Here is a 144,179-nt window from a genome sequence, read left to right on the forward strand (position 1 = left end):
TTTCAAGGATTATAGAAATGTTAGATTGATGAGGATCCCATACTGCTGACGCGAATTCTAGTTTAAGTCGGACGAATGTTTTATAAGCTAATAATTTGATAGAAGGGGTAGTAAAACGAAGATTTCGACGTAGGAAGCCAAGGGTGCGGTTAGCGTCATTAGCGATGTTCGTGATATGCGAAGACAATGTTAGGGTATGAGTTAAGGTGATGCCAAGATACTTACAGGAAAGAACAGATGATACTTCAGAACCGAAAAGAACATATTTTGAGGGAATATGGGATTGCCTGCGATGAAAAGAAAGCATGCATGTTTTAGTAATATTAAGGGACATTAGCCAATGCTTGCACCAAGTTTCGATTTGGGTTAGATCAGTTTGGAGGGTGTCAGAGTCTGTTCTGCTGGTAATAGGGCGGTAGATTACACAGTCGTCGGCAAATAATCGGATGTTCGAGTTGACGTTAGAGGGAAGATCGTTAATGTAGATTAGAAAAAGCAAGGGTCCAAGCACTGTGCCTTGTGGTACACCTGAAGTAACGGGGGAAAGAGGTGACGATGATTTGTTGGCGTAGACAAATTGCTCTCTGTTGGTCAAAAAATTTTGTAGCCATTTTAACACCAAGGGGGTAAGGTTAAGACGTGAAAGTTTTAGTAGTAATCTTTTGTGGGGTACCTTATCAAAAGCTTTTTCAAAGTCAAGGAAGAGCGTGTCAACGGGAATGTTTAGGTCAAGATGAGAGCTAAGATAATTAACAAAAAGGGCTAGTTGGGTGTCACAGGAAAGTCCTTTTAGAAAGCCGTGTTGGTTAGGATGAAAAAACTTGAGCGAAACTAAAAATTTAACGATGTGAGAATAAATAATATGTTCCAATAGTTTTGAACAGATGCTCGTAAGAGAAATAGGGCGGTAGTTGTTACATGAAAACGATGAACCTTTCTTGGGGACTGGAACGATCTTACCGATTTTCCAGTCTTGCGGAAGCACGCCTGATGATAATGACTGTTGAAAAAGATGGCAGAAAATGACACTAACCACGTTTTTAGTATTTTTTAGCACTTTAGAGTTCAAGCCATCAATGCCAGATGACGATGACACTTTCAACGATTCAATTAGTTTCCTAATACCATTGCTATCGAACAAAATGTTTGGCATAGCTGGATGATCGAAGACAGGGAAGTGCGGTAATTCGCCGTCTGGTTCGTTAGTAAAAACTGAACAGAAAAAAGAATTTAGAACGCGACAGACATCATGTTCCGGAATGAGATTATGGTCCTCATCATGTAAAGTAATAGGTGTGTTGCGTGAAGGATTAATGGATTTCCAAAACTTGTTAGGATTAGTGAGAAGCATAGAAGGTAATACTGATGAAAAAAAGGAACGTTTAGTTTGGTTTACCAGACATTGGAATGTTTTTTCAGCACAATGGTACTTTTTCCATGAGCAGTCAGTGTTCACACGTCTGGCTGTACGGAAAAGCCGTTTCTTCTTGTTATTAAGGCGCTTCAGATCGTTGTTAAACCACGGTGACGATGATTTTTCTGTGATCGTGATAGTAGGGATGTGCTTATCTATTAGTTGATGCATTTTGTGTATGAAAAGGGACCAGTTAGTTTCTACTGACCGGCTTAAAAAGTCATAGACGAACCACGCCCCAAAAACGGTTAGTTCTGTGTTCATGGCAGCATAGTTACCTTTGTCGTATAATGTAAGTGTTTTTTTGGTTTTCTTCAAACTTGGGACTTGGAATGAAAATGTGTTTTGCATAATGGAGTGGTCACTAAGTCCGGGTAAATGAAGTGGCGTAGAAACTTTATCAGGGTGGGAAGTGAGAATGAGATCGAGAATGTTGGAGGAATGATCAGTTTGCCTAGTAGGTTCAGATACGACTTGAGACAAGCCAAAGATTAGGCACGTGTTAACAAAGTCACTTACAATGTTATTTTTTGATGTAATGGTGGGAAGATCGGACCAGGTAATGTCAGGAAAATTGAAGTCACCATAAAAAAGAATGGGTATGTGCTGATAGGACGTAGTTATCATGCGGAGTGCTTCGTGTAAGTGGGCAACAAAGGAATCAGTTAGATCAGGGGGCCGATAGCAAACACCAATGATAACAGGAGGGAACGAGGCATGACACTTAATGAAAAGGAGTTCAAGAGGGGAATCAAGTTTAATCTCGGAACAAGGATAAGAATGATGAACACCTATTAGTACACCTCCTCCTCGCCTATTAATTCTGTCGCGTCCAAAGATATCGAAATCAGGAAACATGGAAGTTACTTCGGAGTCCGCTACTGTTGAATTTAGCCATGTTTCGGTTAGTACAATTATGTTGATCTCCGTAGTGCGTATAAGACTTGAGAGGGAATCTAACTTCGGTACAAGGCTGCGAATATTAGTGTAAAGAATGGACAAAGGGCGGAGCTTAGGCTTTTCCGGAGGATTACGTAGTAGCTATGGGGTGCGGGGAACAACTTCGTTTGAAATATGGTCATAAATGTAGGTAGTGCTGCCGATGATTAACTTATTGTAGCGGAGTTTGTATTTTTCACTTTGTGATTTACCAAATGCAAGTAGCTGTTTCCTGGAAGAGAGGGTAGTTTTCGAGTAATCTTCCGAAATACTGTAGGAACTGTTCTTTAGTTTGCTAGCAGAGGAAAGAATTTTCTCTTTTGTTTTGTAGTGAGCAAAGTTAAAAATGATTGGTCTGTTTTTGTTGGCATCAAAGTTTCCTAATCTGTGACATCTTTCAATGTCTGTGGGGCTGATTGTTATATCTAGTTTTTCTTTGCACACCGTCGTGATCAAGTTTTCAGATCCAGCCCATGTTTCAGGGTTAGTGTCTTTTAATCCAAAAAATAATAAATTCGAGCGGCGCGCCCTGTCTTCGTAATCCACCAGCTTAGACATAATGTTTGATATTTCACCGGCATTGTGCTCCGCAAGTTCCCGAACATCGCTGATATCAGTTTTTATTGCGGCAAATGTTGCGCAATCATCTTCAATCTTTGCTAGTCTGGTTTTTATTTCCCCCAGCGCTTTGTCGTTTTCAGTTAACGTGCAACGAATTGTTTTCATTTCTGACAACAAAGATGCTTGGCCAGATCGCAGTTCTTGCAAAGCCTCCATTATGTCAGAGTTATCTTGCGGAGCAGCGCCGCGGGTGTTGGGACCCGGGTTAACCTCAACGTCACCCGACAAGATCAGCAGTTGACGTATGACGCCAACACATTCAAAGGTAATTGCGACACAACACTGTGGGCTCGGCAGCACTAGAAAGGCCGCATAACGCGTACGCCGCGCAAATAGCGATTGATCATACCTTACCTGCACGACAAAGAGGCGATGTAGGTGAGTGTACGTTGGCATCGTTGCAGTGCTGCCGAGCCCATTAAGCGGCGCGGGCGGTGATGCAGTCCTTAAGTAGCTTGCACGCTCTGGTGACGTAGTCATGCTGGTTATCGTTGGGAGGAGGGTGGGCGGGTAGACTGGAGCATGCGCCGTACTCGGGCAGGAACCAAAGTTGGCGTCCGTGCAGTATTCCGTGGTAGGCCGGCTGAAGGGGGCACGAAGAAGGCACTGTGCCGACTCGAGCGAGCCAGCTGACTGCGGTCCGGCCGGGATGGAGGACGGAGGGTCGGAGTTCCGGGGACAAGAGGACGACGTTCCCGGCTGAAGAGTGCTGCCGATGGCTCCTCTCGCGTCAACACCACCAGCAAGCGGACTGAAAGGCACGAGCGCGAACATCAGCATCTGCACGACAAAGAGGCGATGTAGGTGAGTGTACGTTGGCATCGTTGCAGTGCTGCCGAGCCCATTGACTGATTAATGACTACATTGCCGCGACTAACCAGTCATGACTAACTAGCTAACCAGTGATCACAAAATGAACAAGGGAGGGGAAAACCTCAGGTTGCTCGAGCCAACATTTCGACAAGGGGACTTGTCTGACCAGTCATGACCACGGTGTAAGAAATATTTCAGGTGATAGAGCTCATCGCGCCGTCCACACGGCGGCCGGAGAGGAAATTCAGTACGCATTTCCCTCCCACGCCACCAGATGGCGCTAGGGCCGAGGGGGCCTGTCGCCTTACGCTGTGTTCGTAGCGTGCTGCTTTTGCGCTTGCTTTTCACGTTTGTGTCTCGCTTTGGTCGTGATGATTTCACTTGTGTGGTGGCGTTTTGGTTGCCAAGGGTTATCTTCTTCATGCGTGTAGTCAAGTCGTCTCTTTGAAGGCAAGACAAATGGGGAAAAAATGCTTTGTGCCCCGGTGCAACTTTGGGTACCAGAGCTGTGCTGACAAAGTATCGCTCTTTGCGGCTCCGAAAGAAGAGGAACGCTTGAAGGTATGGCGCCACGCTATTCCGCGTAAAGACCGTGTGTTGCAGGCAACGGACTACGTCTGCGAAAAACATTTTGACGCAAAATATATTACAAGGACTTGGGATGCTGTTTACAAAGGGCACCCAAGCAACCACAGATATCCGTCGGACGTACGAGCTAGATCCGAACGTCCTTTGCCGAAATCGGACGTCCATCGGACGTACGAACACAATCCGATTTCGGATATCCGTATTCGTACATCCGCCGGACATACGGGCAGTGTCCACTTTTGTATATCCGCATGAGAGACTAGGTGTACGTCCGAAGGATGTAAGGCCGAGTATTTTCCCAGGCCATATAGACATTTTTTCAAAGAAAATTCGCGTCTTTCGTGTATGTATACTGTTTTATTTGCATCAGTTGGATGGTTTGACGCGAAGACGTTTGTAAATTGGTGCGATTCCACTCCTACCTGCAGTGCAAGAGCCGCCAACGAGCTAAATTTATCTAAGAGGAGAAGCAGGTGTTGCAGAATTTTGCAAGAACTCAATGACTAGTTTTATATTTATAAAACTTCTCCAAATTAGTGGAGTTGTGCGACATGTCCACCGTTTTGCTAGCTAAACTTGCCATTGAAACCCATTGAAACCATTCGTAAGAATCAAAACTCCCGTGCATTCTGCTATCACCATCCAATCCAATCCATCAGTACGGCTCCGCAGCGCTGTTGTTGATTGGTCACGTAGTGTTGTCGCGCAGAGCTTTATAGCTCTGTTGTTATAATGTGTGGCTTTGTTCGGTCTGTGGACGAAAGTAGTATGTAACTTAAGCAATTCGAAAGATACAGGAAGCGCCTGAAGCTCTTCTGGAACACCGGAATCCCGTACTGCGTCGACCTTGGTTTAAAGAAGGCTTAGTGCACATGTGATTGCCTACGAAGGTATGTATCCAGTACACTTCTTGGAACTTGCTTCTAGGACAATGCAGCATGCTCATATAACATTCGTTCACAGGACAATGGGAGCAGTAAGCGCGAGGAGATGGCTTCCACAAGTGTGTGCTGTTCTCACACTTTCGGGAGCCTACATCACACAGATGCGGGAGCACTCAACTCGCGCGGCTAATTCCCACTCCTCTTCAAAGATGCCGGACGGAGTATTTTCGCATCTTGTTAATTTTTAAGGCATCGCTAGGTTCACTGTGCCTATATAAAGAGTGACAACGCGCGAAAGGCAGCCCATAGGAAGCACGTGTAGTTCGCAGTGGTTCGCAACGGAAGCTTTGCGGCTTTCTGTGCACAGTCGTGTACAGTGCTGCGCAGGTTAGTGCCCTAAGGCCCATGAGAATAAATAAAGAACAGATGCATTGTCAATTATGGTGTGGAAAAGTGAGAGCTGTTATTGCCTGATACTTATTGAGGTGTTTGTTAAAGTGCATTGTCTGTTATACTTGCAGCATTAAACACTTCTATTAATTGGTTCCAATGTTTTTACTTGGGCTGCTGCATTGTGCCATTTGTTTCACATGACTGATGTTTGCCGCGTTCTTTTTTATTTTAGAAATCCTGTGGGTGGGAAGATTACGAATGTGTGTCCCAAGCTTGCCACATTTGAAGAGTCACATTTTAGAAATTTTCCGAATATAACTCATTTTTCTGCTGCTGCTGATGTATCATCAACCGCAATAAAATATGCGGGCTATGCATCAAATTGTTTTTGGTTTTATTGCATCGCGCGGAGTGTAAAAAGCACGCATGCACCATATATGCGAATATTCGAGAAAGATCCGCCAATGGACGTACTCAACTGGACGTCCGTCGGCGGGCGAACCGTATACCTTTGGCCACCTTTCGGACGGCCGACGGACGTCTACCGGCTGTTTGCGGATGTTCAGCGGACGTACAGAACATCCGAAACAGACCTCTGTCGGCCGTCCGAAGGATATCGGTGGTTGCTTGGGCATGTGCTGGTTAGCGCGCCGCGAAGAGCTTGCCTGGCGAAGGACGCAGTCCCTACGATATTCCCCGGCTGTCCTAGCTACATGTCGAAGGAGGAGAGAAAAAGGAAAGAACCCGCGAACCGCCAACCGCCTGCAGCTAGGAAAAAACTCCGTGTAACATCTGACTGCCCTGTATCTGCAACTGCTACTGACGCTGCCGGTGACATGCCGTCGGAACCGCCAGATCCATTGAGTGAGGCTGTTGTTCCTGTAGCACTTCCAACGATGCTTTCTTCAAATGCGTTCCCTGCGATTTTCGAAGCGGCAGATAGCCTAGCACTCCCGAACACTGCGTGGGCCTGTCATAAAATTGACCTGGACGGCGTGTGAACAGTAGTGTATGCAGAATTGCATTTACTTAAGTCAGCAACTCTGATTTCAAACACTGTGTCAGGTAACGATGACAGCGAGTACTTCACTGCTCCTCCAAGCCGTGTTGTTACAAGAAAAGCAGTTTCTATTGACAGCGAGCTGAAAGTTACTGTTGCGCTGCTGGGAAAAGAAGCCCCTCGTTCCTGTGGGTTTCCTTCCGAGGTGAGCTGTGTTCAAGATATTGAGTCCTTGATCGCCCGCGTCAACGAAACACGTTTGTGTTCCGGTGAACCGAACGTTAGAGCCTACCCTAAAGTCCGGCCTGAAAGTGCGTTTGTTGACGTCACAGGCCAGTGGCGGCACAAAAAATGTGCGTTGATTCTCAAACACAGTGGAAGCGTGTGCTTATACTGTGAGCGTGTTCCAACGACACTTCGAATTCACGAGAAACGAATGGTCGAGAAAAACAAAGAGAAAAAACGTCCTCGCTATTTCCGCATGACTGTCCCCGGAGCTAGTAACATAGCTGCTTTCAGGAGAGCCCAGTATGCTTTGAAAAGGTCAGTTGACTCTCTACGAAAAAGGCTCCGAACAATCACGATGCAGCTAAAGCAGGCGAAGAATAAACTCTCCTCAATTTCTGATGAAACCCTGAGTGAGAAGCTAAGTGGCTTAAATATTCCTGAAGGACAAGCAACTGCCATAAAAGAGTGCATTGCAGCTGCAAAATGCAAGAACAAAAGTGGCCGACGTTACACAGAACATTGGCTACTACTCTGCCTGCTTCTTCACATTCGCAGCCCATCAGCGTACTCATCCTTGAGGGATAACGACATATTGCCGCTGCCGTGTGTTTCAACTATAAAGAAGTACTTGTCAATGGTACGTGTGAACTGCGGTTTTGATCTACGCTTTTTTGCTGCTTTTAAGAAGAAGCTCGCAAAAAAAGACACTTTCCAGCGGCATGGTATTCTTATTTTCGATGAGATTCACGTCCGGAAAGAGATGCGAGTAAACGCAAGAACGATGACCTACACTGGATTTGCAGACTTCGGGGATGGTGTGGCAGCCCCAGAGAAGCTAGCGGACCACGGACTGGTGTTTTTATTTCGTTCCTTCGGGGAAAACTACTCCCAACCCGTTGCAGTTTTCGCCAGCTCTGGACCAACAAAAGGAACTGTGTTGGCAGAGCTCGTCATAAAGGCTATTCTCCTCCTCGAGGACGCAGGCGCGTTTGTTGATGGAATTGTTTGCGATGGTGCCGCAACAAATCGCTCCATGTGGAAACAGTTTGGTGTTAGCGGAGAACTAGAGGCAACAAAGAACTTCTTCCTCAATCCAGCTTGTGAGACGCGGAATGTTTATGTTTCTTCAGATGTACCACATCTTGTCAAGTGCGTGCGAAATCGACTTTTGCAGCAAAAAGTGCTTTGTGTTAACAGTACCCGTGTTTTCTGGTCACACTATGACAAGCTATACGTTGCAGACCCTAAGCATGAAGGCAAATTGAGGGTTTGTGCTAAACTCTCATACTCACATCTAAACCCAACAAACACTGAAAAGATGCGGGTGAAACTAGCAACACAGCTGTTCAGCCTCAGCGTTGCCAATGGGCTAGAGTTCTATTCCAAAAGAGGTACGCCAGGTCTAGAGAATGTCAAGGGCACTGTTGATTTTACTGTGAAAATGAACAATTTGTTCGATGCATTGAATCGGAAACATCCAAAGGAAGGGTTAAAACTGCACAGTCAAGATTTTATTGTTCTGGAATCTTTTCTGAATTGGCTCAATGAATGGAAAAAAAACGTGAAGGCAGGACGTATTGACCACAACAATTTCCTGTCAAATTCAACTGCCGAGGGCTTAAGAGTGCCTATTCTCTCAAGCATGCAACTTTACAAGTACCTGTTGGAGAAATGTAATTTTAAGTATGTTTTAACTGCGAAGTTTAACCAAGATGTGCTCGAAAAATTCTTCGGTATTATCTGCCAAGCAGGTGGGCAAAATGAGCACCCGTGTCTACCAACTTTCTTGCAGCTGTACAGCATGCTTTCTGTGTACAGCATGTTGAAACCTCCAAGATATGGTAACTGCCAGGTACATGACAATGAAGACTCGCGTCTGATAAACCTGTCCGACATGATTCTAGCCTTCAAAGAACCTTACGAGCCACGAATCAACGAGCTGAAGGCTAAACTTGATGGGCTTGTAGAGAGTGAGAGTGAATGTGAGGACTTGATTCACAACGAACCCGACTCAGCTAGTGTAACCGATTGTATAATATATTATGTTACCGGATTTCTATGCAGGAAACTGCTGAAATGCACCGCTTGCTCAGCGTGCAAAACTGGGCTAACGGCTTCTGCAAACGTGACCAGGCCCGAAGCAGCCTTAGTTTTGCAGAAAACGCGAGGCGGGCTGCTACATGCAAATGTGGCCATATATTCTCTCTTAAGCGAAATAGAAGAACAGTTTCAGAAGCATGCTTCTGATAAGAATGTCTACGACATAACTGTCGACTACATTCTAGAAAACCATAAGATGTCATTTCCATGCAGTGAGCATAAAGTCGACATAATGGCACAAGTCGTGCATTATTACGTAGCACTACGCATGCGTCAGTATTGCAAGCAGCTGAAAAAGAATGCTGAAAACAAAACACAAAAGCTGCGCAAGCTGGTTTGGTTGGTTTGGTTTATGGGGTTTAACGTCGCAAAGCGACTAAGGCTATGAGAGACGCCGTAGTGGAGGGCTCCGGAAATTTCGACCACCTGGGGTTCTTTAACGTGCACTGACATCGCACAGTACACGGGCCTCTAGAATTTCTCCTCCAAAGAAATTCAACCGCCGCGGCCGGGTTCGAACCCGCGTCTTTCGGGTCAGCAGCCGAGCACCATAACCACTGAGCCACCGCGGCGGCGCTGCGCAAGCTATCGAAGCTAGTTTAAAACTGTTTCATCCTCGTTGAAATTTTGAAGTACTCTCTTTTCGTTGCATTGTCACAGAGTGAAGTATCGCCCGGGGGGCCTGTTTGTTGTCATAACTACGTAATGAATTCGTGCATTTCATTGCTTGTGTTTTCAGAGAATAAATTGAAGTGCGTTCTATATGCCTTTAAAATTCTTGCAGCTGCTTCCCTCTTTTTAACCCGAGCTCAACAAACACCTACCTGTAGTAATAAGCCGTTTGTGTGCTACGAGAAAAAAATATGCACACATAATCCTTGTCTGTAGTTTTGTGGTTGTCAGTATTACATCCAATACCTCTGGTTCTAAATTCCGTAAGAATGCTGACCTGTTACCAAGCTATTTGCATCAGTGTCTAGCTGTTCTACACACACATGGAAAGCAAAAGTGGCGATGCGATATAGCGGACGTTGGTAGACATGGCTTGTCGTGGTATAATTGTTGCAGCTCGATTGTGTTTTTTTATCTACGCAATAACAGGCCATGTTAGGCGTTCGTTGCCTGAGGAAAAGCGGACGACACGCCAGAAATTATCGCGGTGTCAGACGCCATCGCATCTTTAAAGTAACATCCGGTCATAACCTGGAAATCTAGCTGACCAATGTCGTGAAAAGTACCATTAAAATTAAGTTCATTTCGCACAGGTGACGCATCACCGACAACGCTTGAGTTGTTCATAGCACGCGTCAGGGCGCACATTGGAAAGCCTCCTGTACAGTAGCGCCATCTCACGGTGAAGCGTCGAAATTGGTACGAGATTTCCGCGGCCGCGGAGGCGCTGTTACTACACCTGAAATATTTCTTACACCGTGGTCATGACCAACTAGTAATGACTAAGCATGACTACTTAATGACTTACTAGTCATGACTAAACATTAATGACTAACGAGTAATGATTGCTTGATTAATAACTGGTCAGACGAAGACAAGTCCCCTTGTCGAAACGTTGGCTCAAGCAACCTGAGGTTTTCCCTTCGTTCATTTTGTGATCGCCAAGGACCATCTACCACACACTCTCTCTACCATAGCTAACCAGTGGTTAGTCATGACTGATCACTACTTGACAAATGACTATATGGTTAATGACTATTTGGATGAGTTGTGACTAGTAACGGCTAGTTACGACTTTCACTACAGATGTAAACGGGCAGTCACGGCCTTGAGTATGAGTGGATGAAGGCTTTCGCCTTAATATTATGGGAGCTGCAGCAGTGGTGGTTTCTTCTCGTGCATGAACCTCGCCTGCAGGAGGTGCTGTCTACGATCCCCAGAGCCTCCGGATATCCGGCAATCATGTAATAGGTACAAGATTTGACCTGGCATAGGGCTCATTTTATCGCGGCGTAAATGCTTGGGAAAGGGTCTTTTAACATCATTTCATTGACAAAACACATAGTAACATGCCGCTGTTTTATGAGAGGTTCCCTTAGACCGTGCACAGAAACCTGCAGAACAGGACGCGCACACAAGAGAAGGAATTCACACAGACGACGCTGGAGACACAACAAAGAATCGCGCAGAGCAGAGCGCACATGCGCGTAAGCAGGCAGCTCTGACAAAAAGAAATAGAGCCAAAGCAAAGAGATCAGTCATGAAAAATTTGCAGTGGCTTAGCTCGGCTATGCCAGGATATATGCAGCTAAAGCGAGCGCAACAGCGAGGCAAGGGGTATGACGCCATACGAAACTGCGACGGCGGCTCCGTGGCGAGGCACGTGGTGTGACGTCATGCCAGATGGCGCGGCGAGCGCGCGGCGTCCACCAGCTGCGGTGGCTGCCAGGCAACGGCACAAGGTCGGTCTCTGTGCCTCCTCGAAGCACCGCCACAGCGAAATCGCAAGTTCGTGGCCAATGTAGCTTTCGCTACAAAAAAATTCGCAGTGGTTTAGCTGTGGTTAAGCCTACATGTACAAGCGAAAAGGTTCAGTTACGCTTAGTTTGACGTCATGGCTGTGGCAGTGGGCGCACAATGCACTGGGAGCACCACGATAACGGTGGAGGCGTTCAGCCATCCACACACTGCCTGTACAGAGGCGGAGGAGGAGGCGCGCGTGTAGTGAATACGGTGCTGTCTTAGAAGGTTCCTTTAGAGACACGCAACAGCAAACCACGAGGGCAAGCCAGAATTACACACTGGGAGACATTCAGGAAGGTTACTAATCCAACCACATCCGAACAAATAACCAGCTACGAAGATAACCAGCTTCCATTCTCGACCTTAAAGTAAAGCTCACAAATTCTCTTGCCACCACGGAGGACCACCCAGCTGTTGACAACCACCTCCTACACCTTTGGGAAGCAAGACGTAGTCTTATAAAACGGTGTAAAAAAACAAAGACACAATCGGAAACTAAGACTTCGAACAGCCAAGCTTACTATTCAAGCAGACCAATACGCATGGGACCTCGCTCGCACCAATTGGCTAACGAAGTGCGAATCCCTCAAAGGCCACCTAGACACCAAGGCTACATGGAACCTTCTGCGATGCCTAATTGACCCTCCGAAAGCGAAGAGTGAACAACACAGAAATTTGCATCGAGCCCTACACAGCTTTCAAGGCACGGGATCATGAACTCGTGGATGAACTCACGCGTCGCTATATCTGCACTGCGCGAGACCCACAACCCTACAATAAGAAGTAGCGTGGGGAACCGAACGAACACCTAGACAGAGATTTCACTTCAGAGGAAATCATTGCAGCACTAGCAGATATGCGCCGAGGCACTGCCCCGGGACAAGACAAAATTACTGTCGGACTTCTGGCCAACCTCGGCACGTAGGCTCTGCAGCAACTCACGGATTACATAAACGAATGTTGGCGTACCGGCACCATTCCAAAAGCATGGAAAACAGCCAATGTACACTTTACTCCCAAACCCGGCAAGAAAATCAGCATCGAAAACCTGCGCCCCATGTCCCTCATGTTGTGCGCAGGCAAACTCATGGAAAAGGCAGTCCACACGCGTCTCTCCAATTATCTTGAGGACAATGAGCTACTGCCACACACGATGTTTGGATTCCGGGCACCCTTGTCCACCCATGATGTGCTTCTGCAAATCAAACGCGAAGTCATTGATCCCGCACGCACAAACAGTAACCGAGCGCTTCTAACACTTGACCTCAAGGGAGCGTTAGACAATGCCAAACACTCCACAATCCTCAACAACCTCCACAGCATGAACTGTGGACACCGAGTCTACTCGTACATCTGCGATTTCCTTACGGACAGAACCGTCCACATCAGCACCAGCACAAAACACACAACGCAAGTGAAGATGGGCACGAGAGGCACTCCGCAAGGGGCAGTACTATCACCACTTCTCTTCAACATTGCACTCCTAAATCTCCCACCTCTTCTCAATCAGGTACAGGGCATACGCCACGCCCTGTACGCTGATGATATAACCATCTGGACAACCACGGGAAGTATGGGAATAATTGAAGAACAACTACAAACCGCGGCGACAACAGTTCAAAATTATGCCCGGGCGTGTAGACTAACGCGCTCACCCGAAAAATCCGAACTCATAGTCTTCCGGCAACGCAAGAATCAAGACACCATCAATATCCTCGTAGACAACTCACCCATCAAGGAAGTTCAGATCCTGAAGATACTGGGTCTGTACATAAATAAAAACGGCAACAACCTTCTTGCCCTCCAGAAACTACGGCTCGTGAGCGAGCAAGTCGCTAGGATGATCGCCAGGATAACGACGCGCAAATCAGGGATGCGAGAAGACGATACTATGCGACCGGCGGAAATCTGCGACAAGAACAGAAAGAAGCTCAGGCGTTGTTCCCGGGCGTTGTCGCTGCTACCAAGTGAATTCGGCACGCTGATGAATGATCCTTATATACGTCCGTTTCTTGACGAAAGCGCCAGTTTCCGATGCCGCAGAGGTCGATGGTTACGCCGCCAGGTGGTCAGTTGACGTCAGATCTGCCTACGCCGCCTGTGCTCCGTACGGTGTGCTGGCAAGTCACCACAGTAGGCACAAGCGCTGATACGTTATCCGGAAGCTTCAAAAACGGGTTCACCGGCGGAAATCTGCGATAAGAACAGAAAGAAGCTCAGGCGTTGTTCCCGGGCGTTGTCGCTGCTACCAAGTTCATTACGAAATGCTCGCCCATCTGTCTGAACCTGCTGTGGAATCACTTCTGACATTTTTTAACAAAATGTGGGCATAAGGAGAGATACCAGAGGCTTGGAAAAAATCCATTGTGGTACAATTGTTAAAGCCCGGAAAGCTGCCTACATCCCCTGGTAATTACAGACCCATAGCCCTGACAAGCACACTTGCAAAATCCTTGGAAAGCATTCTGAACATTAGGTTAATGTTTGTATTAGAATCCCGTGAACAACTTGACATTCATCAGTGGAGTTCAAAAAAGCATGCTCTACAACAGACCATCTAGTTCGTCTTGAGAACACAGTTCGAGAAGCATTTATACACAGACAACACTGCCTTGCGGTCTTTTTTGATTTAGAGAAAGCTTATGATACCACATGGAGGTTCGGCATTCTGCGGGACCTTGGAGACATTGGCATACGTGGTAGGATGCTGAAATGCTTGAGTGACTTTTTGTCCAACCGTTCATTTCAAGTACGTCTCGGTGCCACTCTTTCTAAGAAGTTCACTAAAAAAAAAATGGCATACCTCAGGGATGCATATTAAGCACTACGCTCTTCATAGTAAAAATTAACTCCCTAGCAAAAATAATTCGAAAGTCCATCATGTATTCAATCTATGTCGACGATCTCCAGATTGCTTCCACATCCTCTAGTGTTACATCGTGTGAAAGCCGGCGCGGTGGCTGAGTGGTTATGGTGCTCGGCTGCTGGCCCGAAAGACGCGGGTTCGATCCCGGCCGCGGCAGCTGGAATTTCTTTGGAGGAGAAATTCTAGAGGCCCGTGTACTGTGCGATGTCAGTGCACGTTAAAGAACCCCAGGTGGTCGAAATTTCCGGAGCCCTTCACTACGGCGTCTCTCATAGCCTTAGTCGCTTTGGGACGTTAAACCTCATAAACCAAACCAAACATCGTGTGAAAGGCAAATACAGCTGACAGTAAACAGACTAACAACATGGGCAGATAAGAACGGATTCAAGTTTTCCTCGCTAAAGTCAGTAGCTGTACTGTTCTCGCTTAGAAGAGGGCTGCACACTGATCCCACTGTTTTCCTGAATGAGGTCACATTACCAGCGAACGATGAACACAAGTTTTTAGGAGTAACTTTTGACAAAAAACTCACATTCCTGCCACACATAAACACCCTCAAAAAGAAAGCTTCTCAATCCTTGAGTATAACAAAAGTACTGTCACGAAAACATTGGGGTTCCGACAGAACATGTCTTTTAAAAATTTACCGTTCTGTAGTACGCTGTACCCTTGATTATGGATGTATAGTGTATGGCTCAGCGAGACCATCATACCTTAAACGACTAGATCCAGTACACAACTTAGGTTTGCGTCTTTCCGCCGGTGCATACAGGACGTCACCCATAAACAGCCTTTATGCAGAAACCAACGAACCATCACTTACAGACCGAAGAACCATGCTCACATGCTCGTACATTTTAAAAATCCCTTCGATGCCCAAACACCTATGTTATCCCATAGTCACAAAATGCCCATCAACAACACTGTATAACAACAAGCCGCTAGCTATAAGACCACTCCTCCTGCGTTTTGAAGAGATGTGCCAAAACATCGGCGTTCTAGACACATTACCTGCCATTGCACCAAGACGAAATCCACTGCCTCCATGGTACAATTTTCCTGCAATCTGTGACCTCACTCTTACACACTTCCATAAAAAACAAACTCCACAACAATATATAATACAAGAATTCCTTGCACTGGAAGAAAAATACAATAGTTTTACGGATTTCTACACGGATGGATCAAAAACAGATGTTTACGTAGGAAGCGCAGTGGTACGAGGGGATTCGGAGAACACAATAAGACTTCCACAGTGCACATCCATCTTCACTGCAGAAAGTTACGCAATCTGTATGGCCATAGAAAAAATAGTTAACGTAAACCTCCCAAACAGTATTATTTATACAGACTCCTTGAGTATAATTACAGCTCTCCACACTGGAAACGCTATCACTCCTATACTTGGTGACATCATACACGACATAGTAACAGCCACAGCTCGACGACAAAACATAAAACTCTGCTGGGTACCTAGTCATTTGGAATAACAGGCAACGAGAGAGCAGATTTGTGTGCTGCTAAGGCTCGTGGAAAGGAAATTTAAAAAGTAAGTATACCTTGTAATGATTGCATGAAATCAATAGAAAGGAAACTAAGGAAAAAGTGGCAGTCGGCTTGGAACAGTGAAGTAAAAAATAAACTGCACTTGGTAAAACCAGTTTTAGGTGAATTTAAGTCGTGTGTGCACCAGGAACGTTTTAAAGAAGTTACCTTATGCCATCTGCGAATAGGCCACACGCACACAACTTTCTCCTTACAAAAAAAGACAAACCTGTTTGCCAAGAATGCGGAGACAAACTTACGGTTAACCATATTTTAATCTCTTGTGTTAAACATGAAAAACTGAGAAAAAAGTACATTAGTCAATTTTATAGAGAATGCATTCCTTTTCATCCAGCACTGCTCTTAGACGATAATGCCATTGTTAACATTCCTTCTATATTTAGCTTTTTAAAAGAGGCAGGCGTACTGGAAAAACTAATTATTGAACCACTGGCTCACTCTATTGCATGATACACCTCAGCCACTTTCTCATTCATGTGAACAAGGCTGAGGTTTTTATTTTATCGGTTGGGATCCTCAACATCCTTGGGAAGCCAAGGATGGCCGCTGAGGCTACCTGACCTTTTGAAAGCTTTTACTATTAGCCATTGCTAGATCTCGTCTCCTCCGTTATTACTAGGTAGTTAAACTTTTTAGGCCCTTTACACCACTGATCACGTTCCACATTTTTATTAAATCCCGCAGAAAACATTTTCCATACCTTGTGCTTGGCGCATGATGGCCTTAGATGCCTATGTGCCATAAAGCCCGACACAACACAACACATACAGACACGCAACCTGACCCCTTCTCTCCAACAGGAGGTCGAACGAGTGGTCTCCGCACTGCAGCCATCCATCGTTTTCCTCCGCTGGGTCCCTGGGCATTCAGGGATAGACGGCAATGAGCTGGCCCATCAGCTCGCCCGCGGCACACTTTTCCGGGCACCGTTGATCCCCTGGCCCAAGCCCTCGGATGACGGTGGGAGACTCACCCTTCGCCGCAAAAGAGGTCTACCTTGAGCTCCGCCTCGACAAACGCTTTTACCCTCCCCTTCATCCATCACTCACGGTGCCGGAGTCTCGTCTTTTTCAGCTCATCCAAATGATGCAGTTATCATCCCGTCCCGCCTCTTTCTCTATCGCTATCCGTCGGACCCTTCCTGTGCCAACTGCCCATGTATCTATGCGGACCTGGCCCATTGACTTTTCTATTGCCCGGCTGCTCAGCAGTCGGGTTACTTCCCCCCACCCTCTCTATCCATCACCACCTGGCTCGACTGGCTTGGCGCTGAAGCGGAAGAACAGCGGTTTCTGGTCGCCCGGGTGGTCGACATGCTCGGCCTATAAATTATGGTCGAATAAAAGTATTTTACTGCTACTACTACTACTACTTTTATCCTAACTATAGAGCTTGACTTCACCAAAAAAGCTAAAAATTATCGTGCCCGAATTACTGGCTGGGATAATCATGGAAAGCACTGAGAGACCAAACATTAGAATCCCCCTTTAACCTCCACACACGGATGACAGAGCTGAAACAGGATATCCAGGCATTCACGCAAACGTTACACTCCACCCCCGAGACGCCCGTTGCAGATGGTCGCTTAGCGCACCTACTCCAAGCTCAAAAGAGTATCCTCACACGCTGGAAAGCCCAGACACAGAATCGGAAACTTAAGCTAAAATTGGCGCAACTACAAAAACAAATAGAAGAGCACACTGCCGCACTCAATAAATCTAACGGGCACCAATTATGTGATGGATTACCAGGTAATCTCTCCTCTACCAGGGCCTGGAATCCTCTCCGACACATGATAGACCCCACTGAAGCTAAAAAGCAAACCCGGCTTGCACTCAAAAGACTTACCCATCAAAATTGACAAAATCATCAAGCAGTGCTACGTCAACTCCAATTAACTTTTATCAATGTGGGCCAAGCTACATCATATCCCGACTGTGTAGCCTCCGATCAACCCTTCCTTGAAGCCCCCATTATGGAGGCTGAAGTCAGAGCAGCCTTTATAAAGCTCCGAAACTCAACACCTTGGAAGGACAAAATCACAAATGTCATGCTGAGAAATCTAGATGACCTTTCAATTTCCCTTCTCACCGGCTATTTCAATGAGTGCTGGGAAATGGGGGCGCTACCTGCTGAATGGAAGCATGAAAAAATAATCTTCATCCCTAAACCAAATAAGCCCATTAATGCAAAAATCTCCGTCCAATTTCGCTGCCTTCGTGCCTGGCGAAAGTGAGCATGTCATCCTCACCCGTCTCAGGCAACACATGGAATCCCATGGGCTATATCCCCATACCATGGTAGAATTTCGAACCCATCTCTCGGCACAGGACGCCCTGATGCAGATTTCGAATGCTATCCTCAAAGACATGTAACATTACACCAGACCAATCCTGGCAGTCGACATCACCAAAGCATTTGAGAAAGTTACGCACAGCGCCATCCTGCAGGGCATCCAAGAGCTGCAGTTGGGGGGGGGGGGGCTAAGACCTACAACTATATCCGGACCTTCTTAAAAGATCGCACCTCCTCCCTATATAGATGATATACAGGCCCCCTCCTTCACCCTTGGTAACATCGCTACACCGCAAAGGGCTGTGTTATCTCCCTTCCTCTTCAACCTCATCCCCCTGGCCAAGGCTCTCAGCCGCATCCCGCACTTAGGACACACACTTTATGCGGATGATTTAACGGTTTGGACCAGATACGACTCAGATGGCGAAATAGAATCGACCCTTCAGGAAGCAGCCACAACTACAGCTGCTCACGCGGGAAGCATTGGGCTTGAATGCTCCCCTACAAAGTCAGCACTCCTCATAATTCGCCCGCGGCGCGTCCCTACCACCCCCCTCACAATTTACCTACATGACACTCCCATACCGCAAACACCTACCCTCCTAATTCTTTGCCTGCATTTACAGGACTCGGGGAAAAACAACCTTACCCTGAAAGCACTTAAAACAGTCCACATACTCCGTCATCCATCTTCTTAGAAGGGATTCACATTCACGATCCGGCCTTGATGAAGCATACAATCTCAAGGTGCTGCATGCCTGTCAGCTTAGTCGCATTCTTTACGCCACTCCTTACCTGAACATCTCCTGTGCGGATAAAGGTAAGATCAATTCTCTAATACACATGGCTACCAAAGCAGCGCTGTACCTACCAAAGAGCACTAGCATGGACGGGCTCTTAAAATTAGGAGTTCACAACACTATACAAGAACTTATAGATGCACACCGCTACACACAGTACCTTTGTTGTGGCTGGCACGGAAACCGGACGCTATATACTGGATTCTCTCGAAATTCGCATACCCGCTCACACTACAGACTTCATTTCTCTCCCTCGCGCCGTACACAACGCGCTCATCCTAAAACCTCTTCCTAAGAATGTCCACCCTGAATACCACGCCGAGTCACGCGAGCCAGAGCTCTCCATAAAGAATATGGCACTTCAGAGGATGTGCGCTGGGTGGACGCCGCGTATGGTCCAGACCGTTCAGTAGCTGTGGCTTACCATCCACCAGCCACCCCGCTTACTCATTTCATAGACCTCCCCCCCCTGCACCCCGGAAGAAGCAGAGGAAGCAGCTATAGCAACAGCCATTGCCAAAACTGATGCGGCTATATAGTTAGTGATTCTAAAGCAGCCATTCTTAACTTCGCCCGCGGACGCGTCCATCCCCCCGTGTGGCAGATATTGAGAATGTGTACCCTGAATTCCGATAGGCGTATCGAGCTCGTGTAGATGCTGGCTCACTCTGGCAATCGCGGAAATGAGGCCGCCGATAACATAGCCTGAGAACTTATTTGCCGGGCAAATGGCGACCCCAGCCGGGATTCCTCGAGGCAGCGGGCACACACGTTCTCAGAACTGACTCCACACGCACGACTTGCCTGTCGGCTCTATCCACCTCCCCACTCCCAACAAATCCTCTGGAGGCGACTCCAGACCCGGACTCTTCCTATCCCTCAGCTTCTGTCCTACTTCCGCCCCGTTTCCCCCAGTGCACTATCTGTGGAGAAGCGCACGCCACCTTGGACCACATCCTCTTCGGCTGCCCTGCCGATCCTCCCCCGGAAGGACAGCCCGCCATCGGAATATGGAAGGAATGGGACGTCCTTCTTGCGTCGCAGGAACCGGACACGCAACTTCGCTGTGTGAACCGGGGTGCCCGTGCCATGGCCCTACGTGCCCTGGACACATGCGCGTAATGTGATGGCTGTGGGGTGGCCCTGAGACTTTGCACAGTCCAAACTCGCTTGCATAATAAGTTTTCTATCCATCCGTGCAAAACCAGCGTTAAGTGACGCTGCGGCCTATTGCTGCTGTGCTGCGTGTCTGCCACGAGGTTGTCAGCGCTAATGCATGAAGCGCACATCTCTCCTCACCATCCCCACGTGCCTCAAAGCGCGATTGATGTGTTCACCGATCCAGGAGGCCAGCTATGTGCCCATCCTTTCCTCAAAATCATCGGAGTGAGGAACGTTGCCAACGAAAACGCCTACGAACACAATGAACTTCGATGGACTTCGATGGTGCTACGTTTCTGCCACAACATTCTTTATTGTTTCACTCCCACCTTCATCCCTTTCCTTACGGGGAGGTTCATGTGCCCACCTAGATATTTGAGACGGATACTGCGCAATTTCCTTTCATCAAAAACCAACTGTTGTTAGTGCCACCGCATCCACGTAGCTTACAGCGCGACTGATGTGTCCGCTCTCCCAAGGGGCCACTTATGCGCATTTCCTTTGCAGTTGAACCTGCCGCTCTTCATCGGTTTCGGCTGCCCGTTTAGCACGTTTAAGCTCCTTACCGATTGCTAAATTTCCCGCACGTTTGGAAATGGCGACCGGGCGATCAGATTCTGCCCCACGTCTGCGAGTACCCGTCTCCGAGGACGTCGGCTCCGGCTGACTTGCTAAGTTCATGCCGAGACACTGGACAGGGAGCGCGGAGTGGTACGCGCAGCGCCGCCGCGACGGCAGAGCGCGCGGCTGCAGCTGCTGCGAGCCACGTGGTGCACAACGGGGTTGCCTACGCAGCTGCGCTTCTCCTGTTCAAGACCGTTCAAGAAGCAGGCACTGCAGAATTGGCGCAACTAGGCCAGTAAAGTTTCCGCATGTTTGGAGCGAAACCTCCACTGATCACGTACAAACCTTGAAGGCTATGTCCGACGCATGTATGACGATCAGACGGCCTCAATTATTATAAAAAATTTGGTGCGGTTTAGCTACTGCAAAACTTGGTTAGGCACCGAATGGTATCGGGCAACTATACGCAGCTGGGAGTCTGTAGAGGGCGTTGCAGACATTGGATAGGCAGCGCGCCTTCCTTCCGCCTGGTTTACTTTGTTGATCGAGAGAGTTTGCTCACCGAACTAACGTGGAGGCCTATTCATGCAGTTCCGCGATTCCGCCATAAGGTTGTCAGCACTAAAGAATAGAGCTCACATCTCTCTCGCCACCCCATTTACTTCGAAGACCCGGTTCAGGCGCCCACTGACCCTGGGAACCAGTTAAAATGATCGGTCTAAAATGTTAAAGCCAACCAACACATTGAATACCGACGGCCTATCGTTCCTGTGCTGCGTTTCGGCCACAACGTTGTCAGTGCCAACGCTGCAGCGCACATCTGTCACTATAGTCCCGTAGCTTAAAGCCCGACTGAATTGACCGCGGCACCAGGGGCCCAGAAATGCGCCTTTCCAATGCTTTCGAAGCTCCCGCTCGTCACATGTTTCGTAGCTTAACGCGCGACTAAGGTTGTCCCAGGGGGCGGAGGGGGCAGTTATGCGCCTTTCTTTTGCTTTCGAAGCTTCCGCTCTTCATCAATTTCGCAGCTCCAAACGCGACTCAGGTGTTCACTGTCCCAAGGGGCCAGTTATGCTTTCCTTTGGTTTATGTGTCAGCAACCTGGCGTGGATGTTGATCCCTCGAAGCGAAGTGCTGCTGTCCCGTCCATATTATGAAGAGGCACGAGCGGAGCAGAAGAAAAATGGGACGGCTTCGCTAACCCTGGTTATGCAAGCGAAAGTCACGCTTGCATAACCAGCGTGAAATCACGCTGCGGTCTATTGCTGCAGTGCCGCGTGCATGCCACAACGAAGTCAGCGCTGACGTATGTAGCCCACATCTCTCTGACCATGCGCCGCGGTGGCTCATTGGTTACGGTGCTTAGCTACTGACCCGAAAGACGCGGGTTCGATCACCGAAAGATATATACCGAGCTATATACCGGGTTCGATCACCGAAAGATATCTAATTTGGATAAAAATTGCTCAAAAACGAGAAAAACTGGATGATGACGTCACATCAGACAAAAGATGGCGAAGCAGTGTGATCCGCCGACAAGCAACAACTGCTGACGAGCTTCACATGCGAAGCGTGACGTCACCGCTTCCTCTCGGCGCGGTGTGCTCCTCTTTTGAGAAATAAATTCAAGCTCAGCAAATTCAAATCAGTGCAATGAGTGCAAACACCTTTCGCATTCCCACACTTGAGAGATATCTAAGTGCCTCAAACGAATTTTTTGCGTCAGCGGCGGCTGCTATTTACGTAGTTAACACGGCTGAAGTGGTGACGTTGCGCCCGTAATTATGCAGGCTGAAACGAGAGCGTAAAAGATCGCCCATAAACCGCTTACAATCGTCGTGAGTGAAAATGGCGGCCCTTTCGCGTGAGCAACGGTGTGTTAGGGTGCTTGAAGGCGCTGTTGACGTGCGGGACTGCACAGTGGCTTGGCGACGAACTCGCGGTTGAACTGGCAGGTGCGCGGGTGAATGCGCTGTCATTACAGCGGCAGGTGCTGTGCGCGCTCGCTGCGCCTCTTCGCCACCGGTTGGTTTCGTGGTTTCAAGGCACCATAAGAGATGAACACGTCGGCGGAGCCCAACCGAGTGTGAGCAAGTGTTTACAGCGGGTGGTGGAGACCACTGTCTACGTTGGGTCTCAGAAGGGGTGTGTTCGCTTCCCGACGAGACCCAAAGAGAAGGAGGTGGTGAAGGAGGGCTTCCTTCGCTTAAACTTTCACCGCGGCAGCATCCCCGCCGTAGTCGGGTGTGTTGATGGCACACTCATGTCCATCAAGGTGCCGCTGGGCAGTGGAATCTGTGCTGCAAACATGATACTGAGAAGACATCTGCCACTGCTTATGATCGCGTTAGTTCGGTTACAAGTACGGGCCTGGGCAACAAAAGTAAGTTCGTGCTGTACACGACTTTCCTGAGGTTTGTGCGCGAACGTGCGCGTTCTCGCCGTGCACACGCGCTGGCCCGAATCCTTCCTCGACGCGTTCGTCCGAGGCGCAGGAAGGCCTGCTGGCTGAACGACGACGAGTTTTACTGGGTAAGCAGTAAACAAGGCATGTCAACCGTTGGGCGACGTGTCACATGTTGAGCTGCAGCACTGTGCGTTTGCCCGTATCTGCTAGTCTAGCTAGTTACCTCAATGCAGACATGTTCCAATAAGATACAGTGCAATGTAACCGTTTTGATATTTATAACAGCAGCAAAAACATAGGATACATATAATATTGTTGAAATACACGCTATTTCCTGTCTAAGAACCAAGGCAAAGTGCACCTGACGGCGCTTGTGTTCTATCAATGTGATGGTAAGAGACTGACCTTACAGCAATGATCACTTATACATCTCAATCCTGGGTTGTCTGCATGCTCACGAAGGTCATGTTCAGCAGAGCGTGTGGGCTACCTGACATGAGTCCTCCATTGTATATTAGAACATCTTGTAAGGCTGTTCAGATCACCGAGAAAAGACATGCTTAGGCAGGATTGAAGAGCGCACACAGGACGAGGACGAGCTCGAGTCTTGTCGCTTCTTTCCTCTGTCCTCAACCTGTGTGCGCTGTTCAGTCCTTCCATGCACCAACTCTCCGTACTTTTGAAGCATATTCTTAACTGCGTCATTTTTTTGTTATGCAGCAGACGTCTACCCACTTATGAAACTTGGGAAAAAAACCCACCTAGGCGCAAATGATGTCACGACACAAAAAGAGATGAGGAGACAACGGACAGGTGGTTTTTTTTCCCCAAGTTTCAAGATGGAAAACCAACTAGCCCGTCAACATGCCTTACTGGTCTACCCACTGGAGCCAGCAATTTCTGCTTGAACGAATGGCACAGGCGTGGTGCTTTCAAAGACACCGGATACACCACTGCCAGTGGAAGTGAACAGTAGTCATCAGCACCGTGCGTGCCGCACTTCACAACCTCTATTTGGAGGTGTGCTCCCATGTCAGCAGAGGGTGCAGGTGGCACTGCCACTGACCCAGGTAACAAAGGGCTACCTCTACATGCTGGCTACGTAGTTGAGGCAGTATCACTCCTAACCTACCTGCAGGGGAGAGCAATGCACAACTGTATTTTCGGCCTCTTTAGGACGACCCGTCTCCATAGGCAGGCATGCCTAGGTGTGTGACAGTTGCGATGGCAACTCTAGGGACAACTCACCATGCTGGTATGACGACACACACTGCGCATATTTCCGTGCAGCATCCGCCTTGTTATCAACCGGCACAGCGTAACACGGCTACACGCTGGACTTCGTTACCGATAAAACACAGCGCCACCGCTGCGTCGCCTGAGGCATGCTTCGCCGACGGTGGCTACAAAAACGGGCTGCCCGTCTGGCAAGGGCGGCTTTTTTTCTTGCGCTACCGAGACGAGCGTAGCGTTGGTGTGCTCGTTCGCTGTCACGGCTAACCGAATTAACAGTTGTTAAGTTTTTATGTTGGGATACATCCTTCAGCAGAAACGACATCCCACATCTGGTGACCCGGTCAACGACCAATAACCCATCGCCATGAACTAGCAAGAGCAACCGCTTCAGAAACGGCACGGCCAACTCAACACTTCCGTGCAGCAGCATCCCCCCTGCTCCGCCGAGGACGTCAAAACCCCGGCAGACGGCATCCCGCACGCTGCCCTGCACGACGTCTGGCGTGCCGCTGTCAAGCTACCGCGGATTTGGGCCGACTCGCCCGAGGTATGGTTCACCCAAGTCGAGGTCCAGTTCTCCCTAGCACACATTACGCAAGACCAGAGCCGCTGCGATAATGTCGTCGCCCACCTCGACGTCCGCTACGCCTACGATGTCAGGGATATAGTTGCCAACCCAGCAACGGCCAACCTTTAGGAACACCTCCTGACTGAACTCATCCGCCGCCTGTAGCTCTCGGAAGAGCAGAACGTGCGACAACTACTGTCCACAGAACTTGCCGAGCGCAAGCCTTCGCAGCTCCTCCGCCGCATGCGCGGTCTAGCGGGCAACATGGAAGTGCAGGACTCCTTACTGCAAGCACTTTGGCTTCAAAGACTTCCACCGCACGTCCAGGAAATTCTGCAGGCTCAGCTTACGCTACCTCTCGACCAACTTGCCGAGATCGCTGATGGCGTCATCGATGTCTCTTTTCCACTTTTGTCGCCCGTCGTCCAGGCTGTCGCCGCACCGCTGAACACCACGGAGCTTGCGCATCGCATCGACGATATCAAACCACAGCTCAGCTCCCTTCAACGACGCCTCGCTCGGCACTTGCCGACGCGCCACCCGCAAAGCCGTGACCGTAACACCACCCCGTCGCGGCAGTCTGGTGACGACAAACGGTGCTACTACCATCAACGCTTCGGGGACAGAGCACGACAATGTCGACCACCCTGCTCCGCTGGACGTCGGGGAAACGCCAACGACAACTCGTAGACACGGCTGCGAGCTGCCAACCTGAGGGCCGTCGCATCTTCGTCACCGACCAAATTACAAAGCAGCGGTTCCTTCCGACAGCTGTTCTGACATCTTCTGCTACCCACGAGCCCACATTGGAGGTACCACCCCTCCTACGTCTTTTGAGCTAAGCACGGAAAACCGGTCCGCAATGAAGACTTAGGGCTAGCTCCGCCTGCACGTCCATTTTAAAAAGCTACGCCGTGGCCTTTATTGGAATCTTGTCATCAGCGACATCATCTAGCCAGTCATCGGCTCAAACGGTTTGGCGCACTAGCCTCCTTCTGCACTACCGCCACGATTGTCTAATCGACGCGACAGTGGGACATTTTTCGCCAGGACAGCGAACGACTGCCCACCAGCCAAGCATCAAAGTACTCGGTGTTGAAAACCATTCATCGTACCACGCCATCCTCGCCGAATTGCCCGGTTTGACGCGCCTGTGCGGGTTGCCACGTGATGTGCAGCATACCACTGTGCACTACATCCGGACCACCCCAGGCCCCCAGGTTTTCTGCCGCGCCTGTCGCCTTGCCCTGGACCGCCATGCGCATAGCCGAAGCAGAGTTCGAAGCCGTGCTCCGTGAGGGAATCGCCTGCCGCTCCGACGGCCCATAGGCCTCGCCACTTCGCCTTGTCCCGAAGAAGACCGAAGGCTGGCGGCCTTGTGGGGACTGCCGCGCCGTCAACGCCCGCGCCATTCCGAACAGGTACCCCGTTCACCACATACAGGACTCCGCCCATCGCATTTATGGCTGCCACTATTTCTGCATGCTAGACTTGGTGAAGGCCTACACGCAGGTACCCATCAACACGGACGACATCCCGGAAACCGCAATCATTACCCCTTTCGGCTAGTTCGAGTTTTCCTTCATGACCTGAATACATTTGTCTCTGCTGAGCACTGTTTCAACAGGTTGCCTTTTGAGCCTAATAAGATGTCGCCTAAAACGAGGGATATCCTTGAAGCTGTACACGCACTCCCTCTCTTTAAGATGTCCCAGCTTCAAGCTGTCTGCTCCTATATCACCAACCAGCTCGGCCCCAATACGTGCTTGGCACTCGAGTTATGTTTGTTCCTCCACTGCCCATAAGCGGTTTATTACGTCATAGCTTAATAAATCGTGATTAAAGATAACACCTAACACGTATTCCTTTAACACGCCATAAGCTGCAGTATGCTTAGATTACCTTGAGCCCCTTCAGCAGAAACAACATTGACACACAAGAGAAAATTCAGGGCTGGGCCCTTTGGCGCTTTTAGCGCTATGAGAGTGAGCTCGCACTGATAACATATCAGTTGTTATATGTAATGAAATTCAAGTCTTATGATCCAGATGCAAGTTTCTACACGTAACGTTTGGATAAGGCCATGAACTATAATTTGACACCGGCCCACGTTTAACAGCGCTCGCAAGCCGGATGCGGTACACGCATTCGCTTCTTTTAATTTTTTCTTGGCCAGGATATACTTCGACCTTTTTTTCTCGAATATAAATATTAGAACCGAAGTTATCCGATGAGCCCGCTCAATCGTCAAGTACGAAGCAAGAAATAATAAGTAGCAGAATTGACAGGCTGGTCAGATTGTATATTTACTCTACAGTTTGTTCTTGCATTTCCTGCTGCAAAAATTAATGAACCTTCATTGAATATGCTGTTCACTGCCGTAATTCGTCGAGTACCGAGGGCCTTTCAATCAGCGCCGAAACAACGCGTTCAAAGACACCACACAAAACGTGCCTACTTATCCGTCTCTTTGACAACATATTCCGGCCACTTGGCCTGCTCTTCTGCACCACAATATTGAGGTTCAAATGCGCAGCGCGCGGAAATGCGTTGTGCGGTCGGCACACGGTCAGTAACCGCAGATGAATGCTTCAAAGGTTATACTGTGCAAACGTTGCGATGAGTTTTTTTAAATGTAAACTGACATTACATGCCGCGTTAACATGAACACTGTGGGCAAGGTATCATAAGGCTCAGATCTTCAGTCCATGGTTGCAGTCCGGCGCACAATGCGCCGAGTTATCAACGGTGGCTCAACTTGAGCTGAAATACCACAGACATTTTATCTACACGGCTAGAAATGAGACGACGAGTAACTGGAGTAAAGAAATCAGCGTTATATGCGTTGCAGTCCTGCTATATAAAAATGCAAAAAACGGTACACGTGCTGAAGTTAAAAAAATACTCGCCTTTCTGTAGCACCTCCAATAAAGTACCAATATTCTGTGAGTCATAGCAGAGGCCATTCCCACTTTGCCTACCAAGCTACCTACGGTGCCTCTCACTGAAAGCTTTTAGTGATCCGCTGATTAGGCAGTTCCTTTCACATTAATGCCGCCTGTAAATGTACCGATGAAGCCAGAAATGAACGCGGCCAAGTTGTCTCTGCAGGTTCATCAGTGATGACAGAAATGCTTCAGCAATGAGAAGCCACAAGCTGGGTGATTAATGAAGGATCGTATAGTAGACAGCCCATTCCTTAGTTCCAAGTGGCGACTTTTCATGCTGCGGCACTCAATTTATCGCAAACTGAACTATTTGCACTCTTTCAGCAGCACGTTGTTCCAGTCAATGTAGCATAAGGAACGCCACCTGTGAAGCCGGCAAAAAGGCTGTCACAAAACTTCACTCTCACTAGTATGCGTTACATCAGTTCAACTCGAGAAAATGTGATATATTTTATGCCCTACTGCTTTGCTCCAAGATACGGCCTAAAACTAGCCTCCAATCGAAGCACATTTTCCGTCCTCAAGGGGATCACAATGAAAAATTTCACAAATTCCTTACATAAGGCACGAAGGAGAATGGTCGCATATAGCACAGGATGCGGCACCAATAAGAGGGCATCGTGAATGAAAACCGGAAGAGCAAACGGGGGAAGTCAACTGGTCATTCGAAAAAGGGGCACTTTTTGGTCGGGTTCATGTCTGAGCCCACGGGGCACCGGAAGGTTTTGGCGAAGGGAGCAAAGTTGGCCATCGCCTTGTTGCAGTCCCCGCCGTAGAGGTTATCAGCGTCCGTCTTGGCGCAGCTGAAGAGGCAGGCGGTGATGAAGAACACCTTCTCCTCAGTCAGCTCCTGCGACACGAGAGGGAACCCCCAAAACTTTGCGAATACATTCTGCTGCAAGAGAGTGTCTGGGGGGACCTACGAGGCTATTGAAACAAAAACCAAATTAATGACCGAGGATGTTTACAACATTCGATTCACTGCGAAAGCACGGGCAAAGAGTGTTCGACTGATATTACATGCATGAATGATTGAACTGAGGTACACACATGATGACAGATTCAATCTGGTGTTCTTTTTTAGCGAACATGGAAAAGTTGATTTTCTTCGTGCCAGAACCTCAGTGCTAAGTAGAAGACAACGATGAGCGCGCAGTGCCCCAGGTCAAAATGCTCGTGCTGGGCACATGCAAGCAAGAGATGATTTTGCTATGCTTTGGACATCCGGATTAGCGCTTTCGACTGCAAAAGGCAAAGGACCGAAGCAGTGGGCTGCATAGAGTGGTTGTATCCTGTGTTCTCTTTGTCTACTGCTTTTTTTGTTGATTTATTATCTTATGATCTGGCCTATGATGTACCCTCCTAAGCTAGCTGAAGGCTGAATATTCATTGCACGAAAGTTTAGCATTTTCCTGTTTTTTGGTGTTTGTTTGGTGTGGCGCTGACCTCATATTTAGAACGCACGGTTCCAATTGCTCAGATCTCTAAGCCTTCAGCGCCAGTTTTTGCAAACGTGAAAAAGTAGGTAGCTTAAGAGCGTGGTCACAACTATTGCGAGGCTGAAGTGCGGACAGCCTGCTATTGACCAGCTATGTCGCCACTTTGCAATAATTACAGCTATCACGACACTTTACAATAATTATTTCCAGGAAATGGGAAAGATGTGCAAACAAGAGTTGAACGTGCTATTAAAAGCCACACATACACAGTCAGCAGAACTGATGAGATGGCTTGGGGGTACGGGGCTGTTAGGATACACACGTGAAGGAAGCCAGGAGTCGCTGAAAGCAAGGACAGCATGTTTCCTTCTTCACTTCAAGCCCAAACGTACTTACACAAGTTATTTCTTACCGACAAGCCCGAAAGGCAAATAAAGTGAAGCGATACTATACTAATTTCTCTTGTTTCGTTCCATACACACTCAAAAGAAACTACAGAGAATGTTTACTACATTCAAATAGGAGCGAAAGGACCCATTTGTGCTACGTAGAAGACGACAGTGAGCAGGCAGTGCCGTGGGACGGTGGAGATGAAAGTTATGAAGACAACGCTCTCTAATGCACAGCGCGAGAGTGTGGTGCAGTTCAACACGCGGCGTGTTGGCTGAGGCGATAGCCTAGTGGTCTCACTCAGCGGCCCTTGAAGATCTGTTCACGCAGCCACGGGTTCGACTCACAGTCATGGATATTTATTCAATTTCTTTTTCTCTTTTCCTTGCTTTGACCTCTAACTCAGCTGAAGGTCCCCAAGCAGCACATGACACTGCTCCAATGTAGGAATTGAGTTGGCAAACTACGGTCCTATGAAGGCCCCGCGTTGCCAATGTTCTCCCCGCCTTGGCACAGCCATTTTCAAACCTTGGCAGTATTGGACCAGTTTCTCGGGCGTTTTCCCCGCCTTGGCTCAGCCATTTTTAGAAGTTGGCAGTATTGGACCAGTTTCTCGGGCGTTTTCCCTGTCTTGGCTCAGGCATTTTTAGAAGTTGGCAGTATTGGACCAGTTTCTCGGGTGTTTTTCCTGCCTTGGCTCAGGCATTTTGAGAAGTTGGCAGTATTGGACCAGTTCCCAGGTGTTTTCCCTGCCTTGGCGCAGCCATTTTTAGAAGTTGGCATTATTGGACCAGTTTCTCGGGCGTTTTCCCTGTCTTGGTTCAGCCATTTTTAGAAGTTGGCAGTTTTGGACCAGTTTCTCGGGCGTTTTCCCTGCCTGGGCTAAGGCATTTTTAGAAGTTGGCAGTACTGGACCAGTAATTCGGCCTTATTCCCCGCCTTGGCTAAGCCATTTCTGGAAGTTGGCAGTATTGGACCAGTGATCGGACGTTTTCCCTGCGTTGGCTCAGCCATATTTCGAAGCTGGCAGTATTGGACCAGACTCGAATGTTTCCCCTGCATTCACTTTACCATATTTCGAAGTTGGCAGTATCTCACCAGTTCTACAATCTCTTCCTAATAGGCTGCTCGACTTCTTGTCGTAGGCAGCGCGACGCTGCCTACGACATTGAGAGCAGTCTAGGAGCGGGAAAAAGGGTGGGTTAGATAAACAAAAATAAGTCTTCATCCCCGTTCTCAAGTCGCGAATCTATTTTGAAAAGCTTTTTCTGAAATATGGAGATTAATGGGGCATTAGCCCTCCTGTAGTTTGAAGAAGAATTAGTTGGGCGAGAACGAAGGCTATCTAAGAAGAGCTCCGCATTTAGATAAATACCGCAGTAGCGCATCGTAATTCCCAGTGGCGGGGCTAGTTGGTGATGCATTTTCTTTTTCCGAAATTTCCTCGCGGAGGGGAGACGCCATGCTCGCATGTAAGCATACGGCACGCGGAAGTAGAGGGAGGGGGGGGGGCAGCCGGTCACAACTTGAGCATGGTCTGCTTTGTTTTCCTTCCGAGAGGGCATTGTGTAGGCGCCCAGGGCGGAAGAAGGGGCCCCGAAACTGGGGTGCCTCGATGTGCGGGAGGGGAGAGCGGAGAGAAGCGCACGCACATCTAGGCGCCCTACGAGCACCTGTTTCTATTCACCCCAGCACACGACTTGCACTTGCTGATCTGCGCCCTGCCTGTGGGATTAGTGCATTTTCCTGGCGCATTTTCCCTGTTTACATGAGTGGGATGCACGAGAAAGCTGACATGATGCGCTGCTCTCGCGTTCATGTAAACGGAGATTATGAGCCGTCCTAGTGTTATGCGCTTTTCTTACAGTTGCACTGTAAAAACTAGCCGTCACTTTGACGGCCAACCTTTGGTCAATTTTGACGGGTCCTCGGGGTATTCCGAAAAGACTGTTCCTTCGGCGTGAATCAGGGGGAGAGGGCATAGCAACGAGGAGCGCAAAAAAACAAAATTCTCGGCCTTCTGATTAGCTCTTCCTCGCAAACGTCATACGACCGATGACCTATCGCGATGCGGTCTCGTTTGGCGTCGCGCGGACTCTGTGCGAAGCATTTTTGGCCTTCTCCTCGTGCGTTGTTGGCGTGGTCAGTGTGCGCGGGCCTTGTTTTTTTTCGCGTTCAGCGCGCCATTTTTTTTCGCAGTGGTCAGAAGACGGCGAGGCTTGGATTCATGGAAGCGGCTGCTGTCTCAAACCAAGTGCGCCTGATTACGGTAGGTGTACTGCATGTTTACTGCATTTGCTTACATTTTCCTTTCGGCACGCGGTGTACGACACAAGCGCGGAGAGTCTCGTTCGAGCCGTCGTGGCGTGTACACCGCGGCGGCCGGCGTACGTTTTTCGCCTCAAGCCCGTCGTGGATTCGTCTAGCGCTGTGCTCGCCCGCGTTCCCACACAAGGGTTACAATCTCTGCAAACTTTCTTCTGTGCGTTCCCTGTCAGCCCGCTCCTTCCTAACGCGAGAGGTGGCCTTGTATGCTTCTACACACAGGTGAAGGGAACACGCGAGCCCGTTGCGATGCGAGCCGATCGCGCGCTTGTGGCTGTTGTAGGCAACGTGCTGTCGTGCGTTGGCACGGTCTGCTTACTTAGACTGCTGGTCGCGCGGCTAGTAAGATGTGGTGTGACATCTATCACCACATAGTGCTCCTTCGGTGCGTATTCGGCTTTCGAATTAAATCGGCCTCACTGTTTTTAGAACTCTTACTGTTCCAAAAATATAGTTTGCACGCATCGTCTTGCTCAAGACGTGGCCTGCCTCCAGTTTTTAGAACAGCCGCAGGGGCTCGATCGCCCCGCATCGCGATGATCCTGTAGTAGGTGCGTTCGGCTTTCCCTACGTTTTTTGCGGGGACATCTCGAGCGCGCCTGTACCGTTTATGTGCGCGCTCTGCCGCGCCTATTTAATCTGTCCGGAACTGTCCTGCAGCTCTTCGGCCGGCTGTACTCGCCCCGGCTCCTAACGCTGCAGCCGTGCGGGGCGGCGGCGGTCGGCCCGCTGGTTGTTGTATGTCCCTACTGCATTGGCCGTGGTTTGACGTGATGACTCAGAGGTCCGATGTGCCTGCAGCAAGCTGTGGTAGCTTGGTGCAAGCGGGCCCGGATTTTCTAGAACGAGCACCTTGCTAGGAATACATATTCGAAAGCAAAAGATCAGGCCAGACCGAGAGCCTTCGCTGCCGAGTATAATCTCTGATGTCTTTCCTATGGCACCAAGCTTGCCGTATGCGTAGTCTGTGTTTGTCTTGAAATTACACAACAAAACCTTTGACTCAATAGTATTACGTGCCAGTAATTTTGTTCCCATGCCGGCTCAGGTGTGCGCGACATCCACCTACTTGCCCTTGCAGTCGACAGAGAGGAGTGGACAAGTCTGGACAAGCTAGTGGGACTCCTTCTTGGAGCCTTTCTTGGTTTCAACGTCTGTGATCCACCCGGCTGCCCACTCACTATGGAACATTTGCAGAGGTAAATGAGTGGGAAATAATTAGAAGGACCTTTTCTATAAAGGTTGGGATTTCAGGACCAGTAAAAATTTATTCAATTAATATGCGTGACTTAAAATCGAGTACTGCTTCGAACAAAGAAGCTTATATGACCTCTGGTCAGCTTCCTTCGCTTTGTGGGTTCTTATAGGGTGCTGCAATACAAGGTGCAGAACTGAAATCTTTTCTTTCAGGGATTTATGGTTTATGCACTAGTGAGTAATCTCATAACTTGGCAGCCCTTAGCACAGCAAGCTGGCACTATTCATATCGTGCATCATCCCTTACAGCTTGAAACTTGGAAAAACCCACGTAGGCGCAAATGATTTCACGACACAAAAAAGAGACGAGGAGACAACGGACAGGCGCCAACTTCCAACTATTTTTTGCTCGAAAAAAAAAAGACATACATTTATAGTCTCAGGTAATGCCCACATTTACACACCACGTGCCTTATCGCAGCCCTGACTTATCGCCTAGCACGAACATTATTGCTCAGAAAATCGTACTCCGCCGCATACAACCTAACTGAAGTGTCACTCACGCACAAGGCTGCCTTTTTCTTTATGTGGAAGGCTTCCAATAAAAGCCTCGCCTGCTTGAAATTGCTTTTGCCCAGAATCCTCGCCTTTTCCAGTCGAGGTGCACACTTGCACGTGTTAACGTGGCTCACCAAAGTGGCTTATTTGTCTTTATTATTCACTACCTTTTTGTCATGTTCCCCGGTATCTCGTACACCACTCCTTCCATGCAGCGTATAAAGGTGCGCTGATGTTTTATGCTGCACCCAGGGCGCTCAGTGCCACAAATCCGGGGTTTAAGTTTGCTCAACTTGTTTGGGGCTGAAGAAACAAGCGGTACCTTGTGCCTGTTAGCCACCTTCTTCAAATTGTGTGACACTTTCTGCACATAAGGCATGACTTCAGGTTTTACCGCAGGGGCCCTTTCTTCAAGATTCTTTGGACTGGTGCAGCGTTTTGTTTTTTGGAGGAGGGTTTCAGCGACAGCAGTCAGCACAACCGAGGGGAAGCCAGCAGCCAAAAGGCGTCCAATCTGATTTCTTAAGCTATCGTGCATTTGGTGCGGACAGGACTTCGAAAGCGAGGACTCAAATCATAATGAGGCGATGGTGCTTAACAATTTTTGAATGCGCCGTATTGAAGGGCAGCGGTTCCTTGCTAGTACTAGGAAAATAACCCCAACATAAATGGTCCTCCCGGAACGCCAAGCTTAGGTCTAAAAATTGTAGTTTCCTCTCCCTTGGGAGCTCATGCGTAAAAACTAGGACACGCCCTTTGAGGTTAAAAACACTTAAAATCCTGGACACATTAGCTTCAAAAAAATTGTCAAAACCAGTGGATAAAAGGATAAGAAAATCGACAACATATCTAAAAATTTTAAAAACAGGTCCTCCTACCAATAATTGTGCAAGTTCCTTGTCCAAAGCAGCTAAAAAAATTTCACATAAAATAGGGGCGACACAGGAACCTATACATATGCCTTTTCTCTGTAAGTAGGGTTGCTCATTAAAAACGATAAAAGTGACCTTAAGATATTGCTCCAATAAATTCAAAAAATTTTCCACAGACATACCAGCAGCATCCCGGAAAGCCATTTCCCCTGTGCATTCAATACACGAAAGAACAGAAGCCAGTAGCTCAGCATGTGGGTCGGAATAAAACAAATCCTCTATGTCTACAGAAAAGGCAGATCGAATTTTTGGATGCGTTTCAAAACAATGAACTACATCTATGGAGTTCTTTACCCGAAAAGGGTCGTCCAGTTTAAGAGAGTTAAGCTTGCTTGTCAAGAAACGGCTAACATTATGCTGCCACGAACCATTTTCGCTCACTATAGTGCGGAACGGAATATCAGGTTTGTGGGTTTTAGCAGTAAAGAATACGGAAAGACAGTTCCGTTTGCTTTTCGCTATATCACTAGCGAGCTTCGGAAGATGGAGGTCCTTATAAAAGTTAATGAACCTGGCTTTAACTCTCACTGCTGCTTTTTTAATGGCTATAAAATTCTTGTCTACCGCTTGCAATGCTTTTTCATTGTAAAGTCCTTTTTTCATGACCACAAACCTGTCATCTTTGTCTGACTGAAGGAGACACAGCTCATTCCTATTAAAAAAAGAGGAAACATGACTGACATCACGTTCCAGTCGACTGGTTACAGCCGTCTTAACAGACTTTTTGAGGCAGTCCACTCCTTCCAACAAACACCGTTCTTGGATTTCTCCTTTTGCTTTCGAAGCAATGTTCCTGTTTGTGGCGAGCAGTTCATGGGCAGGCACATCCGGTTGAATACCGTACTTTGGTCCTCTCTCAAGCACATCTCACAAACTGTCAGGGACATCTGCATCCCCTAACACCACCACGCGGCTCGTGCTGTTGTCCTTTTTCGTGTTAACATCACCGAGCAGACCTTTTAGAACCTGCCTCCACTTGTCATCTGGGCAGCTTGCCGCTTGAAGAAAGCGTAGTTCTTCCCTGCAAGCCTCTCTGGAAACTCACTGCGGGAGATGACTGTAGCCAGTTGTGAAAAAAACAAACCTGGCGCCACAGTTCAGATCTAAGTATCTTGCCTATCCGCTTAACGTGTCCCCAAGAAGGCTTCACAGCACCAAATAGTAGACTTATATAGTGCGGAATAGTTCCTTTCCGAAGGCAGAAGTGTCTGTGTCTACTCTCCATGCTACGCGCCAGCTTTTGGTGTGCTCCATTGTGAATGCCACGTGCCAAGCAAGACGCTACGCCTTCTGCCTTCGGAAAGGAACTATTCCGCACGATGCGCAACACGTGCACAGTGTTCCGCAACACGTGCAAGTGTGCACCTTGACTGGAAAAGGCGAGGATTGTGGGCAAAAGCAAATTCAAGCAGGCGAGGCTTTTATTGGAAGCCTTTCACAAAAAAAAGGCAGCCTTGTGCGTGAGTGACACTTCAGTTAGGTTGTATGCAGCGTAGTACGATTTTCTGAGCAATAATGTTCGTGCTAGGCGATAAGTCAGGGCTGCGATAAGGCACGTGGTGTGTAAATGTGGGCGGTGCCTGAGACTATAAATGTATGTGTTTTTTTTTTCGAGCAAGAAATAGTTGGAAGTTGGCGCCTGTCCGTTGTCTCCTCGTCTCTTTTTTGTGTCGTGGAATCATTTGCGCCTAGGTGGGTTTTTCCCAAGTTTCAAGATGGAAAACCAACTAGCTCGTCAACATGCCTTACATCGCTTACAGCGTTTACCAAATTGGTTACATGTTATTCAGTGTTCTAGCAAAAAAAAACAGCTAAAACTGAGACACAGGTCGATGAGACGGTACTCACACTACCGCCGAACTTACAGCTGATTTATTTTTGCAAGCGCATATGCAAATGAAACAAGCCGAGTCATCATTCCATTCCCGATAAAAAGCGCCACACTTTTTCTGTGATAAGGACAGAGAACCACTTATTCTTTTTTATAATTTGTTAGAAGTGTTTCAAGCAGTTCTTGCTCATGCCTGGACTTGCCCCTGCTAATAATGTTTGTACCACTTATTCTTTTTTATAATGTGTTAGAAGAGTTTCAAGCAGTTCTTGCTCATGGCTGACTTACCCCTGCAAATAATGTTATTGCTGTGAAACAGAGGCTGGCATCTGCTACAGTCTTTCACATACAAAGCAAGGTTGCTACAGGTGCCTGCTTGCAACTTCTTGCCATGTTATCTGCGACGTTCATTCAGGCATTGCCGAGTCTGCCTGATGTATAATTTCCCACTGGACATATGGATTTAGCACACAACCCTCATTACACACACTGTGAACTCCAAATAGTGGTTGCTCTTGCAGGCTGAAAACACAAACTGGATACCAAAATTTTCGGACACTCTTTCAACCCATGGGAAATTTTATGGAAGTATGGGACAAGAAACACTGAGGTGATCCTGTTCTTCCATAAAATTTCCCATGGGTTGAAAAGAGCGTCCGAAAAATTTGGTATCAACATGGTGTTTTCAGCCCCTCATGAACTATCTGGTCTTTTCACCCGCATCTCTGGCTGTGCAGAGAACAAGCATGCAAGACCAACCACCAAACGAGGTTCACAAAGTGTGTGGTGGGAGTTGTGTATTCAACGCCATGTGCTGTGGGAAAGTATACATCGAGCAGGCTGGGCAATGCCTGAATGAATGCCTCAGGAAAGAAATTGCGTGTGAGCACAGGGAGCAACCTAGCGTTGCATGTGAGGGACTGTAGCAAATGTTTGCCACTGTTTCACCGCACGAGCATTACTAGCAGACGGAAGTCCTTGCACGAGCATTACTAGCAGACGGAAGTTCTTGCACGAGCGAGGACTGGTTGAAGCATTTTTAATCAAAAAGAATGAGCAATCCTGCGTAAGCGAGCCATCTATCCTTAGAATAGTGAAAGACTGCTGTTTTTTGCCTGGGATGGAAAGATGATTGAACTTGATTTTTTCATTTTCATGGGCTCTTGAGCGAGAAAATGGCTTCAAGTACGTGGATGAGCCAAAAATGAATCATTTGTAGGTTTTGCCAAAAGTGTGTGACTTCTTCTGGTCCTGTGTCATGGTTTTCAGGACATTGCAGAAAACACCATGTATAATTGTTTATGTAATTCAAAATATCTTTGGTCATCTATGATGCTCACTTAGACTTGAAGCAAGTAATGCGTAACCCTATTAGTACATGTGTTGCACACCTTGTGATGGTCACAAGTGCTTCCTTCAGAACGATGCATTGATCTGCCAGAGTGGTCCAGTTGAAAGGAATGCTTCTGATACCTTCCACTTCCAGACCTGCCCTCCTAAGACCACCTAAATTTGTTTGTGTGCCGTTGCCTGCTGATCAAAGCTTTGCCTTGAGGAAATGTGAAGTGTACTCTCTTTGACAAATTAAAGTAGAGTGACTGTGTCGCTTTCAAGTGGTAAATGTAAAGGTAATGTCGTGTATATAGCCTGAATGGTTGCATCAACAAAAGGATGATACAATAAGGGAACAAGACAGTACACCTTTTGAACTACAGTGTAAAATTTTTCCGCAAGGTGCGATGTATTACAGCGGTGGACTGTCGTTGCAACTTGACAAAGCCCGTGCCTTGCAAGCCACGTTAAAGAGTTAGAGTCAGATTAAAATTCATTGTTGTGCATGACAGTTGAAGCGCAACACAGTTCATAAATGGAAGTTGGACAGATGCGTTATCTCCCTTTTATAGAAAAGAGAATTATGTTTTGATTTCATTTACAAGTATTTAATGATGGCAACAAATTCTAGCTTTAGTAAATAGTTTTTCATGTTCCCTTTAATTAACATGCTTTCAGTTTTATTTTAATCGTTTGGAAAGCTTATTGGAGGTGAAAATGCCCTTCGAACCTGCGGTGTGTAATAGAAGCTGCAGTCGCTTGCCTTCTATGATGCCACTTAGTAGGTGCAAGATGGTCAATCGCAAAGAGAAGTCAGTGTCAATTGATTGAGGCCCCTCTAGTGATTCTTTACTTGATTGTTTAGTTGTGTCAAGGTTTTGTATGTTGCCTTGATTATGAGGCACGTAATAATATATCTGTTCACTATATTTTTTACCTGATGTCCTGGCTCAGGTGCTCAGCTACTGATTCCAAGTGAGGGATCAAACACCATCCATAGTAGCTGCATTGCTGTGAAGGCTAAATGCAAAGAAGCACGTGTGCTAAGCGATGTCGGTGCATCTTAAATTAAGAACTCCAGGTGGCCAAAATTAATCTGGAGCCCTTCAGTACAGCATTTCTCATTGGCAATTTCCTGGGATTAATTTTCTACATTTTTTTAAAATGATGGACATGATTTTTGTGTGCCTGGAAATAATGTCTATTTTCTTTGTTCACTTTTCCTGTGCAGATGCCATTTGCGAAAAACTGCAGTTGATGCATCAGAGGCACAAGGTTTTATTCGCAGGTGGCTGCCCGGTTCATGTGATAGAGGGGGTGGAAGGAAGAGACGCTTTGCGAAGTCTTCTGCACCCTTCAACCAAGCACGCCACCTGCGAGTGCGGGGACAGCCCCCTGCACTGTGCCCGCATGTGTGCCTCCCAATCCCCTGGCCTCTTCCACTTCCCGAGGGCCCTCCCTCCCTACAGCCCCTGCCGTCACCCATCCGAGAACACCTGCCACCACCCTTCCCAGCCCCTAACGATTAATTCTATTTGGACTTTTTCTTAAAATAAATGTTCATTTCATGAATACTTTGGTTGTCTCATTTTATGAATATTTGCATCGTTGCGTACGAGTCAACATTTGCATTAATGATGGCCACTGAAGATAAAAATTAACATAGGCTTTATTTTCGAGTAGTAAATAGAAAAGGGCAGTGGCATGCCAATCTTTAAGCCACTGATGTGACAGGTTGTATGCGCTGTCATGAATGGAAAAGCCTGTGCTTAGTCTGCATTGACAGTGCCAAATGGCTGAACATATCAATCTTGGCATCAACAGTGGGATATGAATGGAGTATATGAAAGGAGTAGCCGGTTTTCAGTACATATTGGTATGGCCAGAATGGCTATCCATGGGACTAATATTGGCATCAACAATGGGACATCAGTGGAATAGCTGATGTTCAGTACATATTGGTAGTACCAGCATGGCTGAACATTGGACCGATGCTCGCAGGACCAATGAAGTATGAGTGTATAGGCCAGTGATATGACCTACTGGCAGTGCCAGAATGGCAGAAAAATGGGACAATCTTGGTATGAAATATGGGGCCAAGATTGGAAAATGTAGTAATGTGCTTGTATGCCAATGCCAGCACAATATTGATGCCACTGTATTCCAACAATGAGCCATTGTTGGTGCAATCCTGGCTTGCTGCCTGGGTCGAAACTAGGCACCCGACGATCGAAGCACGAGGTCCCTTAGTGAAGCTTTCGCTTAAAAAAAACTCATACTATTACGTCGTTGAGAGCAGATGTAAGCGTGAAATGCACAGCACAAAATCGTACCACCAGCAAAGACGGCTCACAGATACCGATAGCCGCACACAAGTCTTTGGGAGCCCAGTTGGTGAGACATGAAGGACATGAGACATGAAGACACCGCAGCGGACACGGGACGTCAGCGGACACGGGACGTGTCGTCTTCTTTCTTTGGGAGCGTCGCTCACCAGCCACTTTTTCTTCCTTGAGATACTCTAACAGCCACAGCACGCCGTGCTTTCTTTGTCGCGTTTTGTGTAAGGCGACCCGCGCGACCGTCGCTCGCCATATGCTAAATAGGCGCTAGCATGAGCACGGGATACACAGAACGCTGGGATATTTGTTGCGGCTGACGCCGCCGGCACCGCCTCCGCCGACCACCGCGTCGAGGAACCAAACATTGAGATGGTTAGTGGCCGAGGGGATAGATGAAGCCACGGGATCTGTGTTTTAGAATTTGCGCGCAAACTAGGTGACGCGGAGCTACTGCAGCCGAGCTGTCACCTAGCTTATCAAGTGCCACCAGGACTGCGCTTTACCCTCTCAGGCTGCACTTACTTTTGTCTTTGACCTAGCACCAAGCGGACTGAAAGCTTCGGCAAAGTTTGTTTGTGCTCGCGTACGCGTTCTCTGTTCTGGCGCGAAGGTAACTCTACTGCCACATATCACTGTAGTGTTCGTTCGTTCGCGCTCAAGGCCGCACGGAAGGGATGTTATCATTTTTGTTCGTGACGCGACAAGCGACCGGACAAATCTCGGTTAATTACGGCCATTAGGAGCCGCATCTACGTTTTTCCAGATTACTGTAGATGATCTTGACCAATTATCTCGAAGTTTCCATGCCAGCTTTAAAGTGATCGATGCCGCGAGCGGCGGGCATTCATAGTTCGACGACTGACGAGCACTTTTGTTGCTTACGCCGCCGCCGAGTGAGATTCAGTTCTTTTGCGGGCTCAAGTCAGCCCAAATAAAGAGCTTCGTTTACAACTCTCGTTGCTTTCATCTTGACCACTCGACTGCCTTTACTACAACGTGACATCTGTTGGAGGTGCTGGGTAGCGTTCCATGTACCGGACACCCCCTGCAAGTCGTGACACCAGCCCTCTGAGACATTAACCGGAGGGCCTGAGTCCAGTCCACCGCGCAAGCCGACGTCTGCTAGGGGACGCAACTCAGTTCGGGACTCTAACGGAGCCCACCCGGAAGCGAAAGCAAACAGCAACGTCCGCCATGAGTTTGCTCCAGACGTCGACCCCAATCATACTGCAGCAGCCCCGGGTGCCACCAACCTTCGACGCTTCGCCTGGAGCCGACTCCGAAGAATGGCTGGAACAGTTCGACCGTGCAGCTACCTTTAACAACTGGGACAATACCATGAAATTTAGGTACTTCTTCTACGCCTTGAAGGAACCAACAAGGATCTGGTTTGAGAATGTGGAAGGTAGCCTTACGAACTGGGAGACCTTCAAGAAGCAGCTTCTGAAGACTTTCACAAATATCGTGATAAAAGACTGAACCCAGCAGCGGCTACAGTCTCGCATACAAAACACAAACGAGACCATTGCAGTGTACACTGCGGAGATGAAGTGTCTCTTCCGGCGTGTCGACGCGAGCATGAAGGAAGAAGAAAAGGTAAAGCTGCTTATGAGAGGAGTTAAAGAGCAACTCTTTGCCGGTCTCGTACGGAGCTCACCGACAACAGTCGCGGAATTCGCAGAAGAGGCATCCGTCATGGAAAAAAAAATCTTGATGCCATAGCCCGCCAGTACGACCGCCAGCAGCGCGTTTTCTCAGCAAGCTGCCTGGACACCGCTAACGACTGTAAGCTGCGGGAGATTATGCGTCAAGTTGTACGAGAAGAGCTCCGACGATAGCTGCCAACGGGAACGCAGCCGCAGCTTACAGCGCTCGCTGACGTCATCGGGACGAGGTTCAACAGGCCTTTCGTGTGACGCTGATAACCACACAGCATTTGCAGCCCCCAGCCATTACTTACGCCGCAGCAGTGCGCCGTCCTGCACCTCGGCAACGGGGCCCAAGCCACCATCGCCCTCAGCCAGCTGCGCTGTACCACCGCCCTCTCGCTCCAACCCGCCCAACCTACGAGCGTCGCACACGGCCGAGGAAATGCGAAGAGTGGAGAACTCCCGACCAGCGCTGCCCACTATGCTTCCACTGTGGCGAAGGCGGTCACATCCTCCGGCACTGCCCATACAGAAGAATGGGCTTCCGAGGGTTCTCTTACGATGCCCCACTGAAGGAGTTTTTGCGTCGGGAAGGATACTCATCGCCGAGCCGCCTATCACGTTCCCCGTCGCTATCGTCACCGAGCTTTGTATCTCCTAGCCGAGGTTAGGCCGTTTGTGGACGCTCCCCCAGCCCCCGAAGGTTAAAGTGAATAAAGCAGCCTCTGGAGCTGAGGTTGCTTCTGAGCGCAAGAACAAAGATCCTCCATTGACGAAAGCGCAAAAACATGCCTCACATACGACGACGCGGCCAGACTTGAAGCTTTGACCGCTGCCCAGAGAAGTAACGTCAGAGTACTCCCACCGCAGCCTCACTACTCAACGAAGGCGAGATCAGGCACCGATGACAGCGTGCAATACGAGAACGCGAACAAGTTACTTTGAAGTTACGGTCGACGCCACGCGGTTACTGCCTTGGTCTGCATGGGAGCTGACTACTCCGTCATGAGCGGGCCGCTGGCTTTCCGCGCTCTCATCGATCCAATACAAACACGCACGGAAACCCAACGCCAATTACATAGGGCCTTGCACAACTTTACAGGAACGACAAAACAGCTAGTGCCCACGCTCAGGGATCGATACCTGTCACCACTAAGGACCCCCGACAGGCGGCGTACTGGCATGCAGGCAAAGAGAACACGGAGCTGGACAAGCCTTTCCAACCTCACGACCTCCGGGAAGCCTTAAGCAAAATGAAGCGGAGCACTGAACCCGGGCAAGACGAGGTTACGGTCAAGCTCTTGGCCAACCTTCCCGACGCAGCCTATGCCGCGCTCCTCAAATACATCAATAGCATTTGGGACGGAGAGACTCCTCTCCCTCCCGATTGGAAATCGGCTCTCGTGACCTTTATTCCGAAGGCCGGAAAACCTATTGATGTGGAGAACCTTCGCCTCATCTCTCTCACGTCTTGTGTCGGCAAGCTGATGGATACCATGGTGCGCGACAGACTCCGATTTTCGCGAAACACAGCACACTTTCGCGGACACCATGTTCAGTTTTCGCCCTCACAAGTCAGCACAGGATATACTTCTGCAGCTTCACCACGACATCTTAGATCCTGTCGAATGTCCCCACAACGACAAGGTGGTCCTGGCCTTGGATCTTAAAGGCGCATTCGACAACGTCAAACACGAAGTAATTCTGGACCACCTCAGTAACACCAACTGTGGCCCCAAAACATTCAACTACATAAAAAAATTCTTACAGACCGTCAAGCCTACATACGCATACAAGATGCGGAACACGGACCATACACCATCGGCTCGAGGGGAACACCTCGAGGCGCGGTCCTGTCTCCCCTCTTCTTCAATTTGGCTATGCTTCATCTTCCCTCCAAATTGTCTTCTTTGCCCGGGATACATCAAGCTCTTGATGCGGATGACATTACAATCTGGGCCACGCAAGGTAACCTGGGCCACATGGAACCCTGCCTGCAAGCAGCGGCGACCCTAGTCGACGACTACGTGGCCTACTGCGGACTCCAGTGCGCCCCATCTAAATAAGAATTTGTGCACATACGTCCCTCCGCTCGGGACACAACTCCGCTTTGCATCAGTCTCCCCTCGGGACCAATCCGGGACCAAGGAGATCCGCGTCCTTGGTATCTTCAAACTCCATCAGCGCAGGGTCGACACTACCCTAGCCAAACTTCGCACAGTGGGAGACCAGGTGGGCCGCATGGTCTGCCGGGTCTCCAACAAGCGGGGCGGATTACGAAGCAAGGATGCACTGCGGCTTGCCCATGCTTTCGTGACGAGTAGAATCCTCTACTCAACCCCCTACTTGCACCTGCGCAAACATGCTGATGACCAACTGGAGGTCATCCACCGGAAAGTCATCAAGTGGGCTCTCGACCTCCCGGTCACCACGTCCAACCAGCGACTTCTGGCCTTGGGCGTGGTAAACACATTCCGGGAGCTTCGAGAAGCCCACTTAGTCAACCAATACACGCGTCTTGCACAGACCACGTCTGGTCGCTGCCTCTTGGACTGGCTACACAACAAACATGACTACCATATTGAGGAAAGGGAGAGAGTGCCAGAACCCTGGAGACGCGCCCTCCGGGTCCGACCCCTTCCCCGCCACATGTCCAGAGAAGACCATAGCGGTCGTCGCCAGGCGCGCGCGGAAGCGTTGGCGCGATACTATGGTAACCAACAACATGTGTATTACGTGGACGTTGCCAGCCCACACCACGGGGTGTAGTACACGGCCGCAGCCGTACACAACACAAACACAGTTAACGGGCTCACTTTCAAAGCCTACAGCGCAACACACGCTGAGGAGATTGCCATTGCTCTGGCTCTCACTACTCCCAAGTCGAAACACATCATCATCGACTCGCGAGGGGCCTGTCGGAACTATGAGTTGTACTGGGCTCCCCCGCTTGCCTGGCGCATATTGGAATATAGCTGCCGATGCGAAGATCCAACTCCACGCAACCTGATTTGGGCCCCCGGTCACCAGGGCCTCCAGGGAAAAGAACAGGCCGATCAGGCCGCCCGCGCACTCTCTCCCCGGGCTATCTCCCTGTCCTTGGAAGCCTACTCCCAATCAGGCAATCTGGCCCTTACATTCAAACACATTACCGATTACTACAAGGAGGAGCACGGGCGCTACCCGGCCCCTTGTAAGGGACTGGATCGCGCTGACGAGCGCCTCCTCATCAAAATTCTTACTAACACGGTACTGTGCCCTGCGGTACTTAAACATTTCAACGCATCCTTCGATGGCACGTGCCAGTTCTGTGGGGAGGTGGCTGACACCTTCCACATGGTTTGGGCGTGTCAATCCAACCAATCTATCTCCCCCAACCCCAACCCCAACAGAGAGGACTGGGAGGCGGCCCTGCTCGGCTGTCAGGACCTAAAGACCCAAAAGGCCTTGGTTCACCGGACGCGGGCGGCGTTGCTTGCCAATGGGGACCCGGAATAGGGGCTCCACCTAGTATTGTTAGGGGAAAGCGCCAATACAACCTACCCCAATCACCTCTCTGTAAAAAGTTATTGCACTATAAATGTTTTTCACCACCAGCACCGCCTCAGGAAAGTAATAACTTGGGATGGCCCGCTGATCCGCACCGCTGGTGGTAACGTTATTACGCCGTGAGGACGCTGCACAGCGAGAGTTACAGGAAATGGGCGAAGCTATGCTACAACTATCCTGGTCCTACAGCAATGCTCGCGAGACGTGATTTTCGGAATGGACTTCCTGTATAAACATCGGGCGATCGTCGATCTTCGTCTAGGTCGATCAAGCTTCCCATGCGCAAAGCCATACCTGCTGCGACGTGCGCGACTCCGCAAGTTGCCTAAACGTCCTCAACGAAGCCTTGAGCATGCCGCCCCGATCGAGTGTCGTCGCCTGCATAGGTACTGGAGTCATCGAAAATGCCGATGGTGTCGTCGAGGGGAACACCCAGTTATTCCTGGATCGAGGACTAGGCGTCGCAAGGGGAGCCGCCCAGGGAGCGTGGGCAGGACGGCAGCAGCCTTTACAAGGTGCCTAATTGTTGCATGTTCTTCGCGCAGATCCTCGCGGCTGTTGCTGTTTCACTTTTTTGCGACTTCGACTCAAGAGCGCCGGCGCAACCATGAAGCTTGCGGTACGTGGATGGGACCACCAGCTTTGCTACGGACTGCCATGTCACTCTTGTTGGTGATATACCTGGCAAGCTCCCTTGGGCACCTGAGGGCTTCCCACGTGCCTGTCTGCATCGTCCAATCACCATCGGCCCTTGGTCCACGTCAGCTCTACCTCGAACTACAAATCGGACCGCACCGGCGTACCTCTTCAGTGGGCAGGACGGTAGAAGCGTTCACAAGATGCCTAATCGTTGCATGTTCTTCGTGCAAGTATGTTACCTCAAAAACGCTCACTGCGTTCGATCTGATGATCTTTGTTTGCTGCTGTTTTCCTGCCCACAGAGAATTGTTAGCTTCTGTTCAAATGCTGTATTTTGCTTCTCTCGCCTTCTACAAAGCGGGGACGTTGAACAAAACCCAGGGCTCCCTAAACGATCACTCTCAGGTAGCTCGTCTAAACATCTTAGCAGGAAGCGAGCGGGCAACGCGTTCCAATACTGACTTGTCTTCCGCTCTGGAGGTGGGCGACGTGCTTTCTCAGCTGTCACAACTGCTTGCTGGTCAAAACCGAATCGCTAGTGACATTACAGATATTAAGAAATCTTTTTCCGCTCGTCTTGATGATCTTTAAGCTCGTGTCTCATCACTCGAATCATCTGCAACTCCTTCAGCCTCTGAGTCTTTGACCGTTAACCTGCGTTTGGACATTACCTCCTTAAAAAAACAATATCCAACCTGGCTGTAAAGAACGATGACTTGGACAACCGGTCAAGGCGGAACAATTTTGTTGTGCACGGTCGATGAGAGAGTCCTGATGCAGATGGCAATAGTTTGTCGAAAATCTGCAAAATATTTACTGAAAAGCTTCGCATAGAATGCCCACGCATTGAGCGTTGTCATTGCATCGGCACACCCAGTGATGGACGTACACGTGCTTGCTGTCATACTAAGAACCCTTGACTTCAGTCAGAAGATCCTTGTCATGAAGAACCTATCGAAACTCCAAGGGGAAGATTTTTACATCACTGAGGATTCCTCTTCGAGTGTCAGAGCGTTTCATAAGAAAATATGGAATGTATCTTCCTCGTTTCGTGATGGTGGTTCGAAAGTGAAGCTTCGGTACGGCCACGCTTTCATTGATGGTGTCAGGTATACATGGGATGAAGCCTCGAGTAGCTTGAAATAGGACGCCCGTCCCGATGTGACCGAATCTTCTCAGCCTCTTTCGTTGTCCTGTCACGAAACTACCGAATCTACTGAGCTTCCTGCGTTACCCCGTTGACGTTCACCTAGCTCTCCAACCAGTCTCGTTGCCTTAAATCTTAATGCCAGAAGCATCTCAAACTCCCTGATCTCGCGCTTGTGTCCTCTCATGAGCCTCACATTATTGGCATCACTGAAACCTGGCTACACCCTGACATATATGACTCTGAATTTACCCCACCTGGTTACCTTGCTATCCGTACCGACAGGCATGAGTATAAGGCGGTGGTGTAGCTTTACTTTTGCGTTCATATCTTAGATTTTCTGTACTGCCTGCTCCTTACAACACTGAGTCAATTTGGTGCAAGCTTTATTTAGAAAAACAGACTGTTATTATTGGCGTTTTTTGCCGAACCCCCGGAACCTCTGCTGATGTATTGCACTGTGTTTGCCAGTTCATACGTAGCCTTTCAGTACCGAACATAATCTTCATGAATGATTTCAACGTGCCTGGTATTCACTGGCCATCGATGTGTTACTCTGGCGTGACGCTTCTTTAGCAAAAGAGCTGATGAATCTATCGCTCTCTCTTGGACTCACTGAAATAGTCACGCTGCCCACCAGGCTAAATTCACTGCTAGACTTAATCTTCCTAAGCCTCGACCTAATAAAGACCAGGTTTCGGTGTACGGTTGTCGATGATATTTCTGACCATGAAGCAGTTTTCCTTACCCTGCCCTGCTTCTCTAGTAACACCAGAGTACACCTTCACGTCATTTCTGGATTTCCATCATGCTGACAACTCCATAATGCACAAACTGGCTGAGCGCATCGACTCCTTCTGCGCGCTCAGTCGTGACGGCGACCGTAATGACCTTGATTTTGAAAACTTTTGAAAAATTGTTAGACTGTACATTAAACTGTTCGTTCCCGTCAAAACGAAGGAAAGAAATCCTACTATACCTCGGAATAATCGCGATGTTTTGCAAATGCCGCGTCGTGTGGCCAGGCTGAGGCGCATGACACATCACAGTAACCTAGACGCTGGTGCTCGCTTTAAAGCGGCGAAAAACGAACTTCGGAATAAAATGCGCTCTGATAAAGATTTCTATTTGCGTTTTCAGCTCCAAGGGCTGCTAAGAGATAACCCTCGTAAATTTTGGCGCTCTGTTCTACCCTGAAACACTTCATCCACCTACTTCGTTAATAATGAAGAAATTGTCACAGACCCTGTTCAAATATCTGATGCGTTTAATGCCTACTTTCACTCTGCCTTTTGCACGTGATAATAACATGATTCCATCTTTCAGTCTTCCTAATAATGATCATTCTATTTCTGGAATCACGGTTGGCATTCAGAGAATTTTAAACCTTATCTTGTGCCTTCACAAAAAAAATGCGCTGGACCGGACTGTATCTCAAACACCTTCCGTGCACGTTATTCTCTTTGGTCATCTCGATATTTCTCAATTATTTTTCAAAAATCTTTTTCCACTGGCATTGTCCCTTCCTAATGGAAACTCGCCAATGTGCTCCATCTCTATAAATCTGGTAACAAACAACTTCTTTCTAACTATAGGCCATTCTCTTTAACTGCACATTCATGTAAGATCCTAGAGAACATTATTTAGAAACACATTACGGAATTTCTTGAAGCAACTAATCTTCTGTATAGGGCTCAAAACGGGTTTTGTGAGGGGTTTAGTACAGGGGCTCAGTTAACCGAATTTGCACATGACATTCCTCTCATCATAGATGCCGGTAACCAAACTGATGCCATAGTCATCGATTTCTCAAAAGCTTTCGACACGGTCCTTCACTCGAAATTGTTATGCAAACTAAAAGTAATTCTCAGTGATTCTCAACTCGTTCACTGGATTGCCGAATTCCTCTTGCACCGCGCCCAGTCTGTTCGCTTCAAGTCCGTCGATTCTTCCTTAGCCGATGTAACCTCTGGTGTTCCCCAAGGCTCTGTCCTTTGCCCTTTGCTGTTTTTGCTCTACATTAATGATTTACCTGACAGTATAACCTCAAAGATCCGTCTAAACGCCGATGATTGCGTAATGTATCACACTATCAACTCTGTCAATGATAGCCTCCTTCTGAATGAGTCTTTTAGTATGTTTCCTGACTGGTGCATTACGCTGCAGATGAACATCAATTTCAGCAAAACAGTTGTCATGTCTTTCATAAACCGCCTATCACCTTCGAATTACGAATATGTCTCACTGCAAAGGGTTCATGAATATAATAATCTTTGCATCGTTTTTTCTCACAATATGACATGGTCAAAACACATCGATTACATCACAGCTTAAGCTCTTAAAAAGGTAGGTTACTTGAGGCGCACAGTACCGGATGGTCCTAAAAAGGCCAAATTGCTGATGTACAAAACTCTAATTCGCCCTATTCTTGACCACGCTTCTAATGTTTGGAATCCATACAAGCAATGCAAAATTGATGAAATAGAATCTGTACAACTAAAAGCTATAGGATTTATTTTCCACCGCTACGACTTTCATTTTTTATCCTCACGGGCGATGTCTTCCCTAAACTTAAGCCCGCTCGCATCCCGTCGGAAAACTGAGTCTTTAAAACTTCTCCACTCAATAGTCCATTCTGCTAATTGCCTTTCATAGGGTAAGCATATCTCATTTTCAAAACCATCTGCAACCAGGAGCCATCACGATCTTAATATCCAACCTTTTTTTGCCCGCACTAATATTTTCAAATACCGCTTTTTTCCGCGCACTGTGGTCGTGGTGGTGTGCCACTTTTTATTAACAGCCTTTATTTTAGGCGTTCAATAGGTCCTGGGCCAAGGTGACGAGGGCGCGTTGCAGGTTCAGGTTTGGAATTCTTTGCATGACAACATTCGTGCCTTATCAATTTCTGATTTTGCGTCTGCAATTGAGTCGTAGCATTGTGGGGTGTTGTTTTCAGCGTTTATATTTGTAATGCTTCTCATGTACCCTTGTATGAGTATTTGTTCCACATTTTGTGCACCCACTCCTGTTATAGCCCCTAGAGTCGGACTACAGTATTTTCAAATAAATAAATTCGAAATGGCCTAGCCCAGGTGCTGCCAACCAACTTCACCAAAGAATACCGGCATCTATACAAAGGTACGACGATTGCTTTTCTCGACGAGCTGGCAGACATTAAAGACGCAAGTTCCCTCCCCGACCAACCCGTAGAACCATCTGACCGGAGCCAACAACCTACGTTTGATATCAGCCCAGCATCACCACGGAGCAGACAGGACCATATACGTAGTCTCCTTAAAATGTACAGCGATTGCTTCTGATGAGCAACGAATGTGCGACGAACCCGGCTTGCCAAGCACCGCACTGTCACAGACGAACACGGCCAACCCTTGCGACAGAGCCCCTACGGCGTATCGACGCTAGAACGCCAAGCTATCCGCAAGCAAGTTGAGGAAATGCTTCGTGACGACGTCATCAGGCCATCAAGGAGCCCCTATGGAGCAGCAGTCGTACTAGCGAAAAGAAAAGACGGCACCCTTCGCTTTTGCGTCGATTACCGTCGCCTGAACAGCATTACGAAAAAGGATGTCTACCCCCTCCCCCGCATCGACGACACATTGGATCGGCTGTGCAAAGCTAAGTACTCCTCATCGATGTACCTACAGAGTGGCTACGGCAAATTGAAGTCGACGAGAGATCGCGAGAAGACTGCGTTCATCACACCAGACGGACTCTTCGAGTTCAAGGTGATGACATTCGGCCTCTGTTCTGCCCCAGCGACGTTCCAGCGAGTAATGGATACGACGCTCTTAGGCTTAAAGTGGCAAATTTGTCTAGTCTACATACATTACGTTGTTGTCTTCTCTTCAAGCTTTGAAGACCACCTTAGAAGGCTTCATATAGTGCTCAAAAGAATCAAGTCTTCAGGCCTAACACTGAAACCAGAGAAGTGCCACTTCGCCTACGAGGAGCTGCTGTTCCTTGGTCACGTCGTAAGCAAGGATGGAGTTCGCCAGACCCTCAGAAGACGGCTGCGATCGCACAGTTTCCACAGCCTAATGACAAGAAATCTATACGCAGATTCCTTGGACTGTGCGCTTATCACCGGCGATTCATCAAGAACTTCTTGCGCATCGCTGAACCTTTGACCCAACTTACCAAGGCTGACGTGCCTTTTAAATGGGAAATGCCGCATCTGGGAGCTTTCAAAGAGCTGAAGCGCCGTTTACAGTCCCCTCCTGTGCTCGGGCACTTTGATGAAGACGCCGAAACCTAAATTCATAACGATGAAAGCAGTGTGGGCTTAGGGGCGGTCCTCGTTCAGAAAAATGGTAGGAGAAAGTTATCGCGTAGGCTAGCCGTTCACTGTCGAAAGCCGAGTCCAAATTCTCGACCACCGAAAAAGAATATCTCACCATTACTTGGCCAACGTTGAAATTTCACCCCTGCCTGTAATTACGACCATTCAAGGTTGTGGGCGATCACCATGCTCTCTGCTGGCTAGCGAATTTGAAAGATCCCTCCGGCTGCCTTGCTCATTGGAGCCTGCCCCTTCAAGAATTCGACATAACTGAGTCAACAAATCTGGCCGCAAGTATTCCGACGCAGACTGCTTGTCGCTAGCCCCCGTCGACACAGCACCGGAAGAGGAAGACGGCGGCGCTTTCTTAGGACCGGTAAGCGCCAGCAGTTTCGCGCAGCAGCAGCGCTCGGATCCTGAGTTGCAAAGCCTAGTTGATTATCTGAAAGGCAAGACCACATGGCCTCCCCGTGGGTTCAAGCGCCAGCTGTCGTCCTTCTTCTTTCACAATAATCTCCTCCCGAAGAAGACCTTCGCGCCCAACAGGACAGTGCATCTTCTTCTCGTGCCCAAAAATATCAGGCAAGAAATTCTGCACGCACGTCATGATGAGCCGACTGCAAAGCATCTCTGGATTGCTCGCACGTTGCACCGCATCCAGGAGAAGTAGTGTTGGCCGCGGCTAGCTGCCGACATTTCCCATTACGTCCATCGTGAAAACGTGCCGTGAGTGTCAGCGACCCGAAACGCCTCCGATTACAGAAGGGTATATGCTTGGGCTTGTTGGTTCATATTTGAAACGTAAAACCGTAGCGCAAAGAGACGAGGACACAGAAAGAACAACACACGGCGCTAACTTCCAACAATGGTTTATTTCAGAAAGAGAAGTGGTTTTATATCGACATCACGACCAACACGCCATCAAACCATGTGCTAGCAAGCTTTCTCATAATCTAAAAAAAATAGCGCAACGTTCGGGAGCCAGAGTGGTTTTTTCGGCACCTAAGAAGTTGAGTCATCTGTGTACGAAACGTTTCAAAAAATCTAAAAAGGGTGTTGATTGTACGAAAAAACATAGGAAAAAGTTTGTCAATTGTATTGAAAATGTCATTTATCAGATTCCTCTTTCCTGTGGCAAGCAGTATGTAGGGCAAACCGGCAGATGCCTGAATGATAGGCTTCGAGAGCATGGGCGTGACGTAGATGACATGCGTGGAAAAGGGTTGTCAGCCCACTGCCGTTCGTGTCACTGCATACCGATTCTTGAACAATGCATGGTTTTAAAAGTGCACAATAACCGGTTGACACGAGAAATCATAGAAGCGGAATGGATATCACTTTTGAAAGATGATTGTGTTAGTACCCCCTCTGTATCATTGCTGGCAAAAGAGCTCGCATATCTGGCTGATACGCTTTGCTAGCACATGGTATCGACATCACTCGTGATGTCGATATAAAACCACTTTTCTTTCTGAAATAAACCATTGTTGGAAGTTAGCGCCGTGTGTTGTCGTTCTTTCTGTGTCCTCGTCTCTTTGCGCTACGGTTTTATGCCTCCGATTAGACCAGCCGGACTCCTGAACCCCATATCCCCTCCAACTAAGCCCTTTCAGCAAATAGGGATGGACCTCCTCGGCCCTTTTCCGACTTCATCATCAGGTAACAAGTGGATCATCGTGGCCACCAACTACATGACCCGCTACGCCGAAGCAAAAGCGTTGCCTAGTGGTACCGCAACAGAAGTCGCAAAATTTTTTTTTGTCGAACGAATTCTCCTGCGACACGGCGCCTCCGCAGTGCTCATCACAGAAAGAGGAACGGCGTTTACAGCGGAGCTGACGCAAGCCATTTTAAACTATAGTCAGACATGCCATCGGAGGACAACTGCCTATCATCCGCAAACCAACGTACTGCCAGAGCGTCTCAACAAGACCATCGCAGACATGCTCTCCATGTACATCGACGCCGAACACAAGACGTGGGACTCCATTCTGCCCTACGTGATCTTCGCCTATAACACTGCCGTCCAGGAAACAACCAGGTCTACCTCATTCGAGCTTGTATACGGCAGGAAGCCCACGACAACAATCGACGCAATGCTCCCGCATGTTTCAGACGAATACAACCTCTACGTCGCCGCCTAGCTTCATCGCTCCGAGGAAGCCCGAAGAGTTCTGCGGCTTCGCATTCAAGACCAGCAGAACACCGACGCCCGACGCTACAATCTGCGCCGACGAGACACGCATTACAAGCCGGGTGATCTTGTTTGGATATGGACGCAGATTTGCCGCCGTGGATTGAGTGAAACCTTGCGGCGACGCTACTTTGGCCCATACAGGGTTCTCTGTCGCATGGGTGAGCTCGACTATGAAGTCATCCCCGACGGCACGACAGCATCTCAGCGACGACGTACACGCCCGGCAGTTGTACATGTCGTACACCTTAAACCATATTACGAACGCTAAATGACCTGAAGTTTGCAATCTCCGTGTTTATTTTCATTTTTGAAGCATCGAGGAGATGATTCTTAAGGAGGGGGGTAATGCCACGTATCATTTTAGTGTCCGTTCGTTCACGCCCAAGGCCGCAGGAGAGGGGTGTTATCATTTTTGTTCGTGACGCGAGAAGCGACCAGGCTAATCTCGATTGATCACATTCATGAAGAGCTGCATCTAGCTATTTCCAGATTACTGTAGATGATTTTGACTTATTATCCAGAAGGTTCCTTGCCGGCTTTAAATTCAGGGATGCCGCGAGCGGCGGACATTCGTAGTTCGACGATTGACGAACACATTTGTTGCTTACGCCGCCGCCGAGTGATTCAGTTCTTTTGCGGGCCCAAGTCAGCCCAAATAAAGAGCTTCGTTTGCAAGTCTTTCTGATGTCTTCCTGACCACTGGACTGCCGTCACTACAACGTGACACTACGAAAAGTCACCCGCAGCGCACCGACAACGGAAGCTGAAAATATTTTATGATTTATTCATAAAGGCAACGTAAATATGCTTGATTTTGTGACCCGATGCTATTTTCATATGCAGTTAAAGTATTCATTTCAGCACCGTCGTCAAAAATTTGACACCTGCTATTCGCATGCTTGCATAAAGTGTTCATTTGCTCGGTAAGTGATCGCTTGTCGCGCGTCAACCACAGCCCTTGTCTTGAGCCGCGTGCCGCTGTCTTATCGCGTCGCATCTAAACGTACATCATCTTGCTTGCGAGATGTGCACTTGGGGACAGTGGGTTCTAAAAAGATAGAGCTGTAGAAATTTAAGTTGGGCGCCCAGTCCAGCGCTCCCAGCTGTGTGTCAGGCAGTGGTCTACGAGCACATGTTGGCCGCCGTTCCGTTCCTGGAGCCGTCCCGTACCAGGAAAGGCAGGTGTGACGTGCCGTTCCGGTCAGCATGCGACGGGCATGCTGCATGCATGCATAACAGAGGTCGTCGTTTCTTTTTGTTGCGACACTACGCGAGTAGCCGAGCCATTTCGCGGAGCTGACGAGAGAGAGAGAGAGAAAACTTTTATTTTTCAGCTCAAGTCCGAGCCTTCTTAGTTGCCCGTTTGGTGGGCGCTATTTATCGGCGGTGGCAGAGTAGGGCCACGTGTCCCTTGGATGCGTCGGATGTGGGCGGCGAGGAGCGGCCAGAGGGTGGGCTGCAGAGAGGTTGGTGGAGCGGTCCATCGGGCCCACGTGAGGTGAAAGGGGGGAGGCAAGGTATGCGAGGAAGGTATGGTGGGAGAGTTAGTTGCGCGGGGGCATAACCAATATGTATGAATGTTGGAGGGATGCTCTCCGCACACGAGACAGGCGGGTTTGCCCGGTTTATGAAGGATATAGTGGGAATACAGTTCGCAGGGAAGGGAGTTAGTCTGTGCCTGTCGAATTAGAATGGCGTCAGCACGGCAAAGGAAATGGGAAGGTGACGGAAGGGTTTGTCGCATGTGCCGCAAATTGCGAAGGTGTTCGCGGCGGTCCTGTCGGTGTGTAGCGCGGTCTGCCTTGGGATTATAATGGGCTGGCCAGGCAGTCGGAGGGCCCGGTGGTATTTTTTCACGGGCCAGAGCATGAGCAAGCTCATTCTCCGGTATACCTTGATGACCAGGAATCCATTCAAGGCGGACATGGAGCGTAGGGTGGGCTGTTAGGTATTGCAGCAAAGTGTCTAGGATATGGGGAGGGAGTTTTTGAGATTCGAATGAGCGTATGGCAGCCTGAGAGTCTGCACGTATGGTGATGGTGGAGGACAGGTGGTCGTGAAGCGTAATCGCCTCTGCTATGGCCAGAGTTTCTGCGTCGGTTGAGGAGGGCACTCCTGTGTGGAGATGTGTGGAGGTGCTTCGAGGGCCGACTACTGCAGTAACTACTTGGTGCTCGAGGATATGGGCATCGGTATAGTAAGTGTCGTGGCCCAGTACGGGTAAATGGCTCGCCAGTGCTTCACGCCGCCCGGGATTTATCGTTGGAGACATGTGGCGTGGAATGGGTTTTACAGTAAGACGCGGGAGGCTTTTCCACGGGGGAGCAGATGGTTGAAGCGGGGGTAGTTGGGAAATGGTGTGTCCGAAAAGGCTGAGGAGGTCGCTGCCTTGCTCGGAGGTAGAGAGACGGTGTATCTGGGCTCGGTGGTGTGCTGCTGCGCGTTCTTCGAGGGAGTTGAAAATGGCGGCGTCTGCGATCAGAGCATTTGCGGCGTAGATGGGAACTCCCATGGCTAATCGAGTGAAGCGACGCAGAGAGGCTTCCAGTTTGCTTACTTGAGAGGATGTGAGGCATTGATAGGGGTAGGCGTACATGACCCTCGAATAAACGAGTGCTTCTATAACTCGACGGAGTTCGTGTTCTCTGAGTCCATGCTTTTGACGAGATATGCGGGACAGCATGTGGCGAATTTGGTTCAGTTGTTGCAGGAGTTGGCTAAGCCACACGTTGCACTTGCCATCTTGTTGAAAAGTGAAGCCAAGGATCTTGATGTGGCTCCGTCGGGGAATAGGGGTTTGCGCGAGAGAGAGTTGAATGAGTTCGCGGTAGGAAGAAGCGGTTTTTTGAGGAGCGTTAGAAACCACGATGTATTCCTACTTTTCGGCGGAACAACTCATACCTATGCGGCGTGCATGCTCCTGAACGACGTCGAGGCCTTGCTGCAAAGTGGATTCTAGTTCCCCGGCGTTTCCTGTGGTAGACCAGAGAGAGATATCATCCGCATATATAGCGTGGCGTAGGCCAGGAATTTCAGCGAGTTTTCGGGGCAGTTCTTTCATTGCCAAGTTGAAAAGCATAGGTGAAAGAATGGATCCCTGTGGTGTACCTGCGGTGAGGGGAAAGGGGGCGGAAGGTGTGCCGTCGGGGCCAATGATTCGGAGGGTCCTGTCTGTAAGAAAGTCTTTGATGTAGTTGAACATGCGGACCCCAGGGCGAGTGTCTGCCAGGTTGGTGAGAATTGCGGAGTGGGCGACATTATCAAAAGCCTTTTTGATATCCACGCCGGTCAAAATTCGAAGCTGTGCGCTGCTTGGGAAGGCGTACAAATCCTCATAGATTTGCCGTCCAATGTCTTGTGTGCATACGTGGGCGCGGAATCCGACCATAGTGGGAGCAAGACAGCGATTGGTATGCAGGTGCCATTCGAGGCGGGTAAGGGCCATCTTCTCCATCAGCTTCCCTAGGCAAGAAGTCATGGATATAGGTCGGAGGTTAGTGATGAGCGCAGAGGATTTTCCTGGTTTCAGAATCATAATTACGTGTGCCTCTTTCCATGCAGCGGGAATTTTCCCGGAGCGCCAAACAGTATTAATAATCTGAATAAGTTCGTCTAGTTTTGAATCGGGGAGATTACGGAGTATACCATAGGTAATTTTATCTGGGCCGGGTGCTGTGTTTCGCTTAAGGGAGCGTAGAGCAGCCTGAAGTTCGGCGAATGTAAAGTCGGAATTCATTACTTGTTCGTCTGCTTCTTCTTCGGTGTAAGGGTATGACGGGGAGCTGGCAGGAGAAGTAGAGGATGGGTAAAATTGATTTCGGATTTGCTCAACCAGCTCTTCTTGTGAGACGGAGAGGGCCAACTGCAGCTTTTGAAGTGTGTTACGAGGTTTACCCTGTCCAAGTAGGGTGCGCATAATGTGCCAGACTTTTGGAGTGTGGAGTCTCTCGACCATGTCATCACAGAGCTGAAGCCAGTTGTTCGTGGCTAGTTGGTCAGCGTATTCTTGGGCTGCTTGCGTTAGTTCAGCAACTTTTCTTTTCAATGCGTGGCTAGATCTACAGTTGCGCCAAGCTTTTATGGCCCGGCGACGTTGTTTCCATAGCCCAAGTAGGTGTGTGTCAATGTATGGATAGTCGGGAGATCGGTGGATATGTTTGGTGTGTTGGGAGACGGTCTCCATAATGGCGCTACACCATTTTTCGGGGTCCTCGAGTGAGACTGATAAGGAGTCGAGGGCCGGCCGAGCCTTTGGCCAGTCTACGAGCATAGTGGGAGGTAGATGTGTTTCGGGTGGTCTGGAGGGTCGCTGGGACGTGAGCGTTATCTGAAGAATACAGTGATCACTCCCCATCGTGTCTCCCGTATTACTCCAAGAAGCGCGGAGGTCGCTGCGAATCCATGCGAGGTCGGGGTTTGTGTCGGATTGTGCTCCACATCCTAGACGTGCAGGCATGAACGTGTCATTCAGGAGGGTGAGGTGATGAATACTGGCGAAGCGGTCGAGTTTTCGTCCGGAGGCTGAAGTACGGTCGTATCCCCATGCAGGGTGTGGGCAGTTGAAGTCACCAAGAAGGACGAAAGTAGTAGGGACATTAGAGGCAGGAAGGGCCGTATGCAAAAGTGGGATGCTGGTTTTGGAGTCGGAGGGAGTCCAGTAGCAGTTTAAAATCGTGATACGGTGACCCTGATAGGTGGAGTGTGTCAGGACATGCTCTTTCGTCCCGGAGTTGAGGTGGGATGTATCTTCCTGAATGGTGGGTATCGTGCGCCGTATGTATGTAACCGTCAAAATCGGCGGAGGAGGGGGCGTTTGATGTCCTTTTCTCTTCATGACTATACTTGGCTGAGTAAAATGGTCGTAACCTGGCAGAGAAAAGGCACCGTGCGTTTCCTGCAGTGCGATGACGTCTGGGTTAACGCCAGTAATCCGCATGTGTTGCAAGAGGGCATTTTTCTTGCGACGAAAACCGCGGCAGTTCCACTGCCAAATAATTAGAGGGTTTTGGGGTGGGGATGTGTGTCGCATGATATCACTCATCATGCCGGTCTTCCTCCATTGTGTCGAGGTTAGGCACTAGAGGGGCGCTTGCGCGCTTTCGAGGGGGAGCATTGGAGTCTGCGTCGGGAGAGGGTGGGGCAGATGACGCGAGGGAGAGGAGATGGTGCTCTAGTTGCTCGACGCGAGCCGTCAGTTGTTGTAAGGCCAATAGGACGGGAGCAAGGGATTGCTGTATGAGAGCAATAGCGTTGTCGGTAGGGAGGGGTGAAAGTGGAGTAGGTGTGGAGGGACGTGAGTAAAACCGGTTTTGGAAGGACGGGGGAGGGGGTGCGATGGATGTGGGAGATGGACCGCTCACCTGGTGACTTGGTGGAGTCTGTGACTGCATCACGGAAGCTTGCGGTTTAGTAGAGGAGGTGGAGGTGCTGGTTGCCGCACCAGAAGTGGTGGACGGTGGCCGCTTGGCAGAGGGCTTGGTTCGAGATTGACTTCTTTGCGCGGTCTCGTGCCCCGGGCTGTTGCTGCTGCTGCTGCAGGAGAGCTGAAGGGCCTCGTAGCGGTTCGAGGTAGGCAGGGGCGGCCAGATGGTCGCGTCGGCTTTAGGGGGTGGAGGGGCGGCGCGGGCGCGATGGCGTCGTTGGGCACGGTGCCACTTTAGGACTGCAGCGTCGGCGTCTTTCCTTGCGGGGCATTCAGGATGAGACGGTGTGTGGTCGCCCTTGCAGTTCCAGCAGTGTGGTTCACATTCGTGTGGGGTAGTCGTTGGGTCTTGGTCAGGAGGAAACGGTTGGCTGCAAATCGAGCACCGAACAAGGCTGGGCTTGTTAGGACAGACGTCGGCACGGTGTCCTATGGCGTGACAATGCGTGCATTGTTTGCTGTGCGGCTTTTGCGGGTAAACGCGGTACACTCCGCTGTAGAAGACGGCATAGCGTGGTAGACGGGGCCCTTCGACGGTGAGCAGAAGTGTGTTGGTACGTCCGAGACGGCGGGCGCTTAGGAGTCGGGTGCCGTCAACACGAAGGTTAGCGGCAAAGTCTTCTTCGGTAAAGTCCATGGTGATGCCGTGTATAACACCACGGGCGTTAAGGGGGTCGTTAGCTACGTACGAGGTGACTTCGTACTGTGTGTTGTTCAGTGAAACTTGCTTGAGTTCGAGCAGCTTGTCAGCAGCGGCTGGGCGGTGGGTATCGATGGCCAGGATGTTTTGCGAGGTGCGGAGTTTGATGTAGGTATTGTCACGTTCAGCCTTGGTTAGGCGGGCGGAATCCATGACGGACCGACAGAGCACAGGGAATAAAGTGTTGCCGAGGTTGAGGTGGTTCGCAAATTTCATGACGATCGTGGCTGCGGTGGCTTGCCGGGGCGCCGCGGGAGCACAGTGCTTGTGATTCAGCGCCTGGGCTGCTGACTGGCTAGGCGAGCTCCCCGCCGTTCCGGCTGCGAGCATGCTGGCGAGCGCGGGGGGCGTTGCCCCGGCGGTGCAGATGTAGTCTTGGCTTAGCGCGCCCGGCGTGGGCGGCCAGCCAGATGCTGATGTGCCAAAAAACGGCGCAGAACGCTTGGAATTTTGATTACCAGGCGTACAGGCCATGAAGTAGCGCTCCTGTAGAACGGTTGGTGGCGATCCGAGGTCAGGAACCTGGACGTAGACGTGATTTTGCTGGAGCTCGGTGTGCGCACAGCCGATCACGGTGGCGCTGGTGGCGCCCTCCGAGCTGACGAAATGCCATACTGTGCACGCACGAGGAGCAGCGACGTCACATGGCGCAGAGCTGGCGCGCCGCCGCCGTCGCTGCGCGGGTGCCTCAGAGGCACCGCCACCGCTCTCGCCAGTTGCGCATGAGCAGTAGCGGCTCATATCTAGCGTGCCGGGGCCGCCGCCACTGCCGCGCGCTATCCATCGCCCCCCTCTCTCTCTCCCCTCGTTGCTTTCGCAATCCTCCAGAGCTAAACCACTGCCAATTTTTTTTCTTCACTCAAGGCAGGGGACGCTACATGGCGGTTCAAGCAAGCGGACGCGCGTTGCATTGGTTCCGCACATTTGGACCAAATTCGACCGGACCACATCATTCTCGCCCCCGGATTTTCTTCGGAAAAGAAAGATATCAAGTGCTGGATCCCCAGGATAGAAATGTCAAGCGTTACGACCACTTTACGGCTTTCTACCGGACTTGAAAGTTATCAAGCGGGCGCCGGCCGGCTAACCCTAACGGGCCACCCAGCTCGACATCGTGAGAGCATGGGCCGCTAACCTTGTCGAGGACGCCGACGCCGAGCATCGACGCCGTTTCAACGACGGACCATATGGCGGGACACAGCCAAGACAACGATGTGCCACTACAATCACCAAACGTCCTTCTCAACGAATTCCAAGAGATGGATGAAGACGACTTTGGAGACGCCGACTTGGGAAGTGAGGACGAGATCCCGTTCGACTCCTCGTCGAAGACAGCCGGGTACAACAACGATGCCAGCTGGGAGCTTGCACAATCCAAGCGCCAAAGAAAGCTTCAAAGGCGAAAAGAACGCAAAGGCACGGGAACCCGCCCGGCCGCCAAACCTCACGATGGAAAATTACCGGGTGATGCGACCGGCTGCAACAAGAATGGATCAAGGAAGCAGAGCAGGCCTAGGCGCAGAATGCCGCCACTCCCCAGAAGCGACTACAAGATCATTATTCGACCTAAGAAAGGACTCATGGTGAAGTCCCTCACCACCCACCAAGTAGCGCGCGCCATTGTCATGGCGTGCGGCCAGCAATGCAAGTACGAGGACCTACTTGTAAGGCTTCGCACCGGATCCAATATCATTATCGTTAGCACCCCGCACGAGCAAACGGCTCAGCTAGTGCGGCACATTACCCGTCTCAAATTCGACGGAAAAACTTATGATGTAAACGCTTAAGTGGCAGCACCGGAAGACGTCCTGCGCGGGGTGATCCACGGTCTGGACCCAGGTACCCCTCCTTATGAACTCAAAGCACACTTACGAGTCAGAACTCAAGGAGTGACCATACTTCAGGCAAGGATGCTCGGAAAATCCAAGACGGCAGTGCTCACGTTCGACGGCCCAGTCTTGCCGAAATTCGTCATATATTACGGAGGAGAAGTACCATGCTACCAATACCGCCCCACTAGGCAAGTGTGTTACGTCTGCTTCCAGAAAGGACACCGCTCCGACGTGTGCCCCACACCGAACATTTTTGTGCGGACTGTGCGGAGTTTCGAACCCACCCGACGACCACGAGTGCGCGCCCAAGTGCATAATCTGTGGCGAGGCACACCGGACCGGATCCAAGGAGTGCCGAGAGAGATTGAAAAAAGCGAGGCCAAAACCCACAGGAGGAAGAGGACGGAGCGACCAACGCGGGCGACCACCTAAACGATGGCTCAGCTCAGAGGGAGAGACATCGAGGAGACGATTGAGGTCCAACTCCTTCCCGCCTCTACCACCAGCCGGCCCACAGGAGGGGGAGAAGCAAGAGAACAAGAAAAAGAAGAAGCTTTCCCCGACAAGCGGCACCAAGGTGAGCTGGGCTTCTACCACTGCTTCGCACTCGGTAGGAAAGGGTAGTGGCGTAAACAACACAAACAATAAAGACAGTCGCGTCACAGAACCGAAGGACGCGAACAGCGATGCGCTCAGACGCGAGCTAGAACTCGCTCGAATCAAACAAAACGAGCTCGAACGCAAAGTTGAGGAACTCATAAAAACACTAAAGGAACAACAGCGGGAACTCGACACGACTAGAGCCCTTCCAAAACGACAACCACAGGCATCGAACGAAGGAGACCTTGAAACACGAATGCAACAGATGATGCAGCAGATGATGCAGGATAAGATGCAGCAAATCCAATCGCAAATGCAACAGATGCAAGTACAACTCCAAGGGCAGATCTCAGAGATCAGAAGCGCTTTTCGAAAACAAAAACATACCGAAAACATTAGGGAAAGGGCGTACAACCGCCCAGCGCTGACAGCTTTCGCAAGCGAACAAGGCAACAGCAGTAACACGTAAACATGATCAATACGTATCGGCAAGAACAAGAATACTTAGATATTTGGCAATGGAACTGCAGAGGCTACCGCAAAACGCAGGCCCTCTTAAAACAATATATAAACACACAACTCACACGAGGTTTACGAGAGTCAAAACGAAGGTAAAGCAGCCGTCCTAGTCAGCAAAACCATTACCGCCATCAGGAAAGATACCATCGCCGACACCGACATGAACACGCGCTTGTTGAAGTCATTCCGAAAAAGCAGAAAGGAAAGCAGCACGTTCTTACTGAACGTGTACAGCCCGCCGAGACAAAGAAAAGCCAAACTCTTCGAACTGTTTTATGTAGCGCAGAAGCTGGCCAAAGAAAATGCATTCATCATCGTAGGAGATTTCAACGCCATGGACAGGAGTTTGGGATACCAGAAACAAGACATCAAGGGAAGAAAATTCGTGGAAGTAGCGGAATACTTTGGCTGCAGTCTAATCACAGATCCTGGGACCCCCACGAGAATCGGAAATAGCGTGAGCATGGACACAGGCCGGGCCTCACCTTCGTAAGGAAGAGCAGGGAGTCATAGTGGGAAAACATAATGGAAAATCTAGGCAGCGATCACTTTATCCTCCGGACACGAATAGCATCCGACACTATAAGACGCCAGATTGGACAGGCGAAAATCACTGACTGGAACGCGTTTCACGGGGCTTGCAACAAATCTGAAGGCGGTATCCAATCACTGGAGGAATGGAGCGGGATGCTGAGAGAAACGCGACAACGATGCACAAAAAGTCTAAGGAGAACGACAGCAACGCCCGAAGTAGACACCCACCTCCTGAGACTATGGAAAGAGAGACGCAGTCTCACCAAAAGATGGCGGAAGCAAAAACACAACAGGAAACTAAAAATAAAGATGGCAGAAATTACGGCAAAGGCGGAAGAATACGCGATGCAACTCGCGAAAAAAAATTGGGAACAACTCAGCGACTCTCTTAGGGGAACTCTAGGCACGGCCAGAACCTGGAATCTCATAAGAGCACTAATCGATCCGACCAAAGTAAAATCAGAAAACAATAAAGCCATCCATAAGTTCATCCACTCCTTCGAGGGATCAGACATCGCCCTACTGGAGAAGGCACGAGAAAAATGTTTCGGCGATCACAACCCCCCGCGGTACCAAGGAACGTATCGAGGAGCTGAAAATGAGAAACTTGACCGCCCCATAACTATGGAAGAGGTTTACGCGGCCATAAGAAACGCCACCAGAAACAAGGCAGACGGAGCGGACAGAATCGACAACGCCCTAATCCGCAACCTGAGCAACGACCTCATACAAGAGCTCGTCAGCTTTCTTAACAAACATTGGGAGGCGGAGACGGTTGCCGAAGATTGGAAACACGCCGAAGTAATAATGATACCTAAACCTGGTAAAAAGCTACAAATTCAAAACCTCAGGCCCATATCACTCACGTCGTGCCTTGGCAAGCTTTACGAACGGGTTGTAACTTTAAGAGTACAAAATTACATGGAAGATAACGACTGTGTACCACACACACCATGTTCGGCTTCAGAGCGAAGCTCTCGACGCAGGACGTTCTCCTCCAAATACAAGATGTCCTGCGAAACGTACCTCGGACGGGAGAATATGTCATAATGGCCCTTGACATCAAGGGGGCATTTGATAACGTCAGCGATCCTGACGGGCCTAGACAACCTGGATTGCGGACGCAGAATCCACGGCTTCGTCAAAGCCTTCCTGTCCGATAGAACTGCCACCATCGGCATAGGAGACCTTCGATCGGACAAAATTCGCACTCTAAAGAAGGGAACACCCCAAGGGTCAGTTATCTCACCCCTACTCTTCAACATAGCTATGATAGGCCTAGCTCGAAAACTAGAGAACATCGAAGGCATCAGGCGTGCAATGTATGCTGACGATATAACAGTCTGGACAAACACTGGCTGTCTCGGAGAGAAGGAAGAAAGGCTACAGCAAGCGGCCTCTTGTGTAGAGCAACACCTCGCAGAAAGAGGACTCGCATGCTCGACCGAGAAATCGGAACAGCTGAGAGTCTGGAGAGGCAAGCAAAACCGAACCGTCCCAACCAACGAGGACCTAAAACTGAACGTCTACCTAGAAGGGACGCCCATACCCGAAAAGACAAAAATAAGAATTTTGGGCATGTGGGTTCAATCCAACCAGCGCAGTACTCACACTTTTACCCTACCGAAAGCAACAACGCTACAAGTCGCACGCATGATCACCCGCATCACCAACAGGCGACATGGCATGCGTGAAGAGGACACAATAAAACTAGTCATAAGCCTAGTAGTGAGTCGAATGACGTACAGCCTACCCTATCAGTGCCTCAACAAAAACGAAATACAAGTGGATGCCCTGCTACGCAAAGCGTATAATACAGCGCTCCGACTACCACGCAACACTTGTACAGAAAAACTCATGGCTCTGGGATTACATAACACCTTTGAGGAGCTACGAGAGGCGCAGCTTGAGTCGCAAGAACTCGGGCTTTGCAAACAACGACTGTAAGAGCGCTCCTGCAGAGGCTCGGATACCGCGAGCAGATGCAATAAATGTCGAGGACGGCAACGATCCCCGACGAGCTTCGCAAGACCCTTAAGGTAGCGCCAATACCAAAAAACATGGATCCCAACCTCCATCGAGGCAGAAGAGAAGCGAGGGCCGAATTCATCGAGAAAACATACGCTCCTCAAGCCACGACCGTGTATGCAGACGCGTCTTGGAGAGGAGGAGATACCACAATCGCTGTAGTGGCGGTGGTCGATTCGTCTTTATGCGAAATGACCAGCGCGTCTCTCCGAGGCTGCACAGCTGCAGAGTCCGAGGAAGTAGCCGTTGCTCTAACGGTGGCGGAGGGCTATAGAACCGGGCGGTCACTAACAATACTCACGGACGCTCAAACAGCCTGCCGAAATTACATGAATGGCAGGATAGGTCGTCACGCGCTCCGTACACTCCTCGCAGCGAGCGACAGAATTAAAAACCAGGAAGAACAAAATGGCAAGATCCCACACAAAATTGTGTGGGTACCGGGGCACACGGGGGTGGCAGGGAACCAAGAGGCCGACAGGATAGCTCGAGGATACATTACTTTCCGAGCATCCGACGAGACCGCGGAACTCGCGCCAGCACCCAGGGAATACTCGGCCATACTACAAAACTATAGAGGCAGAAGAATGCTGTAGGGATCGGTGGTGTACGCGGGATCATCGGAACGCGGCTGGGGGCGCTCAAAGCGACGCGTCTCCTTTCTTGGAGCGCGCCGCTCGCGAACGCGCCGGGAAGTACGGGTGTCCCCCCCGCCCCGCGGTACCGATTCGCGCACGTGCTGGCACGAATGTGTATTTGTGTTTGTTTTTACTTTTATTTTGCAATGGAAAGGATATTTTGCCCTACGGAAGCTGGAGGGCTGGCCACGCTCTCCGTAAACCAATCATGTGAGCAGTGTAACATGATTGGAAGCTACCAAATGTGGGCCGGGCCTTGAGGTCTTTAAAACCGGGCTCCGGCGCCAGAAAACGGGTTCTGTGCTAAGGTGAGATGTTATGCATCTTCGGCTACGCCGAGTAGGCGCCTCCCCTAGTGTTAGCCAGTTCCGCCTTTTTGTTGTTGTGTATCTCTTTGCTGTTTAATTTGTCTGTAGTGTCTTATCTTGTATATGCTGTAAATATTTGTATATAAAACTTCTAGTATTCGCCTTACCCCTGTGTCTCAACTCATCACGAGAGCGTCTCTGACGGGGCACCCCTGGTGCGAAGATCAAGCTTCAGTCTTCAAGTAAACAAACCGTCTCCGGCGGGGCACCCCTGGTGCGAGGAAGAAGAACCTCTGAACTTTACTGGCGCAGTCGACGAGGATCCTGCGGCCATCGGAAGACGGCGCAGGAAAAAGACTGAAGGCAGGGAGAAAGGCGACGACAAGGCAACAGGTCAGCGTTCGAGAACGAATCTGCGGATAGACGGCGGCAAGTATGCAAGGACCACGGCCGTAGTCCAGCGACGCGGGGCTGCATCCGGTCAAGAAAAGCAGCGCGTCGAGAACGTGACGGTCACCGCCGGGTCACAGCAAGTGACGACAACGTGCACAGGACCAGCGGCGTGCGACAGCTCATCGCAGCGTCCGGTGAAAGTGGCGGTGGACTCCGACGCCAAGGAGCTGGCAATGCGGATCGACGGATCGAAACTGTGAGTTTCCTTCGTCGCATTGTTAGCGTCCCTGTGCATGTGTTCGAGCTGGTAGGACAGTTGGGGGATACAGACGGCGGTATGGAGAGTTATCCATGCCGGCCCACACTCGACGTGAGGTACCGAGTAGAATTGGCGAAGGCGCGGTTAGCTTATTTTCAGGCTGAACTTGCAAAAGTGAATGGAGGAAAGGCGCCGCTATGCGAGGAAAAACTTCCGGATTTGCAGGTGTTAGAAGCAAGGCGCCAGCAGCTAGAGCCCGAGCTGGCTAAGCTCAAAGAGTCTAGGAGAGCTAGTCAGCTAGCCACTGAGAACTGCTCCGAGTCCCGAGTGGAGAGGCCGCCAGTGCTGGAAGGCAAAGGCATATTCCTGTCAAGCACAGGTCAAGAAAACAGCCAGGCAGAAGTAAAAAGAGAGCCAGCTTTCCGCGAAACTGGAATCTCTCGTGAAGAAAGTATCGTGACGGAACGCAGCGTCGCTGTATTAGAGGCGGTGAACGCCCACTCCGACGATCCAGCTGCACAGGTTTGCTCTACCCCAAATGACACCAGGGACGCGGAAGCGAGTTCAGGAATAAAAGCTCGGTCTCAGGCAAGCTGCGAAAAATAGCAGTTGGTTCAGCGTGAAACGACCAGCGACGACAGACGTCAGATCGGCGAGCTAGTGGCAGCAGAAAGCTAACGTTGCCGCAGCGGCAGACTGTGTCGGGCAGGTGGCAGGAAGTGCCTCGTAGAGTTAGTGATGGCAGGAGCGTTCCATCCGAGCCAGAGAACGGAGGTGGGCCTGTTGCGCCTACCGGGCGGAGCGCCACGCCAATGTCGAACGCACCCGGTGGGCGTCCGACCAGATCCTTCGAGGAGAAGGAGATGCGTGACGACTTGACTCAAGGCAAATTCGGATCAAGTGAGTACGAGTCACCTCATACAGCCTCAGTGTCAGATGATGCCGTGAAGCCGGCAAGCGCCTATATGAAGTAGGGAGCGGCGAGTGTGTACTTGGAGGTGGTGAATTTGGTGCAACCCACCAACTTGGACGCCGTGTTACGGCGTACGGCAGGCATGCCACTGTGTGTATTTGAGTGTGCGTTTTGCTTATGTTTTCTTGGTGCCCCTAAGCATTTTGCGTAATGTTGTGTTGGTGCCCGTGTGCATTTTTTGCTTTTGGTTTTGTTGATGCCAGTGCTTGTGTAGCTGCGGTATGTCACCCGCAGGGTGGTTTCCTGACCGACACCGATCCCTTCTTTGTTGTAATTCTAAAAGTGGCATTTGAGCCCTTTGTAGAATCTTGGGAAGGGCGTGTAAGGGATCGGTAGTGTACGCGGGGTCATCGGAACGCGGCTGGGGGCGCTCAAAGCGACGCGTCTCCTTTCTTGGAACGCGCCGCTCGCGAACGCGCCGGGAAGTACGGGTGTCCCCCCCGCCCCGTGGTACCGATTCGCGCACGTGCGGGCACGAATGTGTATTTGTGTTTGTTTTACTTTTATTTTGCAATGGAAAGGACGTTTTGCCCTACGGAAGCTGGAGGGCTGGCCATGCTCTCGGTAAACCAATCATGTGAGCAGTGTAACATGATTGGAAGCTACCAAATGTGGGCCGGGCCTTGAGGTCTTTAAAACCGGGCTCCGGCGCCAGAAAACGGGTTCTGGGCTAAGGTGAGATGTTATGCATCTTCGGCTACGCCGAGTAGGCGCCTCCCCTAGTCTTAGCCAATTCAGCCTTTTTGTTGTTGTGTATCTCTTTGCTGTTTAATTTGTCTCTAGTGCCTTATCTTGTATATGCTGTAAATATTTGTATATAAAACTTCAAGTATTCGCCTTACCCCTGCGTCTCAACTCATCACGAGAGCGTCTCTGACGGGGCACCCCTGGTGCGAAGATCAAGCTTCAGTCTTCAAGTAAACAAACCGTCTGCGGCGGGGCACCCCTGGTGCGAGGAAGATAGGGAACCTGTGAAATTTACTATTTATTATTTAGCTCGCGTCCACGTCCCTGGTGTCATTTGGGATAGAGTTAACCTGTTCAGTTGGATCGTCGGAGTGCGCGTTCACCGCCTCTAATACCGCGACGCTTCTTTTCGTCACGATACTTTCAACTGCGATTCCAGCTTCGCAGAAATCTGGCTCACTTCTTACTTCAGCCTGGCTGTTTTCTTGACCTGTGCTTGACAGGCATATGCCTTTGCCTTCCAGTATTGGCGGCCTCTCTGCTCGGGACTCGGGGCAGTTCTCCCTGGCTAGTTGACTAGCTCTCCTTGACTCTTTGAGCTTAGCGAGCTCGAGCTCTAACTGCTGGCGCCTTGCTTCTAACGCCTGTAAATCCGGCAACTACCTAACTAACTAGAATCTAACTTTACTGGCGCAGTCGACAGGATCCTGCGGCCATCGGAAGACGGCGCAGGAAGAAGACTGAAGGCAGGGAGAAAGTCGACGACAAGGCAACAAGTCAGCGTTCGAGAACGGACCTGCGGAGAGACGGCGGCAAGTATGCAAGGACCACGGCAGTAGTCCAGCGACGCGGGACTGCATCCGGTCAAAAAAAGCAGCGCGTCGAGAACTTGACGGTCACCGGCGGGTCAGAGCAAGTGACGACAACGTGCACAGGACCAGCGGCGTGCGAACGCTCATCGCAGCGTCCGGTGAAAGTGGCGGTAACTCCGACGCCAAGGAGCTCCGGTACCCACAAAATTGTGTGGGTACCGGGGCACACGGGGGTGGCAGGGAACCAAGAGGCCGACAGGATAGCTCGAGGATAGATAATTTTCCGAGCATCCGACGAGACCGCGGAACTCGCGCCAGCACCCAGGGAATACTCGGCCATACTACAAAACTATAGAGGCAGAAGAATGCGATATCCCCCACCGCACAAATCTCTCAGCAGAGAGGAAGCTGTCACTTGGAGACAATTACAAACAGGCTCTTTCTCAAACCTACATATACTAAACAAAATGCACCCTACGATATACACGCACAAATGTCCCTGGTGCGACGAAAAACCTACGCTATACCACATCACATGGGCCTGCCAAACATAGACATGGTCCCCAAAATAGAAAACCCGAGTGCGGAGCATTGGGAGACTCTTCTGTCCAGCGACTGCTATGAAGACCAACAAGGTCTGGTACAGCGAGCTGAACGGGCGGCAGTGGCCAGCGGAGTCCTGTACTGAGGGCAACCGACCACTGATTAGAGGCGGATGACTTCGACAGAGAAGGCTCCTGGGGGTAGAACCAAGACGTCTCTGAAGATGCCCCCAAACCGCAGGAAAAACCATTAGTGTAAATAGTTTTCCCTTCCTTCACTCAAGGCAACTCGCGGTACGTTGAGCGACGAATCGAGAGCAGCGGTTCGGCGTACATTTTGCACGGTCGCCCACAGTCTGCGTGCTATTTCTTGTGAACTGCGTCGTCAATGGAAGCGAAATTAATAGTTTGTACGCAGTCCGATAAAGTTTAAATGCCATTTCTTTGCAGGCCTCTTAGAATGAGGGTGTTTTTAGCAGTACCGCTGTGACGTACTCCAGATGCCGTTGTTCTTCAATAGTATATAGTTTTCCGTTTAAACCTTTCCAAAAAATTTCTTCAGCGTCCTCTTTAGTGCTTAGCACTTATAGTGTACGTTCCCTGCTTTTAGCTGTTGTTTCATTGTCTGGATCCTGCGTTGTGGCAGGCTGCCACCGGGTAGGGGCCAATCTGCTGCCTGCCCACAATCCACACAAAACGAAACCCACAGAGAAAACAGACGTGTTGAACGAACACTATACTTGACCACTGGCCTTCATCTGGATCTCGTTCACCACGTCTGTTTTGTTCCGTGCGTACATACGGGTGTCCCAGCTAAATGTAACCAAACTTTTTAAAAAGGCGAAGTGTCCTAGTCCAGTGAAACAAACTCAGGGTTGTTCATAGTCGCGTGGCCCAGTCTTGAGTATTTTTTTCGCCCTTCAAAGTCAATTAATTAGTTCAGTGTAATTAGATATTTTTTAATTATTGACTTCAGGGAGAAAGTGTCAATGCAAAAGTTTTAGATCACCTCGAAAAACCGCTAGTAGTGCTGCTTCTGTCAAGTTACGGTTTACGTAGCTTCATATATTGGCCTTAAAAGAAAGTTGACACGTCACCAGATGCTCGCTCACTTCTCTGCCCCAATGTGCACCCAAAGTCTAATCGAGGAGAGGACTTCAGAAAAAATGGATTTTAGTCTTTAAGGCGCGTCTTGGGACGTTGAAGTGGCACAGTTGTCGTGTGGAAGCTTTTTTTTATTGTGCGGGTTATGGTTAAAGGACAGTAAAAAAACTACTTTACGTAAACATTACTTTGCTGCAAATGTCCCAGTAAGCTGTTTCTCAAAGCGATCTACAACTTTTCCATTGACACTTTATTCCTCAAGTCAATAATTAAAAAGTTAGTTAATTAAGCTTAACTAATTAGTCAACCTTGAAGAACGAAAAAAATACTGCAGACTAGGTCACGCGACACTAAACAACCCTCATTTGGTTTCAGAGAGCTAGGACACCCCGTGTTTTTTAAAAGCTTGGTTACATTTAGCTGGGCCCCTGGTATATGCAGGGTGTTTCATCTATGATTTTGTCCACTTTTTAAAAATATTCTTTTTAAGTTTGAAGAGCGATGTTTTCGGCATAGTTATTGTCAGCCGTGAAGTATATCAGAATACAGCTAAGACGTGCTAGCTAGCAGGCTGTTTAACTACTATTGAATAGTTAACTTTTAAAGCATTATTGTTAGGCTCGTAATTATTGAAACGCGTGAAGCCCGGAATAAGCTACATTCATGTCAGTTTTTCGAATTTCAAAAACACGGTGGTCCTCGGCGCTGCGGCGTAACAAATTCTTGCTACCTCGCGCCAAAATACATGCGCTTTCAAGAAGCTTGTGACGAAGCAATCTCTCCAGTGTATGCAAAATGTCGAAATAGCCAAAATTCGTTGGGCCATAGCGCCGAGCGTAACAGCGTTTTCGAAATTCTGAAAACTGTTATGGATATCACTTACGGTAGATTACACGCCTAATGGTAATAGTTAAAAGTTAACTATTCAGCATTAGTCAACCAGCCTGCTAGTTAGCACATCTTACCTGTATTCTGATGCACAACACCGCTCACAGTGCTATGCCGAAAAAAGCGCTGTCCTAACTCAAAACGCCTAATTTCAAAAATTGTGTGAAGTCTTAGGTACATTGTGACAAAGAAGAAGCTGCGAGCGCCAGAAGGCGGAGTGCCCGCGCTAGGCCAGCGGCCATTAAATCATCGTTTGTTCATGGTTCATCGTGCCTCACTCTTCGGCTGGCTGCCACGTAACATTTCGTGGAGCTTCCGGGGTACCACCGAACTCTCACCCTCCTAATCATAGTTCTCTGGAGCCCTGTGTCTGCCTCCTTCCGTTGGCGGCCGGTTCCTGATCAGCGTCGTCCGGCTGTGCCCCAGCCTGCTAGACCCGAACCGACCTCGGCGTTGCTCCCTCGCCCCGTGCCCACCGCCCCGACCACCCCCCACGAAGAAGTGGAATCGACGCCATGAGCCGACCTACCGACCCCACCGACCAGAGGCCCCGCCCACATATGAAGACACCGTCCCCTTCCGCGTCCAAGTGCCTAGGCCGTCCGCTCCTGGCGACCAGCGCTCGGAAGCTACGGAACGCGGACTCATTCGCTCATCTCTTTCATCTCGGCGGCCAGCGCTGCACCACCTTGACATCTCAGTTGTGCTGTCATCCCAAGCCTATCATCATTCCGACGCCACAAGACACATGACGCGGGATGAAACTTTGCCACATCGCCTCTGTTCCTTCCTCCTCCCCTCATCACGCCTTTGGCCAAACATACACATACCTGTAGTAAAGATGTGAAGAACACCATTTCTAAGTAATGTTAGGGCTCCCTCAACCGACATAATCGTCAGGGCCTTGCCTTAATCTAGGCTTGGAAGGTCGGTATCCCCTTTTTTATTATCTATAGCTCTTCACGGAAAAGAATACCGCCGTGAACATCCCTGGCTCCGAATGTCCGTCTGACGCATGTCCTTCCTTCAATCCTTCAATAAAATCAAGCACTTATCAGATCAGTAAAACACTCTCCGGGGAATGTTGGCACATAGCTGGCAGGAATAAAAGCGGAACAAGACGACACAAAGAAGGAGGAAAAACGACAGGACAGGCGCTAACTTGCAACCAGATCAAATCAAGAAAACGTATATTGACCAAGGCACCACGCGCTACGGACAACGAATTTATCGGAAACTCCACTGGAATGTCTGTGTGTGTGTGTGCGTGCGTGCGTGTGTGTGTGTTCCGGCGTTTAGTGCTATGCCCGAAGTACGGCCACTGGACACCCTTGTGGGGTATGATTCATCACGGGTCAAGCGGGTGTTTTTGTAAAGCTTTTTCCTCTGTCTTTGATCTTTTTTTTATAGGGGGGGGGGGGGGTTAACACAAGCGCATTCTCTAAGCCCTTCAGGAAACGTCAGTCAGTGAGTGTGTGTTCCAGTGTTTAGTGCTATGCCTGAAGCACAGCCACTGGACACCCTTGTGGAGTGTCATTCATCACGGGCCAAGCGGGCGTTTTTGTAAAGCTTTTTTTCTCTGTCTTTGATCTGTTTTTTATTATTGGGAGGGGGTTAACAAAAGCGCATTCTCTAAGCCCTTCAGGAAACGTCAGTAAGTGTGTGTGTGTGTGTGTGTGTGTGTGTGTGTGTGTGTGTGTGTGTGTGTGTGTGTGTGTGTGTGTGTGTGTGTGTGTGTACACAGACACGTGGCAAACTCCGATTAAGCTCGCAAAGCCGCCGCGGTGGCTCAGCGGTTATGGCGCTCTATTGCTGATCCGAACAACGCGGGTTCGATCCCGACCGCGACAGCCGAATTTGCATGGAGGCAAAATTATAGACGCCCGTGTACTGTGCGATGTCAGTGCATGTTAAAGAACCTCAGGCAGACGAAATTTCTGAAGCCCTTCCCTACGATGTCGTCATATCCTGAGTCACTCTGGAGCGTTAAAAACCACAAAAAAGAACAATATTCACGGGAGGTTGCTCGGGAAGAGCATCCTGCGTTTTGCATGTCCCACCGATTGCAGTACATGCATATCAGAGCAGTGTTACATTGCTTAACCGCTGTACCACTGCGCTAAGGTTGGCATAAGGAGTCCTATGGATCTGTCAATGCCAAATAGAGAATGACAAATTCCGCATATATGGGCATTAACCCATTATCCCATTATCGCTATCCGAACAACGTTTATCCCTGAACAGTGGGCCCGAACAGGGGAACCAAAGTAAAAACCGAAGTTCTAGCGCACCTATTAGGATATGGGGTAACTACGCAAATCGACCGTAAGTTTTCAGCAGCTTGGAGCTCGCGAGAACCCATGAAGGTCTCGCTTTTGTAAAACGCTTGTCTCGGCTGTGTGCTGCGCAAGAAAGTGATTGATTCTTTGGATGTTGCAACTCAATGTTCAAGAAGCGCTTCATTGCCGTCTCTGTATAGTATGGCTTCCAACAACCTGCTTGTTTTTTTTGACTAAGCAAACGGAGAAAATTCGTCAGCACAACACATCACTTGTTCGAAGTCCAGTGTCTAACGGAAACCCGTCTGGTCGGGATGGTACATGACGAATAGGAGGAATGAATACACTAACATGAGCCGCGATTCCCTATGTTCCTGGTATCAGCGAACCTTTGGCGCTCATATTACGGTCCTACGATGTAAAGACCGCGAATGTGCCATCTCAAAAACTGAGGAGACAGCTTGTGCAAGTCGAAGACAAGCTGAAGAATGAAAAGTTCCCAGGAGTTGTGTACTCGATCCCATGTGCGGACTGCCGATTTGTGTACATCGGCGAGTCAGGTGACTTTCAGCGAAGAATACGTTATCACCAAAATGACGTCAAAAACTGGGGCGCAGATCAAAATGCGCTTGCCGAGCATTCGGTCTCCTCCGCACACAATATAAACTGGGCAGAAGCACGTGTGATCAGAAAAAAAAGGGTCAGGAAATCACGGCTCTATTTGGAATTGCTGATTATTCAAACGAGAGCGCATACGCTTAATCGGAATGACGGAAATTTGTCCCCAATCTACGCCAGGTGCCTGGGTTCGCTCATGCGGCCTGTATAACTAAACGATGCAGCTAGGTTATGGCTTATTGTGAAGAAAGCTCCCGTGGGGGAGCCGAAACGCTATCCCATCCTTTCTTTTGGTCGGCGCCTTCTATTCGTCAGATCACTTGTTCCTTTCGCTTTCCCCTGCACACTAGTACCCTCCGCAAACGTCATATACCGTTCGAATGGCCCCTAGGTTATCTAAGTAGGACACTAGTGAATGTCACGTCCCGGTGAGTCATCGGTTTCATACCTCCGATAGCTGGGTGTCGCTCTTGTTGCGGGCTCGATTGAAAGCGGCGAACGCCACCTCCATCGCTGGTATCTCTGGGAACACGCTGGCCTCGGCGCTGGGCAGACAGCCGAGCACACGCACTGCGAAGAGGGGCTTCACCTTCTCGCTCAGCCACGACGACACGATGTTTCCGCGTGGGTCAACCTGCCAGTGAAAACGAGTTATTGTTTTTGTCCAAAAGGCGCGCTTTGTCCAAGAGGTGCTCTCGCGGTGTCTATTGCCAACGGTTACCCTCGGCCATCATGGCCGTCAAAGCGTCCTCGAACTTCTTTGCTTCCGAGACCCGTTTGATATATGTTTCGCGGCTACCTTCAACGCGACTCTTGAAAGCAGCCTTTGTCTGAATATTTTCGCTAAGATAGCCATTTTACGCTCATTTCAGACTGTTTTTTTCTTCACACTTGTAAAGTTGCCGTGACGTACCAACGGTGTCATCATTTAGCTCACCATAAGGCGTGAATATGAGACAAAGGCGTTATACCTGTACTCCTCCTCATGAAACCGGGAAGACATGTGTCCTCTACACAATTCATGCAGCTATAGAGAGGAATTCGGTTTCAGCAATTAGTGCAAACTGTCCTTTGGGCATTGTCAGAAAATCCTGTCTTTTGACCTTGGTTCCCGTTCCTTGAGGAATGTCCTACATGTCCGAAATTGCGCACAATCCATTAAATCTATCCCCTAGTTCGCTCAGTAGCTAGCGGCGTCCAGAGCACGCCGATATTCCGTTAACACCTTCATCAACTTATGACAACATGAGATAAGGAGTGTTCAAGATTTTTTGTCGTTCCAACTTTTACTTGCAGCAGCTTGCCTTCCGCAAGCTGCGAGTATTTATGAGCGCTTTCTTCCTTTCCAGTTCTTTTCGACACAAAATCATTCCGCGTGTTATAAAGGTCACGCTTAGAAAAACAGCACGTGAGACTGTCGACATTTTTTCTTTATCTCGAACATTTATGATGTTAACAGAAATGCTTTCCAACTCGCTCAGCCCAGCATTGTTCTTCGTCGAGAGCATTAACTAAGCCACGTTCATGCGGCTAACTGCCATTGCTTTCATGTCGTCCTTCGAACAGATGTCTTTCAAGGATACATTGCCGTCATTATGCATGGGCAGGCTTTCAACCCGCCAATCGATGCGCGCACCGAACTTACCTGCACGCCCTCCGTATCCAAAGCTCGGAGCAACTCTTTGGCGTAGAAATACCCCAGGCCGCCGTACAGCATTGCCTTGGTACCGTCCTTGTAGTAAACAGGCGGCGCCAGGGCTCCCAGGGAGAGCGACAGATAGTTGGTCACATGCAAGTACTCGATGTACGGCTGCTCGTCGCTGCCGCGGATTCGCAGCTCTTGAAGGCCGGCGTCCGAACCAACAAGACCTCGCAGGGAGCGCCGAGTGGCGATCCAGTAATGGGCGAACGAGGAGCCATTGTCTGTGAAATCGGCATACACCTCTTCCAGTCGCTGCTTCGTGATGAACTCCTTGTCCGGCCACAGCACCCTGCGCATCTTCTTCAGCTTATCGGCGGCCATCTGCCGGGTCTGATTGTCCAGCCACGACGCAGCCAGACTCTTCTCCATGGCCATCTGCGAAAAGCCGGTGGTCGCCGTGCATGCTTCCGTCGTAAACACAGCGCATTGGAAACAACCAGTCACTAGAGCACGCTTCGGTTACCACTTGCGGTATGGCACGAAACGCGTAGCAGTACTTTCTTCACGTATATGCGTACACAAGGCTCACAAACAAACCTCTGTAGTTTCAGCTCAGTACAGCGGTAATCTGTAACGCTGGCAAACTTGATAAGCGCCCTTTTTCCTTCGGCATCCATTGTGCCGCAGTACGACAGCGCTTTCTCCACAAAGGTAACGTTCTTCGGTCTTCCCTCTCCAACATCAACGTTCCATCGAGTTACGGCAGAAGCGTGAAATGGTAGAGCACGACATGCATAATAGCGCAGCAGCACACACGGAAAAAAAAAAATGAACCGGCTCTGAGGCAGCGATCGAGTACCGAGCGCTCGCTCCGAGTTTTTTCATTGCTACATAAAGCGTTTAGTGGGGTGGCGCTGCAAGCAGCCGTCTCGAACAGACGCACGTTCGCATCGCTCCGACTTTTTGAAGTTTTCTGACCCGGACGTTTTTGGGCTAGGCTCCCAAAAATGAATGGGCCACCCCCATCGTGTTCCTCGCCACCTGTGGACGACGGTTTCAACGCTTCCGCGTCAACGACTACCCCAGGAAACCATCCGGATGCATCGGATACGCCTACCGCCGAAGCCGCCAACATGGCTTCGCAGCAGCCTCGGCAAGACGCCGCGGTAACATCGTTTTGCAGCGGCACAGATAACGCGGCCCAACCTGACGCCATGCTCGGCGCCGACGAAAGCATGGCAGATGACGAAGCCATTCAAGTGGTTGCGACGATACGTCTCCAACCCATTCTCTGTTCTTTCCACGGAAAACAAGCCAGGAAGCACCCCTTCCGAGGTAGGATCTTGCACTTTTCCGTTTTCGAAATTTGCCAAGCAACCTAGAATGGGGTCAGGCACCTCGCGGATGGCTCAAGAAAGCACTCGCTTTGAGAACAAACGACACGGCGTAAAACATGCCCACTCGCAGATAGCTATAAATGCTCGCTTCACGGATGCGCATTATCGATCGCTAGGCTGTGCCTCAGCGTCCATAGTCACCCCTATGGGCAGAATCGATCACTTGGCTGATAATGAACATACTGAAGAAGATGATTGGCAGCCTGTTAGGCGAAAGAACAAGGGCACAGCCGCCGGTCCAATCAGTGTTAAATACACTGTGATAATTAAGCTAACCTCACCTGGACAACTAGGGACACTCCCCGCACACTGGCTGCACGAAGCTGTTGCTAATGAGCTTCGGCAAATTCATTTTCACTCTGGCTTTCAAGTACGGCCTCTTGAACGAAGCAATCAGTTTGCTGTCGACATATCGCATATGCATGCCAGAGACCATCTGATTGGACTGCAGTCTCTCCTAATTTCTGGAAAGGAGACACCTATCCAAGCTTATGAAACCATACGCCCCGGCCAGATCCGCGGGGTCATTTATCGTGCCAACGGGTTAACAAGCGAAAGGCTCATGGCAAACGTCACGTGCTACTCGTGCAGGATAATAAACGCCAGGCCTATGGGCAAGAACGGAGCAGCTCTAATCACGTTTGAGGGCTCCAGACTTCCCCGAAAAATTCATCTGTACAGCATACTCCTTCCGGTGACACCTTATCACCCGAAGTCTATCATATGTGAGACCTGTCACAAAATCGGACACAGGGCAATTTCGTGTCCACTAGTCGACCAACGTCGATGCTCGTACTGCGGTCGCCTTGCACATGGAAACCTCGAGGTTTGTCCGACGGAACCACTATGCCGCAATTGCAGAGGTCCCCACGTAGCCACGGACCCAAAGTGCCCTGCTCGGCGGCAGGCCACAAAAACCTTGAGGAATGGCATTTTTCGTCGTATCCGAGTGTCGCGACGAAAAGAACGCAAACAATAAGCCGAGATTCTACGTGGTAACCAAACGGTGTCGACGACGGCGCACAAGAGCCCTGTCAGTACACAGCAATCAGCCTCGGAGTCAATTGTGCTTGTTAATCAGGACTTCCCTCCACTACAAAGTCAGGCGATGCAGAAGACACGAGACAGCGAACATAAAACTAAACGGCAAGGCGCGCACAAGCCCTCCACACAATCTGAGAGCAATAGCCAAAGGAATGCCACCTCACCTCTAACCGCAGTTTTTGAGCATACCGCGGCGGCACCAAAGCAAGCGCGCATTCATCGGGTTTATGCTGAAACACTCCGTGATACGCAACGCGGCGCGCAAACGAATCTTGCAAAAGATAGTTCGCGTACGCTACACTTAGATGAAAACCAGCTCACGCGCATTATCGAACTGGTCACTGCCGAGGTGATCAAGCGTATGCTCCCACTCTTGAGAATGTCACAGGTTTCTCCGAATCAAGAGCCCGAAATTGGGCACACATCATCTTCACTTCCGCGTACCTTTCAGTTTAATAATGGCAGGAATTAGCGCGAAACCACATGACATTTTTGCTTCGGACTCTCCTATATGGTTCTTGCAATGGAACTGCCGGGGAATCCGTCGCAAACAAGCGGAACTTCAGAGGAGACTGTCCATCACGCCAACGCCTCCTCTAGCAGTCCTGCTTCAGGAGACTGGCATTAATAAGCCAAATCTAATAGGGTACAAACCTTACTGCACCCCTTCCATAGAGCACCGGCGTCCCGGGCCAAGATCGCGATCTGCGCCTCCAATAGCCAATGGGGAGGCATGCGTTCTTGTTCTGTCGCGCACGGCCCACACTGAACTAGATACTTCCGCGTGATGCACGCAGACGCAGGAGGTAGCGGGAGTACGCCTTAACTTAGATGGCGACCAACAAGCCTTAGTTTTTTCAATCTATGCGCGATCATTCGGTACTACGACATATCGAGTAGATATGTCTTTTGTAGAACACTTCTTAAGGATATATCCCCAGGATCGCGTTGTAGTTGGGGGTGATTTTAACGCCATGCACAGCAGCTGGGGATATCATCACTCAGATCCTAGGGGAAGGCACCTTTGGCAGCAAATTGTCAGAGCGAAACTGACCATAGCCAACGACCTCACGCTACCTACTCGCCTTGGCCAGCACAAAGGTCAACAAGACACTTCCCCAGACTTGACACTAGTGTCTCATCCCAGTGAGATCCTATGGTCGAGGGCTGATGATGTCATGGGCAGTGATCATTATCCCGTGGTGGTCTCATGGGCTCCTCGAGGGCGAAAGTCGTTACAGCGGCAACAACGCCGTCGAATAGAGGAGCACGTCTCATGGGACGATTTTCGTAGAATGCTCGGTACGGTGAACGCTCCCACAGGGTTAGACGAGCTCATTACTCATATCAGCGATGCCAAGAAGAAAGCTACAACGAAGCTTTCAGTCAAGTTTGATGCCCCAAAGCCGGACTCCCACCTTTTGAATCTGTGGAATCATAGGCTTCGGGCTCTCAAGGCGTATCGCCGATCAGGCCGGACACCCCATCGAAGGCGGGCTCTCACTCGCATCAGTCAAGAAGTTGAGAAGTATACTCTGCAGCTCGCTCTCCAAGACTGGCATCTGCTGTGCCACTCACTCAATGGAGCAGCTAACTTATCGAAGGCCTGGCACATATTTCGAGCTATCCTTGGATTCAAGAAGCCAATTTCCCCTGCCCAATGCATGGCCTTGAAATTGAATGTCTCCGCGGCGAAGTTAGCTATACAAGCAGGGAAGGTATTTTTTCCCCAACCTGAAAATGCCGATGTCTTGCCTGCGGACCCCGTATCAGGTGCATCAAACGATTACGACGTTCCCTTCACATTAGACGAACTGGAGGCAGCTCTGTATGACTCCAATCACAATAGCGCCCCAGGGCCGGATGATATACGCTACTCAACACTTCTGAACCTTCCCAAGTCACATAAAGTTGCCCTCTTGAAAGAGATCACCAAGTACTGGGCCAACGGTGATCTTCCTCTTGCCTGGAAGAAGTCAGTGGTAATACCAATTCCAAAACCTGGCAAGCCAAGTCGAACCTTACAAGACCTCAGGCCAATATCGCTGACGTCCAACCTTTGTAAGGTCATGGAACGTATGGCTCTAAGAAGACTTGAATGGTACTTAGACAAGTACAACGTCCTGTCTCCTATGCAAGTAGGTTTTCGTCGAGGGCTCTGTGCCCAAGACATTCTCAGAAGGCTTTATAACGACGTTCTCGCCAACCCTAGCAGCGCACAGCTCCCAGTGGTTGTTGGGGTAGACGTCAAAAAGGCGTTTGATTCCGTGCCCCACTCGACCATACTTCGCCGGCTACAGGAAGTGGGGATAGGGGGCAACCTCTACCGCTTCGTGAAAGCCTTCCTTGCAGAAAGAACTTTCTCAGTAGTGGTTGGAGATACTCAGGGTGAATGGCAACATAACCAAACAGGTGTCCCCCAAGGCGCTGTCATATCACCGGCTCTTTTTAACATTGCTATGTCAGGTCTCCCGCCAATGCTGTCTTCGATACCCGGTCTTAATTGTGCCGTGTATGCGGACGATATAACGTTGTGGACTAATTCAGGGTCCCCTGCAGAGCAAGAACAAGCCCTACAAACAGGCCTTAATGCCGTCCATGAATACATCAAGAAGTGTGGAATGGAAACCTCTCCGGAAAAAACCGAGTATGTGGTTGTCTTAAATGATTCGCGGGTACGAGCCGAGGCCGAACGCAAACTTATCTCTCTTCATTTAGGGCACTCAGTAATCTGCCGGAAACAAACAATCCGTATACTCGGCATGCTTATTGACGAGGATGGAGGAGCCAAAAGCTGGCTCCATAACACGATGCATAGCTGTCATCAGGCTTTACACCTTATGCGCCGCGTCTCTGCGCGTGGATGGGGAATCAAGGAGGTGGGGCTCCGTCAGATAACCCTGGCACTCATAACATCAAAAATCCTGTACGCATATTCGTACATGCGGCTTAACGCAACCCAACGCCTTCAGCTTGAGCGAATCAATCGCAAGGCGATGCGCCTGGTTACTGGTCTGCCGCAGTACTGCCCAGTAGTGAACCTACACGCATGCAGCAAAATCAATGCCCTACAGTATCTGGCAGAGCAGCAATCGCTAGCCCAGCGAGTCCGTCTCTCCACAACGGCGGCTGGCCGACAGATCCTGCGGGCATTAGGCTACAACGTTGACAACTTAGAGCCACTTTCGTCCGCTGCCCCGCCATGGGAACTGATCGACTTAGTAGATGGTATGCCATTACCAAAGAATATGAGTTCGGCTAATCCTCAAAGGCGCAAAGCTGCCGCCAAACGGCACGAGAAGACATCATACAAGTTAGCCCAGGAAGGAGCCATCCAACTATACACAGACGCCGCTCAGTTTCAACATTGCGCCGCTATAGCTTGCCACGATTCTGTGTCAGATACCTCTGTAGTTCAACGGCTTTCCGAGGAACACACCGTCACCAATCTCGAACTCATTGCCATACGACTTGCCATTACTCGAATAGTAGAAAGACAAGATCCGGCTCCTTGCACCTACCATGTTTACACAGATTCACAAGCAGCGTACACCGCCTGCCGCGCAGGGGGAGCTGACTATGCCGTTCTCAACACTATTAGAACAGAAGCCCGTCGCCTGCGAGAGGAGGGCTACACTGTCATTATCAAATGGATTCCTGCACACGAAGGAATCACTGGAAACGAAAAGGCACACCAGGCAGCGCGCGCAGCAGCTCTTTCCGCACCTTTGCCTGGATCCACAGTCGTTTCCGCTTCTTGGCCCCCTGATGACGTTGCGCACCCGTCGTCGCCCCATATGGATAGGGCGGAGACATGGCATCGCGCACAACGCTATCGTCGCAGCATACTCCAGCACTTGGCCAACCCTGAGCAACTATATCGCCGTCCACATAGCGCATTAAGGAGAGTGGAGGAGGTGCTCCTTCGCCGAGCCCAGACCGGCCAGCTTCTATCACCAGCGAAGCTGCACCTCATAAACCCGCGCTGATACCCGACTCCTCAGTGCCCGACGTGCCCTGCCAGAGGCACGACCGAACATCTCCTGTGGAGCTGCCCTACCTTTGACGCAGTACGGGAGAGAGCATTCAAGTCCCTGGGCGGGCTTCGACCTGGAACCCTGCAGCAATGGGTCGATCCGCCATCGCATATCGGGCCATCAGACGCACTCCGGCTCTGCTGAACTTTTCTTTCCTACTTCAAGGAAGATGAAGGGCCAGGCCATCTCTTCGCGGAGCCGACCTCGGGACGACACTACCTCGAGGAAGAAGCGGACACCGGTCCCCAACCTGCAATCCGACCTTCACCCCCACCCCCATCCTCACCCCCACCCTTAACCACTCCCCCACCCCAACCTCCATGAAGCACCTTAGTTCTGCCGCAAGGTATCGGCCTACGAAATGCAGAAATAAAGACGTTTTAAAAAAAGCGTTTAGTGATTGTAATAACGAATTTGTGTATGCATTCTTTAGTGACGACACAACGCGGCCCCTTACGTACATCCGTTAAGGCAACCCATACGTAGCACCGCCTATCGATCGGATATTGCATCGTGATCACGTGGCGTGTATCCGTCTTTGTTATATCTGATACAAATTCGTTATATCGACATTTTACACTACAAACGACATTATCCTAGGTACATAACAAGACAAGTCATTTGAGATCACTCGGAACGTTCCTCCTCGAATGGTGTGGCCGCCGTGCCCGTCTGAATGTTGACGGAAATTGTTTGGGATATCAAAGATCGCCGGTGCGAAACCCTATCGCATACTAGGCTATTGCTCAAGTAGCACTTTTGTGCTTCATAAAACGCCGGGTCGTTTGATACCACTCCGAACCTTCTGCGTCAACTAAGTGGTCCACAGACTATATACGAATAGTGGTGCTAAGTGGCCAATGATTCCAAACTGGAGTATATACAGCGAAATGAAAGTACGCAATTATATTGCGGCACCCGAGTGCATCTGATGGGTATACGCTGCAACCGACGTAGTTGTACGGTAAGCTACCCTGGTGGGCACCACCTTAGTGCTATAGTATGGTGGCCGTCTTAGTAACGTGGTATGTATACATTGTTGTTGTACGATAGTTAGCATCGCATCTGCCATTTTAAAAAACGACCTTCGATTTCAGAATAATGCGAAATTGATAAACGCGAGTAGTAGAGCTAACGCTCTAAAATTCAGGAGGCTCTTTGGCTCTCTGAAGTGCTGCAAGGCGAAAGAGTTTCTTGGTGCACTGTTTTTTTATATATTTTACTTTGTTGTATTTTTTAGTTTTGTTTCTTTTCTCTTATTTTATTTTTCATTTTTGTTTCTTTTCTTGTTTATTTTTATTTCTGTTCTTACTTTACTCTTTTTTTATTGTTTACTATTTTATTCCTTTTACTCGATTTATCAGACCCATGCATTCACCAGATGAGCCTTTATTCATGCTGAAACCCTGAGCCATTGTAGCAGAGTGGTGGCGTCTCCGCTTCAAATGCCGAAGGCCCTGGTTCGATTTCCAGCCTCGACAGAGTGTTTTGTAGTGACGCCGAAACGCGGCTAGATCTGCCGACATGGGTGCTCAGGACAGTATGAGCCATTAAAGGCTTTCGACCTAAAAACATACAGGAGTTTCTAGACATCCATCGTTCGTTCGAGTGTGTTCTCGTCCGGGTTTCCTCTTTCGCTACATTGTATGTAATCTGGCACCAAGAAGCCAAAACTGCCGCTTGGCAAAACACGTTTTTTGTACCTACCAGAGGCTGGCATCAATCCTTTTAGTCTCTATCATCTAAAGGTTTTCAAAATACATCAATTAATCATCTTTTCGCTACACATCACATCACCCCACTACGCACTTTTAAGTGTCATTATTTCAGTTTTGCGAAGGGGCTAGGTCGCTGCGTTGCGATTGCTCATACATCAAATGAAAGAAATGCACTTCCTTTGTGACCCATAGAGCTATATGTAGAGAGTAGGCACATTCTGCATTTATTTCCTTGCCCTGTTTATTATCACGAATGTCAATTTGAAGGCGTTGTGATTCCTATCAACAAGTGCCCCTTCTGATGGTGTTGTGATCCTTATCAACAAATTGCGTTACAAATACACTGCGTGTCATGACCTGCAAGCCGGAGTACGATAAAAAAATTCGAGGGGGCACTTAAGCTCCGCTTTAAGAACATTACGCGATAGCTTTGGTGCATTTACGCACATAGATGCTTAACTGGCAATTCTCGACTTTACATTCCAAGATACATGGGAATCCTCATTGTGCTCCTGCCGAAATAATGCACTTGTTAAGCGATGGTTCAGCGATGGCAGGTGGTACTATCGGTGGGGCTTGTGCGGCCCAGGTTGCTCCTCGTGGATAACTTCTCAAAACCAGTTATTAATTCAACTACCAACTACCACGGTGGTCAGTCTAATCACAAACAGGTGGGCAGGTTGTGATCACGCCACAGGGTGACGGGATCTGGATGCCCGCCTAGCTTGCTTCTCAGGGAATTTTTCGCTGATAACGGCATGGACGCCGAATTTTACGCACAGCGGCAGTACTAACACCGTCTCAGTAAAACTCTTTTGCTCAGACATTTCTTCAACTAGCCAAGCGCGCTCCAATTAAATAGTTTTTCGGTCACCAGGAGGGTGACTTCGCAAGAGCCTCATGCCTACTGTATGACGGAGGCTGTTTCTGCACTGCCTCTACAGCGTTAGGCAATTCGTCTCACCCGTCACAGGCTGACTCGCTTAGTGACCAATTCCTGTAAGCAGTAATGGTTATGTATTCCAGGCAACCATCAACATACCTTCAGCATGACTGCCAGGTGACCGTCGATGCGGCGACGCTCCTCCTCCGAAAAGTGCGCAACCACGGCGGCGGAGGACACCAGCAGCTTGTAGCTGGCCTCGACCTGGGCGGCGCAGAAGCGGAGCCGCTCTTCTCTCGCTCGCAGGGTGCTGCCATGGAGGATGAGCAGGACGGCGCCGGGGTTGGCGACGGCTGCGTATGCGAACAGGAACAGCCACGCCAGGTGGCGCAGCACGGTGGTGTCTGTGGTGTTCTCGAAAATGTTTAGTACACCCTCCAGCAGGGCCATGTCGCTGAAAAGCATCAGGTCGTCCATCGTGAACGGCGGATCGATAGCCATCATGGTGTCAATAGTATCTTTAATGTGTGCCGCCTTAGCCAGCTTCGAGTGGCTTTCCAATTCGCGCAGCGGGAACACAGCTGGAACGCCGGCCTCCCACGTCGACGACCGGACGAGGGTGTGGAATACGTACTGGATGATCTTGTAGTCCTCCTCGATCCTCCCAGAAGGCGGCAGTCCGTTTGTGGCATTAGCAAAAAGTTTAAAAATGTCAGTGTAAACTTTTTTAAAGTGTTTTTTCGGTATTTGTCCGAAGAGAGCTCTCCAGAATGGCATCACGCCGCTAGGAGTAAACAAGATGCGCCGCTTCTGGTGGTCCTCCTCTGCTGTCGGGAGCAGCTTCAGCGAAAACCAAAGATTTACATTCCAATTGAAGGCAAGGTCGAACAGTACCTTGAGAGGAGCCAACATATGTTCGGGATCTTCGGGCCATGCGAGGCCATGCTCGCGCATAAATTCTTTGACGACGCTGACTTGCGAGTCCGTCTCCGCTAAGCAGCTGTTGAACATGGCTGCCGCCTTCCTCAGCACCGGCAGCTGGTCGGCGCTCTTTTCCAGTGTATCGGGCAGCTGGCTCAGCCACGACATTTGCATGTCAGTGAGCGCGGAGCGGGAGAGCTCAGCGAACTCCTTGCGGGGCATCCATCGGCCGCAGACGTGGGCAGCAAAGTCGTGGCAGGGGTGCACGCTCCTGTCCAGCTGGCTCTCAATGAGACTCCTGCCATAAGAGTTGGAGAAATTGGCCTTATCTGCAAGAACTCGAAGTCCCCAGATAAGCGGCAAACACTGCTATTAAGTGTGGTAAGTTTATGAAACAGCATGCGCCAAAACAGCGTACAAAAAAGAGCAAAGGGGAAAAATGGTACAGTGACAAAAAAGCACAGCGAAAGAAAAGCCATACCAAAACAGCACAGCGGCAAAATAGAACAGCGAAAAAGTAGTACCATGACTGGACAGAGCAGGGAAAAAACAGCACGACGTCAGAACAGCATAGCGGAGTACGATGGAGCACTGCTGAATGGCTGAATTATCAGAGCCATAACCGCAGACGGTAAATCAACACATACGGCTACGACCTTTGAAGTTCGCGATTGCTCGTTTCACATGCTCAGTAAGCAACAGGGTAGGGTAATATTTGCGATTTCAAATTTTCACTTTTTTTCTGGCGGGTAATGAAATGGCTACAGCTGAAGGTTTTCTGGAAGCATGGATTCTGCAGGTTTACCATCATGGTGCTGAATTCTGGCAGATGAATCCGGCGTAGGTCTCTGGGTGTACCACAATTTCGCCTCCTTCATTGCCCAATTGGGATTGAAGTTTGGGAGGGTCCAGCAAAAACAAAATTAACACGCTGAACGATATGGTAATACACTAAATTTCACTTCGCTGAAGACAGCAGAGAAAACCGGTCATAAGTGGTTTATTTGGTGATCGTTTCAATGGAAGGAAGTTTGGCTCGATATCCGAATTCTATGGCATGAAACTAAAATTAGATGTATATTATCCTTTACACACTTTCGTTTGTCTATTTTGTTTGTTGCAGTTCTCAGGTGCCATTTCGATCCTTCCGAACTTGAAGACTATGCGCCAGAACGGTACGAAGTAGAAAAAAATGTGAATTCGAACCAGAGACGCGCTAAGCCTTGGAGCACTGGCTATCGCAAAAAGCCTCTCGCTTTCCCTCTTCTAACAGCTAGCCTCTCTAGCTAAAGTCGTCCTTACCGCTTTATGCTAGTTATGGCCGCTGAGGACGGGCGAGGACTATGACACGTCAAAAAATTGGCTGATGGTTTAGCATGGTTAAACCTGGCAAAAAGCGATAGCTTCATCTTCGGTCTCTTCTGCACGTCGCTGCCGCATGGTTTCATTCCAATGGCGGTCTCTGGCGTCCTTCAGCCGAGCCGATTCGTCCATCTCTAGTTTGGGCTGCACCGCCAGACGCCTCTTTTATACAACCGCTTCGCCTGCTCTCGATACTTAATCGGGTGCAATCGAAAGACATCAGAACATGATATAAAGGACTACATGAATATATCATTATATTTAATGACTAAATAACTAATTGGTAATTAGTAGTAGTTAAGAAATGGCACGTGGGACTGTGCACTGCACCTGTACCTTAACTAGCCCTAATTAATAAGTGTACTAGTTGAGATCACGTTAACTATCAGTAACCATACATTGACTAGTACCACGAAATGTGCAGGTCATGCTTCACTATCATTAACCATCATTAATAGGCAGCCGTTTCTAGACGTTTTATAGATATTGTGTCGAACATTCTAGATAGTTCCATCACTTGACAGGTGAGTGACAGGACATGATGGATGGCATTAGAACAATGGTAAAGACAAATTAGCCTAATATACTTTTCTAGTCAGATCACATAAATAACTAAAACCGTGTAGGAAACTGGTCGAGTTAGGGAATCGAACCAGGGTCTCCGGAGTGCGAGACCAGCATGCTAACCACTCCGTCATGCCAGGTCGACGGTTTGGAATGAACAAAGTCGCGTCTAGCTAATATGGCGTCTTTGTTCACTCCCATCTTCCTCCCTTCCCTTACGGCGAGATTCAGGTGTCCACCGAGATATGCGAGAGAGGTACATTTCCTTTCCTCAAAAACCAATTTACCGTCGAGAAAGGCGTAGAGCCGAATGGGCGATGGCGTTCTGTGGACTCCCTCGCAGCGTTGCACGCTGTCGCGTTTCACTCTTATTAGAGGCGAAGCTTACCATCTTAACCACACATCAGTGACACAAGCAGCAACACTGCGCTTAGGGCTTTCGCCCCTCCGCACTTTAGGTCTACAAATGCCCGCCTAAATTTTTGCCTCTCTCTCTTGTGGTAGTGCACTTTAAGTGCAATAATTCTTTTGTATTGTAATCTCTCTCAAGTGTAACTTTACAGTTCACTAGTGGAGTGTTTTTTGAAGTAAGAATATGTCTGGAAAATAAAAAGCTGTCTTTAATTGTACATACATATCTTGCTGGCGTTCTTTGTCTCAATCTATCGAAAAGTTGAAACAGCTGGTGAGCTGCGCTCAAATTTTGCATTAGGAAATAACGTAATCATCGGCAATTTTTATCGGGCAGTTTTGACGTATGCTGACTTGTCGCCGTGCTATTTTGTCGTGTGCCATTCTGCCGTGTCCCCGTTTTCAACATGATGTTCCAGCACGACGTTCCACAATGTACGAGCAAAGGAAGACGATAACGGGCGCTGAGCAGGCGTTGCTCTTCCCTCACCCATTGCGTAATACCCCTGTCACAGGGACAATCCCAATGCCCCTTGAGTAAACGGCCATCTCAGTTTTCGCTGGACATGGAGGTGCAGCACTGCCGCATTGCCAGCTCAAATGACCTATAAGTAGTGAGCATGCGATGGGACAGATGGCGCTAAAGGTGGCAACTTCATCAATAAGCGAGATGAATACTGCACTAAGAGACAGCGATGGCGGGGCGGCGATGGGGAATGATGCGACTGGTTGAAACTTTCGTCTCAGAACCGTCCATTTTTCGCCGGCGAAGCTCAATCGTTATATATCCGGGCCCATTTACATACACAGATCGCCACTGGTCGCTGACCGTCTTTTTCGGTCATAAATATTGTTTGAGAACCTGTGGCAACCTCCTCTCTTTCCGTCTCTGTGGCCGCAAAGCGCACTATGGATGCAAACGAGCGAAACAAAGCGGCACTCAGCGCAACATGAACAGGGTTGGTTTGTTTGTTCTGACAAACGGACTGTCTGCGGAGTTGTCATTGTCATTTTGGCTCGAGTAAAGATTTATTTAGAAGCTGGCTAATATAATTCAAAAATTAATACTTCACCTAAAAAGGTATTTTTCTTTATTTTAAGTATCCACGTCATGTTTTTCATTTTTCAAAACTTTCAAAAATTCAAAATTCAGAAATTCAAAATTTCAATTTCAAAAATTTTTGTAGCGCCTAGTGTGATAAGATTGATGCATGGTGTATCTGGGTTCCTTGTACGCGTGCGCATGCGCTTGGAGGGCTGTATATTTCTTATGCTATCGCTTGATTAAACAGTGGGAGTAAGAGCCCGTGTTGTCGTCTTTGTTGTGTTGTGTCCCCGTTGCGCTAAAAATCCTTTATTATGTTTTTCAACGTATGGAGAGTGCGAGGCTGCTCTCAATGGCGATCCCAACGGCCATTCGCAAACTTAAATTGAGTCGATGGCCATCAAGTTCAATGGCCATTCAAAACATTCTTCAGGAACAGGCGATCCGTGCGTTCACTCCTTGGGGGTTAAAACTGCCCGCGTGGCAGCGATTTGCGGTCCATCTCGAACGTCATGCGGAATGATCATATACTCCCCAAATTCCGTCTGGTGAGGAGAGCGACAGTTAAACATTTGTCGTTTGCACGAACAACATCACTATAGGGTGCTCATCCAGGTTTCTTACAAATCGAATTCCTCGCCGTCCCAGGAGTAGCGAAGCTGATGCGACAGCGGGGCGTGCTCGAAGTGCGGAACTAAGGCGGCTAAGGTGACATAGCCGGTTGGAAGAGCAAAACGTCCGAATCAAGTGGTGATGAAGAGAGGCGTCAAAGCAGAGGCGAAGTGGCAACAACCCAGTGATCCAGCAGTGCGAGCAGCCAAATGGACCTGTGCGGCGAACTCAAGATGCCTGCACGAAGCTACTGGAGCGTTTCCCAACAGTGTAGAGGCGCGTATTTCAGAATGTATGAGCAGAGCCCGATTACGTATTTTAGTGTTCTACAAGTGAGGTTTTTTCGCTTGTGCCACTTTACGAAAGCATTCCTGAGTATTTTCGTTAAGAAAGTATCACTACAAAAGCAACACAACTTCCCATGATGTTGCAACGTGACATCCCAGCTTGCTTTTGGCGCGCGGACCCGAACTCTGGTTAGCCTCGTTTATTATTGCCAATACCAAAGCCCACCCAGCAGTACGAAGTTGGAGGCAACGATATTCTGCATCGAAGAGTCAGATCGATTTTGCTGTAGAATCTGAGCTCATTTGCAGTTTCTCGGAGATATTCGGCACGAGCATGGAATTTCCAACCAGATAAGCCAGTGCTTCTAAGAGGCCACAGTAAACAACTAGAAATAGACGCTTGCTGAGCATTTTCGGCCCCATTTGAATCTTCATCACACGACAACGATCGCATTCACTACCTGCACGACACATTTCGTGTCGTGCAACTTTCGTGGGTTCATCCCATCACACAGAGACATTAAGGTAGGGGACTACACAGGGCTCCCTTTTAGTCGAGCAATTTCCGTCGGGTCACCCTGATGGAGAGGCACGAGGGTATTTGACAACACATGGCTCCCTTTGTGTCGTGACCTTTTCGTAAGGTCACCCCAGCATATTGAAAGTGTGCAGATATGGGACTACACAGGGCTCCCTTTGTGCAGTGCCCTTTTAGTGGGCCCGGCCCAGCACACAGAGGGATAAAGATAGGGGACTTCACATGGCTCCATTTGTGTCGTGCCCTTTTCGTAAGGTCACCCCAGCATACTGAAAGTGTGCAGATATGGGACTACACAGGGCTCCCTTTGTGCAGTGCCCTCTTAGTGGGCCGGGCCCAGCACACAGAGGGATACAATAAAATTCGGGGGGGGGGGGGGGGGCACTTTGTTGACCTAAAGTGCGGTGAGGCGAAAGCGATAAGCGCGGTGCTGTTGCTTGTGTCACTGATGTGTGGTCAAGATGTTAAGCTTCGCCTCGAAGAGCGGAACGCCGCAGCGGTAGCTCAGTGGTTATGGTGCTCGGCTGCTGACCCGAAAGACGCGGGTTCGGTCCCGGCCACGGCGGTTGAATTTCTTTCGAGGAGAAATTCTAGAGGCCCGTGTACTGTGTGATGTCAGTGCACGTTAAAGAACCCCAGGTGGTCGAAATTTCCGGAGCCCTTCACTACGGCGTCTCTCATAGCCTGAGTCGCTTTGGAACCTTAAACCCCATAAACCAAACCAAACCATCTAAGAGCGGAACGCGACAGCGTCTTGCAACGCTGCCAGAGAGTCCATACAACGCCATCGCCCGTTCGGTTCTACGCCTTGGTCATCGGTAAATTGGTTTTTGAGGAAAGGAAATGTATATATCGCGGTGGACACGTAAACCTCGCCGTAACGGGAAGGGAGGAAGATGGGAGTGAACGAAGACACCTTATTTACTAGACGTTCCTTTGTTCATTCCAAACCATCGAGCAGGCATGGCGGAGAAAAAGGCAACCCTTTCCTCAACCACATTCGGCGCGTACACAGTAACAATGCGCCACTCATTGCCGTTCAGACAAAAATCAAGCACAATACAATACACCATACACACACGAAAAATAAGCCTGCACCTCTAGCCCCGGCATCTTCTTTACAAAAAGCACGCAGCCAGCCGATTTTCCCACTGCTTGACTGACGACAGCATAAAATCTAGTCGTGAAACGTCGCACCATGCTGTCGGTTCCTTCGTTGCCGTCCACTTTCGTCTCCTGCACGGCCAATACATCTATATCGCGCTCCGTAATATCACCCGGCGCAAGAATATCAGTCTTCTCGAGTAGTACCTTGTCTGCGGAGGAGTACCGTTTGTCAGCCGCATGGTTTGGGCGTGGCCGTAACGATGAACGCCGGGCTTGAGTCGTCTTTGCAGGGGGCTCCTCGACTCCAGGTGCTACCACTTTGTCCCCTTCAGGGCTGGCCTGGTCATGGGAACGCTTCGCCGGGGTGTTAAGGGGGGGCGTGACGCTTGTTGTGCGGGCGCCGGTATTCTTGTGGTGGTCCTCGTTCAGGTCCTTTCCCTCCACGACTACGGGCTCTGATGGGCACGCCCCGTTCTCTGACGTCTCGTTAGAGACGCCGAGGGAGCCTCCCGTCGGCTGTTGGCTCTCTGGTTCGTCGGCCGCTTTGGTGTCGTCACTGGGAGTCCCAGACGTCGCAAGTGTGGAAGCCGACTTGCCCGCCTCGTCCGTACCAGTGGCTACTTCCTCCGCCTCGGCGATGTCGATGAGTTCCGCAGTGTCGATCGCCTTTCCGAGCCCGGTAGCTGACGCGTAGGTATGGACGCAGTCCGCGTCCACGTGTCCGTAGCGCCTGCACAGGGAACACCTGGGCACTTTGCAGTCACGGCGAACGTGACCCGTGCCGTGGCAACGCAGGCACTGCATCGGTCGCCCAGGGACAACAACGAGGGCCAGCTCACCGGCTACTCGGACCTGGTGTGGCAAATCATCCACCTTAATTGCCGGCTTCAACTTCAGTAGCACGGTCCTGGTGGTCGAGCCTTTCTCCTTCAAGCCTTGGACACGCCAACGCTCCCGCGTCACCTCCGTCACGTTGCCGAACGCCGCGAAAGCAGTCCGGATGTCGTCGTCCGCCACGCCGTGCAGCATCCAATGCAGGCGCAGCTTTACCTGCTGATCTTCAGGGTCGAAAATAATGCGCCGGCGCCCTTTCACTTGTAGCTCTTCGAAGGCAGCAAGTTTCTTCGCAGCTTCTGAGGTGCTCATCGTCACCGCCCACACGTGGTTAATCTGATACGCCCCCAACGCCACGACGTCGGGGAGCGCACCAGCGTTGGCCAGAGCTACAGTCTGATATCTTTTTTTTATTAGCAAACTCTGGTATGTGATGCAGGTTTTGCATTGCTCGCGTGTGGACGTTGAGAAGCTACACAGGATTTTTGCAGTTTTCATATGGGCGTCCGAATGGGAACCTTGTAGCAGAACGAACCTGTTCCAGCAAGTAAAAGACGGAGGGCTAGGGCTAGGGCACGTCTTTTTAAGGCAGCTGGTGAACCGTTTTTTGTTTTTTCGCGACGTCACACACCCGTTCTTGCGCACCGTGTGCCAAGTGAAGCTGCGGCGATTGCAGCCGGAGTTTGTGGTATCCACAGAAGAGCTCTCTGGTGAAACTTTTAGTTACTACAAAGAGATTTTAGCAAGCGTCCGGTTTATTTCGGCACGTTTTTCCACCGATTATTTGTGGAAAAGTAAAAGGAAAAAGTTGTACAATGATCTTTGTGATATTGTTTTCCCAGAGCCCATTTACAGGGCCTTGTACAGTGGAGGCCTGGGAGGGGATGTTTTAAAAAGGGTGAATAAAATGCAGGTGCCACCAGGAGTAAAGACTTTCTTTTTTAAGTTACACACCGGGACGTTACCAGTTAAAAAGGTTCTAGAGGGAAAGGATTTCTTTTTACCGTGGGGATCGAACTGCTTAATTTGTAAACAGCCTGAAACAATAGACCACGTTTTTTTGCATTGCTGGGAAGGGGTTTATTTTTGGGACGTGTTACAAAGGACCATAAAGAAAGAGCTACCACTTGACGCGCACGGAATTCGCTATTTAAGCACTGATAATGAGGATGAGGCACCTTTTGATCTCATAATGCTCTTGGGCCTCCACTGTATATGGCGCTCCAGAATGGCAGGCTACCATTGTGACAAAGACGCACGACCGGCCCGAATTTATTTTCGGGAAAGCATGGACTGGTTTCTTGCAATCCAAAAAGCAGCTGCGGAGCCTCCCGAGTGGCTCTCAAGACTAGAGCCGTTGTGTATGTTGCGGGAATTTTAAGCTGACGAAGCCAGTCTCGTGCTGGCTGACCACGACAGTGTCTTATGTATATAGCGTTATGTGTATTTTTGTTGTGCAATGTCATGAGCCAAAGCCAATCAATAAAGAAAAAAAAAGCAGGCATGGCGGAGTGGTAACGTGCTCGTCTCGCACTCCGGAAACCGGAGTTCGATTCCCGAGCTCGGGCAATTTCCTTCTCGGTTTTATTTACTTATCTGGTCTGACTAGAAAGGTTAACTAGGGTAATTGGTTAAGTAAGCTATTAACTAAACTCAGTCCTACTTGTTGTGAAGGTGTAGGTTGCGCAACCAAGGGAGGAACCACGAAGAAAGACACAGAGACACACACAAGCGTCCCTTGGTTGCGCAACCTACACCTTCACAACATCATGTACCAACTAGGCCCAACCCAAGTTTTATTCAGTCCCACTTACTTGGAGCATCACATACGATCCCTTCAATTGGTTGCATGGTTAGTAGCCAAAGTACAATTGCCCCGTTTGAAATTCGCGCACTGTGACGTCACGACCGTTTCGACCTATCGAAAAGCGTGACATTTCTGTCGACAACCTCTGCTTACAACGACGAGGGATTAAAGGCTTCCGCCTTAAAAAGATAGGGGACTACACATGGCTCCCTTTGTGTCGTGCCCTTTTCGTAAGGTCACCCCAGCAGACTGAAAGTGTGCAGATATGGGACTACACAGGGCTCCCTTTGTGCAGTGCCCTTTTAGTGGGCCAGGCCCAGCACGCATAGGGATAAAGATAGGGGACTACACATGGCTCCCTCTGTGTCGTGCCCTTTTCAGTGAGGTCATTCCAGCAGACTGAAAAGGAGCGAAGACAAGGGGAATACAGAGGCACCTTTGTGTCTTGCCCTTTTAGTGGGGTCACACTACCCGATAGAAAGGTCCGAAGATAGAGAAATGCAGGCCTCCCTTTGTGTCGTTTCAATTTCTTGGGACCCCCCCAGCAGACTGAAAAACCTGAAGACTGGAGAAAACAAAGCCCCCTTGTGTCTTGCCCTTTTAGTGGGGTCACACTACCGGACAGAAAGGTCCGAAGATAGAGAAATGCAGGCCTCCCTTTGTGTCGTTTCAATTTCTTGGGACCCCCCCAGCAGACTGAAAAGCCTGAAGACTGGAGAAAACAAAGCCCCCTTGTGTCGTGCCCTTTTAGTGCGGTCACACTACCAGACAGATAAGCGTGAAGAAAGGGAAGGCCTCTCTTTGTGCCGTTCCCGCTTCGTCGGGTAATCCCAGCTGAGATACATGAACAAGGGTGAACACCGCGCTACCTTCGTGTATTGCTGTTTTCGTCAGCCTGCCATTTTGTTGGGTTTTTCCCACTAGATTAATGCACTCATTAACAATCCGCCCTGTTTCGTGTATATTTTTGTGCACTTGTCTATCGCTTCAGCTACCGACGGAGGAATTTTCGCCACCCATTTTTTTTAGAGCGTTCGCTCTACCACTCACGTTGCTCAAGGTTATGTTTGCCTGCAACCCAAGGTCATTGCTAACTATGTTTCAAAATGGCGGATGAACTGCTAACCATCGCATAGCAACAATGTTTGGTTTGGTTTGTTGGCGTTTAACGTCCCAAAGCTACTGAGACTATGAGAGACGCCGTAGTGAAGGGCTCCGGAAATTTCGACCACCTGGGGTTCTTTAACGTGCACTGACATCGCACAGCACACGGGCCTCTAGAATTTCGCCTTCATCGAAATTCAGCCGCCGCAGCCGGTATCGAACCCGCGTCTTTCGGGTCAGCAGCCGAGCGCCGTAACCACTGAGCCACCGCGGCGGGGCGCATAGCAACAATGTATATATACCAAGTGGCCGAGATGGCCGCCATACTATATAAGCAACGTGGCACCCCACCATGATACCGGGTGGTACCACAGCATGGTAGCATACCATATAACTAGGTCGGTTGCATAGCAACAAGGTATACCACTGATCTCCACTAGAACTCTGGGTGGCACATCGGGCGCCCAAAAGTGAAGCCATCGGAAGTAAGCATCATTGTCCCAGAAGCCAGCTTTTATCAATGCAGGAAATGGGGCACCAGCACAGTTTCTCAGTTTCAGTTTTCACCTTGGTATTTCGTCTTTTCGTCGGTCTCGATAAAGCCTACCTGTTGCGCCATCGCCTGCATGAGAAGACCAGCAAAGTCTTCGGGAAAGGCGTTTCAAAAAGAAGGCTCTTTTGCATTGGCATTGGACGATGCTAGAAGACGACAGGACGTCGCTACACACAGCACGTGCTTACGGAGCCTCGTCTGCTCAGCTCTGTGTCGTCTTTTTGCTCTAGCGTTGCCACCTCTGCTCTTTACTTTTATGCACGTTCCCGGGCTCTAATCCCAACTTATGCCATCAATACGGGGTAAACTTAAGAAAGAATAGGTGGAAACTTGCACCAGGTAGTAGACTTTGCAGTGACCACTTTACTGAATTGTGTTTCTATCGGTCTGGAGCAAAGGCGAGGTCACTATCTGATGATGTGCAGTGTTCTGCTGGTTTACCTGAGCGCCTGCGAAAGGTATGGTACAGCTTTTTAAGCGTACTGTGTCAAGTACTGTCTGGAATTGTACTAAATTATGCCTAAGTGGGCTTTTATTCGTCTTGAGAAAAACAGCGCTTGCAGAGAAAGGACCAGAACGAGAAGGACGCACAACTGCGCTGTAACAACTTTTATTTCGGAAGGGAGCCGATCCGCACCTTTTGTACAGAACAGGAGGGAATGATGCACACGCGCAAAGATCAGCAAAGTGGGAGCACGGAAAGAGCCAACACATAGACCAACTATTCTTATCGTCACTCATAACCAATAACGCAGCCAAAACAAGCGAGAAAAAAAGGAGGTGGGTGGGGGAGGCTGGAATGAAAAAAAAACACACAAGAACAAAGGCAGGGAGTGTAAAGAAACAATTCCAAAAAATTCTAAAAATATCCCGAAGAAGCCAACAACCAACACGACTATACGAATGACGATGAAAGGTGACAAAGATAAAGGCACTAAAAGCTGAACAGACTGAAGCATAAAAGGTGCAGGAAAAGCCTACGGAAGATGTTAAAAATCGGCACGGCAGAAAGATTACGGAATTAAAAGCGTTAAAACAAATAAAAGCAAAAACCTGAGAAGCTGATGAGAATAAAAATAAGCAGGAAAGGTGGTCACTAAAAAATGAAATTGAACAGACAACAGATCTCTAAAAACAAGCAATGAATCGTAAAAACGTGTGGGCGATAAAACCTAAGGTGAGATAACAGAAGTTTTTACAGAAAAGTTTAAGATGGAAAACATCGTAAAAAGTGCGGTTGTGTGTCCTTCTAGTTCTGGTCCTTTTTCTGCAAGCGCTGTTTTTCTCAAGATGCATCCCAACCAACTCGCCCCGCAACACGCCTTCTATTCGTGATGCTTGGTGCTGTTGACTTCTAATAGCGCTTGCCCTCCGTTCCTCTTTCTTGTCAATTATTTGGCTTGCGCTATCACATGGAAAAAGGCGTGCGCTGCAGCATTCGTCCTTTTCGTCAGTCGCTCTCGAGCTGTGCATCTTTAGATATATATGCTGATGACAAGCTCCAAAATTGTTTTACTTGCTTCTTGTAGCTGCAGCTGTACAAACATGGCCGTACTATGTAGTTAGGTAGACAGCACGTCTGGTAAGTATTAGAGGTCCTAAACCGATAAACATAGCCCCCCATCTATCAGACGAAAAATCGGCTGCCTGCAACTCGAAACTGAAACTGGCACTTCGAGGGGCGAGTGTCAGGATTTCCGTCATCGTTCGCGTTTTCTCTGCTACGCGAAAATTCGGTTTAAATAGGACCTTAGCCTCATCGTCTTTGTACTTGTGCCCATTTACGCTCCAAAGACAAGAACCAGAAATATGGTGCCTTCCCCGCGGCAGGTTGAAACCTGCATGTATGTTTTCCTCGGTTTGTCTCAAATCACGGGGTTCTGCAAAAGATACATTTCTCGCGTTCAGCTTGCTTATTCCTTTGATATAAAAGGAGATATCACGCGAGAACAAATAAAACACTACGACCAAAAAGAGGAAAAACACGATTTTTTGCATTGATATACACAGCAGACACCCGACTTCCAGAACAAGCCGGTCAACTTCCGGCGGCTTCACTCGCGCTCGTTTCGGAAAGCGGGAATTCAGCATCCGGCCACATAATACAGATGGATGACGTATACCTCAGCGTTACTAGAACAAACCCGGTTCGCATCTGCACTAAAAATGTGGCCCCAGTGTCGGTCACGCGAACTAACAGCGCTCCAGTCGAGTATTGCTTCCGACCCCGCGTATCGTCTGCTACACGCGCAGCGCAAACGCTGTGCGCATACATCTGCTTTATATACGATCTTCGGCACGAACTGTTATTCGGAACTAAGCAGACAAGTCACAGCTGCTTGTTCATCTCGTGTGACGCGATAATAATGTGCTGAGATTAATACAAGTGCCGCAAAAATCCCACGGTGTCCTCTCAATGTGTGCATTGTCTTTCAAACAACTTCAAGGTCATCGCTTTCGTGACGTCTGAAGAGAACCAATATATTTTTTGTGTGTGGAGTGGCAGTCCCCTATTCTCCTTAAAAAGGTGAGCTGAGGGATGGAAGGATGAAAGAGCGAAATAATCTAATGTTCCTCATTTGGTCGTTTTCCAAATATGAACTGTTGCAGAACACTTCATTCGAGTAGGCTCATCCTAAACTGGCTTCCTTCATTAATTTAGACTGCATATATCGTTGCGGCGCTTGCGAGCGTTTGCATGACATACTTTATTCATTGCGAATACCTTCGCTAGAGGAGGAGTCCGTGGACATGGGATTTAGGAGGAGGCACTACAGCCACACAAATGGCTGTAAGGTGTGCTGGCTATCATGCACTGCTTACCGGCATAGCCCGCGGTAACAATTTAAGGTATCCGATACCGGCTGAGTCCCTCCGCTGTTTCGCTGAGGTACGGTAGAGGTGCGAAGAGCGAATTTTGGTGAGAAATCCGTAGATATACGGTCATTGCTGACTTACCAGAAACGATTCCAGTTCCTCTCCAGAGCACTATCGCTTGAAATTAACAAAGGAAAGCAATTTACGGTGAAAGTTGCAGAAGTTGGAACATCACTAAATGAAGCATGCTATTCCGTTTGAAGTGCAATTATGCCTTACCTATTCAAAATGAAGAAACATTAACGATCATGCATATACCATAGCTGGCAATTGCTGTTTGGAACTCGCGAAACGGGTTTAAACTCATGCTCCGTTTGCATTTGTCAAACCTCCTAATGCTGTATTAATAAAACATTTTTTTTTTCGATAATGCTACTCAATGCACGTTCACTCGTAAAGCCAACGTGTATAGCTTCGTATGGGAGCGTTGAATTTTGCATGAGAAAATATAAGTGCTTAATGACGCGTTTCGGCGCTTCGCACCCAACAACTGCCGTTATCTCCTGTTGTAAGTTCATTTTCGCCAGCAAACCACAGAGACCTGGCAGAGAAGACAGAACTGGATGTTTATAATTGTTTACTTAGCAGTTTCAGTTCGTGAGGTCACTAATTTCAGGATTGACGTTTAGCAGGAAAGGAAGTGCAGATTAAAACATTATTAAAGCAAGAGCAGTGTCAACAACGTACTACAGCAGGGAGCTAGTGACGGCGGCTGCTTCTTCCGATTTTGTTATTGTTAAGCAAAAAAATTCGCTGTGGCTTAGCTTGGTTAATCCCGGTAATTGCGAAAGCAATTACGCCATGGTTCAGCTGGTAGTGTAGCTGGTGGTTGTGCTTGTGGTTAGACTTGTGGCGATGCATCGGTTATACAATCCAATCCAATCTAATGTAATCTAATCTAATCTATTCTAATCCAATCCAGTCCAGTACAATCCAGGCCAGTCAGTCCGCCGTTCATGTGCACCGCCGTCGCACACGGACGGCGCGAGATCGCGAAGCAATGTTAAGCCGCTGGTGGTTGGCACAGCTACTGGTTTGTAGCGACGTGAGTCGAGCCTAATCTCTTCAGCGTAACGCCACAATCGCGCTCCCAGCGGAGAGCGCAGGAGTTAGGAGCCGGTGGTGGCACCGCCGCGGCTTGCGACGGCGCGAGTCGGTCGCCCTTCTCTTCGGCGTGACGTCACACCTGTTACGCTCCTAGCGGAGAGCGCAGGAGTTAGGCGCCGGTGGTGGCAGCGCCGCGGCTTGCGACGGCGCGAGTCGGTCGCCCTTCTCTTCGGCGTGATGTCACACATGACGTCACACAAAGATCAACTAAAGGTCAATGGTGGCACCGCCGCGCCACGGCAAAGGCTGAAAGTGCAAGTAGTAAAGCTTTCGCTTTAATAACAGCTTTCTGCCTTCACCTCTTGAAGATGTTGAAATCGCTATCCGATGTCTAGGTGAGAGGAGAAAAAAAATATGTAGAGGAAATGGTCGATCGTTTACGTGTGGAACTTAAGAAAATTATTACAGTTGATTTAACGCATTTTTCAGAAACGGAATTAAGATATCAGAACTGCTTTTGTCTTGTGCCGGAATGGTTTCAAAGTGTGCGCGGAAGAAGTAGTTGGTGGGAATGGGTCCTAGAGTGCGCAGGCAGAAGCTACAGTCAGGCGCGCAGCGTCCCATGGGCCGCTCACCTGGCACCGGCTGATTTTGGGAACGGAAACGTCGAAAAGAAATTCCACTATTGCCCATTTGCTTCTTCAAACAAATTACCGAAGTTATATCGGCAACATACGACCACCATTAGACTCCTGCCATTTTCGCGTTGCTTTGTGACAAAGTTGGCACCTTTGCATAAATCTAATCCGTTACGTGTTCTGCAAAGAAGCATTAGTCATACAGGTTTGTCACAATTTAACAGAGACCTATACGCTTTAAAACACTTTAAATCCTCTACTTCGGTAGTTCTCTCGTGCACACGTTCCACTTACACAAACGGCAGCGCTAAGCATCTTTGAGCGCGCATTAGCGGGTGGCATTGAGAACAAATTAGCGCTAGTTAGGGCTCAGTCAGCTGCTCCGTACACTTGTTTCGGGGTTGATCTCAGCAGTTCCACGGTATATATCCGCAATTCATAATAGCATACCTGGTAGGCACCCACGTTCGACAACCGCAGGTTTTTGCACCAGTTTCAAAGAGCTAAAGGAAGACATTTTGACCCTGAACGGTAGGCAATGAAAACGGACATTGTGCCGACAGCCAGAGCTGAGAACAAATACTTAATTTAAGCATTTCGCTTAACTGTCGAATAGACGTAAGCTAAAGAAAACCTAGGACATAAGACGCCCCGCGAGCATGGTTACTCCGCCTCTGGTTCCTGTGTTTTGGTATGGCAGTAGCAGATGACAGCGCTCGACCGGAAGCAAGACTCGACTGCAGCGCTGTTAGTTCTTGTGGCCTCCGCAGAGGCCATCTTCCGGCGCTGCCCGGTGACCTGGCAGGCCGGGCAGTACCTTATTTAGGGGGTTCATGGTGACTCTGCGTGTAGGGGTAGGCAGAAGTGGAGTAGAAAGTGTAACAATGGCGGCTGAGCCCGACAAAATGGCCACTAGGAGGTCAAGGAAGAAAACTACTCAAAAGAATTTTAACACCAGGATCACTTACATAAACATGGAAGGGGTTAGAAAGATAACGAAATAACTGAAAGGCGAAAAACGTAGCGCAAAGAGACGAGGACACAGAAAGACGGACAACACACGGCGCTAACTTCCAACAAAGGTTTATTTCAGAAAGAAAGGTGGTTTTATAACGACATCACGACCAACACGCCGTCAAACCATGTGCTAGCAAAGCGTAGCAGCCAGATATGCGAGCTCTTTCGCCATCAATGATACAGAGGGGGTACTAACACAATCACCTTTCAAAAGTGATATCCATTCCGCTTCTATGATTTCTCGTGTCAACGAAATAGTTAGGAACAGAACAGTAGTTAAAGGACGAAGAAGTAGGTGTATACGCGCTATGCGAGACACATCTCAGGGATCTAGAAGATCCACCGTTAACCGATGCCTATGCTTGGAAAGGGAACAAGAAGGGGAGAAGGTTAGGTATGCTGATACATCAAGGAAGAAGTTGGCAAAGAAAAAAACTTGCAATGAACATGTCTCGGCATCGGGTACAACTAAGGTAAACGAACATGGCTAGGCCAGCGATAATTGATTTAGGGACAGGGGACAAATGCAGGCAAGAAAACAAGGACCTAGTTAGGTGTCTCAATGACGATACAAAACAGTTTGGAGACGATGACGATATTATTCTGCTGGGTGATATGAATGGCCACATCGAGGATTGGGGTGGATACGCAGATTTTAACGGGAAGCTACTGCTAGACCTCTGTGAGTGGAATAACCTAGTTATTGTAAATAGAAAAACTAAATGTGAGGGACAAAGCACGTGGGAATTCAGTCACAGGCAGACAACCACTGACTACTGTCTAATGTCGCAGGGCACCTATAACGAGCTCGCAATAATAGAAATATAGGAAAAGCGGAAGTAAAGCCTGGGAAGTGATCATAAACATATTAGTCTACAGTTGGGAGCCCTGATATAAGAGAAATGCAGAGATGTAAAAAGATAACGTGGAATTAAACGACGAGCAAATAGTGCTAATAGCAGCCGACAGAGAGAAAGCAATAGAGAAAGGTCCCATAGAAAGAGTAGGCTTAAGATCAGAAGTACTCCTCAGTACAAAATTGAGCAAGTAAATGCAGCAAACACTTGGAGGTGAAAGAGGAAGCCACGAAGCTGGTGGAATATAGAAACTGAGGAGGCCATCGAACAACGACGGGTGGCTTCAACGGAACACAGAAAAGAAAAGAGGGCGCAGTTATCTGAAGAGAAAATATGTGAAAAATTGGAATCTTATCGTCAAAAGAACAGCAAGTGCAGGTACTCGTCCAGGCTAAATTAAAGCAGTCCACTGTTCGTTGGCTAGATGAACTTCGCGTTGAAACTATAAGGAGGGGGGGGGGGCAAGAAATTTCTGGCACCGTATTAGCTGGCAGGGTAAAACGAATCAAAGAAAGCAGGAACAGATTCAAGATGATGAGGGAAACTGTTTAGACGGAGACGACAGCTGAGGATTTAGGAACGATGATAGCTTAATCTCCCCATATGAGGCAGACACAGGACACCACAATAGATAACAGCTTAGAACTGATTAGTCTTAACTGCAAAAAGGCGGAAGCAAGTATTAAGGCAGTCATAACAAATACGCAAATTCCTCACAGCTCGAGACAAAGTAAAATGAAATTTGGTTTTTAAAGGTAAAGAAGATAAGATAAACATAAAATCCTTGAGACCAATTGCGATTAAAGCCGTTATATACAGGCTGGTAATCCAGGCGGTGATTTTGAAAATGCAGTCATGTGTAGAAAGTAACAAGATAGTTGGAGAACTTCAGAACGGGTTCAGAAGGACTAGACGCTGAGACGATATCCTGTTCGTGCCTACCCAATCCAGAGAAATTGCTAAGGCGGGAAACAGACCTCTGTATTTAGCCTTCCGGGACATAAGCGGGTGCATACGACATTGTGAACGATGAAATGTTGCGGAACATATTAAACGATGAATGTATCGGTCATGAGGCAATTGATTTTCCGCAGCAAAAATACAGAGACAATAAAGCTGAAATTACATGGGAAGGGATAAAAAGTACCACCACTGTGGAGGTACACAAAAGATTAAGGCAAGGTTGTCCTCTCTCACCGCTGCTGTTCATGCTTTAAACGATATGAAAAAAAGGCTACAAGAAATTTATCTAGCTTATAATGTTTCGTACATATTAGGAGGAAAGGTTGTTGAGCAGCGACTCCCCTGTTTAAAGGCCTAGTTGACCGAAAGTTTACTGCGGCTAATTTTGCACTCCATATAGTGTGCATGTTATGAACAATATCTATATTTAATATTAGGGCTGTGAAGCGTCTAGAATTTTAGTTAGAAGCGTTCGAAAACCTCTGTAGCAGACGACGCAGTCCACTAGCGGTGAGCTGGACAACTAACAAACCTGACCGGAAATGACGCACTATTGAGACACCGGCATCGCCGGCTCGCCAGTTTCAGGCGTTCTGAAGTGAGCGAGCGCCCCTTGTAAGCCCGTCTTCTGGGGCTTTTCTGGCTGTTTTCCCCGCGAAGCTCGATGGTATCCGAGAAAAAATAAACTGCTGGCACCATGTAGACGAAGTACGTGGCCGCGGAAAGGAATACGAGGAATGTGGAAAGCACAATGTGTACCTCTCGGCCGCTGCCCTTTACCCCCGATCTCGAAAGTTGGTGTCAGCTGTCTGGAGCTCAGGTTTTAAAGGGTCCCTGAAACGGTGCCCATGTAGGCAAAGAGAAGTCGAGGTATTGATAGCCACTGAACGATCCATCATCCTACAGCAAAAATTTTTGATCTGCCTTGTGTGGAACCAGAGATAATGGCTATTAAAAATGACCACCAGCCTTTATCCTCTCAACTCGTACACCGGAGCGAACCATAAAAAAAATAAATATTACAGGCCGGGACCATGCTCCGCCCACAAATACGTCCTCGACGAGATCGGTTTGTTTACTTCCGGTTGACGCGCTCTTTCGCTCGCTCGCTCGCTTTCCCGCTGTCTGCTGTGTTCACCCGTGTCTCGCAACCGTCGCTGCGGCTTCTCTCGTACTATGGACCCCGAGCTGAAGGAACGACTTTTGCGGATGAGTGCCGAAATGGGATTTCAGCCTTAAGGCGGGGACACATGTGCGAAAAGTGTGTGCGATTCGCTGCGGCGCGTCGTTGGTTGTGAACGACGTCGTAACGACCGATCGCAGCTCGTCGCCTGCGTCCAACCTGCTGGATGTCAACGACGAGCCGCGCGCGGAAAACGCAACGACGGGAAGCGGGAGCCAATACGAGCGCGGAAAGCGGCAGCATCGTGATGTCGTACAGCACGCTCCTCATGCCACTCGGGGCCGAGCCACGCCAGGCCGGCCTGCCAGTCTTGATGCCGGCCGCCGGCGACTAGCTAGGACTGAAAAACGCGCTAGTATTGTTTGTTCTCGTCCATAGCAAGCCCTTGGATAGATGCATGTCAGAAATGCATAATTTCTGACGATCGTTGGCCAATATCAAGTTGCTGGTAAAAGTGATAATTGCGATACAAGCAAATTTCATCCCACAGCCGCTTTGGTGCTGCTGCTACTAGGTGCGGTTCGCCTGCCGTCTTCTAGCTCTGTTGCTGAAGGCGTCGTGGAAATCGAACGTATCTTTTTGTAATGGAACGAGTTCGCAGTAAAGCGATGTGAAGAGTAGGCCTTTTATTATAGCGTAGGCGACTTCCGAAGCGCCGTCAGCTGCGGCTTCGATCCGAAACCAGCTAGGCCTAGCAACGACTAGGGCAGCCTGGGACCAGCGCGCAGTTCGTCGCGCGGCGTTGCCGCAGGCGGTGTCGTTGCCGAAGGATCCACTTTTGCACAGGCATATTGTCGTTGCTCGAATCTAGAAAACATCCTGTCTGGTATCATGGCTGTTTTGTATTTTCTTGTGCGAACGTGAAGTACGCCAAGCATGCCGGCCGGCCGGCCAGCCTGGATCCCGTCTGCCGGCGTCATAAAAACGAGCTAAAGTGTGTTCTTGACGTAAATAATAAACCCTGGGATAAGAAATGTGAAAAATGTGTCATTTTTAAGGATCGCTGACCAATACTGAGCTGCTGGTAAAGGTAACGACTTTGATACGAGCAAATTTCTTGCCACAACCGTCTCGCAGCTGCCGCTGGCCCGACGTGGGGTCCGGCTCGCCTGGCGCCCGCTCGCTGCGCTGCTGAAGGAGTCGCGGAAAATGACCATACTATTATTTTATTGTGAGATGATGCTGTTGACTGCAAATCGATGTGTCGAGTAAGCCTTTTATTATAGCTCAGGCGACTTTCAAAGCGCCGGCCGCTGCGGCTTCGATGCCAAAGAGGCAATAGGCCTAGCGACGACCACGGCAGCCAGGCAGCAGCAGAGCTCGTCGCTCGGAGCGCCCGCGAGCGGTGCCATTGCCGAAAGCTCGCAACATAAGCAGGCATGCTTTGTCGCTGCTCGAGCAGTATTTCTGATAACAAGGCGATCTTGCCTTGTGATATTTGTACACCATCCCAAGCAGCGCTCAGGCATTGCTGCATGGCGGCGAAGTGCGACACCGGCTGTGAGCGGAGCTTGGGTAGAGCAGCGCAGCGATGGTCACCGCTCCGTGTGTCCCTGCTTGTAGTGGGGCGGCATTTCGCAAGCGACGATCGGTGCGGTGCGCCGGCCAAGTTTTTAAGGACACGCCGTTCAGAAATCCGGCGCTGAATCCTGACGACGACGACAGCTCGCTCACTTCCATCTTTCGGCAGACAGTGCCGAAGTGCAACATCTTGTCGAACCCTGGCTTTGCAACCAACGACACAGCACGGCCGGTCCATTTTGATTGCGCATGCGACGGAGGTCGCGACAGAAATTAGTAGTGCGGTGACTCCAAATCGCACCTCGATTCTCGATTCGGTTCGACGGCGGCGCCGGCGGAGTGACACAAACGGTACGAGCAGACGAAAACATTGTAAACCGGAAGTGTAGTACTAATTTCTGACACCCAACACACAATAACCGCGTAAACATGCATATAAACGACAACTCTCCTTGCTGAAATGCGAAATGGTTCCGTAAAGAGTAAGAATGTGACGTATCTAGAGCTTTTAGTATGTTAAATGTGCGGTTTCACGTTTGCACCGCGAACCAATGATAGCCCTGCGCTGGTGACGTAAAGAGTACTAAAATGACGTAATGAGTACAGATTCGGGCGGAAGTTCACCGCCGCTGTTCGCCGCGAGGCTCGGGAGCAGCAGTTTTTGAAAATGTATTATAAATTATCTACTCGCTTTTGATGTATTGTACGCGGCATGAACGTTCAGTGGCCTATGCTCTACATAATGCAAGTATTTTTTTGCCAACCTCAGACACCCCTTTCTGGGACCCTTTAACGTGAATTCCCTCTCTAATTAAAGAAAAAAAAATGGTGGGTGACTGACGCTTCTGCCTCGCGCGAACCCCTTTTCTAGGTTGGACTTTGTCAATAGACCTCTCCCGGTCTCCATCATGCATCAGAGCACGCACGTGTTTCTGGCCCGATCGGCAAAGCATGCCACGAACCGAGAGGGTTGTAATTGGGAGAAGAAAGGCTTCGAGGCGTCTCTAATCGGGATAATAAAGAAGACGGGGGAACCACTCGTCACAAGCTAGCTTAGGCGGATCAGAAGCTAAAGTGGACGCTTTGCTCATCGAGCAACGCCATTTTGACGTCACCTTGTTTCCACCAGGCAGAAGTCTAAGGAGAGGTCTGCGCAATACGCCGTCGTGCGCCCAAAGTATCTGCTGCCTCGGAAGATTCGCAGGCCCGGCTGAGAATCCTGGAACGCCACACGAGCGTTACTGAAAACGTCGAATTTCTTACTGCCTCACGCCGTTCCTATTGAGGTCGATTAGAGGAAGATTCAGCATTACCATCCGAGGCACGTCTCCAAGACCTTAGAGACCTGAACGCATGTTATTTGAATGATAATATTTTCAAACCAAGACAACCCGTAATTTGGATTGTATGTTCTCCATTATTACTCAGTCGTTACAGATACACTGCATGCCTACCGGCAATCTACTTGGTAGGCGTATACGGTCGACTGGGGTCCGGCAACCACGGCTTTCTGTCCAGCTGTGTGGTTTGAAAAGATTAGAAAAACTTTTCCGTCTCTGCAGTACAAGGCCTTTAACTGATTCTAGGTAAATACAGTAATCAACGCAGCGCATGTCTTTGTTCATATGAACCGGCATAGGTATTTTGAAACGCGCAGTGGCTTGCCCGACCCAGGCGCGCAAAGATGAAACAGCCCACCATCGGCACCACATTGATGCCACGGTCCTCGAAGAGAAAAATATATATTTAATTTGCAACACAAATTTTTCTTCCGGAACATTCTATCGCTTAACACAGCGCTTAATTCTTCTGAGCTCCCTTTTTAGACATCAAGCTGTTTTTATTGATTTACCTCGCGTTCATAGCGCCTGTTCCACATTCCTATGCACAGGAAGGAATACCTTTCGACGAGGGAGAAAAGTGAGAAAGAAAAGGAAAACGAGAAGGCAGGTCATTTTTTCTGTATCAAGACAACAACCATATTGCACGCACAGCAGAGCGCACATGTGCTGTTGGCACGCGCGTGCCCGCTCAAAAAAGCCGACTTGATAATACAAGAACTTCTTCTACTTGGCCTCAATTTGAATATGCTTCCTTTCTCCGCTATGTCCGAACTCTGAGCAAGCTGTAATCCAATACTGCCAAGCAAACAACGCTCACTAGCATTGCGGCGCGATCATCATCGCTGAGGTTGAGCGAGGAGTTTTCTAGTCTACTACAGCAAATAAAACACGCTTAAAACTTTTTCTAGGTCGTTTCATTCGTTTTAAGATGTGTGTTTTCACATATTACCAGTATTTATTGCTCAAAGTGCTGCACGCGCTAGCGGTACCAGCGCTTTGCACGAGCTGCAACGAGCAGACGCTCCGAGCTGTGCGGACTCGTGTCTCAAACATGCGTCACTTCCGGCGGGCGGCAATGGCGCCCGTTTTTCCAGTTTCGGTTTTGAAAAGTCTGATTTTTGCGTGCCGTTGGCACCGTAACTGCTTGAAACTGGAGCGTAATGCTTTGTGGGTAGCATAATACGGGGGTGTACTATGAAAAAACATCCTTTTTACGGTTTGAAAAATTTCGGTCAAGTAGGCCTTTAATATATGCTGACGATTTGTACTGTTAGCAGATAGCCAGGAAGATTTGCAAACTGTGGGTAATTGTTGTGGAGACGAAGGAAACGCTCTAGGTTTTTGTTTTAGCGCAACTAAGTGAGGTGAGATCATTTTCAAGGTGCTTACAATAAAGGATATGAAATACCCACAGTAGCCGAAAACAAATATCTCGGGATATGGGTAAGCGAAAGGCAGATGTACACGGAAAAGCACGAACAGCCTCGTAAGGGGAAAGGGCGAAGAGATGTCGGAATAATGAAACATAGGGCATTATGGGGGTACAAAAAATATGCAGCACTGAGTGGTATTTGGAAAAGAATAGAAGGGCCGGGGCTTCCTTTCGGGAATGCGGTTCTGTGCTGAAAAGCAGAAGTTCAGTCGAGGTTAGACGTAAATCAGAGAGCTGTTGGAAGATTGGCAATAGGTGCCCAAGGCAAAACCATAAACGGGGCAGTACAAGCGGATATGGGCTGGGCATCGTTCGAAGCACGGAAACCTCAGAGTAAAATACTATATGAAGAACGTCTGAGGAAACTGGACGATATAGGTGGGCAGCTAACGTATTTAGGTAAATACTTTTAGACAAAAAGCGTTGACTAACAGTTGCGGAAAGGAACTAGGAAAGTAATCAGTAAGTAGGCCTGACACGTGGGCGGAGAAACAAAGAGCAGTAAAGGACAGGTTAAAAATGCCGAAGGTAAAAACTTGGTCAATTCAATGAAAACAAGACAGTGTAGAATTATATCGATACTGCAAAGGCAGATCAGGAAGGAAACGCTCTATGATAACTCAAAAGGCAGTGCCCTACTCTTTGAAGCTAGGTGAGGGTGTCTTAGAACGCGAAGGTACAAAAAGAAATTCAACGAAGACGACACATGTGCTGTGTGTGGTAGATCTCTAAAAACAATTGAGCACCCCATGCTCAAATGTGATGGCATCATTCGGATGTCGATGCAGGCACAGTCACTCTTCCTAAGGCCGTAGGGTTTAGAGATAACAATGGTTATGTAAATAAATTTGCGGTGCAAGTTAGCAAAAAGCGGTTAGAAGATTGGTGGCAAAAAAGCAGAGAGGATACGTAAGGTTAGAAGTGTAGGAAACCGTATTGAAAGAAAATGGCGAATTTTAATAACAATTTACAATACAGTGAAAGAAAAAAAAAGCTGAACATGGTGGCAACTGCCACCACCCATTTCAGAGAGGACGCTCCTACATTCCGTCCTTGGGGATGGGAAGCTGCGGAACTCAGCGGCACTCGGTTGCCCCAACGGACGATAAGTTTCATTCGTATACAGATTGTGCACCACCCATTTCATTTGGGTTTGGATGGTGCTATACATTACCGAGTGTTAGGGAGCACAAAAGTACTAGTTGGGTGAGAGTTAGTATGCGATAGGGACTCGCCACGACGACCTTCGACGTCCCAAACCGCAATTTCCATGAACTTTCAATCGTCTACTTCGGCCGAACCTTTTGACGTAGAACGCTCGGGTTGGTGTCAAACGCTTTGTTTTCTTGTGCTGTATACGTTGGTAGCAAAATGTGGACGTAGAATATTGGGGTGGTGTCGAACGATTTGTTTTCTTGTGCTGTATTACGTTGGTAGCAAAATTTGGACGTAGATTGTTCGGGGTTGGTGTCAAACGCTTTGTTTTCTTGTGCTGTATACGTTGGTAGCAAAATGTGGACGTAGAATATTGGGGTGGTGTCGAACGATTTGTTTTCTTGTGCTGTATACGTTGGTAGCAAAATTTGGACGTAGATTGTTCGGGGTTGGTGTCAAACGCTTTGTTTTCTTGTGCTGTATACGTTGGTAGCAAAATATGGACGTAGAATATTGGGGTGGTGTCGAACGATTTGTTTTCTTGTGCTGTATTACGTTGGTAGCAAAATTTGGACGTAGATTGTTCGGGGTTGGTGTCAAACGCTTTGTTTTCTTGTGCTGTATACGTTGGTAGCAAAATGTGGACGTAGAATATTGGGGTGGTGTCGAACGATTTGTTTTCTTGTGCTGTATTACGTTGGTAACAAAATTTGCACGTAGATTGTCCGGGGTTGGTGTCAAACGATTTCTTTTCGTGCGCTGTGTTACGTTGGTAGCAAAACTTGGTTTGTTGTGTAAAATCGGGACATAACCAATTTGTATCGGATATAACGATGTCGAATACACGCCAGGTGATCATGATGTAACACCCGATCGATAGGCGGTGCTACGCATGGGTCGCCTTGCCGGATGTATAAAAGGGATCGCGCTGGGGAGTCGTTAAAGAATGCATACACAAAATCGTTATAACAACGGCTAAACGCTTTATGAAACAATTGAAGAACCAAGAGGTAATGCTTGATTCTCGATTGCTGCCTCGGCGTCGGTTCAAATTTTTTTATGCAACGTTTATGCCCCAGGGGCCTGCCTTTGGCTGATCATGAAAACAGCGTTGACTTTGAGAGTTGATAACAGCCTATATTGCTGACGCATCTAGAAACCCATTGCAAATAGATCGCATGATGTGTATGTTAGGGGGTCATAAATGCGTAAAAAACGGAATGCATATCTCTACGCACAGAATAAGAGAATAAACCTCACAATGATTGTCACAAAGAAACATCGGTTCAAAGTAAGGCTTGTATACATGGTGGCACCTGAAAGAGCTAGGCATGGACACAAGCAAGAAATGTGCTTTCTCCCAGATTCTTCGCTCATGCACAGCAGCACTTCGCGAGCGAAACTGTCCGAACGAACCGCGCTTCAAAAAGAGTTTCCCACACACTCGCTCAATTTCGGCGAAATTGTGAAAAACACTTTATGCTCTAGCATCTTGAACCAAGCGCTGCATCAAATGTCATTTAACGGGATTGTTGTGGTAACCCTGCCAAGAGGTGCTTCACCTGTGGTACGCGCAGGACTTTGTCAAGCAATGCACCGCTCTCTGGTGACGTCGCACAGGGAACAGGAAGAAGGTGAAGACCAGGAGAGCACCGCCCAGCAGCACGACGGCCAGTACCTGCGCCTCCAGCGGCCATCTCCGTTTGGGCCGAGCCGAGGCCCTGGGTGTGGGCGACAGCTGTAACAGTGACAAGGCATCCTCAGAGAATGGAATCTCCCCTACAAGTTATCCTTTTATTTCGTCCATAGTACTTGCTGCAAACTTTGGTTTGGTTTTGGTTTTTTGGTGTTTAACATCCCAAATCGACTCAGGCTATGAGTGACGCCGTAGTGAACGGCTATGGATATTTCGCCACCTGGGGTGCGTTAACGTGCGCTGACGTAGCTCAGTACACGGGCGTCTAGAATTTTACCTCCAACGAAATCCGGCCGCCACGGCAGAGATCGAACCCACGTCTTTTGGTTCAGCAGCCAAGCGACGTAACCACTGAGCCACCGCGGCGGGGAGGAATACAAGCGTATTTAATTTACCTGACAGTAATTTATCTCTTCGAGGACAAGAAGCACCCCGTAGGTCACTAGTGATGGCCGCTTAAATTAAGTATGATCGCAAAACTAAATTACGTCCAGCCTGTTTGAAACCAACGCCTTTTTCTGCTCTCATTTCCTGCACGCTCTTGTCAACCTATGTATCTCAACGCGTCTGAATAGGATATATAGAAGTGGCCTGGTTTCTGTAGCGCACATCAGAGAACTGGAGTCGAACTTCAAAGTTCCAGAAGTTTTGAGCTACTCAGAGGTTACGTCGCTCGGCTGCTGACCCGAAAGACGCGGGTTCGATCCCTGCTGCGGCAGCCGAATTACAATGGAGGCGAAATTCTAGAGGTCGTGTACTGTGCGATATCAGTGTACGTTAAAGAACCCCAGGTGTCCGAAATTCCGTAGCCCTTCACTACGGCGTGTCTCATAGCCTGGATCGCTTTGGATTCCATTCGGGTGTTCTAGGGAGTGCTGCGCCCGGTAGTAGGCTTTCTCCGATGTGTGAAATCTCCGTATACAGAGAGGATTCACAGCGCCATAATGCCCGCAGAGGCTGATTGATACAGGTACTGCTTGTTGAAGCATTCCATACTGCTTACTAACTGAGGGGTATTGGTGGCACCCTATGGCTGAAGGCACTACTATGTGACAAAGATATGTCCGGCATTGATTATTTATCTCAGTGACCCTCTCTGCAAAGCTTCGTGAAGCTGACGCCGCCATGCTTCACAGCGAGCACAGTGAGCATAAATGTTTAAGAGCAGTTAACTTGGGCCACTTTTCGATCAGTGACATTCGGCATAGACATGACGGTTATGCTGCCAATTAGGGACGGAGTGGAAAAGAAATGGCCTGTGTCGAACGTCCTCGCGGCACTCAGCGCGCGGAACGCTACTCCCCTAGCCCGACTCCCCGACCGAATAAATGTCAGCTCACCTTTGAAGACGTTGTTTGCTGGCCGGCGTCTAGCAGCAGGTCGCTCAGTGCCTTTATGGATTCCCGCCCGCTTTTCGGGTTGGCCGGCTGAGACGACTGGATGCGAGGTGGCGGTGAACATGAAGCGCTGGCTGGGGGGACATCTGATTGCCGAGTTGGCAGTACGGGAGCGTAGCTAGGCACATCCCTGTTAACGTGCTCCTGGGCGGGTTGCTTGGCATCTAGCGCCTGCGTGGAAACAAAGACGTGGTGGGTACGCGCTGTTCATTGTGAATGCGATAGGGCGCACAGAGGGGGGGACCTGAGCGCATCTATGCATAAAAAGCGACTGCAGTTATGACCGGTGTCTTTCACGCAAGGAAGTAACATAACCAGAGCTTTTTAGGAGTGAAATGCAGCGTAGCCTGGAGTTTATTGGTATTGTAGGATAGTCAGATGGTGTTTGATGCCCCAGCGGCCAGCGCCAACGAAGCTGACGATAACGTCATGATCTAACTAATGGATATTCGTAACGGGCTGGATGAGTTGGACATGTCAGACGCCACTATTCTCTAATTAGGTTATTTACTTACGGTTAGACTCCGCAGCTCACAATTTCATACTTCATGGCGACAGGGAACGTACTGCCTTGAGGTAAGAAAAAATGGCCCTCCAATGAGTCGCAAATCTTTTTCGGCATAAACTGGTCGAAACAAATTGGCAGTGGCTTAGCTCAGCTATGCCAGGATATACATAGCGAGAGGTAAACGCAAAGGAATTGTTCCTAAAGGCCGCCTCCAGCGTCGGAACCGCACTCGCACTTTCACTCAGTCTAAGCAAGTGATCGGTTACACGGCGGGCGGCCTTCACGTCACCCTGCAACGCCGCATCGCGTTCCAGCAAGGCCAGGACACACCGCTCTGCCAGGCGCTCCTCTCTTTGCTCCGGCGTCTAAGCCTCTCGCTTGGCCTTGCGCCGTTCGTCAATCTTCCTGTGCTCAGCGGCCAGCCGCCAGGTCGCAACCTCGAGGTCGGACGAGATAAGATTCTCCAGTCTCCAGAGCCCCTCGGCAGCGGCCCGACTCTCCTTTTCCATGGCAAGCAGATATACCCCGTGCCTGTATCACTCTGTATTTATACGGCAACGCAGCCTCCTCGCGCATCCGCAGTAGTGCGCGCCGTGCATGCGCACAATTGGCGAGGTGGCGGCGAGCGTAGTGACATCACTCGGCTGCGGCAGGGTGTAACTGACGACAGCGGTAATTTAAAATCATACCTTCCGTGATGTCACACTCAACTTCTTCGCATTTTTTGGTGCATTGAGGACAAGCGCGAAGTTCAATCGTCGACTTCGTCACTATTATAAATGGTAGTGAAAACCCTCGCCATGCTTTACCTACAGCCTATATCGATTTGTATCCTTAAATATCCCGAAATTCTCATAAAGTGGTGCAGTTTCCTGTTAAGAAAACTCCCTTTGGCTTTACCTCTCGCAACGTATATTCTGGCATAGCTGAGCTAAGCCGTCGTCAATTTTTGTAGCAAGAGCTACATTGGCCATATTCTCGCCGTTTCGCTGTGGCCGGTGGCCACACCGCGAGCTGAGCCGTTGCCTAGCAACCGCCGCAGGTGGTAGCGCCGCTCGCCGCGCCATCTCGCATGAGGTCAGAGGAGGAGCCGGTGAAACAATGGTGAAACCGCATTGCAACTACAGAGCAGGAGCCGGCTTTGCATCGTATATTGCCGCGATTGTTTGTAGTGGGTGTTTGTTTATTCATCAGAGCTGCCGGCGCGTCGCCTTAACGCTGTATTTGTGATGCAAGACGCGCCAAGATTTATCTCGACTGATCACATCCAGGCGGCGCCGATTCTACGTTGTTCCAGATTGTTTTAGTAGCTTTTCATTGTTTGTCTCGAAAGTTCGCTATCAGCTTTAAAAAGAGCATGGCCGAGAGCAGCCGGGATTCTGTTCGACGATCGCCGAGAACGATTGTTGCTACGCTGCCGACAAGTGATTCAGTTCTTTGCGGGCGCAAGTCAGCCCAAATAAACAGTTTCGTTTAGGAGCCATTCTCGCTGTTTTCCTGTTCGCCGGACTACAGTCACCACAACCACGCACATGCAGGAGGTGCTGACCTGCAATCCAGCTATGCCCCTCACGATGGAACCGGGTGCACAGCCAACGCCCGTCGTGCTTTGCCAGCACCGTGAGCCATCGACTTTTCGTGGAGAACCACACGAATATGTAAAGACTGGCTGGACACGTACGACTATGTGGCAGCGCTGAATGCCTGGAACGACAGCGCTAAGCTTCGAAACGTTTATTTTGCATTGGACGGCCCTGCCAGAACGTGGTTTGAAAACCACGCACATTCCCTCACGAACTGGACGACCTTCAAGAAGCAGCTACTGGGTACGTTTACTAGCGTCGTACGTAAGGAAAGAGCGGAGGTCCTGCTGCAGTCAATATTTCAATGCCCAAACGAGACCGTGACTGCGTATGTTGAAGATATTAAACGCCTTTCCAGGCGCTCCAACCCTGACATGAATGAAGAAGCCCTCCTACCTGATGCGTGGCGCGTAGGAGAAACTCTTCGCCGGCCTGATCCGGGATCCTCCAAAAACCGTCGCCGACTTTGTAGCTGAAGCTTCAACCATCGAAAAGACCCTTGACGCCCGGACCCGTCACTACAACCGACCACTTCAAGTGCTGTCGGCAGCGACGGCGGCTCGAGCAACACGTCGATAACGCTGGTCTTCTGCGCATTGCAGGTTGATCCGTGCTTGCTCTGAAACACCTGCGGCTGCCGTACGACCTGTGTCTGCAAGCCTTTAACGCCAAGAACTGGATAGTGAAGCCATTGATCTGTTTTCCTTTTCAACGTTTGGGATCATTTGGCAAGAAACTGGCTACCTCTTCTGGGAAGACTCGGCCGTTGGCAGCGACATCTGTGTTCCCGGACTTAACGGGGGGGCGTATTTCGTGGCGTATTTTGGCAGCGGCGGCAGGGAATCCGGTTGCTGGTCGAGCGTCTAATGGGCCTCCAGCCTCTTCATAGGCTCTGCCATCACCACGTGACGACGCACATCTCACAGAAACACGCTCTGGCGAGGAGGAAGCTTGGCGCCTTGCAGTCGCGGACTGCGGTTTCCAGCGGGCCGACCGGACCCGAAGTACCCAAAGCGTCGTTGGCTGCTAAGCGGCGAATCTGCCGTGTGACACACGAGACCGGACGGCTCATACCGGTGAACGCTTCAGGAGGGAAGGACAAATTAGCCGTACCCACCCCCTTTGCCGGGCTGCTATGGCCCAAGCGGGCGATGGATTGGCGCCGCCGTCGCCGCCGGTGCTCGGTGTCTCCTGTGTCGGTCCATGGGAAAGCGCCGTGCGGGAGGAGCGCCGCATTCAGCATCACATGCGAAGGGGGTTAGCTGCCTTTTTTCAGGGCGACGCCGTGGCCAGAAACCGCACAAACGCCACCGGCTCTTGGGTCTTCGCCGAAAAACAGCGTCTTTGGTCACGGTAGCTCGATGCCACCTGTCTGTGGCCTCCGATCCCAACAACGGATGGTGGACAACGTCTTCCGAGGGGTGAAATGGCACACTTGCCTCTGCTAGGTGGACGATGTTTCCATCTTCTCGCAGGGCTTTCCACCGCATCTGATACGTCTAGGGTGTTCTTCAATGCCTCTCTGACACTAGCCTGCAGCTCAACTTGAAAAAGTGTCGCTTTGGAGCCCGACAGCTGACCAACTTTGGTCTCGTCGTGTCCAAGAACGGTGTCCTCCGGGACCCTGCCAAGCTCTGGCCAATGACTGATTTCCGGAAGCTCGCATCCCTGAAAGAAGTCAGAAGCATTACTGGACATTGCTCGCATTTTCGCCGCTTCATCCGGAATTTTGCTGCCATTATTGCCCCATTGACAAAACTTCTCGAAGGCAGCCACGACTCGTCGACCTGGTATCCTGCGTGCGACGAAGCTTTTGCAACGCTGCGCGATTTTCTAACCTCCCCTACGATCTTGCGCCATTTCGATCCTTTCGCCCCTACGCGGTCGCCACCGGCATTGGTCTGGGTGCCGTTCTTGCTCAGCGGAAACATGAATTCAATGAGTACGTCGCTCCTTACGTCAGTTGTATGCTCACAAAAGCGGAGGCAAATTATTCAGTAACGGAAAAATAATGTTTACCGATTATATGGGCGATCACAAAATTTCGCCTTTACATATATAGGCGCCCAATAGATGGCATCACAGATCACCATCCGCTTTGCTAGCTGTCTTCTCTCAAGGATCCGACCGGCCGGCTTGCTTATTGGGCTCTCTGTTTACAAATTACGACATTCGGGTCGTAAACGCTGAGATGCCGACGTCCTCTCACGCTTCCCTCTGCCCTCTGATCCTGTCAGGCCTCACGCCTTTTTCCTTGAAGCCACTGATCCGGTTTCTGAGCAGCGCAAGGTTCCTTAGATCTCTTCGGTGCTGGATTTCATAGCCAACCGCCAGTCGCTACTCAGCGCCTGTGTTGTGTTCTCGCTCCGTCCTGTGTTAGCGCTGTTCCCAACATGATTAGCCGAACTTTCAGTGCTCCCCCTCCAAGAACGCTCCGTCGTCAAGCCCATCACTTTACCGTTCGTGAGTAGCTGTTGTATCGTTGGAACTACCTACCAGATAGTCGCAAATGTCTGCTCGCGATTTCCCGGCATCTCCATTCCGCCATTTTCGTCAGTTATCTCGACGACCCGCAATGGGCCCAAGCCGGTCTGCTGAAAACTTTTAGTCGTCTGCGTCTTCGGTATCATTGACAGGGCATGCGTGCGTCCCGCGAGTACGTCCGCTCTTGCCTGGAATGTCAGCGTCGCAAGAACCCACCACCGCACTCATCTGCTCCTCTGCAGCCTTTACCGTCTCCACCCCGGCCATTCGACCGTGTTGGAATCGACCTTTATCGCCCTCTTCTCAGTACTTCCGTCGGGCACGGTTAGACCATTGCCGTCATTGATCATCTCACTCGCTTTGCGCAAACTATTCCGTTATAAGCTGCCACAGCCTCTGACGTCGCCAGTTTCATACTTCAGAACATCAGTCTTCGTCACGATGAGCCTCAGGAATTGCTCAGCGATCGGGGTCGCGTATTGTCCGGCATCGTGGAATCCCTTCTGCGGGCGTGTCATATCGTTCACCGTACAACGCCTTCGTACCATCCACAGATGAACGGCATGACCGAGCGCTTTAACCGGACCCTCGGCGCCATGATGGCCAAGTATATTTCTTCCAATGACTCAAACACGGACCGTGTTCTATCCTTCGTTACCTGCCCTTGCAACCCTGCAACGCAAGCAACTACTGGTTTTTCCCCATATTTTCTTCTCTACGGACGGCAGCCTTCCTCCCTCATAGATGCCATATACACTCCCTTACCCCCAAGATAATGCCGATTTTACAGCTTTCGGTCAGCAGCAACGAATGCCGAACAGTGCCGTCAACTCATCCGTTCCCTGACATCTCACGACCAGTTACTTCAGAAAAGCACCCGTGCCGCTTCTACCCGTCTACCGCCGTCTTATCGCCCCGAATCCTTGGTTTGGCTTTGGATGCCCTCTTCCAGCCCGGGCCAGTCTACGAAACTGCTTATAAAATACATAGGATCCAGTAGCGTTGTTCAGAAAACGTCCCCAGGCAATTATCTCGTCGAGCCCCTCAGGCCTGCGCCTGATCGTCACCGCGGCGGTGAAATGGTACACTTTGACCACCTGAAGCCCTATACTCCGTTTCATACATCAGGTGCAACGCTGCCAAAGCTAGCGCTCCTTTTTGCGCAACCTGCATCCGTGACACAAAATAGTGCGTTGCTTGTGGTGAGCGGAAAATAAGAAATGCTTTGCTGGCAGGCTTCGTGAATAATATTTTTGTCATCAGCGTGACAAAAAACGCTGCTATTGCGAGCGAATTGATCGAGATCTGTGATTTTGTATTTTGCGCTTGTCGTATTTTTCCATTTCACGTTCTCGCTGTCTCCGCAACCCTGGCCGTGTTTACTCTTTCCGCCCGGCTCCCTTTCACTTTTGAGAAAATGGCGTCCTGCTCAGCGGCCGCGGCCACCTCTCCTGTAAGCATTTTCACGAAGGTTCGTGCATCCAAGCTGTTAAGGCACTCCCGTACCAGGATCCGTTTTCCGGAGAAGTCTGTTCGGGAAGTACTGAGTGCTGTGAGCGAGGACACCGGAGTATCTCCCCGTACCGTTGCCAAAATCAAGGCGGAGCGTCTTTGCGGGCCTGTGGCGTCTCCGAAGAAAAGACCTCGTGATGTGAAGATTTCAATCTCGCGAACAGTAAAAAATGACAGCTTCACAGTCCATGCCATCCGTCTGAAAGCGCACAGTATGTGCGCGAAGAGGGAAGTCCGAACACTGGACAGTGTGCTAAAGGCTGTCAATGAGGACGACGACCTGCCGAACTTCAAGAAAACGACGTTGTGGAGGTTGATGAAGGACATCGGATTCACACTCGAAAAAAAAAGAAAACAGAACCTTGCGCTAATCGAGCGAGGTTAAATCACTGCCTGGCGTCACAGGTACTTACCTGCGGGTGATCAAGGAATTCCGAGGACAGGGCAGGTACGAGTCGTTCCTTGCTTGTTTTCTTACACAGCACGTTTAGACTGGCTTCATATAGAGCTTGATGTTAGCGTTGCAACCTCGTAGTCGTAACAGTGATTGCTGCTTGAGAATGACACATTTAAAGGAAATCGTCTTAACCACGTTGCTGTTGCGGACCTTTTGCGCAGAGGTGACGTTACACGGCGAGTTTTGCGCTACGTTTGGGTGGGGCACGTGTCTGCATGGGTCAGATTTAATCGCTAAATCCGAATGGGTGCGGCAAGCAAAAGCAGCAAAACTGCCAAAAATGTCGTAGCACCGCAATGGGTAGTGCCATGTCGTCGTCACCGTTAGGAACGAATAAACCCCCACCGTACACTGCCCTTTGCTCCAGTGGTGCGAGTTACTGGCGCTACTGCTGCGAACGTTGGGAATTTTTGGTTTGCAGTCGCCACAAGTGAAGAGATTTCAAATGTTACCGAATTAGTCAAGTAACCCATGCAATGAACATACAGTGAATATAAACTGGCTACCAAATGCCGCCTGGGCGCGAGATATAATCCCGAACAAGGGAGCAATAAAGCCGAGATAATTCTTTTTCTCGATTGTCTTTGAGCGGCTATTTGTGAGACAGTGGTCAGCAGTGTGTTTGTTGCAGTGCGTTGCCTGCTTACATGCTGCAGTATGTTTGTTTACTTCATAGCATTTACCCCGCCGCGGTGGCTCAGTGGTTACGGCGCTCGGTTGCTGACCCGAAGGACGCGGGTTCGATCCCGGCCGCGGCGGCTGAATTTCGATGAAGGCGAAATTCTAGAGGCCCGTATACTGTGCGATGTCAGTGCACGTTAAAGAACCCCAGGTGGTCGAAATTTCCTGAGCCCTTCACTACGGCGTCTCTCATAGCCTGAGTTGCTTTGGTACGTTAAACCCCAATAAACCTAAACCAAACTTAATAGCATTAACTCGTGCACTTGGTTGTTTCGCATTTACAGGTGCATCATCTACCTAGATTAAACTTGGGTCAACGCAGGGCACACAAAAGAATACGTCTGGCAGGACAAGACTGTGAAGTCATCTCAGGATGCTTTCCTGAAAGGTTTAACAACGGGATTGGCTGCGCCTTCGGGCAAGGGGGCCACTGGCTGTTTCCAGGATAAACCATTTCTCGCAAACACTCTGGGGTCAACATTCTTCATTGTCTTGTCTCATTTATAGAATATTTTTTCCTAGCGGTGTACAACTTTTTCTGCATTCTTACTTGACGCTCCTACAGCTTGGAACTCTCTTTACCTGGCTGCATGAAAATCCTGCCTGAGTAGCTTCTGCTCTTCTAGGTGAGCAGGGAAATAGAGACAAGCTGAATTGCCTCTGTATTGCCTTCATATACATTTGTGCACGACAACAAATCTAACTCTTGAGGCAGTGCTATTTTCTGTCACTTTGTGAATCAACACGTTCTAAATTTAACACAACACAGGAAACAGGCCATATCCAGGTGGTTTGTGTAAAAATATTTTGACCCATCAGTTTAAATATACTGCTCTTTTTCCGCATATAATAGCCAGGTTAAAGAGCTATCTTCAATGACAAAGAAAAACGCGGTTTGATTAAAAACGAAAGATACCTTAACAACAACAAAAGAATTGCAGATATGCACAAGAATGTTACGGATACACAGTCAGAAAATAGGCGATTAAGAAGCCTAGATTATGTTTTCTGCGCTCCTGTATTCTAAGTTCTAAACCAGCATTCTAAATAAACAGACATCTTGCTTCTCAACTTTGCGATCAGTAAAAAATAACTGCTCTCGCCAAGTCCTTCGGGCTACTCTAAAGCACAGTGCCACAGTCGGTCCCAGACTCTTTTGACGAAGACTGGATCAGCCGCTAACCGGTTGCTCAGAACAATTCATAACATGCCAGATACCTTAAGAGAGGCCCACAAAAGAGTGGGTTCCTCGGCAACAGCGAAATCGAAAGTTGCAGACGGCCACTTGTTAATCGGGCCACGGCGGAGCACTCACCACTGTGCTGAATAATTAAACCCGACGAATGAACGTCATCTTTCGCTCAAATCTCTAGCTTGCATCTAAAAAGTATAGTCACAATGCTGCACAATTGGGAAGAAAACCGCCACTGCTGACCAAAAGCCGGTGCGAGCTCACTGACAACGAATTTCAGACAGCTCACATTAACGCGGTATGCATCAAATGAACAGATGCATGCAGTTTTTTTGAGAACATGACATAATATTCACGCGATTGTGAACAGAACAAGGTTTCTCTATCAAGTCACGCGAAATGCAACTTGTGATGAAAAAAAAAATAAAAAAAATGTGCGAAAAAAAAGTTTCACCACGCGGGATTAGAACCCATGCACCCCCATTGCGGCCTGTCGACACTCCGGGGCGACGCGTTAGACCACACGGCCACAGAACAGCGCGGAGCGATACAACTCTCTTTATTTTGTTTTGCGGACTACTTCCGTAGCCTTGCCAGCGTTGCACATGATGTATGAAACGGAGTACAGGTTCTGTGTTGGAACGGAATAATAGAGCTTCAAAATTCCCTGGACGCTCAGAAATTGAACACCGCTGAGGATGTCGCACTTACTGAAGTGGGTCCGCACTTACTGAAAATGTCGCACTTACTGAAGTGGGTCCAGCGACAGACAAATCCAGCGAGGCACGTGAAGACGCACATGCCGATGGCTTCTTTCCAGAGGACTTGACCTCCTGAGGCGTCGACAAGGCCGTGCCTGCTGTGGGCGATGCGGCGGCAGAAGGTGCCTGCGTTGAGGTCGACGACGGGCACTGCTCCACGGCAGGCGTCCTCTTGGTTTTGCCAGAAGCAGGGCGAAGGCCTCGCTGTGTCCGATCCCTTTGCGTCTTTGTTTTCTGCCCTGCCGCAGGCCGAGGCGTGGAGGGAGACAGCGTAGGATCCTGCCTGGTGAGAGCCACGGACGCGGCGCCCCCATCACGTCCCGCAGCCACAGCGACGCCAGAGGAGGTCCGCTGGAGGACCTTGAGAGTCTTCGCTTCCGGCAACGACATGGGAAATAGGTGGACCCAAAAACAGCAGCTTCTGAACAAACCTGTACGACGCAGACGATTATTTCTTCTTCGACTGCGCGTGGTGCTTGCAGACACGCGACGAGATTGAATTAGTGTCAGTGGCCGAAACGCTATGCACCCTGGCCAATCCCCCGCCGTGGGTATTTGCCATTAAGCCTGAGTACGTCATCATCATCATCATCAAAACGGCAGTTGCAGCTCACATCCGGAACTGGTTCAACAGCAACCGGGCAAGCACGGTGGCAAAAGCCAACGCGCTCGTGGAATGAGGGCCCACCCAAGTAACTGCGATTTATTTTATTCAATAAGCGTTTTTCTCGCTCACTGCACCAGAGATGAAGCGCTGCAAAACTGCGGCTGTAAAGAAAAGCCACATTTATCTTGCTCCTTGAGGGAAGCAAATAAATGCATGTCACAAGGCGCGCCAACACATTTCTTACCAGAAAGGCAACTAGAAAAAAGCAATAATAGTTTCTATCAAAGTTTATTACTCACAATATATTCCTGCGTTAATACAAAAACTACACACAAGTACGCTGACGAGGCAACTTTGATTGCTTAAGCGGGCTGGAAATGGGTCTGTAAAATACCGATGAATAAAGCATTATAATTAATATAGGCAAGAATTTTCAAGATTATTGCCTAGGTTTTTTACACACAATGGTTAGCATCCAACGTTCACGACTCGTTCTTCACGCAGAGGGGGTGAGATTTCCGTCTATGCCCGCGACACGTTTACTATGCTAGAATTGATATATATTTTGCCCGCGCAGAATGCTTAGCTTTGGAACTTAGCTCCAATTAGATATTGCTGGAGTTGTATGGAAATTTACCAGACACCACCACCCAGCGTCAGCCGTTTCTTGCAAAAATTGGAAATTATCTTGCAGCCAAATAGTAAAATTGATCCATTTTGCATAGTAATTGACAAAACTACAGATACATTATGTCCCGCAAAAACATTGGTGGCCTATTCTAGCGTTTTTTTCAGATAGCGGCGTTAAAAATATTTTCAACGAACAGTCTCGGCAGGAAGTGCTGGGTGATATATTAGTCCAGTCTTGTCTAGACTACATACACATACAAGCTCCAAACTGCAACCTTTTCTCAGTTGTCATTACGGAGCATATTGGCGATCATTATTTGACAGAGTGCCGATTTCTTGACCCGCACTACCTTTAGGAACCAAGGTCTGCCAGCTTCTAACACCGCTCAAAATAACTTGCACTTCACTATAATGAATCAGTCCAAAATAGATAATCTAATTCGTAACTTCAACTGGCAGGCATTAGTTAGGTCTAATCCTCCTGATTCATTGTTCTGCCAATTATTAAGGATGTTTGAACAAGCTTTTATGAAGGTAATCCGCAAAAAACAAAGAAATGTCCCCAGGATTCCGGCCCATGCGCCTCGGAAAACCGGTCGCGCCATCTCGCGACAGCCGGCGGCGCGGCGGCGCGTAACTGAATGGGGATGAAAAATAAAAAATCCATATCTCGTCACGCATAACAGTTACAAGCGAGCTCTGACCCTGAGGGGTTAAATACCTCATAAAGTTTCTTTTAATAAAGTTTCATCACTGTGGCTTAAATATTGCGTTTACCCTGCGCGATGAGATATGGTCGCATGATGCCTATGACGAGGTCGCGAAAAAAACCCCACTTGTCCTCACTTGATCACTCACCGCTGCCATGATTTACAATATATCGGACTGCTATAGGAGCTTTACGTAGCGAAATGTCCCATCTTTTAATAGATGTAAAGTATTTTACATTTGAAAGAGCCAGAATTTTTCCATGGCTATTTTTCTATTCATCATGCATCCTCAGCATCGGCAAGAAACGTGTGGCGCCCTCTCTTGGTGCGTTTGGCTAGGCGCACGTCTACGCTTTTTTTGCTTGCTTTAAGGAGATAAAGTCACGCCTTGTGAATGCGCGCTTTTATTAAAAGTGTCCCCATCGGATGTAGGCACACAAACATGGGCCGCTACAAAAAAGTGCTCGCCATGTATGGGTATTATAGAGGATTATAAGCAAACTCCGGAGCTTTACAGACACATTTACTATTGCAAACGCATACAGTGGCTACTTGAGGATGAGTGATAGTGGAAATGCGTGCGCATTAACTATACAAAGCCACGAAACTTAGGTATTAGCGCATTAATCGCTACATCTTAAAGCTCAATAGCGTTCAGCTCTTCGAAAGTTTAGGCGATGCGGTCAAAATGCAGCAGGGATGCGTTGAAATCAGTGTACCTCTGTAGTCTCTTTATTGAATATAAAGCTATTTCTGTAAGGGACAAGCCCAATCAAGCCGAATTCGTTTGGCTTCTTGCTGTACTCCTGTCATCTGTACATATATAGATGCCCATAAGCTTGTACGTTGCAAGTACTGCAGGATTCTATGCAAGAAACCTGGTGCTCCGTTTCATGCCTGTTTCGCTAACTGATCGTGCGTATTAGGCAATTTGTCCAGTGTAACAATTCGTAGTGTGGTAATTCACAGCATTTCTTCTAGGTTGTTAAAGTGCCTCCATTTATTAGATCATCCGCCGTCGCTAAGGGCTTTGCCATTGCCGTAATCGCTGCTAATTTCCGCGTTCATGTCAAAAGTGTGTGAAAACTATGAAGCGATAACGAAGAGTTCATAGAACGGCATGTTGTGAGCTATTCTGACAAATCTGCCATTTGCTGTGCAGGAAGCTACGCCTTTTCCCAAAGCTGCAACCCAGAGGCAAATCCAATTAAAATTTTATGACTATAATTTGCATTTATTTGAGAAGTAAACGCCAGCCAAATAAGTTCTTGTAGGATAACACGATGTTTCAAAGCCGGCTTTGTTTCTGCTTTAAGGCGGCAGCTGGGCGCTCCATCCGGGCCACTTGCGCCATGCGCCGCTCGCGCTGTCCATTAGCGACAGGACGCTACGTGCACGCGGCCTAGAATATGCAGTTAATTTACGCGCGTTGTAAATGTGTACAACAATGCTTAGGCACTAGCTTGCGAGCGGCGCGAACTTGATACTTTTTTGTATTTTGTGAATTGTGTACAAAGCTTCCCCGTCTTTTCTGCCGGTCGCTTTCCTCCGTACTTTTCCTCGCTATCCTCTCCCTGTGACTTCCGCCGGCTCTGAATTCCGTGAATTCCACCGGCTGCAGCTCTCGTGCTTCCTTTTTGTATTTTTTTGTCAGTGAACGATTACTACTACTTCTTGAAGGTGCGACTGCGGGCGCGTTGCGGAGCCTTTTTTAAGCCCACATAAGGTCGACCGCAGGGTCACGGAGCTTAAACCGTGGATGTAGGAAAAGGGAGTGGTTCCCAGAAAACATTCAACATTCTCCTCCGTCATGACTCAAGTAGAAGGCTTCTGCGCAGTTTGGTTCGGTTTCCACCACAATAGTGCCGTCAAAGTCACCCCTGTGGTGGCATGGCTGGGAAGTAGGGCCACTGCGCTTCTGTTCATTTGCTTGACATAAGCTTTGTGCTGCTTCACTCTTTCGGTCATATTGGTGGTGTCCCCAGCCTAAGCCTCGTTTATATGAACCGGACTGCGGTAGATCGAATAGGGGGGTCAAGTTGTGTAAGGTCAGCCCGACTCGACGATTGCGTGTTTACATGAACTAGATTTTAGCGAGTCGAGACCGGTTCAACTGCAGCGACACCAAGCGTCGAGCAGCGCAGCGGGTGAGGGCAGTGGCAGCCTCCAAGATTGCGGCACGACACCGCTGTCTCGCAGGCGCGATGGCGCAAGCGTAAAAACAGGATCGTAATTTATGCTCTCCACTCCTGCTAACCCGACTCTTCGTCTCTATCCGGTTTACGTGCTATCTTCCGTTGGGATTGAGCGAGTCACCCCCCCCCCCTGCAGCGGAGTTGACTGGACTGACTTCCTCGACTCCCGGAACCGACTGTGCGGTGTTTACATGAAACCAGTAACCGGTTTTCAACTGAATTCCTCAACTAAACCCCTTCAAGTAAACGCCGCTCTAGACACCATGCACTCGGGCAGGGTTTTTGCGTACCACGCCTTGCATCTTTTCTGTAGGACGACGGGTCTTCGGGACAGGGGAGGAGGCGCCTGATAATGATGACCGGCTGGTACCCAGTTTCCACCGCTTCCTTTCCGCGAATGCTGGCCAAGGTTTTGCTGACACCTTTTACGTGCAGATTGCATACGCGTTTTTGCTCCTGGCGTGTACTTAGCCTACCCGTAGAATTGTTTTCGTTGCGTTTTTTCCCATAAGGATGTTTTCTTTTGTTGACAAGTTTTAATGGTGCAAGGGCCGCCTTGCACCAAAGAGCGCCATGGAACAGTGTTTTCTTCTACATAAGGTTAGGTGAAAGACATTTTTCGAGTCAATTCACCTCAGAGAAACCACGAAAAAATTTGTATGCATTGGAAAGCGATAGGTGCCCGGGGGGCACTGGGAATCGAACAACCGAACCGCCCGCGAACCGCATGCTCAAAGCATTGCTGTCGCTGATTTTAAAATAAATAAGGAAGAATTGGGCATCGCTTTCAACCTAAACTTGCTTGAATTTCACGCTACCCTTCCGACACAACTCTTTGACAATATGTTCCTCTCAGAAAGGCTATGAGAACGCGACACAAGATTCGCAGAATTAAATGGATGACGAACACAGGGAGAAATGGGCGTTATTTTCAAGAGGTACGTGGGTGACCGGTTGCGGGGGTAAGGGGGGGGGGGGAGAGCAAAGGGCAGTAGGGAGAGGGTGCTGTCTCCTGCTGTACCTTTGTGTGCGCCTTTCTGTTTTTCCCCTTTTACTTTTCCTCGAGCCGTGGACCGCAGGCGGAGCTTTCTTCTAAAGTGCGCTGTTTTTTTACTTCCGACGCTGAAGAACGACAAAGCTGGCGCGTCTGCCAAACCGGTCCTGAAAGGTCTCATGCATGAACGCATCCTTGCCGGCTCACGTAAAAAAAAAAAAAAAAAAAACCCTTACAGCTGCTAATGTGCCACTCCTGACTGAAGCGGTCAAACATTTCCCAAAAATCCCATCAGAGTTTTTGGAGAGAATCAGTTGCATTCTCTGACGTCCTGGTTACCCAGGACTGCCACCAGCTTTGTGAAGAGAGCAGTGCAAGGCACAAAGAGTGGCACAAAAACAAATTTTGGTCCATTTTTCGTGGCTACGGCAAATGCGAATTAGGTGTGTTAGCACTGCGGTTTCGATATTCGAATCCACTGATCACGGCTGCAAGTTGATGCAGAAGATACCCAAAGCACAGCGCGAGAGACGGGTAGTTTAGGACACGGGATGTTCGGCTGCGGTGATGTAAGAGCGAGTGTTGTGCTGCTGAGGTGTGTCATGTCGATCTGCTACTGTTTTTCATATGGTTTGAACATGGTTCATGTACATAGAACAAAAGGCAGTGATGTAGTGGTCTGATGCAGTGGCCAGCACAACTAATCTAATCGCGCCGTCCGGATTCGCAACCTACTCGGTCCGTAAGGTATTTTCGTTTAGTTAATTTTATTTAAGGTCAAGAGAACTCCAGACATACAGACGGACCTAGGCGAACACTAAGAAGCCTCACCACCGGGTAAAAAAAAAAAAAACTTTGATCGCATCAAGTCGCTGTTGTTCCACTGCCATGTGGAGTTCCACTGCCACCTTTCTGCGGCCACGTAATTGGTGGAAGCTTCGGAAACCACGTGGGGGGGGGGGGGGGGGGGCTAACCAAAGTGCAGGCGGGGCTAACCAAAGTGCAAGCGCAGAATAGAAGGCTTGATGATCGATACAACTCATGAACGGTACGACGAATATACCCTATGGCTTCACCGATTGGCATGACGCCGTGACATCTTGCACCTGTTAGCCTGTCATCACGAGTTTTTGCACGTTAAATGGGATTACTGAGGATTAGGCAGATTAAACACGACGATAGCGAAACCCGGTAGACGGCATTTGACGGAAGGCCTCCTTTCAGCGGAATTTGCCGATTACGGTTCTTGAGTTCTATTCGACAATTTTGACTTTCTCAGCTACTCAGATTATCGGCTCTTGAAGAAAACTATAGTATGTGATTAACGCAAATTAAACCAAGGATAAAAAATGGAGTTCCAGAGCTACGTGAAACCACCCACAGAGTGTTTCCCGTCGTATGGTCCTCCTCAGAGTATTTTATAAATTCCGATCAATTAGTTAATTAGGTAAGATTAATTATGCTAAATTTTAAACATTCACTTTAGGTTAACGTGCTTTTTGTTAACTTGTAAAGGAGCGTTACGAAAGACCCGATCAAGTTTTTTTGTAGGAGCGTGTCTTCTACGTGGTTCTTTCTTCAAGTTTTTTTTTCTAAAAAAGCCCGCGAAATATGAAAACACCACGTGTTTTCTCTCTTGCGCTACCGTACTGTCGCGTTACAAGCCAGCTCTGAATGAACGAAGCGTGTGCGCTCACCGTGTCTAAGTAAGCGGCCGGGGCGTAGTTCGACGGGCTGCAAAATTATGAACAAAAAAAAGAAAAAAACGAAGACTACCCTGGAATACACGACTTCACTACTTTCACTTCATTTTTTGGTTTGCCTGCGCGATGTCTCATAAAAGCCCTATCGCAATTGGCAGATCACGCCGTGCGCTTTCCATGCTGGAAGAATGTGCTGATCGCACTTTCAAGATTATGCTAAGAGCGGCGTCGACTGCTCACTTTCAGAAGGTGAGCGCGCACGCTTCATTCAGAACGCGCTTGGCAGCGCTACAATGTAGTAGCGCAAGAGCGCAATGAAGTGTTTTTTTCTTTTTCATATTTAGCGAGCATTCCATGAAAACTCGAAAAAAGGGCCACGTACGTTGCTACAAAAAACTGTATCGGTTCTTTCGTAACGCCCCTGTACAACTTAACAAAATGCACGTTCCCTTACAGTAAACGTTAAAATTATGTATAATTGATCTAAATAAGTAACTAATTAAGCGAAAATAAATACTCTGAGGAGCGCCACACAGTGAGCAACAACATGTCGTTGGTTTCACCTAGCCACGCAGCAACCCTTTTTTTTTAATCTTTGGTTCAAGTTCCGTGAAACACCCTGAATAGATTTGGCCTGCAATTGCGTCTATCTGGAATGAGGCAGGGGCCCTTGTGCTTGCCTCGTCCTCTGGAATAATGACACACGCACCATATGGCGCCTCTTGGAAAGCGCTTGGGTGCTTTATTTCGTTGCTAAGGCGTTTCACAAAAAACCTAGGGTTCCGTGTTTTCAGTATTTCTTTTTTTTTCCATTTGGGGGTTATATGGTGTTTATTTTTTCTCTTTGGTTCGATGATTTTCGCTTTCTACTTTCAATGCCGGAGAGAAACCGGCGTTTATCGGGATAAGTGTTGTAAAGCGGCTGTATAGTTACTGGAGAAATTATAACGCACCTGAATTTTTTTATTAAACCCATACCAAACACCCTACCCAATGAATTAATGCCCAAACGAGTAAAAATAAAAGAGAAATGCTATGACAGCAACGGAACGCTGTACGACGTAAGGTTATTCAAAATTTTGGCGCGAATGTAGTTGGGAATACTGCCACCGCATTGAGCCTCTGCCGTGATGGCATCGCTTGGATTGTCTGTAGTGTATGTAGGACATACACACGCAAATACTTGGAACGACGAACGCACGGCGCCGGATTTTCTCGTAATGGAACTATAAGGCTTTAAAGAGTATAAAATGTTATATTTACACGTAGTGAAAAAAAAAATGGACACGTACATTGAGAGATTTGTCAGCCATCGGAGAAATGCGGTCAGAAAGCAAACGTTTTACATTTGCGCTTGATGGGGGGATGGCAAGAAAATCAAGAGATGGTTTTAACAAGACCGGCCATTCTTTACAGCGCGCTCTCCATAAGCTGTGAAAGCAAACGCCAGCAGATGTAATTTTGAACAGCGATTATTCTGAGATCCTTCTTTCAAAAACGGGTGGTCTGCAGAGCTCACAACAGGCGAAAATAATCCATTAAAGACTTCTTTGTCATCAATTCTTGCTCTATAGACGGGTCCACAACTTGCACTTGATGCCAGAAGTCATCGCTATCAAGTGAGTTTTCGCGGAAGCTGCGCATATATTTCTCGCGGACTTCATAGCTTGTCGAGTAGCGATTATATCGGTCTTCGCACCAAACGCTGACCATTCAGGAAGGTATTGACCAGTGAAGGTGCAGGCTAGATGAACCAGGATTGAGTACACGCGGCAGACAAGTGCCTCCTCTGATTCCAATGATTTTATTGCTGCACGTGTTTATTGCTTCGATGTTCTATACCCCGTGATTACACTTCACAAAAACTATATATACAGTCATGTCTTGGGGAAAGCGGAAAGTTGGGCAAGTTGGATAACGTTCATGATGTAAAAAATAGCGCACAGGGAACACACGGGACGGAAAGTAAACGACGCAGACAAGCGGTAACTCGCAACTGAGGTTTATTGCTGACGCGCGCAATATAAGGTAGTCACTTTAAAAACATAAAACAAAAACAACCACAAACAGTCCCTCCTGGAAAGACCAAGTCAGAGGAAAAAATTGAAATTGAAGCATCAGGCGCCACTCATCGCTGCGGAAGATCAGTTAAAAAACCGTTATCAAAAAAGGAATTCAATGCAACGCTGAGGCTAAAAAATCGATTTCACAGTCTGCCAAGTTAACAGAGGGCTCACTGATACACGGATTCCGACATTTCCTAATATGGTATGCCTCCATTATCTCGCGTACACGCTGATCTCGATGTCTGAAAAGTATGACGGTACTAGAAAAAATCGGTTTACAAGTTTTCCCCTTCTGCTCTTCTTTTTTGCTACAGTCCCGGCAATGCTCAGGAAGATTGCCATAATGATCTTTTAGGGAGTTACGGTGTTCACCAAGCCTAACGTTGAGGCATCGCCCCGTTTGTCCTACATAGACAGCTCCGCAGGACAACGGTAGTTTGTACACTACACCCAAGCTGCAGGGAACAAACGGGGCGCGGTGCGCTGGATTAAAAGTGCGCTGGATTAAAAGTGGCAAACTAGTGCGCTGGATTAAAAGGGCACAAAAATCCCAAGACGTTGGAAGGGAGCGGCAAAAGTCGGCGTGGTGCCCTACGTGCATAGAATGGCACATGGGTTAAAGAAGGTAGGGAGCCGCTACGGCGTCCAGGTGGTTTTTTCCGGGCCAAGCAAGCTGAGCAGTTTATGCTCTCAGATACGGAACAGGCAAGAAGGTGTTGGAGATAAGCGAAAAAAGCGCGGATGCACCGTTAGGCACCGCGCCCCGTTTGTTCCCTGCAGCTTGGGTGTAGTGTACAAACTACCGTTGTCCTGCGGAGCTGTCTATGTAGGACAAACGGGGCGATGCCTCAACGTTAGGCTTGGTGAACACCGTAACTCCCTAAAAGATCATTATGGCAATCTTCCTGAGCATTGCCGGGACTGTAGCAAAAAAGAAGAGCAGAAGGGGAAAACTTGTAAACCGATTTTTTCTAGTACCGTCATACTTTTCAGACATCGAGATCAGCGTGTACGCGAGATAATGGAGGCATACCATATTAGGAAATGTCGGAATCCGTGTATCAGTGAGCCCTCTGTTAACTTTGCAGACTGTGAAATCGATTTTTTAGCCTCAGCGTTGCATTGAATTCCTTTTTTGATAACGGTTTTTTTAACTGATCTTCCGCAGCGATGAGTGGCGCCTGATGCTTCAATTTCAATTTTTTCCTCTGACTTGGTCTTTCCAGGAGGGACTGTTTGTGGTTGTTTTTGTTTTATGTTTTTAAAGTGACTACCTTATATTGCGCGTCAGCAATAAACCTCAGTTGCGAGTTAGCGCTTGTCTGCGTCGTTTACTTTCCGTCCCGTGTGTTCCCTGTGCGCTATTTTTTACATCATGCATGTCTTGGGGGTAGCGAGTACTGCTAGCAGGCTCTCGAGCTTTTCACCTTTTGTTTGATTGCTCTCCAGAAACCAAGAACATGAATGAACGCTAAAAAAAAAAGTACCAGCTCTCAGGGGAACCACAGTGGCAAGTTGCCAAACTGGCAATGAGAGACACGTGCAGGCAATGTGAAAATCCCGCCGTATTCCCCTGGAGCCTGTAAGCACTGCTGAGCGGAAAGAGCAGAAGATTTTGTCGGGTGGGGAGCTTGTCCTGGGTACTCTCGTGTCCTGTTGCGTTCCTCGTTACAGGAAACTTATGCCTGACCTACACACTTGAAAACCGTCACGCTGGTAAAGAGAAGACAAAGGAACGCGACAACAGAATTTGGTTTCCATTGAAAGGAATAGTACCAAGGACAGTTCAGTGTGGCTGTGTTCTGGGTGAACTAGAGAAAAAAAAGTAGAGTACATTTCTTCACTTGAAACTGGCATTCTTTTCTTCAAGGACGGCTGAAAATCAGTGTTTATTGGTTTTCCAGCATTCATATCAAAATGCCGCGGGGGTCAGTTTTCGGAGTTTAACGGAGTTTAACGGATACCGAAAACACGGCATCTCTACTTGTAACAGGGTTAGTTGGTGCGATTGCAATGTTAGAACTACGCTCACTTCAATAAACCGGCCTACACGGATTCGTGTACTACCAGTACGTGTGGGTCTTTGTTCTGTACAGTCCAGCCAGCGCAGCTCTAACGCAATATGTTTTCCTCTTTCCGACTTTCTCACGGGAGCCAGATCGTTTTCAGCTTAACTTCCACACTTTCACGCAGCTGCTGCGCGGCTTCTAAAACGGATATGATAAAACGTTCCGCTGACAAACCACTTGCCCGAGTGCCTGGCATACCGAAGTTTACCAAACATGAACCGATGCTGCAAGCAGTACAGCGACGGCGTACGCCGAACGGGCGCCGAAAAAGGGCATGCACCTCCATGTTCTTGGTGCTGGCTGGCTCCCCCTCTTAAGCAGACGGAAGTAATTTCGAGCCGTGAAGAAAAGAGGTTGGGTGCTCTGAAGGGCAACTCGAACCGCGAAAAGTTCTGGGAACCTGATAGAGCTTCAAGCCATAAAGAAAAGAGTCGCCGAGAGTCCCGCTGTCCTCCGAATGTCGTAAACCGGACCCCGCTTCCTACGCGTGCGTGAGCGCCCGTGCGTTCCGGTGGTGGTCCGGTGACGTCTCCTATAGTGCGCATGCTTATACCGGTTCTTTGGTATTCCAAGAGCGCCCACCTTGAGCGCGTACGCCAAAGAAGTGTCCTTGGAGCACACTTTCAGCATATCGAGTGCCCTCAAAAATTTTTCAACCGAACATTCTCGTTCGAAAAATGAGGGGGGAGATGTCCCTTTGTCAAAATAAGACAGAAGTTGTGGAAAGGATGTGAGGAGCGGGTCGGGACAGGTACTTGTCAAAAGAACGCATCATGGTAACCTTTCGGCAACTTCTTTTTACAATATCTCGATGGCTGGAGGCGTGCGTCGAGGCTTCAGGTTCCGGCATATTAGGGAGCAGCCCCCCTCACTTTCTTCCAAGAACGATACAATGGAGGGCTACTGACTCATCCCCCTTTGCGCTAACCCCTTGAGCCAGCCGAGCAGGAAGTTTGGTTTAGTTTGGTTTATGGGGTTTAACGTCCCAAAGCGACTAAGGCTATGAGAGACGCCGTAGTGGAGGGCTCCGGAAATTTCGACCACCTGGGGTTCTTTAACGTGCACTGACATCGCACAGTACGCGGGCCTCGAATTTCTCCTCCAAAGAAATTCAGCCGCCGCGACCGGGATCGAACCCGCGTCTTTCGGGCCAGCAGCCGAGCACCATAGCCACTGAGCCACCGCGGCGGCGCCCGAGTAGGAAGTGGAAACGCGGTCTGTGAACGAGGGTTCTTGGTTTGAAGAGACCTTCATGTAAATAAGCTTTCCTGCAATTCTGCAAGTTGTCCACTTCAGACACAATGAATGCAGGCACGTCGAGAGTATGCTAGGGTGCGTCAGCGGACATCAAGGCCGCCAAGCGACCCACAGCGAAAGCGGGTATCTTCCACGGAGCTGCCTTGGTTGTCTGCATTCTCAGTGCACGCTCTGCGACGTATTAACATCGACAGCTGTTGAGGGCATGTTTCTTGGTTGTATATCGTCGGTGTTGGCGTTGACGTCTGAGAGGTACGAGCACAGTTACATCACGAGTGAAAGAATAGTGAGGCCATGCGTATTGAAAGCAATATGAAAATAAATGGCAATAAGAAATACGAATTTCATCACCTGAAATCTCGCATTCTACAGTGGTAATCACGTCCTGTGATTTTTGTGTTCTACTCTGAGCGTTTTCTTTTTGTTTTTGATATAGTGACATTGGAGCCTCGACGCTTTGTCGTCGCCAGATGATCTCTGGAGAAACGGAAAGTTTGCTACATTCGACTGGTTTCTAGCCACACAAGGCGAGAACACGCGGTTTTTGAAGCTTTCACCAATTACGTGGCCGCTGAAAGGTCTGGTCCGTTCACAATGGTTTGTTTTATTTGATACTGCACATAAGCCATAATAACACAGTGCACGCACGTTTAATGAGAAGGAACGAAGTAAAGGCTCTAGGAAAAGCCTTTCAGCGGGCCGTATTTTTCAGTAAGTGAGCAGACGAGAACCACGGCCACTCGGTGATACGGTTCCATCGAGCGGCCGTTTTTTTATCAACCGCCACCTCCACAAACTGGTAAAACAACAGCCAGCTGACGGGGTCGCATTTTTTGGTGCGGCACTAAGGCTTGCATTCTCGATTTCGACGTGGTCTGTCTGTATGTCTGAAGCCTGCTTCACCTGAAATAAAATAATCGAAAATGTTTTACGGCCGCGAGTGGGTTTCGAACCCGGGCCAGAGCGAACAGATCAATTTTAGACAACTACATCGCCGCAACCGAGCATCCCGCATCCTAAACTACCAGTCTCTTGCGCTGTGTTTTGGATATCATTTCTTCAACAGCATCCGTGCGCAGTGGATCCGAACACCGCAACCGCAGTGAAAACCGGAGTGCGGGTGCACCTGCGCATGTGGAGTAACCGCGCTAAATCGTCCGAAATTTGTTTTTGTGCAACTCTTCGTACCACGCCATGACCACGCGCTCTGCTTTTAACAAAGCTGGTGGAAGTCCTTAAGCTGGTGGAAGGCATTAAATAATGTAACTGATCCTCTGCAAAAGCTCTGATGTCATTTTTGGGAGATTTCTTTCGCGCATGGAGTGACCCTTCGCGAGGACTGACACATTACGGGTTGTAAGTTTTTTTTTTTTTTTTATGACAGCCTAGAGACAAGAGTGCGTTCATGTATGAAACCTTTCCGGGCCGTTTTCGCAGAGGCGCCGACTCCGTCCTGTTTCACTGTAGGGAGCAGAAAAACAGCGCACTCCAGAAGCAACCACGGTCTGCGCTCTACGACTCGAGGAAAAGTAAAAGGGGGAAAAAAGAAAGGCAGGCAAAGGCACAACAGGAGACCCCCCTACTGTCATTTTCTCTCCCGCCCCCTTACCACCCACGACCGATCCCCCGTTGCAAAATAACCGCTCTTAAAAAATAACACCAATTTCTCCCTACCTGTGCAACAGCTCACATGAGTCACATCATCCTTCGCCCTACACCTCCCCCTTCTTCATCAGTTCCCTGCTGGGGAAAGTTGTATGATGCAATAAACTCATACAGTTTGTCATACAAATATCATATACTTATCATACAAATCATAGAAAATTATCATAGAAATGTCATACATTTCTGTAAAATCACACAGTCATCATAGAGATGTCACAGAATATCATACAAATTGTATGATATATCATAAAAATTGCACGATATTCTATGGTGAAGCCTCTATGAGGTTATTGCATCATAGACCTTTTTTTCAGTAGGGTTTGATGTTGCGAACAGTGCGTCTTGTTCTTGTAGCCTCTGTGGGAAGAACACTGCCAAAAAGTCATGTGCGAAGGGTACAGTGAAATGCAAGCAAGTTTTGATTAAGACGAAGTCAGCGAAACCTTGGCCAGTATTCTCAAAAAGGAAGGGATGTAAACTACACACAAGCCGGCAACCATTATCGGACGCCTCCTCCACCGTCCCAAAGACAGTCATCCTAAAGAAAAGGCCTAAGGCGTGGTATGTAATACCTTGCTTCAAGTGCTTGGTGTCGTAGGCTGTGAAATATGGGGGTAAGGTGAAGCAGCACAATGCTTACGTCAAACAAATGAACGTAGAGCGAAGCGCGGTGGCCTAGCCCTTCGAGGCGTCTGTCAACAGGACTGACTTCAACATAACCTAGTCGGTGACGCCGCAGTGCGATTTTCGCACAGTGCTTTCACATGCAACGCGTACCCAGCGAATTCGGTCGGAGGGACACGCAATGTTGGTCGATGTTTGCATAGGCAACCCACGATTAAACGCGACAGAAAGGCTGCACGGAATGTGTTGACGATGTTATGGCCAGCGTGTTTTTTGATGCAAGGCAATATTTCGTATGTTGTGATTAGAATAAACAGTTTTGATTACGCCGCGGGAACAGCTCCCACGTGACCCCACGCCGAGACGGCGCGTGACGTGATGTCACGTGGGAGCTGTTGCCGCGGCGGTCTCGACACGCGCGCCTCGAGACCGGCCGTGGCCGCGGCAACAGTCACAGCGTCGCAGGCGAGAATCGCATGCATGTGAAACGGCCCTAAGTCATGGCACAGTTAATTTTTTTTTGTGTGTGTGATGGAACAGAGTAAAACACCGGGACACCGGTTTTTGCGCTGTTCCATCACAAATGCAAATGAGTAACCAACATGCCCAACCTGCTGCCCTGGCTGATTTAAAAGTCGCGGGGGAATGTTAATCGTTCCCTGGAAATGGCTCCCTCTTCTTAACCCGCGTTTGTGGGCTTAAAAAGAACCTGCATGCAACTCCCCTGCAGTCCCTCCTTGAAGAAGTAGTTTATGGCTTATGGTTTATGGGGTTTAACGTCCCAAAGCGACTGAGGCTATGAGAGACGCCGTAGTGGAGGGCTCCGGAAATTTCGACCACCTGGGGTTCTTTAACGTGCACTGACATCGCACAGCACACGGGCCTCGAATTTCTCCTCCAAAGAAATTCAACCGCCGCGGCCGGGATCGAACCCGTGTCTTTCGGGCCAGCAGCCGAGCACCATAGCCACTGAGCCACCGCGGCGGCTCTTGAAGAAGTAGTAGTAGTAGCAGTGGTTTGCCAGAGGCAACAACAGCTGACAAAAATACAATAACGAAATTAAAAATTTTGCCGGCCGCGGTGATTGCTATCTAATACCTTTGCCCTGCAGTGGGTGTAGTCAGGCTGATGATGATGATGATGACCTCAAACATTGGAGCTGCGCCGGTGGAATTAAAGGCAAAGGGAGAGGATAGCGAGAAGTACGTAGCGGAGCGACAGAGAAAAAAGGCAGGGGTAGCTTTGCACAACATATGCAAAATGAAAAAAAAAATTATATGTTCGCGCCACTCGCGTGCGAGCGCCTAGGTATTGTTGCACGTATTCGCATCCGTGACGGGTAAATTCACCGCATATTCAGGGCCGCGCGCACGTAGCGTCCTCTCGCTAATGAATCGCGCGAGCGGCCCACTGCACAAGCGGGCGGGGTGGAGCGCCAAGCCGCCGCGCTTGAGAAACCCAGTCAGCTTTTAAACGTCGTGTTATCTAAAAATAACTTCTCTTCATTTCTCAAGAAATTTAAATCATAATCAACAACATTTAACTAAGGTTTGACTCTTGAGTGCTGCTCTGGGTAAAGGCGTAGTTTCTTGCCGAACAGACGGGAAACGCTTCGGAATAGTTCCCAGCATGCCGTTCTATGAAGTCTTCTTTAGCTCTTCTTAGTTTGCGTACACCACTGGAATATTTTCCAAAACTACCATCGCTTGCAGCAGTGGTAAAGCCCTTATCGACGGTGAACGAATAATCATCGGAGGCACTTTACCAACCTAGAAAAAATGTGAACTACCACACTACTAATTGTTACATTGGATAAATCACGTACCGCGCACAATGAGTCAGTGAAACAAGCATGAAGAGCAGCATCAGGTGTTGCCGCTTATTATACTGCAGTACTTGCTCACTCAACGCATTCGTACTGCATTTTCACCACATCGACAGAAGTTTCGAAGAGCTGACTGCTATCGAGGCCAATAGCATGAGTGTTGAAATGCAGTGATTAATACACGATTTTAATATGTTTAATGCACAGAGTAAGAGCCACATACAAGTATTCGTGAGTGAGCTCTAAGTATGAGCGTCGGGAATTACGCATTTCACTGCTTGAACGAGTGTCCCTGGAAGTTTCATTGCTTTTGTATTGTTAATGCGTACGCAATATCAGTGTCACTTATGCATATGTGGTCACTGTACGCGCTTAATAAAAAATGTACCTATTACGCAGAAGAGTCCTTGTAATCTCCTCTATCCACCCCGGGCGCGCTTTCTTGTCGCACTTTATGCAGCAGCCCATGGTATAGCCTCACTCCGATGGGAGCACTTCACATGGCGGCAGTGGCGTGAGCAGCGCGACCGACACAGAGGCTAACCCAACTCTTTGCTTTTGCTGCAGCCACGCCGGTACCGTCCACGTGCAGACAAACGCCCATATCTTTCTGGAAGAAGCCGAAGCGTAGCATCGTACCTGAAGATATCTGCGCGCCGCCGATTGGACCAGGCGCTGTGACGTCGGTGGGCTTCGGCTACAAAAGCTCGGGGGCGACGTGGACTGCTCTTCACAAGGCGGCAGTGGCGTGAGCAGCGCGACCGACACAGAGGCTAACCCAACTCTTTGCTTTTGCTGCAGCCACGCCGGTACCGTCCAAGTGCAGACAAACGCCCATATCTTTCTGGAAGAAGCCGAAGCGTAGCATCGTACCTGAAGATATCTGCGCGCCGCCGATTGGACCAGGCGCTGTGACGTCGGTGGGCTTCGGCTACAAAAGCTCGGGGGCGACGTGGACTGCTCTTCACATGGCGGCAGTGGCGTGAGCAGCGCGACCGACACAGAGGCTAACCCAACTCTGCTTTTGCTGCAGGTTGGTCATTTTGCTTTACATATTTCTGTAGATTGCAAACTGCCACGCCGCTGCTGCCATTTGTAAACGGCTACCATTGTGATTTTTGCTGCAGCTTGCCTCGCAGTATCATGTCCAAAATCAGCAAGGAACTAGCGCTAGCACTAGATGAAATGAAGAAAGAAATCAGGGCTGAATTTAAGGCTTTCAGGGAATCCCTTGAACGCGATGTTCGCAATGAGCTCAGAGAAATAAAAACCAGCATTTCATTCATTAGTGAGAAATATGACGAGATGAAGGATGACCTCAAGAGCACAGTCGAGGAGAATAAGGAATTGCGCGAACAAAACGCAATTCTAAGAGATCGCTGTGATTCTCTTGCTTCCCAGATCAAATTGTGTGAAGCACGGCTGGTACACTGTGAACAGTACTCGCGGAATGCAAATGTAGAAATCAAAGGGATACCTGTGAGCACAGATGAAAACTTGCTTGAAATTTTGGGAGAACTTGGTGAAAAAGTGGGCGAAAGTGTTTCGCCTTCCGACATTGACGTATGTCATAGGGTAGCTGTTCATGGAAGCAAAACAGAAAAGTACATAGTCGCACAATTTGTGCATCGAAGGAAGCGAGACGCTTTTCTTGAAAAGGCGCGAAAAACGAGGCTGTCATGTACAGACCTTGGTTTCCAGGAGACGGACTCTGTGTACGTGAATGAGCACTTGTGCCCAGATCGCAAGCGCTTGCTGGGGCTTGCTGTCAGTAAGAAGCGTGAGTCACACTGGAAGTTTGTCTGGGTGCGCGGAGGCCAGATCTACGCACGGAAATCTGAGAACAGCACGCTGCTAAAGATAACTAATAGCAGTGACGTGGCCAAGATGACCTAGGAAGTTATCTTTCATCATGGATTCCTATCACTTGCTTGCTCCAGAACAGTTAAATAAGCTAGCTAGCACAAACGCCTTAAAACTTTTTCACTTGAACTGCCGTTCGATAAATAACAAAGCTGAAGAAATAGAAGCCTTGTTATCTGTTTTTAAATTTTCTTTTGATGTAATTATGTTCACCGAGACCTGGTATCAAGATGACGCAAACTATTTAGTTCTAAGTAACTATACACATTTTGTTCTTAATAGACCTGGGCGCCGGGATGGCGGTGTGTCGTTGCAGATATTGAACACACAACCTGCAAAAGAAAACAAACAATTCACAGTTTCTACCGCAGATATTGAAATCCTGACAGTTGAAGGTGGGAATGATGTATTTGCCGTTCTGTACCGTCCTCCTGATGGAAATTTGAGAGGGTGCCTAGACGTTCTCGAAAGCCTGTTTGATTACGTAACAACAAACCAGCAAGTATTATTTTTATCGGGTGATTTGAATGTTGATACGCGATGTCATTCAGCAGCACAACAAGAATTCATAAGCCTACTAGATGCATATGGCTTTTTAAATCTTATCGAAGTACCTACACGCATCACGTGCTCCACATTTTCCTGTATCGATATTGTAATCACGAACACCGAAAAATGCGAAACAAAAGCTGGCACAGTACTATCCGACTTAAGTGACCATCTCCCTGTTTTTGCCTTCGTCCCAGCCGAACGCCCTTATCAAGTTCCCGCAGCACCCTCTGCACATTTTCGACGCGTTGATATCACCACACTTGACCGTTTTCGTTCGATGTTATGTGACACTAGTTGGGACGATGTGCTGTCTTTAAAAGACGTGAATGAGGCGTAAGATGCATTTTTGTTCAAAGTTAAAACTGTCTATGATAAATGTTTTCCACTAGTCCGTCCGCGCAAACGCAATCCAAAGAAGCCGTGGGTTACGCAAGAACTGCTGCGCAAAATAAGGACCAAAGAAAAAATGTTTGCGCAATTCATGAAATCACGGGAGCCTTCCAAGCTTGAGAAATATAATAAATACCGAAACCAGCTGAATAGAGAATTGCGAACTGCTAAGCTAAGCTATTTTAGTAATGCATTTTCGGTGGGGTCCAATAGAAGTGTTCACAACCAGTGGGACCAACTGAACAAATTACTAAATCGCACCTCAAAAACAACTATTACGACAATAATGAAAGATGGTATACCAATAGGTGGGGAGGAACTGTGTAATGAATTTAATAATTACTTTGTTAACATAACCAAAACGTTATGCTGTCCCTCCGACACACCTGTGGGTTACGCGTATAATACACCATGTATTCCGGAATCCCTGTTCATGTATCCCACTAATGAAGGTGAAATAGTGACAGTGTTTAGGAATCTAAGAAATAGCAGAGCTGAAGATAAAGATGGCTTTCAGATCAAACCCTTCAAATTTGCAGTTGACATACTAGCTCCAATACTAATGCATATCTATAATCTAGCCATAGAATCTGGCGTGTTTCCAAAAGAAATGCAGGTAGCAAAAGTGGCTGTCATTCACAAAGGTGGTGCTACCTCAGATATGGCTAACTACAGGCCTATTTCCATTCTTCCGATATTATCCAAAGGTCTGGAAAAGATTATTTATGTGAGAATAAATACTTTTCTAGTCAAACATTCAGTTTTATCAGAGAGTCAGTTTGGTTTCAGAAAACAAAGGTCCACGGAAACGGCACTAATTAAGCAAAAAGAAATAATAATAAATGCGTTTGAGGAAAAGCTCCTTGTACTAGGAATATTTGTTGATTTTTCCAAAGCATTTGACCTGCTTAATCATGCTTTACTGGTACATAAACTCAATAACTATGGAATTAGAGGTAACAGCTTATCTTTAATTGAATCATATCTGAAATATCGTAAACAAATGGTCTCCCTTAATAACACTATATCAACCTCGCAAGCTATCCTCTCTGGTGTACCACAAGGCAGCATTCTGGGCCCCCTATTATTTAATATTTACATTAATGATATATTTTCTGCTCCCCTTCCTGTCAACATAATAGCGTATGCAGACGACCTCACAATGCTTTCCTCAGGTAACACAGAAAGAGACCTGCTAGAACACGGCAATAAGTTCTTAGAATTCCTGCGTCAATGGTCATTTAAGAACTACCTAAGGGTAAACATCACGAAGACCAAAGCAATAATATTCCGAGCTAAAAACAGAATGGTGCGTGCAAATTTTGACCTTTGGTTAGGAAACAAAAAAATTGATGTCGTGCCAGCTGTGAAATGTCTTGGTGTTGTTTGGACCGAATCACTTAATTGGGATAAACATACTGAGAATATCTGCGCTAAAATAAACAAGATTAATGGCATCCTATGCCGCCAGAGGCACACACTTCCGCCTAGAGTTAAATTATTAATTTACAATGCATTTATATTGCCACATATAACTTATTGTCTCATGGTCTGGGGGACAACAACCAAGCAAAACCAAATGAAAATTCTAATGGCGCAAAAACGAGCAATTAGATTAATAGCTAATGTGCCATGGTGTACTCATACGGCTTCCTACTTTGCAAGGTTCAGTATCATGAAACTCTCAGAGTTATTCCCATTCAAGTTAATCTCTATGTATAAAAATGCTGTTTCAACTAAGAATGATCTCCTCTTACCAAGTTTCAACCTCATTCGTTCGATTCCATCTTATAACACACGGAACAAAATGTCATGGTCCGTACCTTTCTGCCGCACTACATACGGTAAGCAGTCAGTGACATATAGTCTACCACACTACCTCAATATTCTGCACAAGAACAACATCATACTTGAAAAGACTTCACGACATAAATTAATAACACTTATTCCTTTGTTTGAATGTGTTTGAATGTGTTCCTTTGTTTGAATGTGCATCATTTTGACATCATGATTAGAACATATATATA

At 48.9% G+C, this 144,179-nt stretch overlaps 1 protein-coding gene and 1 pseudogene across 1 annotated transcript; one reads left to right on the top strand and one right to left on the bottom strand.

The window, feature by feature from the left end:
- The first annotated feature begins 24,639 nt into the window (after window positions 1-24,639).
- LOC149327614 (uncharacterized) lies at window positions 24,640-25,608 on the top strand (annotated as a pseudogene).
- A 2,768-nt stretch (window positions 25,609-28,376) lies between these two features.
- LOC149327615 (endothelin-converting enzyme 1-like) lies at window positions 28,377-86,677 on the bottom strand. The gene is made up of 4 exons (XM_089563141.1): window positions 85,713-86,677; window positions 76,478-76,909; window positions 75,281-75,466; window positions 28,377-28,716 (listed from the first exon to the last, which is right to left on the bottom strand). Exons 1-4 carry the CDS (start codon window positions 86,646-86,648, stop codon window positions 28,528-28,530), a joined length of 1,743 nt encoding a protein of 580 aa, XP_089419267.1. The 5' UTR covers window positions 86,649-86,677; the 3' UTR covers window positions 28,377-28,527.
- Between the last annotated feature and the right edge of the window lie 57,502 nt (window positions 86,678-144,179).

Source organism: Amblyomma mixtum, chromosome 10 (genome assembly GCF_055824585.1).
Source record: "Amblyomma mixtum isolate Tamu chromosome 10, ASM5582458v1, whole genome shotgun sequence".
NCBI lineage: Eukaryota > Metazoa > Arthropoda > Arachnida > Ixodida > Ixodidae > Amblyomma > Amblyomma mixtum.

What these genes read in the sequence shown, in the direction of transcription:
- LOC149327615 (XM_089563141.1), bottom strand. Translation starts at nt 86,648, where the DNA reads ATGCAAATGTCGTGGCTGAGCCAGCTGCCCGATACACTGGAAAAGAGC. An exon ending in TGGATACGGAGGGCGTGCAG is followed by an intron (nt 75,467 to 76,477) that starts GTAAGTTCGGTG and finishes TTTCACTGGCAG; the next exon opens with GTTGACCCACGCGGAAACAT. An exon ending in GCGACACCCAGCTATCGGAG is followed by an intron (nt 28,717 to 75,280) that starts GTATGAAACCGA and finishes CTCGTGTCGCAG; the next exon opens with GAGCTGACTGAGGAGAAGGT.